Here is a 144179-nt window from a genome sequence, read left to right on the forward strand (position 1 = left end):
TGCCTGAAGCGATACGCCACTAGTTGTGTATCTTAAGAGAAACATCGTTACTCTTGCCAGCGTTTTCTTGACTTTGAAGATGTGATTATACTGGTGACGAGATATTGGCTACCCTAAGAGAGTCACAGTGTTTCCTGCCAGTTGCTCACCCAAATACACATTCTTTAGATACTGTTTCCAGTGTGCCTGAAGAGATACGCCACTAGTTGTGTATCTTAAGGGACATATAGATACTTTTGCAAGGGGTTTCTTGAAGTTGGTGATGTGATTATGTTGGTGACGAGGCATTGGCTACCTTAAGAGAGTCATAGTGCTTCCTGCCAGTTGCTCACCCAAATACACATTCTTTAGATACTGTTTCCAGTGTGCCTGAAGAGATACGCCACTAGTTGTGTATCTTAAGGGACATATAGATACTTTTGCAACGGGTTTCTTGAAGTTGGAGATGTGATTATGTTGGTGACGAGGCATTGGCTACCTTAAGAGAGTCATAGTGCTTCCTGCCAGTTGCTCACCCAAATACACATTTTTAGATACTGTGGCCAGTCTGCCTGAAGCGATACGCCACTAGTTGTGTATCTTAAGAGAAACATCGTTACTCTTGCCAGCGTTTTCTTGACTTTGAAGATGTGATTATACTGGTGACGAGATATTGGCTACCCTAAGAGAGTCACAGTGTTTCCTGCCAGTTGCTCACCCAAATACACATTCTTTAGATACTGTTTCCAGTGTGCCTGAAGAGATACGCCACTAGTTGTGTATCTTAAGGGACATATAGATACTCTTGCAAGGGGTTTCTTGAAGTTGGTGATGTGATTATGTTGGTGACGAGGCATTGGCTACCTTAAGAGAGTCATAGTGCTTCCTGCCAGTTGCTCACCCAAATACACATATTTAGATACTGTGGCCAGTCTGCCTGAAGCGATACGCCACTAGTTGTGTATCTTAAGAGAAACATCGTTACTCTTGCCAGCGTTTTCTTGACTTTGAAGATGTGATTATACTGGTGACGAGATATTGGCTACCCTAAGAGAGTCACAGTGTTTCCTGCCAGTTGCTAACCCAAATACACATTCTTTAGATACTGTTTCCAGTGTGCCTGAGGAGATACGCCACTAGTTGTGTATCTTAAGGGACATATAGATACTTTTGCAAGGGGTTTCTTGTAGTTGGTGATGTGATTATGTTGGTGACGAGGCATTGGCTACCTTAAGAGAGTCATAGTGCTTCCTGCCAGTTGCTCACCCAAATACACATTCTTTAGATACTGTTTCCAGTGTGCCTGAAGAGATACGCCACTAGTTGTGTATCTTAAGGGACATATAGATACTTTTGCAAGGGGTTTCTTGAAGTTGGTGATGTGATTATGTTGGTGACGAGGCATTGGCTACCTTAAGAGAGTCATAGTGCTTCCTGCCAGTTGCTCACACAAATACACATTTTTAGATACTGTGGCCAGTCTGCCTGAAGCGATACGCCACTAGTTGTGTATCTTAAGAGAAACATCGTTACTCTTGCCAGCGTTTTCTTGACTTTGAAGATGTGATTATACTGGTGACGAGATATTGGCTACCCTAAGAGAGTCACAGTGTTTCCTGCCAGTTGCTCACCCAAATACACATTCTTTAGATACTGTTTCCAGTGTGCCTGAAGAGATACGCCACTAGTTGTGTATCTTAAGGGACATATAGATACATTTGCAAGGGGTTTCTTGAAGTTGGTGATGTGATTATGTTGGTGACGAGGCATTGGCTACCTTAAGAGAGTCATAGTGCTTCCTGCCAGTTGCTCACCCAAATACACATTCTTTAGATACTGTTTCCAGTGTGCCTGAAGAGATACGCCGCTAGTTGTGTATCTTAAGGGACATATAGATACTTTTGCAAGGGGTTTCTTGAAGTTGGTGATGTGATTATGTTGGTGACGAGGCATTGGCTACCTTAAGAGCGTCATAGTGCTTCCTGCCAGTTGCTCACACAAATACACATTTTTAGATACTGTGGCCAGTCTGCCTGAAGCGATACGCCACTAGTTGTGTATCTTAAGAGAAACATCGTTACTCTTGCCAGCGTTTTCTTGACTTTGAAGATGTGATTATACTGGTGACGAGATATTGGCTACCCTAAGAGAGTCACAGTGTTTCCTGCCAGTTGCTCACCCAAATACACATTCTTTAGATAGTGTTTCCAGTGTGCCTGAAGAGATACGCCACTAGTTGTGTATCTTAAGGGACATATAGATACTTTTGCAAGGGGTTTCTTGAAGTTGGTGATGTGATTATGTTGGTGACGAGGCATTGGCTACCTTAAGAGAGTCATAGTGCTTCCTGCCAGTTGCTCACCCAAATACACATTTTTAGATACTGTGGCCAGTCTGCCTGTAGCGATACGCCACTAGTTGTGTATCTTAAGAGAAACATCGTTACTCTTGCCAGCGTTTTCTTGACTTTGAAGATGTGATTATACTGGTGACGAGATATTGGCTACCCTAAGAGAGTCACAGTGTTCCTGCCAGTTGCTCACTCAAATACACATTCTTTAGATACTGTTTCCAGTGTGCCTGAAGAGATACGCCACTAGTTGTGTATATTAAGGGACATATAGATACATTTGCAAGGGGTTTCTTGAAGTTGGTGATGTGATTATGTTGGTGACGAGGCACTGGCTACCTTAAGAGAGTCATAGTGCTTCCTGCCAGTTGCCCACCCAAATACACATTCTTTAGATACTGTTTCCAGTGTGCCTGAAGAGATACGCCACTAGTTGTGTATCTTAAGGGACATATAGATTCTTTTGCCAGGGCATTCTTGAAGTTGCTGATGTGATTCTGCTGGTGACGATTTATTGGCTACCTTAAGAGAGTCATAGTGGTTCCTGCCAGTTGCTCACCCAAATACACATTTTTAGATACTGTGGCCAGTCTGCCTGAAGCGATACGCCACTAGTTGTGTATCTTAAGAGAAACATCGTTACTCTTGCCAGCGTTTTCTTGACTTTGAAGATGTGATTATACTGGTGACGAGATATTGGCTACCCTAAGAGAGTCACAGTGTTTCCTGCCAGTTGCTCACCCAAATACACATTCTTTAGATAGTGTTTCCAGTGTGCCTGAAGAGATACGCCACTAGTTGTGTATCTTAAGGGACATATAGATACTTTTGCAAGGGGTTTCTTGAAGTTGGTGATGTGATTATGTTGGTGACGAGGCATTGGCTACCTTAAGAGAGTCATAGTGCTTCCTGCCAGTTGCTCACCCAAATACACATTTTTAGATACTGTGGCCAGTCTGCCTGAAGCGATACGCCACTAGTTGTGTATCTTAAGAGAAACATCGTTACTCTTGCCAGCGTTTTCTTGACTTTGAAGATGTGATTATACTGGTGACGAGATATTGGCTACCCTAAGAGAGTCACAGTGTTTCCTGCCAGTTGCTCAACCAAATACACATTCTTTAGATACTGTTTCCAGTGTGCCTGAAGAGATACGCCACTAGTTGTGTATCTTAAGGGACATATAGATACTCTTGCAAGGGGTTTCTTGAAGTTGGTGATGTGATTATGTTGGTGACAAGGCATTGGCTACCTTAAGAGAGTCATAGTGCTTCCTGCCAGTTGCTCACACAAATACACATGTTTAGATACTGTGGCCAGTCTGCCTGACGCGATACGCCACTAGTTGTGTATCTTAAGAGAAACATCGTTACTCTTGCCAGCGTTTTCTTGACTTTGAAGATGTGATTATACTGGTGACGAGATATTGGCTACCCTAAGAGAGTCACAGTGTTTCCTGCCAGTTGCTCACCCAAATACACATTCTTTAGATACTGTTTCCAGTGTGCCTGAAGAGATACGCCACTAGTTGTGTATCTTAAGGGACATATAGATACTCTTGCAAGGGGTTTCTTGAAGTTGGTGATGTGATTATGTTGGTGACGAGGCATTGGCTACCTTAAGAGAGTCATAGTGCTTCCTGCCAGTTGCTCACACAAATACACATTTTTAGATACTGTTTCCAGTGTGCCTGAAGAGATACGCCACTAGTTGTGTATCTTAAGGGACATATAGATACTTTTGCAAGGGGTTTCTTGAAGTTGGTGATGTGATTATGTTGGTGACGAGGCATTGGCTACCTTAAGAGAGTCATAGTGCTTCCTGCCAGTTGCTCACACAAATACACATTTTTAGATACTGTGGCCAGTCTGCCTGAAGCGATACGCCACTAGTTGTGTATCTTAAGAGAAATATCGTTACTCTTGCCAGCGTTTTCTTGACTTTGAAGATGTGATTATACTGGTGACGAGATATTGGCTACCCTAAGAGAGTCACAGTGTTTCCTGCCAGTTGCTCACCCAAATACACATTCTTTAGATACTGTTTCCAGTGTGCCTGAAGAGATACGCCACTAGTTGTGTATCTTAAGGGACATATAGATTCTTTTGCCAGGGCATTCTTGAAGTTGCTGATGTGATTCTGCTGGTGACGATTTATTGGCTACCTTAAGAGAGTCACAGTGTTCCTGCCAGTTGCTCACCCAAATACACATTCTTTAGATACTGTTTCCAGTGTGCCTGAAGAGATACGCCACTAGTTGTGTATCTTAAGGGACATATAGATACATTTGCAAGGGGTTTCTTGAAGTTGGTGATGTGATTATGTTGGTGACGAGGCATTGGCTACCTTAAGAGAGTCATAGTGCTTCCTGCCAGTTGCTCACCCAAATACACATTCTTTAGATACTGTTTCCAGTGTGCCTGAAGAGATACGCCACTAGTTGTGTATCTTAAGGGACATATAGATTCTTTTGCCAGGGCATTCTTGAAGTTGCTGATGTGATTCTGCTGGTGACGATTTATTGGCTACCTTAAGAGAGTCATAGTGGTTCCTGCCAGTTGCTCACCCAAATACACATTTTTAGATACTGTGGCCAGTCTGCCTGAAGCGATACGCCACTAGTTGTGTATCTTAAGAGAAACATCGTTACTCTTGCCAGCGTTTTCTTGACTTTGAAGATGTGATTATACTGGTGACGAGATATTGGCTACCCTAAGAGAGTCACAGTGTTTCCTGCCAGTTGCTCACCCAAATACACATTCTTTACATACTGTTTCCAGTGTGCCTGAAGAGATACGCCACTAGTTGTGTATCTTAAGGGACATATAGATACTTTTGCAACGGGTTTCTTGAAGTTGGTGATGTGATTATGTTGGTGACGAGGCATTGGCTACCTTAAGAGAGTCATTGTGCTTCCTGCCAGTTGCTCACCCAAATACACATTTTTAGATACTGTGGCCAGTCTGCCTGAAGCGATACGCCACTAGTTGTGTATCTTAAGAGAAACATCGTTACTCTTGCCAGCGTTTTCTTGACTTTGAAGATGTGATTATACTGGTGACGAGATATTGGCTACCCTAAGAGAGTCACAGTGTTTCCTGCCAGTTGCTCATCCAAATACACATTCTTTAGATACTGTTTCCAGTGTGCCTGAAGAGATACGCCACTAGTTGTGTATCTTAAGGGACATATAGATACTCTTGCAAGGGGTTTCTTGAAGTTGGTGATGTGATTATGTTGGTGACAAGGCATTGGCTACCTTAAGAGAGTCATAGTGCTTCCTGCCAGTTGCTCACACAAATACACATTTTTAGATACTGTGGCCAGTCTGCCTGAAGCGATACGCCACTAGTTGTGTATCTTAAGAGAAACATCGTTACTCTTGCCAGCGTTTTCTTGACTTTGAAGATGTGATTATACTGGTGACGAGATATTGGGTACCCTAAGAGAGTCACAGTGTTTCCTGCCAGTTGCTCACCCAAATACACATTCTTTAGATACTGTTTCCAGTGTGCCTGAAGAGATACGCCACTAGTTGTGTATCTTAAGGGACATATAGATACTCTTGCAAGGGGTTTCTTGAAGTTGGTGATGTGGTTATGTTGGTGACAAGGCATTGGCTACCTTAAGAGAGTCATAGTGCTTCCTGCCAGTTGCTCACACAAATACACATGTTTAGATACTGTGGCCAGTCTGCCTGACGCGATACGCCACTAGTTGTGTATCTTAAGAGAAACATCGTTACTCTTGCCAGCGTTTTCTTGACTTTGAAGATGTGATTATACTGGTGACGAGATATTGGCTACCCTAAGAGAGTCACAGTGTTTCCTGCCAGTTGCTCACCCAAATACACATTCTTTAGATACTGTTTCCAGTGTGCCTGAAGAGATACGCCACTAGTTGTGTATCTTAAGGGACATATAGATACTCTTGCAAGGGGTTTCTTGAAGTTGGTGATGTGATTATGTTGGTGACGAGGCATTGGCTACCTTAAGAGAGTCATAGTGCTTCCTGCCAGTTGCTCACACAAATACACATTTTTAGATACTGTTTCCAGTGTGCCTGAAGAGATACGCCACTAGTTGTGTATCTTAAGGGATATATAGATACTTTTGCAAGGGGTTTCTTGAAGTTGGTGATGTGATTATGTTGGTGACGAGGCATTGGCTACCTTAAGAGAGTCATAGTGCTTCCTGCCAGTTGCTCACCCAAATACACATTTTTAGATACTGTGGCCAGTCTGCCTGAAGCGATACGCCACTAGTTGTGTATCTTAAGAGAAACATCGTTACTCTTGCCAGCGTTTTCTTGACTTTGAAAATGTGATTATGCTGGTGACGAGATATTGGCTACCTTAAGAGAGTCATAGTGCTTCCTGCCAGTTGCTCACCCAAATACACATTCTTTACATACTGTTTCCAGTGTGCCTGAAGAGATACGCCACTAGTTGTGTATCTTAAGGGACATATAGATACTCTTGCAAGGGGTTTCTTGAAGTTGGTGATGTGATTATGTTGGTGACAAGGCATTGGCTACCTTAAGAGAGTCATAGTGCTTCCTGCCAGTTGCTCACACAAATACACATTTTTAGATATTGTGGCCAGTCTGCCTGAAGCGATACGCCACTAGTTGTGTATCTTAAGAGAAACATCGTTACTCTTGCCAGCGTTTTCTTGACTTTGAAGATGTGATTATACTGGTGACGAGATATTGGCTACCCTAAGAGAGTCACAGTGTTTCCTGCCAGTTGCTCACCCAAATACACATTCTTTAGATACTGTTTCCAGTGTGCCTGAAGAGATACGCCACTAGTTGTGTATCTTAAGGGACATATTGATACTTTTGCAAGGGGTTTCTTGAAGTTGGTGATGTGATTATGTTGGTGACGAGGCATTGGCTACCTTAAGAGAGTCATAGTGCTTCCTGCCAGTTGCTCACCCAAATACACATTTTTAGATACTGTGGCCAGTCTGCCTGAAGCGATACGCCACTAGTTGTGTATCTTAAGAGAAACATCGTTACTCTTGCCAGCGTTTTCTTGACTTTGAAGATGTGATTATACTGGTGACGAGATATTGGCTACCCTAAGAGAGTCACAGTGTTTCCTGCCAGTTGCTCACCCAAATACACATTCTTTAGATACTGTTTCCAGTGTGCCTGAAGAGATACGCCACTAGTTGTGTATCTTAAGGGACATATAGATACTTTTGCAACGGGTTTCTTGAAGTTGGAGATGTGATTATGTTGGTGACGAGGCATTGGCTACCTTAAGAGAGTGATAGTGCTTCCTGCCAGTTGCTCACCCAAATACACATTTTTAGATACTGTGGCCAGTCTGCCTGAAGCGATACGCCACTAGTTGTGTATCTTAAGAGAAACATCGTTACTCTTGCCAGCGTTTTCTTGACATTGAAGATGTGATTATACTGGTGACGAGATATTGGCTACCCTAAGAGAGTCACAGTGTTTCCTGCCAGTTGCTCACCCAAATACACATTCTTTAGATACTGTTTCCAGTGTGCCTGAAGAGATACGCCACTAGTTGTGTATCTTAAGGGACATATAGATTCTCTTGCAAGGGGTTTCTTGAAGTTGGTGATGTGATTATGTTGGTGACAAGGCATTGGCTACCTTAAGAGAGACATAGTGCTTCCTGCCAGTTGCTCACACAAATACACATGTTTAGATACTGTGGCCAGTCTGCCTGACGCGATACGCCACTAGTTGTGTATCTTAAGAGAAACATCGTTACTCTTGGCAGCGTTTTCTTGACTTTGAAGATGTGATTATACTGGTGACGAGATATTGGCTACCCTAAGAGAGTCACAGTGTTTCCTGCCCGTTGCTCACCCAAATACACATTCTTTAGATACTGTTTCCAGTGTGCCTGAAGAGATACGCCACTAGTTGTGTATCTTAAGGGACATATAGATACTCTTGCAAGGGGTTTCTTGAAGTTGGTGATGTGATTATGTTGGTGACGAGGCATTGGCTACCTTAAGAGAGTCATAGTGCTTCCTGCCAGTTGCTCACACAAATACACATTTTTAGATACTGTTTCCAGTGTGCCTGAAGAGATACGCCACTAGTTGTGTATCTTAAGGGACATATAGATACTTTTGCAAGGGGTTTCTTGAAGTTGGTGATGTGATTATGTTGGTGACGAGGCATTGGATACCTTAAGAGAGTCATAGTGCTTCCTGCCAGTTGCTCACACAAATACACATTTTTAGATACTGTGGCGTCTGCCTGAAGCGATACGCCACTAGTTGTGTATCTTAAGAGAAACATCGTTACTCTTGCCAGCGTTTTCTTGACTTTGAAGATGTGATTATACTGGTGACGAGATATTGGCTACCCTAAGAGAGTCACAGTGTTTCCTGCCAGTTGCTCAACCAAATACACATTCTTTAGATACTGTTTCCAGTGTGCCTGAAGAGATACGCCACTAGTTGTGTATCTTAAGGGACATATAGATACATTTGCAAGGGGTTTCTTGAAGTTGGTGATGTGATTATGTTGGTGACGAGGCATTGGCTACCTTAAGAGAGTCATAGTGCTTCCTGCCAGTTGCTCACCCAAATACACATTCTTTAGATACTGTTTCCAGTGTGCCTGAAGAGATACGCCACTAGTTGTGTATCTTAAGGGACATATAGATACTATTGCAAGGGGTTTCTTGAAGTTGGTGATGTGATTATGTTGGTGACGAGGCATTGGCTACCTTAAGAGAGTCATAGTGCTTCCTGCCAGTTGCTCACCCAAATACACATTTTTAGATACTGTGGCCAGTCTGCCTGAAGCGATACGCCACTAGTTGTGTATCTTAAGAGAAACATCGTTACTCTTGCCAGCGTTTTCTTGACTTTGAAGATGTGATTATACTGGTGACGAGATATTGGCTACCCTAAGAGAGTCACAGTGTTCCTGCCAGTTGCTCACCCAAATACACATTCTTTAGATACTGTTTCCAGTGTGCCTGAAGAGATACGCCACTAGTTGTGTATCTTAAGGGACATATAGATACATTTGCAAGGGGTTTCTTGAAGTTGGTGATGTGATTATGTTGGTGACGAGGCATTGGCTACCTTAAGAGAGTCATAGTGCTTCCTGCCAGTTGCTCACCCAAATACACATTCTTTAGATACTGTTTCCAGTGTGCCTGAAGAGATACGCCACTAGTTGTGTATCTTAAGGGACATATAGATTCTTTTGCCAGGGCATTCTTGAAGTTGCTGATGTGATTCTGCTGGTGACGATTTATTGGCTACCTTAAGAGAGTCATAGTGGTTCCTGCCAGTTGTTCACCCAAATACACATTTTTAGATACTGTGGCCAGTCTGCCTGAAGCGATACGCCACTAGTTGTGTATCTTAAGAGAAACATCGTTACTCTTGCCAGCGTTTTCTTGACTTTGAAGATGTGATTATACTGGTGACGAGATATTGGCTACCCTAAGAGAGTCACAGTGTTTCCTGCCAGTTGCTCACCCAAATACACATTCTTTAGATACTGTTTCCAGTGTGCCTGAAGAGATACGCCACTAGTTGTGTATCTTAAGGGACATATAGATACTCTTGCCAGGGGTTTCTTGAAGTTGGTGATGTGATTATGTTGGTGACGAGGCATTGGCTACCTTAAGAGAGTCATAGTGGTTCCTGCCAGTTGCTCACACAAATACACATTTTTAGATACTGTGGCCAGTCTGCCTGAAGCGATACGCCACTAGTTGTGTATCTTAAGAGAAACATCGTTACTCTTGCCAGCGTTTTCTTGACTTTGAAGATGTGATTATACTGGTGACGAGATATTGGCTACCCTAAGAGAGTCACAGTGTTTCCTGCCAGTTGCTCACCCAAATACACATTCTTTAGATACTGTTTCCAGTGTGCCTGAAGAGATACGCCACTAGTTGTGTATCTTAAGGGACATATAGATACTTTTGCAACGGGTTTCTTGAAGTTGGAGATGTGATTATGTTGGTGACGAGGCATTGGCTACCTTAAGAGAGTGATAGTGCTTCCTGCCAGTTGCTCACCCAAATACACATTTTTAGATACTGTGGCCAGTCTGCCTGAAGCGATACGCCACTAGTTGTGTATCTTAAGAGAAACATCGTTACTCTTGCCAGCGTTTTCTTGACTTTGAAGATGTGATTATACTGGTGACGAGATATTGGCTACCCTAAGAGAGTCACAGTGTTTCCTGCCAGTTGCTCACCCAAATACACATTCTTTAGATACTGTTTCCAGTGTGCCTGAAGAGATACGCCACTAGTTGTGTATCTTAAGGGACATATAGATACTCTTGCAAGGGGTTTCTTGAAGTTGGTGATGTGATTATGTTGGTGACAAGGCATTGGCTACCTTAAGAGAGTCATAGTGCTTCCTGCCAGTTGCTCACACAAATACACATGTTTAGATACTGTGGCCAGTCTGCCTGACGCGATACGCCACTAGTTGTGTATCTTAAGAGAAACATCGTTACTCTTGCCAGCGTTTTCTTGACTTTGAAGATGTGATTATACTGGTGACGAGATATTGGCTACCCTAAGAGAGTCACAGTGTTTCCTGCCAGTTGCTCACCCAAATACACATTCTTTAGATACTGTTTCCAGTGTGCCTGAAGAGATACGCCACTAGTTGTGTATCTTAAGGGACATATAGATACTCTTGCAAGGGGTTTCTTGAAGTTGGTGATGTGATTATGTTGGTGACGAGGCATTGGCTACCTTAAGAGAGTCATAGTGCTTCCTGCCAGTTGCTCACACAAATACACATTTTTAGATACTGTGGCCAGTCTGCCTGAAGCGATACGCCACTAGTTGTGTATCTTAAGAGAAACATCGTTACTCTTGCCAGCGTTTTCTTGACTTTGAAGATGTGATTATACTGGTGACGAGATATTGGCTACCCTAAGAGAGTCACAGTGTATCCTGCCAGTTGCTCACCCAAATACACATTTTTAAATACTGTTTCCAGTGTGCCTGAAGAGATACGCCACTAGTTGTGTATCTTAAGGGACATATAGACACATTTGCAAGGGGTTTCTTGAAGTTGGTGATGTGATTATGTTGGTGACGAGGCATTGGCTACCTTAAGAGAGTCATAGTGCTTCCTGCCAGTTGCTCACCCAAATACACATTCTTTAGATACTGTTTCCAGTGTGCCTGAAGAGATACGCCACTAGTTGTGTATCTTAAGGGACATATAGATACTTTTGCAAGGGGTTTCTTGAAGTTGGTGATGTGATTATGTTGGTGACGAGGCATTGGCTACCTTAAGAGAGTCATAGTGCTTCCTGCCAGTTGCTCACACAAATACACATTTTTAGATACTGTGGCCAGTCTGCCTGAAGCGATACGCCACTAGTTGTGTATCTTAAGAGAAACATCGTTACTCTTGCCAGCGTTTTCTTGACTTTGAAGATGTGATTATACTGGTGACGAGATATTGGCTACCCTAAGAGAGTCACAGTGTTTCCTGCCAGTTGCTCACCCAAATACACATTCTTTAGATACTGTTTCCAGTGTGCCTGAAGAGATACGCCACTAGTTGTGTATCTTAAGGGACATATAGATACTTTTGCAAGGGGTTTCTTGAAGTTGGTGATGTGATTATGTTGGTGACGAGGCATTGGCTACCTTAAGAGAGTCATAGTGCTTCCTGCCAGTTGCTCACCCAAATACACATTTTTAGATACTGTGGCCAGTCTGCCTGAAGCGATACGCCACTAGTTGTGTATCTTAAGAGAAACATCGTTACTCTTGCCAGCGTTTTCTTGACTTTGAAGATGTGATTATACTGGTGACGAGATATTGGCTACCCTAAGAGAGTCACAGTGTTTCCTGCCAGTTGCTCACCCAAATACACATTCTTTAGATACTGTTTCCAGTGTGCCTGAAGAGATACGCCACTAGTTGTGTATCTTAAGGGACATATAGATACATTTGCAAGGGGTTTCTTGAAGTTGGTGATGTGATTATGTTGGTGACGAGGCATTGGCTACCTTAAGAGAGTCATAGTGCTTCCTGCCAGTTGCTCACCCAAATACACATTCTTTAGATACTGTTTCCAGTGTGCCTGAAGAGATACGCCACTAGTTGTGTATCTTAAGGGACATATAGATTCTTTTGCCAGGGCATTCTTGAAGTTGCTGATGTGATTCTGCTGGTGACGATTTATTGGCTACCTTAAGAGAGTCATAGTGCTTCCTGCCAGTTGCTCACCCAAATACACATTTTTAGATACTGTGGCCAGTCTGCCTGAAGCGATACGCCACTAGTTGTGTATCTTAAGAGAAACATCGTTACTCTTGCCAGCGTTTTCTTGACTTTGAAGATGTGATTATACTGGTGACGAGATATTGGCTACCCTAAGAGAGTCACAGTGTTTCCTGCCAGTTGCTCATCCAAATACACATTCTTTAGATACTGTTTCCAGTGTGCCTGAAGAGATACGCCACTAGTTGTGTATCTTAAGGGACATATAGATACTCTTGCAAGGGGTTTCTTGAAGTTGGTGATGTGATTATGTTGGTGACAAGGCATTGGCTACCTTAAGAGAGTCATAGTGCTTCCTGCCAGTTGCTCACACAAATACACATTTTTAGATACTGTGGCCAGTCTGCCTGAAGCGATACGCCACTAGTTGTGTATCTTAAGAGAAACATCGTTACTCTTGCCAGCGTTTTCTTGACTTTGAAGATGTGATTATACTGGTGACGAGATATTGGCTACCCTAAGAGAGTCACAGTGTTTCCTGCCAGTTGCTCACCCAAATACACATTCTTTAGATACTGTTTCCAGTGTGCCTGAAGAGATACGCCACTAGTTGTGTATCTTAAGGGACATATAGATACTTTTGCAAGGGGTTTCTTGAAGTTGGTGATGTGATTATGTTGGTGACGAGGCATTGGCTACCTTAAGAGAGTCATAGTGCTTCCTGCCAGTTGCTCACCCAAATACACATTTTTAGATACTGTGGCCAGTCTGCCTGAAGCGATACGCCACTAGTTGTGTATCTTAAGAGAAACATCGTTACTCTTGCCAGCGTTTTCTTGACTTTGAAGATGTGATTATACTGGTGACGAGATATTGGCTACCCTAAGAGAGTCACAGTGTTTCCTGCCAGTTGCTCACCCAAATACACATTCTTTAGATACTGTTTCCAGTGTGCCTGAAGAGATACGCCACTAGTTGTGTATCTTAAGGGACATATAGATACTTTTGCAACGGGTTTCTTGAAGTTGGAGATGTGATTATGTTGGTGACGAGGCATTGGCTACCTTAAGAGAGTGATAGTGCTTCCTGCCAGTTGCTCACCCAAATACACATTTTTAGATACTGTGGCCAGTCTGCCTGAAGCGATACGCCACTAGTTGTGTATCTTAAGAGAAACATCGTTACTCTTGCCAGCGTTTTCTTGACTTTGAAGATGTGATTATACTGGTGACGAGATATTGGCTACCCTAAGAGAGTCACAGTGTTTCCTGCCAGTTGCTCACCCAAATACACATTCTTTAGATACTGTTTCCAGTGTGCCTGAAGAGATACGCCACTAGTTGTGTATCTTAAGGGACATATAGATACTCTTGCAAGGGGTTTCTTGAAGTTGGTGATGTGATTATGTTGGTGACAAGGCATTGGCTACCTTAAGAGAGTCATAGTGCTTCCTGCCAGTTGCTCACACAAATACACATGTTTAGATACTGTGGCCAGTCTGCCTGACGCGATACGCCACTAGTTGTGTATCTTAAGAGAAACATCGTTACTCTTGCCAGCGTTTTCTTGACTTTGAAGATGTGATTATACTGGTGACGAGATATTGGCTACCCTAAGAGAGTCACAGTGTTTCCTGCCAGTTGCTCACCCAAATACACATTCTTTAGATACTGTTTCCAGTGTGCCTGAAGAGATACGCCACTAGTTGTGTATCTTAAGGGACATATAGATACTCTTGCAAGGGGTTTCTTGAAGTTGGTGATGTGATTATGTTGGTGACGAGGCATTGGCTACCTTAAGAGAGTCATAGTGCTTCCTGCCAGTTGCTCACACAAATACACATTTTTAGATACTGTGGCCAGTCTGCCTGAAGCTATACGCCACTAGTTGTGTATCTTAAGAGAAACATCGTTACTCTTGCCAGCGTTTTCTTGACTTTGAAGATGTGATTATACTGGTGACGAGATATTGGCTACCCTAAGAGAGTCACAGTGTTTCCTGCCAGTTGCTCACCCAAATACACATTTTTAAATACTGTTTCCAGTGTGCCTGAAGAGATACGCCACTAGTTGTGTATCTTAAGGGACATATAGACACATTTGCAAGGGGTTTCTTGAAGTTGGTGAAGTGATTATGTTGGTGACGAGGCATTGGCTACCTTAAGAGAGTCATAGTGCTTCCTGCCAGTTGCTCACTCAAATACACATTTTTAGATACTGTGGCCAGTCTGCCTGAAGCGATACGCCACTAGTTGTGTATCTTAAGAGAAACATCGTTACTCTTGCCAGCGTTTTCTTGACTTTGAAGATGTGATTATACTGGTGACGAGATATTGGCTACCCTAAGAGAGTCACAGTGTTTCCTGCCAGTTGCTCACCCAAATACACATTCTTTAGATACTGTTTCCAGTGTGCCTGAAGAGATACGCCACTAGTTGTGTATCTTAAGGGACATATAGATACTCTTGCAAGGGGTTTCTTGAAGTTGGTGATGTGATTATGTTTGTGACGAGGCATTGGCTACCTTAAGAGAGTCATAGTGCTTCCTGCCAGTTGCTCACCCAAATACATATTCTTTAGATACTGTTTCCAGTGTGCCTGAAGAGATACGCCACTAGTTGTGTATCTTAAGGGACATATAGATACTTTTGCAAGGGGTTTCTTGAAGTTGGTGATGTGATTATGTTGGTGACGAGGCATTGTCTACCTTAAGAGAGTCATAGTGCTTCCTGCCAGTTGCTCACCCAAATACACATTTTTAGATACTGTGGCCAGTCTGCCTGAAGCGATACGCCACTAGTTGTGTATCTTAAGAGAAACATCGTTACTCTTGCCAGCGTTTTCTTGACTTTGAAGATGTGATTATACTGGTGACGAGATATTGGCTACCCTAAGAGAGTCACAGTGTTTCCTGCCAGTTGCTCACCCAAATACACATTCTTTAGATACTGTTTCCAGTGTGCCTGAAGAGATACGCCACTAGTTGTGTATCTTAAGGGACATATAGATACATTTGCAAGGGTTTTCTTGAAGTTGGTGATGTGATTATGTTGGTGACGAGGCATTGACCACCTTAAGAGAGTCATAGTGCTTCCTGCCAGTTGCTCACCCAAATACATATTCTTTAGATACTGTTTCCAGTGTGCCTGAAGAGATACGCCACTAGTTGTGTATCTTAAGGGACATATAGATACTTTTGCCAGGGCTTTCTTGAACTTGCTGATGTGATTCTGCTGGTGACGATTTATTGGCTACCTTAAGAGAGTCATAGTGGTTCCTGCCAGTTGCTCACACAAATACACATATTTAGATACTGTGGCCAGTCTGCCTGAAGCGATACGCCACTAGTTGTGTATCTTAAGAGAAACATCGTTACTCTTGCCAGCGTTTTCTTGACTTTGAAGATGTGATTATACTGGTGACGAGATATTGCCTACCCTAAGAGAGTCACAGTGTTTCCTGCCAGTTGCTCACCCAAATACACATTCTTTAGATACTGTTTCCAGTGTGCCTGAAGAGATACGCCACTAGTTGTGTATCTTAAGGGACATATAGATACATTTGCAAGGGGTTTCTTGAAGTTGGTGATGTGATTATGTTGGTGACGAGGCATTGACCACCTTAAGAGAGTCATAGTGCTTCCTGCCAGTTGCTCACCCAAATACATATTCTTTAGATACTGTTTCCAGTGTGCCTGAAGAGATACGCCACTAGTTGTGTATCTTGAGGGACATATAGATACTTTTGCCAGGGCTTTCTTGAAGTTGGTGATGTGATTCTGCTGGTGACGATTTATTGGCTACCTTAAGAGAGTCATAGTGGTTCCTGCCAGTTGCTCACACAAATACACATATTTAGATACTGTGGCCAGTCTGCCTGAAGCGATACGCCACTAGTTGTGTATCTTAAGAGAAACATCGTTACTCTTGCCAGCGTTTTCTTGACTTTGAAGATGTGATTATACTGGTGACGAGATATTGGCTACCCTAAGAGAGTCACAGTGTTTCCTGCCAGTTGCTCACCCAAATACACATTCTTTAGATACTGTTTCCAGTGTGCCTGAAGAGATACGCCACTAGTTGTGTATCTTAAGGGACATATAGATACTTTTGCAACGGGTTTCTTGAAGTTGGAGATGTGATTATGTTGGTGACGAGGCATTGGCTACCTTAAGAGAGTGATAGTGCTTCCTGCCAGTTGCTCACCCAAATACACATTTTTAGATACTGTGGCCAGTCTGCCTGAAGCGATACGCCACTAGTTGTGTATCTTAAGAGAAACATCGTTACTCTTGCCAGCGTTTTCTTGACTTTGAAGATGTGATTATACTGGTGACGAGATATTGGCTACCCTAAGAGAGTCACAGTGTTTCCTGCCAGTTGCTCACCCAAATACACATTCTTTAGATACTGTTTCCAGTGTGCCTGAAGAGATACGCCACTAGTTGTGTATCTTAAGGGACATATAGATACTCTTGCAAGGGGTTTCTTGAAGTTGGTGATGTGATTATGTTGGTGACAAGGCATTGGCTACCTTAAGAGAGTCATAGTGCTTCCTGCCAGTTGCTCACACAAATACACATGTTTAGATACTGTGGCCAGTCTGCCTGACGCGATACGCCACTAGTTGTGTATCTTAAGAGAAACATCGTTACTCTTGCCAGCGTTTTCTTGACTTTGAAGATGTGATTATACTGGTGACGAGATATTGGCTACCCTAAGAGAGTCACAGTGTTTCCTGCCAGTTGCTCACCCAAATACACATTCTTTAGATACTGTTTCCAGTGTGCCTGAAGAGATACGCCACTAGTTGTGTATCTTAAGGGACATATAGATACTCTTGCAAGGGGTTTCTTGAAGTTGGTGATGTGATTATGTTTGTGACGAGGCATTGGCTACCTTAAGAGAGTCATAGTGCTTCCTGCCAGTTGCTCACCCAAATACAAATTCTTTAGATACTGTTTCCAGTGTGCCTGAAGAGATACGCCACTAGTTGTGTATCTTAAGGGACATATAGATACTTTTGCAAGGGGTTTCTTGAAGTTGGTGATGTGATTATGTTGGTGACGAGGCATTGGCTACCTTAAGAGAGTCATAGTGCTTCCTGCCAGTTGCTCACCCAAATACACATTTTTAGATACTGTGGCCAGTCTGCCTGAAGCGATACGCCACTAGTTGTGTATCTTAAGAGAAACATCGTTACTCTTGCCAGCGTTTTCTTGACTTTGAAGATGTGATTATACTGGTGACGAGATATTGGCTGCCCTAAGAGAGTCACAGTGTTTCCTGCCAGTTGCTCACCCAAATACACATTCTTTAGATACTGTTTCCAGTGTGCCTGAAGAGATACGCCACTAGTTGTGTATCTTAAGGGACATATAGATACATTTGCAAGGGGTTTCTTGAAGTTGGTGATGTGATTATGTTGGTGACGAGGCATTGACCACCTTAAGAGAGTCATAGTGCTTCCTGCCAGTTGCTCACCCAAATACATATTCTTTAGATACTGTTTCCAGTGTGCCTGAAGAGATACGCCACTAGTTGTGTATCTTAAGGGACATATAGATACTTTTGCCAGGGCTTTCTTGAAGTTGCTGATGTGATTCTGCTGGTGAAGATTTATTGGCTACCTTAAGAGAGTCATAGTGGTTCCTGCCAGTTGCTCACACAAATACACATATTTAGATACTGTGGCCAGTCTGCCTGAAGCGATACGCCACTAGTTGTGTATCTTAAGAGAAACATCGTTACTCTTGCCAGCGTTTTCTTGACTTTGAAGATGTGATTATACTGGTGACGAGTTATTGGCTACCCTAAGAGAGTCACAGTGTTTCCTGCCAGTTGCTCACCCAAATACACATTCTTTAGATACTGTTTCCAGTGTGCCTGAAGAGATACGCCACTAGTTGTGTATCTTAAGGGACATATAGATACTTTTGCAACGGGTTTCTTGAAGTTGGTGATGTGATTATGTTGGTGACGAGGCATTGGCTACCTTAAGAGAGTCATAGTGCTTCCTGCCAGTTGCTCACCCAAATACACATTTTTAGATACTGTGGCCAGTCTGCCTGAAGCGATACGCCACTAGTTGTGTATCTTAAGAGAAACATCGTTACTCTTGCCAGCGTTTTCTTGACTTTGAAGATGTGATTATACTGGTGACGAGATATTGGCTACCCTAAGAGAGTCACAGTGTTTCCTGCCAGTTGCTCACCCAAATACACATTCTTTAGATACTGTTTCCAGTGTGCCTGAAGAGATACGCCACTAGTTGTGTATCTTAAGGGACATATAGATACTTTTGCAAGGGGTTTCTTGAAGTTGGTGATGTGATTATGTTGGTGACGAGGCATTGGCTACCTTAAGAGAGTCATAGTGCTTCCTGCCAGTTGCTCACCCAAATACACATTTTTAGATACTGTGGCGTCTGCCTAAAGCGATACGCCACTAGTTGTGTATCTTAAGAGAAACATCGTTACTCTTGCCAGCGTTTTCTTGACTTTGAAGATGTGATTATAATGGCGACGAGATATTGGCTACCCTAAGAGAGTCACAGTGTTTCCTGCCAGTTGCTCACCCAAATACACATTCTTTAGATACTGTTTCCAGTGTGCCTGAAGAGATACGCCACTAGTTGTGTATCTTAAGGGACATATAGATACTTTTGCAACGGGTTTCTTGAAGTTGGAGATGTGATTATGTTGGTGACGAGGCATTGGCTACCTTAAGAGAGTGATAGTGCTTCCTGCCAGTTGCTCACCCAAATACACATTTTTAGATAGTGTGGCCAGTCTGCCTGAAGCGATACGCCACTAGTTGGGTATCTTAAGAGAAACATCGTTACTCTTGCCAGCGTTTTCTTGACTTTGAAGATGTGATTATACTGGTGACGAAATATTGGCTACCCTAAGAGAGTCACAGTGTTTCCTGCCAGTTGCTCACCCAAATACACATTCTTTAGATACTGTTTCCAGTGTGCCTGAAGAGATACGCCACTAGTTGTGTATCTTAAGGGACATATAGATACATTTGCAAGGGGTTTCTTGAAGTTGGTGATGTGATTATGTTGGTGACGAGGCATTGACCACCTTAAGAGAGTCATAGTGCTTCCTGCCAGTTGCTCACCCAAATACATATTCTTTAGATACTGTTTCCAGTGTGCCTGAAGAGATACGCCACTAGTTGTGTATCTTAAGGGACATATAGATACTTTTGCCAGGGCTTTCTTGAAGTTGCTGATGTGATTCTGCTGGTGACGATTTATTGGCTACCTTAAGAGAGTCATAGTGGTTCCTGCCAGTTGCTCACACAAATACACATTTTTAGATACTGTGGCCAGTCTGCCTGAAGCGATACGCCACTAGTTGTGTATCTTAAGAGAAACATCGTTACTCTTGCCAGCGTTTTCTTGACTTTGAAGATGTGATTATACTGGTGACGAGTTATTGGCTACCCTAAGAGAGTCACAGTGTTTCCTGCCAGTTGCTCACCCAAATACACATTCTTTAGATACTGTTTCCAGTGTGCCTGAAGAGATACGCCACTAGTTGTGTATCTTAAGGGACATATAGATACTTTTGCAACGGGTTTCTTGAAGTTGGTGATGTGATTATGTTGGTGACGAGGCATTGGCTACCTTAAGAGAGTCATAGTGCTTCCTGCCAGTTGCTCACCCAAATACACATTTTTGGATACTGTGGCCAGTCTGCCTGAAGCGATACGCCACTAGTTGTGTATCTTAAGAGAAACATCGTTACTCTTGCCAGCGTTTTCTTGACTTTGAAGATGTGATTATACTGGTGACGAGATATTGGCTACCCTAAGAGGGTCACAGTGTTTCCTGCCAGTTGCTCACCCAAATACACATTCTTTAGATACTGTTTCCAGTGTGCCTGAAGAGATACGCCACTAGTTGTGTATCTTAAGGGACATATAGATACTCTTGCAAGGGGTTTCTTGAAGTTGGTGATGTGATTATGTTGGTGACAAGGCATTGGCTACCTTAAGAGAGTCATAGTGCTTCCTGCCAGTTGCTCACACAAATACACATTTTTAGATACTGTGGCCAGTCTGCCTGAAGCGATACGCCACTAGTTGTGTATCTTAAGAGAAACATCGTTACTCTTGCCAGCGTTTTCTTGACTTTGAAGATGTGATTATACTGGTGACGAGATATTGGCTACCCTAAGAGAGTCACAGTGTTTCCTGCCAGTTGCTCACCCAAATACACATTCTTTAGATACTGTTTCCAGTGTGCCTGAAGAGATACGCCACTAGTTGTGTATCTTAAGGGACATATAGATACTTTTGCAAGGGGTTTCTTGAAGTTGGTGACGTGATTATGTTGGTGACGAGGCATTGGCTACCTTAAGAGAGTCATAGTGCTTCCTGCCAGTTGCTCACCCAAATACACATTTTTAGATACTGTGGCGTCTGCCTAAAGCGATACGCCACTAGTTGTGTATCTTAAGAGAAACATCGTTACTCTTGCCAGCGTTTTCTTGACTTTGAAGATGTGATTATAATGGCGACGAGATATTGGCTACCCTAAGAGAGTCACAGTGTTTCCTGCCAGTTGCTCACCCAAATACACATTCTTTAGATACTGTTTCCAGTGTGCCTGAAGAGATACGCCACTAGTTGTGTATCTTAAGGGACATATAGATACTTTTGCAACGGGTTTCTTGAAGTTGGAGATGTGATTATGTTGGTGACGAGGCATTGGCTACCTTAAGAGAGTGATAGTGCTTCCTGCCAGTTGCTCACCCAAATACACATTTTTAGATACTGTGGCCAGTCTGCCTGAAGCGATACGCCACTAGTTGAGTATCTTAAGAGAAACATCGTTACTCTTGCCAGCGTTTTCTTGACTTTGAAGATGTGATTATACTGGTGACGAAATATTGGCTACCCTAAGAGAGTCACAGTGTTTCCTGCCAGTTGCTCACCCAAATACACATTCTTTAGATACTGTTTCCAGTGTGCCTGAAGAGATACGCCACTAGTTGTGTATCTTAAGGGACATATAGATACATTTGCAAGGGGTTTCTTGAAGTTGGTGATGTGATTATGTTGGTGACGAGGCATTGACCACCTTAAGAGAGTCATAGTGCTTCCTGCCAGTTGCTCACCCAAATACATATTCTTTAGATACTGTTTCCAGTGTGCCTGAAGAGATACGCCACTAGTTGTGTATCTTAAGGGACATATAGATACTTTTGCCAGGGCTTTCTTGAAGTTGCTGATGTGATTCTGCTGGTGACGATTTATTGGCTACCTTAAGAGAGTCATAGTGGTTCCTGCCAGTTGCTCACACAAAAACACATATTTAGATACTGTGGCCAGTCTGCCTGAAGCGATACGCCACTAGTTGTGTATCTTAAGAGAAACATCGTTACTCTTGCCAGCGTTTTCTTGACTTTGAAGATGTGATTATACTGGTGACGAGTTATTGGCTACCCTAAGAGAGTCACAGTGTTTCCTGCCAGTTGCTCACCCAAATACACATTCTTTAGATACTGTTTCCAGTGTGCCTGAAGAGATACGCCACTAGTTGTGTATCTTAAGGGACATATAGATACTTTTGCAACGGGTTTCTTGAAGTTGGTGATGTGATTATGTTGGTGACGAGGCATTGGCTACCTTAAGAGAGTCATAGTGCTTCCTGCCAGTTGCTCACCCAAATACACATTTTTGGATACTGTGGCCAGTCTGCCTGAAGCGATACGCCACTAGTTGTGTATCTTAAGAGAAACATCGTTACTCTTGCCAGCGTTTTCTTGACTTTGAAGATGTGATTATACTGGTGACGAGATATTGGCTACCCTAAGAGAGTCACAGTGTTTCCTGCCAGTTGCTCACCCAAATACACATTGTTTAGATACTGTTTCCAGTGTGCCTGAAGAGATACGCCACTAGTTGTGTATCTTAAGGGACATATAGATACTCTTGCAAGGGGTTTCTTGAAGTTGGTGATGTGATTATGTTGGTGACAAGGCATTGGCTACCTTAAGAGAGTCATAGTGCTTCCTGCCAGTTGCTCACACAAATACACATTTTTAGATACTGTGGCCAGTCTGCCTGAAGCGATACGCCACTAGTTGTGTATCTTAAGAGAAACATCGTTACTCTTGCCAGCGTTTTCTTGACTTTGAAGATGTGATTATACTGGTGACGAGATATTGGCTACCCTAAGAGAGTCACAGTGTTTCCTGCCAGTTGCTCACCCAAATACACATTCTTTAGATACTGTTTCCAGTGTGCCTGAAGAGATACGCCACTAGTTGTGTATCTTAAGGGACATATAGATACTTTTGCAAGGGGTTTCTTGAAGTTGGTGATGTGATTATGTTGGTGACGAGGCATTGGCTACCTTAAGAGAGTCATAGTGCTTCCTGCCAGTTGCTCACCCAAATACACATTTTTAGATACTGTGGCCAGTCTGCCTGAAGCGATACGCCACTAGTTGTGTATCTTAAGAGAAACATCGTTACTCTTGCCAGCGTTTTCTTGACTTTGAAGATGTGATTATACTGGTGACGAGATATTGGCTACCCTAAGAGAGTCACAGTGTTTCCTGCCAGTTGCTCACCCAAATACACATTCTTTAGATACTGTTTCCAGTGTGCCTGAAGAGATACGCCACTAGTTGTGTATCTTAAGGGACATATAGATACTTTTGCAAGGGGTTTCTTGAAGTTGGTGATGTGATTATGTTGGTGACGAGGCATTGGCTACCTTAAGAGAGTCATAGTGCTTCCTGCCAGTTGCTCACCCAAATACACATTTTTAGATACTGTGGCCAGTCTGCCTGAAGCGATACGCCACTAGTTGTGTATCTTAAGAGAAACATCGTTACTCTTGCCAGCGTTTTCTTGACTTTGAAGATGTGATTATACTGGTGACGAGATATTGGCTACCCTAAGAGAGTCACAGTGTTTCCTGCCAGTTGCTCACCCAAATACACATTCTTTAGATACTGTTTCCAGTGTGCCTGAAGAGATACGCCACTAGTTGTGTATCTTAAGGGACATATAGATACATTTGCAAGGGGTTTCTTGAAGTTGGTGATGTGATTATGTTGGTGACGAGGCATTGGCTACCTTAAGAGAGTCATAGTGCTTCCTGCCAGTTGCTCACCCAAATACACATTCTTTAGATACTGTTTCCAGTGTGCCTGAAGAGATACGCCACTAGTTGTGTATCTTAAGGGACATATAGATACTTTTGCAAGGGGTTTCTTGAAGTTGGTGATGTGATTATGTTGGTGACGAGACATTGGCTACCTTAAGAGAGTCATAGTGCTTCCTGCCAGTTGCTCACACAAATACACATTTTTAGATACTGTGGCCAGTCTGAATGAAGCGATACGCCACTAGTTGTGTATCTTAAGAGAAACATCGTTACTCTTGCCAGCGTTTTCTTGACTTTGAAGATGTGATTATACTGGTGACGAGATATTGGCTACCCTAAGAGAGTCACAGTGTTTCCTGCCAGTTGCTCACCCAAATACACATTCTTTAGATACTGTTTCCAGTGTGCCTGAAGAGATACGCCACTAGTTGTGTATCTTAAGGGACATATAGATACTTTTGCAAGGGGTTTCTTGAAGTTGGTGATGTGATTATGTTGGTGACGAGGCATTGGCTACCTTAAGAGAGTCATAGTGCTTCCTGCCAGTTGCTCACCCAAATACACATTTTTAGATACTGTGGCCAGTCTGCCTGAAGCGATACGCCACTAGTTGTGTATCTTAAGAGAAACATCGTTACTCTTGCCAGCGTTTTCTTGACTTTGAAGATGTGATTATACTGGTGACGAGATATTGGCTACCCTAAGAGAGTCACAGTGTTTCCTGCCAGTTGCTCACCCAAATACACATTCTTTAGATACTGTTTCCAGTGTGCCTGAAGAGATACGCCACTAGTTGTGTATCTTAAGGGACATATAGATACATTTGCAAGGGGTTTCTTGAAGTTGGTGATGTGATTATGTTGGTGACGAGGCATTGGCTACCTTAAGAGAGTCATAGTGCTTCCTGCCAGTTGCTCACCCAAATACACATTCTTTAGATACTGTTTCCAGTGTGCCTGAAGAGATACGCCACTAGTTGTGTATCTTAAGGGACATATAGATTCTTTTGCCAGGGCTTTCTTGAAGTTGGTGATGTGATTATGTTGGTGACGAGACATTGGCTACCTTAAGAGAGTCATAGTGCTTCCTGCCAGTTGCTCACACAAATACACATTTTTAGATACTGTGGCCAGTCTGCCTGAAGCGATACGCCACTAGTTGTGTATCTTAAGAGAAACATCGTTACTCTTGCCAGCGTTTTCTTGACTTTGAAGATGTGATTATACTGGTGACGAGATATTGGCTACCCTAAGAGAGTCACAGTGTTTCCTGCCAGTTGCTCACCCAAATACACATTCTTTAGATACTGTTTCCAGTGTGCCTGAAGAGATACGCCACTAGTTGTGTATCTTAAGGGACATATAGATACTTTTGCAAGGGGTTTCTTGAAGTTGGTGATGTCATTATGTTGGTGACGAGGCATTGGGTACCTTAAGAGAGTCATAGTGCTCCCTGCCAGTTGCTCACCCAAATACACATTTTTAGATACTGTGGCCAGTCTGCCTGAAGCGATACGCCACTAGTTGTGTATCTTAAGAGAAACATCGTTACTCTTGCCAGCGTTTTCTTGACTTTGAAGATGTGATTATACTGGTGACGAGATATTGGCTACCCTAAGAGAGTCACAGTTTTTCCTGCCAGTTGCTCACCCAAATACACATTCTTTAGATACTGTTTCCAGTGTGCCTGAAGAGATACGCCACTAGTTGTGTATCTTAAGGGACATATAGATACATTTGCAAGGGGTTTCTTGAAGTTGGTGATGTGATTATGTTGGTGAAGAGGCATTGGCTACCTTAAGAGAGTCATAGTGCTTCCTGCCAGTTGCTCACCCAAATACACATTCTTTAGATACTGTTTCCAGTGTGCCTGAAGAGATACGCCACTAGTTGTGTATCTTAAGGGACATATAGATTCTTTTGCCAGGGCTTTCTTGAAGTTGCTGATGTGATTCTGCTGGTGACGATTTATTGGCTACCTTAAGAGAGTCATAGTGGTTCCTGGCAGTTGCTCACCCAAATACACATTTTTAGATACTGTGGCCAGTCTGCCTGAAGCGATACGCCACTAGTTGTGTATCTTAAGAGAAACATCGTTACTCTTGCCAGCGTTTTCTTGACTTTGAAGATGTGATTATACTGGTGACGAGATATTGGCTACCCTAAGAGAGTCACAGTGTTTCCTGCCAGTTGCTCACCCAAATACACATTCTTTAGATACTGTTTCCAGTGTGCCTGAAGAGATACGCCACTAGTTGTGTATCTTAAGGGACATATAGATACTCTTGCAAGGGGTTTCTTGAAGTTGGTGATGTGATTATGTTGGTGACGAGGCATTGGCTACCTTAAGAGAGTCATAGTGCTTCCTGCCAGTTGCTCACACAAATACACATTTTTAGATACTGTGGCCAGTCTGCCTGAAGCGATACACCACTAGTTGTGTATCTTAAGAGAAACATCGTTACTCTTGCCAGCGTTTTCTTGACTTTGAAGATGTGATTATACTGGTGACGAGATATTGGCTACCCTAAGAGAGTCACAGTGTTTCCTGCCAGTTGCTCACCCAAATACACATTTTTAAATACTGTTTCCAGTGTGCCTGAAGAGATACGCCACTAGTTGTGTATCTTAAGGGACATATAGACACATTTGCAAGGGGTTTCTTGAAGTTGGTGATGTGATTATGTTGGTGACGAGGCATTGGCTACCTTAAGAGACTCATAGTGCTTCCTGCCAGTTGCTCACCCAAATACACATTTTTAGATACTGTGGCCAGTCTGCCTGAAGCGATACGCCACTAGTTGTGTATCTTAAGAGAAACATCGTTACTCTTGCCAGCGTTTTCTTGACTTTGAAGATGTGATTATACTGGTGACGAGATATTGGCTACCCTAAGAGAGTCACAGTGTTTCCTGCCAGTTGCTCACCCAAATACACATTCTTTAGATACTGTTTCCAGTGTGCCTGAAGAGATACGCCACTAGTTGTGTATCTTAAGGGACATATAGATACTTTTGCAAGGGGTTTCTTGAAGTTGGTGATGTGATTATGTTGGTGACGAGGCATTGGCTACCTTAAGAGAGTGATAGTGCTTCCTGCCAGTTGCTCACCCAAATACACATTTTTAGATACTGTGGCCAGTCTGCCTGAAGCGATACGCCACTAGTTGTGTATCTTAAGAGAAACATCGTTACTCTTGCCAGCGTTTTCTTGACTTTCAAGATGTGATTATACTGGTGACGAGATATTGGCTACCCTAAGAGAGTCACAGTGTTTCCTGCCAGTTGCTCACCCAAATACACATTCTTTAGATACTGTTTCCAGTGTGCCTGAAGAGATACGCCACTAGTTGTGTATCTTAAGGGACATATAGATACTCTTGCAAGGGGTTTCTTGAAGTTGGTGATGTGATTATGTTGGTGACAAGGCATTGGCTACCTTAAGAGAGTCATAGTGCTTCCTGCCAGTTGCTCACACAAATACACATTTTTAGATACTGTGGCCAGTCTGCCTGAAGAGATACGCCACTAGTTGTGTATCTTAAGAGAAACATCGTTACTCTTGCCAGCGTTTTCTTGACTTTGAAGATGTGATTATACTGGTGACGAGATATTGGCTACCCTAAGTGAGTCACAGTGTTTCCTGCCAGTTGCTCACCCAAATACACATTCTTTAGATAGTGTTTCCAGTGTGCCTGAAGAGATACGCCACTAGTTGTGTATCTTAAGGGACATATAGATACTTTTGCAAGGGGTTTCTTGAAGTTGGTGATGTGATTATGTTGGTGACGAGGCATTGGCTAACTTAAGAGAGTCATAGTGCTTCCTGCCAGTTGCTCACCCAAATACACATTCTTTAGATACTGTTTCCAGTGTGCCTGAAGAGATACGCCACTAGTTGTGTATCTTAAGGGACATATAGATACTTTTGCCAGGGCTTTCTTGAAGTTGCTGATGTGATTCTGCTGGTGACGATTTATTGGCTACCTTAAGAGAGTCATAGTGGTTCCTGCCAGTTGCTCACACAAATACACATTTTTAGATACTGTGGCCAGTCTGCCTGAAGCGATACGCCACTAGTTGTGTATCTTAAGAGAAACATCGTTACTCTTGCCAGCGTTTTCTTGACTTTGAAGATGTGATTATACTGGTGACGAGTTATTGGCTACCCTAAGAGAGTCACAGTGTTTCCTGCCAGTTGCTCACCCAAATACACATTCTTTAGATACTGTTTCCAGTGTGCCTGAAGAGATACGCCACTAGTTGTGTATCTTAAGGGACATATAGATACATTTGCAAGGGGTTTCTTGAAGTTGGTGATGTGATTATGTTGGTGACGAGGCATTGGCTACCTTAAGAGAGTCATAGTGCTTCCTGCCAGTTGCTCACCCAAATACACATTCTTTAGATACTGTTTCCAGTGTGCCTGAAGAGATACGCCGCTAGTTGTGTATCTTAAGGGACATATAGATACTTTTGCAAGGGGTTTCTTGAAGTTGGTGATGTGATTATGGTGGTGACGAGGCATTGGCTACCTTAAGAGAGTTATAGTGCTTCCTGCCAGTTGCTCACACAAATACACATTTTTAGATACTGTGGCCAGTCTGCCTGAAGCGATACGCCACTAGTTGTGTATCTTAAGAGAAACATCGTTACTCTTGCCAGCGTTTTCTTGACTTTGAAGATGTGATTATACTGGTGACGAGATATTGGCTACCCTAAGAGAGTCACAGTGTTTCCTGCCAGTTGCTCACCCAAATACACATTCTTTAGATACTGTTTCCAGTGTGCCTGAAGAGATACGACACTAGTTGTGTATCTTAAGGGACATATAGATACATTTGCAAGGTGTTTCTTGAAGTTGGTGATGTGATTATGTTGGTGACGAGGCATTGGCAACCTTAAGAGAGTCATAGTGCTTCCCGCCAGTTGCTCACCCAAATACACATTCTTTAGATACTGTTTCCAGTGTGCCTGAAGAGATACGCCACTAGTTGTGTATCTTAAGGGACATATAGATACTTTTGCAAGGGGTTTCTTGAAGTTGGTGATGTGATTATGTTGGTGACGAGGCATTGGCTACCTTAAGAGAGTCATAGTGCTTCCTGCCAGTTGCTCACACAAATACACATTTTTAGATACTGTGGCCAGTCTGCCTGAAGCGATACGCCACTAGTTGTGTATCTTAAGAGAAACATCGTTACTCTTGCCAGCGTTTTCTTGACTTTGAAGATGTGATTATACTGGTGACGAGATATTGGCTACCCTAAGAGAGTCACAGTGTTTCCTGCCAGTTGCTCACCCAAATACACATTCTTTAGATACTGTTTCCAGTGTGCCTGAAGAGATACGCCACTAGTTGTGTATCTTAAGGGACATATAGATACTTTTGCAAGGGGTTTCTTGAAGTTGGTGATGTGATTATGTTGGTGACGAGGCATTGGCTACCTTAAGAGAGTGATAGTGCTTCCTGCCAGTTGCTCACCCAAATACACATTTTTAGATACTGTGGCCAGTCTGCCTGAAGCGATACGCCACTAGTTGTGTATCTTAAGAGAAACATCGTTACTCTTGCCAGCGTTTTCTTGACTTTGAAGATGTGATTATACTGGTGACGAGATATTGGCTACCCTAAGAGAGTCACAGTGTTTCCTGCCAGTTGCTCACCCAAATACACATTCTTTAGATACTGTTTCCAGTGTGCCTGAAGAGATACGCCACTAGTTGTGTATCTTAAGGGACATATAGATACATTTGCAAGGGGTTTCTTGAAGTTGGTGATGTGATTATGTTGGTGACGAGGCATTGGCTACCTTAAGAGAGTCATAGTGCTTCCCGCCAGTTGCTCACCCAAATACACATTCTTTAGATACTGTTTCCAGTGTGCCTGAAGAGATACGCCACTAGTTGTGTATCTTAAGGGACATATAGATACTTTTGCAAGGGGTTTCTTGAAGTTGGTGATGTGATTATGTTGGTGACGAGGCATTGGCTACCTTAAGAGAGTCATAGTGCTTCCTGCCAGTTGCTCACCCAAATACACATTTTTAGATACTGTGGCCAGTCTGCCTGAAGCGATACGCCACTAGTTGTGTATCTTAAGAGAAACATCGTTACTCTTGCCAGCGTTTTCTTGACTTTCAAGATGTGATTATACTGGTACGAGATATTGGCTACCCTAAGAGAGTCACAGTGTTTCCTGCCAGTTGCTCACCCAAATACACATTCTTTAGATACTGTTTCCAGTGTGCCTGAAGAGATACGCCACTAGTTGTGTATCTTAAGGGACATATAGATACTCTTGCAAGGGGTTTCTTGAAGTTGGTGATGTGATTATGTTGGTGACAAGGCATTGGCTACCTTAAGAGAGTCATAGTGCTTCCTGCCAGTTGCTCACACAAATACACATTTTTAGATACTGTGGCCAGTCTGCCTGAAGAGATACGCCACTAGTTGTGTATCTTAAGAGAAACATCGTTACTCTTGCCAGCGTTTTCTTGACTTTGAAGATGTGATTATACTGGTGACGAGATATTGGCTACCCTAAGAGAGTCACAGTGTTTCCTGCCAGTTGCCCACCCAAATACACATTCTTTAGATAGTGTTTCCAGTGTGCCTGAAGAGATACGCCACTAGTTGTGTATCTTAAGGGACATATAGATACTTTTGCAAGGGGTTTCTTGAAGTTGGTGATGTGATTATGTTGGTGACGAGGCATTGGCTAACTTAAGAGAGTCATAGTGCTTCCTGCCAGTTGCTCACCCAAATACACATTCTTTAGATACTGTTTCCAGTGTGCCTGAAGAGATACGCCACTAGTTGTGTATCTTAAGGGACATATAGATACTTTTGCCAGGGCTTTCTTGAAGTTGCTGATTTGATTCTGCTGGTGACGATTTATTGGCTACCTTAAGAGAGTCATAGTGGTTCCTGCCAGTTGCTCACACAAATACACATTTTTAGATACTGTGGCCAGTCTGCCTGAAGCGATACGCCACTAGTTGTGTATCTTAAGAGAAACATCGTTACTCTTGCCAGCGTTTTCTTGACTTTGAAGATGTGATTATACTGGTGACGAGTTATTGGCTACCCTAAGAGAGTCACAGTGTTTCCTGCCAGTTGCTCACCCAAATACACATTCTTTAGATACTGTTTCCAGTGTGCCTGAAGAGATACGCCACTAGTTGTGTATCTTAAGGGACATATAGATACATTTGCAAGGGGTTTCTTGAAGTTGGTGATGTGATTATGTTGGTGACGATGCATTGGCTACCTTAAGAGAGTCATAGTGCTTCCTGCCAGTTGCTCACCCAAATACACATTCTTTAGATACTGTTTCCAGTGTGCCTGAAGAGATACGCCACTTTTTGTGTATCTTAAGGGACATATAGATACTTTTGCAAGGGGTTTCTTGAAGTTGGTGATGTGATTATGGTGGTGACGAGGCATTGGCTACCTTAAGAGAGTTATAGTGCTTCCTGCCAGTTGCTCACACAAATACACATTTTTAGATACTGTGGCCAGTCTGCCTGAAGCGATACGCCACTAGTTGTGTATCTTAAGAGAAACATCGTTACTCTTGCCAGCGTTTTCTTGACTTTGAAGATGTGATTATACTGGTGACGAGATATTGGCTACCCTAAGAGAGTCACAGTGTTTCCTGCCAGTTGCTCACCCAAATACACATTCTTTAGATACTGTTTCCAGTGTGCCTGAAGAGATACGCCACTAGTTGTGTATCTTAAGGGACATATAGATACATTTGCAAGGGGTTTCTTGAAGTTGGTGATGTGATTATGTTGGTGACGAGGCATTGGCTACCTTAAGAGAGTCATAGTGCTTCCCGCCAGTTGCTCACCCAAATACACATTCTTTAGATACTGTTTCCAGTGTGCCTGAAGAGATACGCCACTAGTTGTGTATCTTAAGGGACATATAGATACTTTTGCAAGGGGTTTCTTGAAGTTGGTGATGTGATTATGTTGGTGACGAGGCATTGGCTACCTTAAGAGAGTCATAGTGCTTCCTGCCAGTTGCTCACACAAATACACATTTTTAGATACTGTGGCCAGTCTGCCTGAAGCGATACGCCACTAGTTGTGTATCTTAAGAGAAACATCGTTACTCTTGCCAGCGTTTTCTTGACTTTGAAGATGTGATTATACTGGTGACGAGATATTGGCTACCCTAAGAGAGTCACAGTGTTTCCTGCCAGTTGCTCACCCAAATACACATTCTTTAGATACTGTTTCCAGTGTGCCTGAAGAGATACGCCACTAGTTGTGTATCTTAAGGGACATATAGATACTTTTGCAAGGGGTTTCTTGAAGTTGGTGATGTGATTATGTTGGTGACGAGGCATTGGCTACCTTAAGAGAGTGATAGTGCTTCCTGCCAGTTGCTCACCCAAATACACATTTTTAGATACTGTGGCCAGTCTGCCTGAAGCGATACGCCACTAGTTGTGTATCTTAAGAGAAACATCGTTACTCTTGCCAGCGTTTTCTTGACTTTGAAGATGTGATTATACTGGTGACGAGATATTGGCTACCCTAAGAGAGTCACAGTGTTTCCTGCCAGTTGCTCACCCAAATACACATTCTTTAGATACTGTTTCCAGTGTGCCTGAAGAGATACGCCACTAGTTGTGTATCTTAAGGGACATATAGATACATTTGCAAGGGGTTTCTTGAAGTTGGTGATGTGATTATGTTGGTGACGAGGCATTGGCTACCTTAAGAGAGTCATAGTGCTTCCCGCCAGTTGCTCACCCAAATACACATTCTTTAGATACTGTTTCCAGTGTGCCTGAAGAGATACGCCACTAGTTGTGTATCTTAAGGGACATATAGATACTTTTGCAAGGGGTTTCTTGAAGTTGGTGATGTGATTATGTTGGTGACGAGGCATTGGCTACCTTAAGAGAGTCATAGTGCTTCCTGCCAGTTGCTCACCCAAATACACATTTTTAGATACTGTGGCCAGTCTGCCTGAAGCGATACGCCACTAGTTGTGTATCTTAAGAGAAACATCGTTACTCTTGCCAGCGTTTTCTTGACTTTGAAGATGTGATTATACTGGTGACGAGATATTGGCTACCCTAACTAGGGCAGGTTACAGAATTTAACTACTTAGGTAGCAAAATAACAGCAGATGGAAGGAGCAAAAGTGACATTAAAAACAGAATACAACTTGCCAAAATAGCATTCAATGGAAAAAGAAACTTACTGACGAGTAGAAATGTTAGTTTAGACGTAAGAAAGAGAGTCATGAAAACCTATGTGTGGAGTACAGCCCTTTACGGATGTGAAACTTGGACTAGTGGAAAAGAAGAAAAGAGAAGATTAGAGGCATTCGAAATGTGGTGCTACCGGAGAATGGAAAAAATCAGCTGGCGAGACAAGGCTACAAACGAAGATGTCCTCAGAAGAGTGAAAGAAAACAGATCTCTTTGGCGAAATATACAGAAAAGAAGAATATTCTTCATAGGTCACATTTTACGGCATAACAATTTCATTAAGAGAATATTAGAAGGAATCATTGAAGGAAGAACTCGCCGAGGACGACCTAGATTAAGCTACATTCAACAAGTAATAAATGACATCGGGTGCCAGACCTATGCAGATATGAAGAAGAAAGTTGACAAAAGAACGGAATGGCGTGCTGCTGCCAACCAACCTGTGGGTTGATAACCGAAGAAGAAGAAGAAGAGAGTCACAGTGTTTCCTGCCAGTTGCTCACCCAAATACACATTCTTTAGATACTGTTTCCAGTGTGCCTGAAGAGATACGCCACTAGTTGTGTATCTTAAGGGACATATAGATACATTTGCAAGGGGTTTCTTGAAGTTGGTGATGTGATTATGTTGGTGACGAGGCATTGGCTACCTTAAGAGAGTGATAGTGCTTCCTGCCAGTTGCTCACCCAAATACACATTTTTAGATACTGTGGCCAGTCTGCCTGAAGCGATACGCCACTAGTTGTGTATCTTAAGAGAAACATCGTTACTCTTGCCAGCGTTTTCTTGACTTTGAAGATGTGATTATACTGGTGACGAGATATTGGCTACCCTAAGAGAGTCACAGTGTTTCCTGCCAGTTGCTCACCCAAATACACATTCTTTAGATAGTGTTTCCAGTGTGCCTGAAGAGATACGCCACTAGTTGTGTATCTTAAGGGACATATAGATACTTTTGCAAGGGGTTTCTTGAAGTTGGTGATGTGATTATGTTGGTGACGAGGCATTGGCTAACTTAAGAGAGTCATAGTGCTTCCTGCCAGTTGCTCACCCAAATACACATTCTTCAGATACTGTTTCCAGTGTGCCTGAAGAGATACGCCACTAGTTGTGTATCTTAAGGGACATATAGATACTTTTGCCAGGGCTTTCTTGAAGTTGCTGATGTGATTCTGCTGGTGACGATTTATTGGCTACCTTAAGAGAGTCATAGTGGTTCCTGCCAGTTGCTCACACAAATACACATTTTTAGATACTGTGGCCAGTCTGCCTGAAGCGATACGCCACTAGTTGTGTATCTTAAGAGAAACATCGTTACTCTTGCCAGCGTTTTCTTGACTTTGAAGATGTGATTATACTGGTGACGAGTTATTGGCTACCCTAAGAGAGTCACAGTGTTTCCTGCCAGTTGCTCACCCAAATACACATTCTTTAGATACTGTTTCCAGTGTGCCTGAAGAGATACGCCACTAGTTGTGTATCTTAAGGGACATATAGATACATTTGCAAGGGGTTTCTTGAAGTTGGTGATGTGATTATGTTGGTGACGAGGCATTGGCTACCTTAAGAGAGTCATAGTGCTTCCTGCCAGTTGCTCACCCAAATACACATTCTTTAGATACTGTTTCCAGTGTGCCTGAAGAGATACGCCACTAGTTGTGTATCTTAAGGGACATATAGATACTTTTGCAAGGGGTTTCTTGAAGTTGGTGATGTGATTATGGTGGTGACGAGGCATTGGCTACCTTAAGAGAGTTATAGTGCTTCCTGCCAGTTGCTCACCCAAATACACATTTTTAGATACTGTGGCCAGTCTGCCTGAAGCGATACGCCACTAGTTGTGTATCTTAAGAGAAACATCGTTACTCTTGCCAGCGTTTTCTTGACTTTGAAGATGTGATTATACTGGTGACGAGATATTGGCTACCCTAAGAGAGCCACAGTGTTTCCTGCCAGTTGCTCACCCAAATACACATTCTTTAGATACTGTTTCCAGTGTGCCTGAAGAGATACGCCACTAGTTGTGTATCTTAAGGGACATATAGATACTTTTGCAAGGGGTTTCTTGAAGTTGGTGATGTGATTATGTTGGTGACGAGGCATTGGCTACCTTAAGAGAGTGATAGTGCTTCCTGCCAGTTGCTCACCCAAATACACATTTTTAGATACTGTGGCCAGTCTGCCTGAAGCGATACGCCACTAGTTGTGTATCTTAAGAGAAACATCGTTACTCTTGCCAGCGTTTTCTTGACTTTGAAGATGTGATTATACTGGTGACGAGATATTGGCTACCCTAAGAGAGTCACAGTGTTTCCTGCCAGTTGCTCACCCAAATACACATTCTTTAGATACTGTTTCCAGTGTGCCTGAAGAGATACGCCACTAGTTGTGTATCTTAAGGGACATATAGATACATTTGCAAGGGGTTTCTTGAAGTTGGTGATGTGATTATGTTGGTGACGAGGCATTGGCTACCTTAAGAGAGTCATAGTGCTTCCCGCCAGTTGCTCACCCAAATACACATTCTTTAGATACTGTTTCCAGTGTGCCTGAAGAGATACGCCACTAGTTGTGTATCTTAAGGGACATATAGATACTTTTGCAAGGGGTTTCTTGAAGTTGGTGTTGTGATTATGTTGGTGACGAGGCATTGGCTACCTTAAGAGAGTCATAGTGCTTCCTGCCAGTTGCTCACACAAATACACATTTTTAGATACTGTGGCCAGTCTGCCTGAAGCGATACGCCACTAGTTGTGTATCTTAAGAGAAACATCGTTACTCTTGCCAGCGTTTTCTTGACTTTGAAGATGTGATTATACTGGTGACGAGATATTGGCTACCCTAACTAGGGCAGGTTACAGAATTTAACTACTTAGGTAGCAAAATAACAGCAGATGGAAGGAGCAAAAGTGACATTAAAAACAGAATACAACTTGCCAAAATAGCATTCAATGGAAAAAGAAACTTACTGACGAGTAGAAATGTTAGTTTAGACGTAAGAAAGAGAGTCATGAAAACCTATGTGTGGAGTACAGCCCTTTACGGATGTGAAACTTGGACTAGTGGAAAAGAAGAAAAGAGAAGATTAGAGGCATTCGAAATGTGGTGCTACCGGAGAATGGAAAAAATCAGCTGGCGAGACAAGGCTACAAACGAAGATGTTCTCAGAAGAGTGAAAGAAAACAGATCTCTTTGGCGAAATATACAGAAAAGAAGAATATTCTTCATAGGTCACATTTTACGGCATAACAATTTCATTAAGAGAATATTAGAAGGAATCATTGAAGGAAGAACTCGCCGAGGACGACCTAGATTAAGCTACATTCAACAAGTAATAAATGACATCGGGTGCCAGACCTATGCAGATATGAAGAAGAAAGTTGACAAAAGAACGGAATGGCGTGCTGCTGCCAACCAACCTGTGGGTTGATAACCGAAGAAGAAGAAGAAGAGAGTCACAGTGTTTCCTGCCAGTTGCTCACCCAAATACACATTCTTTAGATACTGTTTCCAGTGTGCCTGAAGAGATACGCCACTAGTTGTGTATCTTAAGGGACATATAGATACTTTTGCAAGGGGTTTCTTGAAGTTGGTGATGTGATTATGTTGGTGACGAGGCATTGGCTACCTTAAGAGAGTGATAGTGCTTCCTGCCAGTTGCTCACCCAAATACACATTTTTAGATACTGTGGCCAGTCTGCCTGAAGCGATACGCCACTAGTTGTGTATCTTAAGAGAAACATCGTCACTCTTGCCAGCGTTTTCTTGACTTTGAAGATGTGATTATACTGGTGACGAGATATTGGCTACCCTAAGAGAGTCACAGTGTTTCCTGCCAGTTGCTCACCCAAATACACATTCTTTAGATACTGTTTCCAGTGTGCCTGAAGAGATACGCCACTAGTTGTGTATCTTAAGGGACATATAGATACTCTTGCAAGGGGTTTCTTGAAGTTGGTGATGTGATTATGTTGGTGACAAGGCATTGGCTACCTTAAGAGAGTCATAGTGCTTCCTGCCAGTTGCTCACACAAATACACATGTTTAGATACTGTGGCCAGTCTGCCTGACGCGATATGCCACTAGTTGTGTAACTTAAGAGACACATCGTTACTCTTGCCAGCGTTTTCTTGACTTTGAAGATGTGATTATACTGGTGACGAGATATTGGCTACCCTAAGAGAGTCACAGTGTTTCCTGCCAGTTGCTCACCCAAATACACATTCTTTAGATACTGTTTCCAGTGTGCCTGAAGAGATACGCCACTAGTTGTGTATCTTAAGGGACATGTAGATACTTTTGCAAGGGGTTTCTTGAAGTTGGTGATGTGATTATGTTGGTGACGAGGCATTGGCTACCTTAAGAGAGTCATAGTGCTTCCTGCCAGTTGCTCACCCAAATACACATTTTTAGATACTGTGGCCAGTCTGCCTGAAGCGATACGCCACTAGTTGTGTATCTTAAGAGAAAAATCGTTACTCTTGCCAGCGTTTTCTTGACTTTGAAGATGTGATTATACTGGTGACGAGATATTGGCTACCCTAAGAGAGTCACAGTGTTTCCTGCCAGTTGCTCACCCAAATACACATTCTTTAGATACTGTTTCCAGTGTGCCTGAAGAGATACGCCACTAGTTGTGTATCTTAAGGGACATATAGATACATTTGCAAGGGGTTTCTTGAAGTTGGTGATGTGATTATGTTGGTGACGAGGCATTGGCTACCTTAAGAGAGTCATAGTGCTTCCTGCCAGTTGCTCACACAAATACACATTTTTAGATACTGTGGCCAGTCTGCCTGAAGCGATACGCCACTAGTTGTGTATCTTAAGAGAAACATCGTTACTCTTGCCAGCGTTTTCTTGACTTTGAAGATGTGATTATACTGGTGACGAGATATTGGCTACCCTAAGAGAGTCACAGTGTTTCCTGCCAGTTGCTCACCCAAATACACATTCTTTAGATACTGTTTCCAGTGTGCCTGAAGAGATACGCCACTAGTTGTGTATCTTAAGGGACATATAGATACTTTTGCAAGGGGTTTCTTGAAGTTGGTGATGTGATTATGTTGGTGACGAGGCATTGGCTAACTTAAGAGAGTCATAGTGCTTCCTGCCAGTTGCTCACCCAAATACACATTCTTTAGATACTGTTTCCAGTGTGCCTGAAGAGATACGCCACTAGTTGTGTATCTTAAGGGACATATAGATACTTTTGCCAGGGCTTTCTTGAAGTTGCTGATGTGATTCTGCTGGTGACGATTTATTGGCTACCTTAAGAGAGTCATAGTGGTTCCTGCCAGTTGCTCACACAAATACACATTTTTAGATACTGTGGCCAGTCTGCCTGAAGCGATACGCCACTAGTTGTGTATCTTAAGAGAAACATCGTTACTCTTGCCAGCGTTTTCTTGACTTTGAAGATGTGATTATACTGGTGACGAGTTATTGGCTACCCTAAGAGAGTCACAGTGATTCCTGCCAGTTGCTCACCCAAATACACATTCTTTAGATACTGTTTCCAGTGTGCCTGAAGAGATACGCCACTAGTTGTGTATCTTAAGGGACATATAGATACATTTGCAAGGGGTTTCTTGAAGTTGGTGATGTGATTATGTTGGTGACGAGGCATTGGCTACCTTAAGAGAGTCATAGTGCTTCCTGCCAGTTGCTCACCCAAATACACATTCTTTAGATACTGTTTCCAGTGTGCCTGAAGAGATACGCCACTAGTTGTGTATCTTAAGGGACATATAGATACTTTTGCAAGGGGTTTCTTGAAGTTGGTGATGTGATTATGGTGGTGACGAGGCATTGGCTACCTTAAGAGAGTCATAGTGCTTCCTGCCAGTTGCTCACACAAATACACATTTTTAGATACTGTGGCCAGTCTGACTGAAGCGATACGCCACTAGTTGTGTATCTTAAGAGAAACATCGTTACTCTTGCCAGCGTTTTCTTGACTTTGAAGATGAGATTATACTGGTGACGAGATATTGGCTACCCTAAGAGAGTCACAGTGTTTCCTGCCAGTTGCTCACCCAAATACACATTCTTTAGATACTGTTTCCAGTGTGCCTGAAGAGATACGCCACTACTTGTGTATCTTAAGGGACATATAGATACATTTGCAAGGGGTTTCTTGAAGTTGGTGATGTGATTATGTTGGTGACGAGGCATTGGCTACCTTAAGAGAGTCATAGTGCTTCCCGCCAGTTGCTCACCCAAATACACATTCTTTAGATACTGTTTCCAGTGTGCCTGAAGAGATACGCCACTAGTTGTGTATCTTAAGGGACATATAGATACTTTTGCAAGGGGTTTCTTGAAGTTGGTGATGGGATTATGTTGGTGACGAGGCATTGGCTACCTTAAGAGAGTCATAGTGCTTCCTGCCAGTTGCTCACACAAATACACATTCTTTAGATACTGTGGCCAGTCTGCCTGAAGCGATACGCCACTAGTTGTGTATCTTAAGAGAAACATCGTTACTCTTGCCAGCGTTTTCTTGACTTTGAAGATGTGATTATACTGGTGACGAGATATTGGCTACCCTAAGAGAGTCACAGTGTTTCCTGCCAGTTGCTCACCCAAATACACATTCTTTAGATAGTGTTTCCAGTGTGCCTGAAGAGATACGCCACTAGTTGTGTATCTTAAGGGACATATAGATACTTTTGCAAGGGGTTTCTTGAAGTTGGTGATGTGATTATGTTGGTGACGAGGCATTTGCTACCTTAAGAGAGTCATAGTGCTTCCTGCCAGTTGCTCAGCCAAATACACATTTTTAGATACTGTGGCCAGTCTGCCTGAAGCGATACGCCACTAGTTGTGTATCTTAAGAGAAACATCGTTACTCTTGCCAGCGTTTTCTTGACTTTGAAGATGTGATTATACTGGTGACGAGATATTGGCTACCCTAAGAGAGTCACAGTGTTCCTGCCAGTTGCTCATCCAAATACACATTCTTTAGATACTGTTTCCAGTGTGCCTGAAGAGATACTCCACTAGTTGTGTATCTTAAGGGACATATAGATACATTTGCAAGGGGTTTCTTGAAGTTGGTGATGTGATTATGTTGGTGACGAGGCATTGGCTACCTTAAGAGAGTCATAGTGCTTCCTGCCAGTTGCTCACCCAAATACACATTCTTTAGATACTGTTTCCAGTGTGCCTGAAGAGATACGCCACTAGTTGTGTATCTTAAGGGACATATAGATTCTTTTGCCAGGGCATTCTTGAAGTTGCTGATGTGATTCTGCTGGTGACGATTTATTGGCTACCTTAAGAGAGTCATAGTGGTTCCTGCCAGTTGCTCACCCAAATACACATTTTTAGATACTGTGGCCAGTCTGCCTGAAGCGATACGTCACTAGTTGTGTATCTTAAGAGAAACATCGTTACTCTTGCCAGCGTTTTCTTGACTTTGAAGATGTGATTATACTGGTGACGAGATATTGGCTATCCTAAGAGAGTCACAGTGTTTCCTGCCAGTTGCTCCCCCAAATACACATTCTTTACATACTGTTTCCAGTGTGCCTGAAGAGATACGCCACTAGTTGTGTATCTTAAGGGACATATAGATACTTTTGCAAGGGGTTTCTTGAAGTTGGTGATGTGATTATGTTGGTGACGAGGCATTTGCTACCTTAAGAGAGTCATAGTGCTTCCTGCCAGTTGCTCAGCCAAATACACATTTTTAGATACTGTGGCCAGTCTGCCTGAAGCGATACGCCACTAGTTGTGTATCTTAAGAGAAACATCGTTACTCTTGCCAGCGTTTTCTTGACTTTGAAGATGTGATTATACTGGTGACGAGATATTGGCTACCCTAAGAGAGTCACAGTGTTCCTGCCAGTTGCTCATCCAAATACACATTCTTTAGATACTGTTTCCAGTGTGCCTGAAGAGATACTCCACTAGTTGTGTATCTTAAGGGACATATAGATACATTTGCAAGGGGTTTCTTGAAGTTGGTGATGTGATTATGTTGGTGACGAGGCATTGGCTACCTTAAGAGAGTCATAGTGCTTCCTGCCAGTTGCTCACCCAAATACACATTCTTTAGATACTGTTTCCAGTGTGCCTGAAGAGATACGCCACTAGTTGTGTATCTTAAGGGACATATAGATTCTTTTGCCAGGGCATTCTTGAAGTTGCTGATGTGATTCTGCTGGTGACGATTTATTGGCTACCTTAAGAGAGTCATAGTGGTTCCTGCCAGTTGCTCACCCAAATACACATTTTTAGATACTGTGGCCAGTCTGCCTGAAGCGATACGTCACTAGTTGTGTATCTTAAGAGAAACATCGTTACTCTTGCCAGCGTTTTCTTGACTTTGAAGATGTGATTATACTGGTGACGAGATATTGGCTATCCTAAGAGAGTCACAGTGTTTCCTGCCAGTTGCTCCCCCAAATACACATTCTTTACATACTGTTTCCAGTGTGCCTGAAGAGATACGCCACTAGTTGTGTATCTTAAGGGACATATAGATTCTTTTGCAGGGCATTCTTGAAGTTGCTGATGTGATTCTGCTGGTGACGATTTATTGGCTACCTTAAGAGAGTCATAGTGGTTCCTGCCAGTTGCTCACCCAAATACACATTTTTAGATACTGTGGCCAGTCTGCCTGAAGCGATACGCCACTAGTTGTGTATCTTAATAGAAACATCGTTACTCTTGCCAGCGTTTTCTTGACTTTGAAGATGTGATTATACTGGTGACGAGATATTGGCTATCCTAAGAGAGTCACAGTGTTTCCTGCCAGTTGCTCCCCCAAATACACATTCTTTACATACTGTTTCCAGTGTGCCTGAAGAGATACGCCACTAGTTGTGTATCTTAAGGGACATATAGATACTTTTGCAACGGGTTTCTTGAAGTTGGTGATGTGATTATGTTGGTGACGAGGCATTGGCTACCTTAAGAGAGTCATAGTGCTTCCTGCCAATTGCTCACCCAAATACACATTTTTAGATACTGTGGCCAGTCTGCCTGAAGCGATACGCCACTAGTTGTGTATCTTAAGAGAAACATCGTTACTCTTGCCAGCGTTTTCTTGACTTTGAAGATGTGATTATACTGGTGACGAGATATTGGCTACCCTAAGAGAGTCACAGTGTTTCCTGCCAGTTGCTCACCCAAATACACATTCTTTAGATACTGTTTCCAGTGTGCCTGAAGAGATACGCCACTAGTTGTGTATCTTAAGGGACATATAGATACTCTTGCAAGGGGTTTCTTGAAGTTGGTGATGTGATTATGTTGGTGACAAGGCATTGGCTACCTTAAGAGAGTCATAGTGCTTCCTGCCAGTTGCTCACACAAATACACATTTTTAGATACTGTGGCCAGTCTGCCTGAAGCGATACGCCACTAGTTGTGTATCTTAAGAGAAACATCGTTACTCTTGCCAGCGTTTTCTTGACTTTGAAGATGTGATTATACTGGTGACGAGATATTGGCTACCCTAAGAGAGTCACAGTGTTTCCTGCCAGTTGCTCACCCAAATACACATTCTTTAGATACTGTTTCCAGTGTGCCTGAAGAGATACGCCACTAGTTGTGTATCTTAAAGGACATATAGATACTTTTGCAAGGGGTTTCTTGAAGTTGGTGATGTGATTATGTTGGTGACGAGGCATTGGCTACCTTAAGAGTGACATAGTGCTTCCTGCCAGTTGCTCACCCAAATACACCTTTTTCGATACTGTGGCCAGTCTGCCTGAAGCGATACGCCACTAGTTGTGTATCTTAAGAGAAACATCGTTACTCTTGCCAGCGTTTTCTTGACTTTGAAGATGTGATTATACTGGTGACGAGATATTGGCTACCCTAAGAGAGTCACAGTGTTTCCTGCCAGTTGCTCACCCAAATACACATTCTTTAGATACTGTTTCCAGTGTGCCTGAAGAGATACGCCACTAGTTGTGTATCTTAAGTGACATATAGATACATTTGCAAGGGGTTTCTTGAAGTTGGAGATGTGATTATGTTGGTGACGAGGCATTGGCTCCCTTAAGAGAGTGATAGTGCTTCCTGCCAGTTGCTCACCCAAATACACATTTTTAGATACTGTGGCCAGTCTGCCTGAAGCGATACGCCACTAGTTGTGTATCTTAAGAGAAACATCGTTACTCTTGCCAGCGTTTTCTTGACTTTGAAGATGTGATTATACTGGTGACGAGATATTGGCTACCCTAAGAGAGTCACAGTGTTTCCTGCCAGTTGCTCACCCAAATACACATTCTTTAGATACTGTTTCCAGTGTGCCTGAAGAGATACGCCACTAGTTGTGTATCTTAAGGGACATATAGATACTTTTGCAACGGGTTTCTTGAAGTTGGAGATGTGATTATGTTGGTGACGAGGCATTGGCTACCTTAAGAGAGTCATAGTGCTTCCTGCCAGTTGCTCACCCAAATACACATTTTTAGATACTGTGGCCAGTCTGCCTGAAGCGATACGCCACTAGTTGTGTATCTTAAGAGAAACATCGTTACTCTTGCCAGCGTTTTCTTGACTTTGAAGATGTGATTATACTGGTGACGAGATATTGGCTACCCTAAGAGAGTCACAGTGTTTCCTGCCAGTTGCTCACCCAAATACACATTCTTTAGATACTGTTTCCAGTGTGCCTGAAGAGATACGCCACTAGTTGTGTATCTTAAGGGACATATAGATACTCTTGCAAGGGGTTTCTTGAAGTTGGTGATGTGATTATGTTGGTGACATGTTGGTGACAAGGCATTGGCTACCTTAAGAGAGTCATAGTGCTTCCTGCCAGTTGCTCACACAAATACACATGTTTAGATACTGTGGCCAGTCTGCCTGACGCGATACGCCACTAGTTGTGTATCTTAAGAGAAACATCGTTACTCTTGCCAGCGTTTTCTTGACTTTGAAGATGTGATTATACTGGTGACGAGATATTGGCTACCCTAAGAGAGTCACAGTGTTTCCTGCCAGTTGCTCACCCAAATACACATTCTTTAGATACTGTTTCCAGTGTGCCTGAAGAGATACGCCACTAGTTGTGTATCTTAAGGGACATATAGATACTCTTGCAAGGGGTTTCTTGAAGTTGGTGATGTGATTATGTTGGTGACGAGGCATTGGCTACCTTAAGAGAGTCATAGTGCTTCCTGCCAGTTGCTCACACAAATACACATTTTTAGATACTGTGGCCAGTCTGCCTGAAGCGATACGCCACTAGTTGTGTATCTTAAGAGAAACATCGTTACTCTTGCCAGCGTTTTCTTGACTTTGAAGATGTGATTATACTGGTGACGAGATATTGGCTACCCTAAGAGAGTCACAGTGTTTCCTGCCAGTTGCTCACCCAAATACACATTTTTAAATACTGTTTCCAGTGTGCCTGAAGAGATACGCCACTAGTTGTGTATCTTAAGGGACATATAGACACATTTGCAAGGGGTTTCTTGAAGTTGGTGATGTGATTATGTTGGTGACGAGGCATTGGCTACCTTAAGAGAGTCATAGTGCTTCCTGCCAGTTGCTCACACAAATACACATTTTTAGATACTGTGGCCAGTCTGCCTGAAGCGATACGCCACTAGTTGTGTATCTTAAGAGAAACATCGTTACTCTTGCCAGCGTTTTCTTGACTTTGAAGATGTGATTATACTGGTGACGAGATATTGGCTACCCTAAGAGAGTCACAGTGTTTCCTGCCAGTTGCTCACCCAAATACACATTTTTAAATACTGTTTCCAGTGTGCCTGAAGAGATACGCCACTAGTTGTGTGTCTTAAGGGACATATAGACACATTTGCAAGGGGTTTCTTGAAGTTGGTGATGTGATTATGTTGGTGACGAGGCATTGGCTACCTTAAGAGAGTCATAGTGCTTCCTGCCAGTTGCTCACCCAAATACACATTCTTTAGATACTGTTTCCAGTGTGCCTGAAGAGATACGCCACTAGTTGTGTATCTTAAGGGACATATAGATACTCTTGCAAGGGGTTTCTTGAAGTTGGTGATGTGATTATGTTGGTGACAAGGCATTGGCTACCTTAAGAGAGTCATAGTGCTTCCTGCCAGTTGCTCACACAAATACACATTTTTAGATACTGTGGCCAGTCTGCCTGAAGCGATACGCCACTAGTTGTGTATCTTAAGAGAAACATCGTTACTCTTGCCAGCGTTTTCTTGACTTTGAAGATGTGATTATACTGGTGACGAGATATTGGCTACCCTAAGAGAGTCACAGTGTTTCCTGCCAGTTGCTCACCCAAATACACATTCTTTAGATACTGTTTCCAGTGTGCCTGAAGAGATACGCCACTAGTTGTGTATCTTAAAGGACATATAGATACTTTTGCAAGGGGTTTCTTGAAGTTGGTGATGTGATTATGTTGGTGACGAGGCATTGGCTACCTTAAGAGTGACATAGTGCTTCCTGCCAGTTGCTCACCCAAATACACCTTTTTCGATACTGTGGCCAGTCTGCCTGAGGCGATACGCCACTAGTTGTGTATCTTAAGAGAAACATCGTTACTCTTGCCAGCGTTTTCTTGACTTTGAAGATGTGATTATACTGGTGACGAGATATTGGCTACCCTAAGAGAGTCACAGTGTTTCCTGCCAGTTGCTCACCCAAATACACATTCTTTAGATACTGTTTCCAGTGTGCCTGAAGAGATACGCCACTAGTTGTGTATCTTAAGTGACATATAGATACATTTGCAAGGGGTTTCTTGAAGTTGGAGATGTGATTATGTTGGTGACGAGGCATTGGCTACCTTAAGAGAGTGATAGTGCTTCCTGCCAGTTGCTCACCCAAATACACATTTTTAGATACTGTGGCCAGTCTGCCTGAAGCGATACGCCACTAGTTGTGTATCTTAAGAGAAACATCGTTACTCTTGCCAGCGTTTTCTTGACTTTGAAGATGTGATTATACTGGTGACGAGATATTGGCTACCCTAAGAGAGTCACAGTGTTTCCTGCCAGTTGCTCACCCAAATACACATTCTTTAGATACTGTTTCCAGTGTGCCTGAAGAGATACGCCACTAGTTGTGTATCTTAAGGGACATATAGATACTTTTGCAACGGGTTTCTTGAAGTTGGAGATGTGATTATGATGGTGACGAGGCATTGGCTACCTTAAGAGAGTCATAGTGCTTCCTGCCAGTTGCTCACCCAAATACACATTTTTAGATACTGTGGCCAGTCTGCCTGAAGCGATACGCCACTAGTTGTGTATCTTAAGAGAAACATCGTTACTCTTGCCAGCGTTTTCTTGACTTTGAAGATGTGATTATACTGGTGACGAGATATTGGCTACCCTAAGAGAGTCACAGTGTTTCCTGCCAGTTGCTCACCCAAATACACATTCTTTAGATACTGTTTCCAGTGTGCCTGAAGAGATACGCCACTAGTTGTGTATCTTAAGGGACATATAGATACTTTTGCAAGGGGTTTCTTGAAGTTGGTGATGTGATTATGTTGGTGACGAGGCATTGGCTACCTTAAGAGTGACATAGTGCTTCCTGCCAGTTGCTCACCCAAATACACCTTTTTCGATACTGTGGCCAGTCTGCCTGAGGCGATACGCCACTAGTTGTGTATCTTAAGAGAAACATCGTTACTCTTGCCAGCGTTTTCTTGACTTTGAAGATGTGATTATACTGGTGACGAGATATTGGCTACCCTAAGAGAGTCACAGTGTTTCCTGCCAGTTGCTCACCCAAATACACATTCTTTAGATACTGTTTCCAGTGTGCCTGAAGAGATACGCCACTAGTTGTGTATCTTAAGTGACATATAGATACATTTGCAAGGGGTTTCTTGAAGTTGGAGATGTGATTATGTTGGTGACGAGGCATTGGCTACCTTAAGAGAGTGATAGTGCTTCCTGCCAGTTGCTCACCCAAATACACATTTTTAGATACTGTGGCCAGTCTGCCTGAAGCGATACGCCACTAGTTGTGTATCTTAAGAGAAACATCGTTACTCTTGCCAGCGTTTTCTTGACTTTGAAGATGTGATTATACTCATGACGAGATATTGGCTACCCTAAGAGAGTCACAGTGTTTCCTGCCAGTTGCTCACCCAAATACACATTCTTTAGATACTGTTTCCAGTGTGCCTGAAGAGATACGCCACTAGTTGTGTATCTTAAGGGACATATAGATACTTTTGCAACGGGTTTCTTGAAGTTGGAGATGTGATTATGATGGTGACGAGGCATTGGCTACCTTAAGAGAGTCATAGTGCTTCCTGCCAGTTGCTCACCCAAATACACATTTTTAGATACTGTGGCCAGTCTGCCTGAAGCGATACGCCACTAGTTGTGTATCTTAAGAGAAACATCGTTACTCTTGCCAGCGTTTTCTTGACTTTGAAGATGTGATTATACTGGTGACGAGATATTGGCTACCCTAAGAGAGTCACAGTGTTTCCTGCCAGTTGCTCACCCAAATACACATTCTTTAGATACTGTTTCCAGTGTGCCTGAAGAGATACGCCACTAGTTGTGTATCTTAAGGGACATATAGATACTCTTGCAAGGGGTTTCTTGAAGTTGGTGATGTGATTATGTTGGTGACATGTTGGTGACAAGGCATTGGCTACCTTAAGAGAGTCATAGTGCTTCCTGCCAGTTGCTCACACAAATACACATGTTTAGATACTGTGGCCAGTCTGCCTGACGCGATACGCCACTAGTTGTGTATCTTAAGAGAAACATCGTTACTCTTGCCAGCGTTTTCTTGACTTTGAAGATGTGATTATACTGGTGACGAGATATTGGCTACCCTAAGAGAGTCACAGTGTTTCCTGCCAGTTGCTCACCCAAATACACATTCTTTAGATACTGTTTCCAGTGTGCCTGAAGAGATACGCCACTAGTTGTGTATCTTAAGGGACATATAGATACTCTTGCAAGGGGTTTCTTGAAGTTGGTGATGTGATTATGTTGGTGACGAGGCATTGGCTACCTTAAGAGAGTCATAGTGCTTCCTGCCAGTTGCTCACACAAATACACATTTTTAGATACTGTGGCCAGTCTGCCTGAAGCGATACGCCACTAGTTGTGTATCTTAAGAGAAACATCGTTACTCTTGCCAGCGTTTTCTTGACTTTGAAGATGTGATTATACTGGTGACGAGATATTGGCTACCCTAAGAGAGTCACAGTGTTTCCTGCCAGTTGCTCACCCAAATACACATTTTTAAATACTGTTTCCAGTGTGCCTGAAGAGATACGCCACTAGTTGTGTATCTTAAGGGACATATAGACACATTTGCAAGGGGTTTCTTGAAGTTGGTGATGTGATTATGTTGGTGACGAGGCATTGGCTACCTTAAGAGAGTCATAGTGCTTCCTGCCAGTTGCTCACCCAAATACACATTTTTAGATACTGTGGCCAGTCTGCCTGAAGCGATACGCCACTAGTTGTGTATCTTAAGAGAAACATCGTTACTCTTGCCAGCGTTTTCTTGAATTTGAAGATGTGATTATACTGGTGACGAGATATTGGCTACCCTAAGAGAGTCACAGTGTTTCCTGCCAGTTGCTCACCCAAATACACATTCTTTAGATACTGTTTCCAGTGTGCCTGAAGAGATACGCCACTAGTTGTGTATCTTAAGGGACATATAGATACTTTTGCAACGGGTTTCTTGAAGTTGGAGATGTGATTATGTTGGTGACGAGGCATTGGCTACCTTAAGAGAGTGATAGTGCTTCCTGCCAGTTGCTCACCCAAATACACATTTTTAGATACTGTGGCCAGTCTGCCTGAAGCGATACGCCACTAGTTGTGTATCTTAAGAGAAACATCGTTACTCTTGCCAGCGTTTTCTTGACTTTGAAGATGTGATTATACTGGTGGCGAGATATTGGCTACCCTAAGAGAGTCACAGTGTTTCCTGCCAGTTGCTCACCCAAATACACATTCTTTAGATACTGTTTCCAGTGTGCCTGAAGAGATACGCCACTAGTTGTGTATCTTAAGGGACATATAGATACTCTTGCAAGGGGTTTCTTGAAGTTGGTGATGTGATTATGTTGGTGACAAGGCATTGGCTACCTTAAGAGAGTCATAGTGCTTCCTGCCAGTTGCTCACACAAATACACATGTTTAGATACTGTGGCCAGTCTGCCTGACGCGATACGCCACTAGTTGTGTATCTTAAGAGAAACATCGTTACTCTTGCCAGCGTTTTCTTGACTTTGAAGATGTGATTATACTGGTGACGAGATATTGGCTACCCTAAGAGAGTCACAGTGTTTCCTGCCAGTTGCTCACCCAAATACACATTCTTTAGATACTGTTTCCAGTGTGCCTGAAGAGATACGCCACTAGTTGTGTATCTTAAGGGACATATAGATACTTTTGCAAGGGGTTTCTTGAAGTTGGTGATGTGATTATGTTGGTGACGAGGCATTGGCTACCTTAAGAGAGTCATAGCGCTTCCTGCCAGTTGCTCACCCAAATACACATTCTTTAGATACTGTTTCCAGTGTGCCTGAAGAGATACGCCACTAGTTGTGTATCTTAAGGGACATATAGATACTTTTGCAAGGGGTTTCTTGAAGTTGGTGATGTGATTATGTTGGTGACGAGGCATTGTCTACCTTAAGAGAGTCATAGTGCTTCCTGCCAGTTGCTCACCCAAATACACATTTTTAGATACTGTGGCCAGTCTGCCTGAAGCGATACGCCACTAGTTGTGTATCTTAAGAGAAACATCGTTACTCTTGCCAGCGTTTTCTTGACTTTGAAGATGTGATTATACTGGTGACGAGATATTGGCTACCCTAAGAGAGTCACAGTGTTTCCTGCCAGTTGCTCACCCAAATACACATTCTTTAGATACTGTTTCCAGTGTGCCTGAAGAGATACGCCACTAGTTGTGTATCTTAAGGGACATATAGATACATTTGCAAGGGGTTTCTTGAAGTTGGTGATGTGATTATGTTGGTGACGAGGCATTGACCACCTTAAGAGAGTCATAGTGCTTCCTGCCAGTTGCTCACCCAAATACATATTCTTTAGATACTGTTTCCAGTGTGCCTGAAGAGATACGCCACTAGTTGTGTATCTTAAGGGACATATAGATACTTTTGCAAGGGGTTTCTTGAAGTTGGTGATGTGATTATGTTGGTGACGAGGCATTGGCTACCTTAAGAGAGTCATAGTGCTTCCTGCCAGTTGCTCACCCAAATACACATTTTTAGATACTGTGGCGTCTGCCTGAAGCGATACGCCACTAGTTGTGTATCTTAAGAGAAACATCGTTACTCTTGCCAGCGTTTTCTTGACTTTGAAGATGTGATTATACTGGTGACGATATATTGGCTACCCTAAGAGAGTCACAGTGTTTCCTGCCAGTTGCTCACCCAAATACACATTCTTTAGATACTGTTTCCAGTGTGCCTGAAGAGATACGCCACTAGTTGTGTATCTTAAGGGACATATAGATACTTTTGCAACGGGTTTCTTGAAGTTGGAGATGTGATTATGTTGGTGACGAGGCATTGGCTACCTTAAGAGAGTCATAGTGCTTCCTGCCAGTTGCTCACCCAAATACACATTTTTAGATACTGTGGCCAGTCTGCCTGAAGCGATACGCCACTAGTTGTGTATCTTAAGAGAAACATCGTTACTCTTGCCAGCGTTTTCTTGACTTTGAAGATGTGATTATACTGGTGACGAGATATTGGCTACCCTAAGAGAGTCACAGTGTTTCCTGCCAGTTGCTCACCCAAATACACATTCTTTAGATACTGTTTCCAGTGTGCCTGAAGAGATACGCCACTAGTTGTGTATCTTAAGGGACATATAGATACATTTGCAAGGGGTTTCTTGAAGTTGGTGATGTGATTATGTTGGTGACGAGGCATTGACCACCTTAAGAGAGTCATAGTGCTTCCTGCCAGTTGCTCACCCAAATACATATTCTTTAGATACTGTTTCCAGTGTGCCTGAAGAGATACGCCACTAGTTGTGTATCTTAAGGGATATATAGATACTTTTGCAAGGGGTTTCTTGAAGTTGGTGATGTGATTATGTTGGTGACGAGGCATTGGCTACCTTAAGAGAGTCATAGTGCTTCCTGCCAGTTGCTCACCCAAATACACATTTTTGGATACTGTGGCCAGTCTGCCTGAAGCGATACGCCACTAGTTGTGTATCTTAAGAGAAACATCGTTACTCTTGCCAGCGTTTTCTTGACTTTGAAGATGTGATTATACTGGTGACGAGATATTGGCTACCCTAAGAGAGTCACAGTGTTTCCTGCCAGTTGCTCACCCAAATACACATTCTTTAGATACTGTTTCCAGTGTGCCTGAAGAGATACGCCACTAGTTGTGTATCTTAAGGGACATATAGATACTTTTGCAAGGGGTTTCTTGAAGTTGGTGATGTGATTATGTTGGTGACGAGGCATTGGCTACCTTAAGAGAGTCATAGTGCTTCCTGCCAGTTGCTCACCCAAATACACATTCTTTAGATACTGTTTCCAGTGTGCCTGAAGAGATACGCCACTAGTTGTGTATCTTAAGGGACATATAGATACATTTGCAAGGGGTTTCTTGAAGTTGGTGATGTGATTATGTTGGTGACGAGGCATTGGCTACCTTAAGAGAGTCATAGTGCTTCCTGCCAGTTGCTCACCCAAATACACATTCTTTAGATACTGTTTCCAGTGTGCCTGAAGAGATACGCCACTAGTTGTGTATCTTAAGGGCCATATAGATACTTTTGCCAGGGCTTTCTCGAAGTTGCTGATGTGATTCTGCTGGTGACGATTTATTGGCTACCTTAAGAGAGTCATAGTGGTTCCTGCCAGTTGCTCACCCAAATACACATTTTTAGATACTGTGGCCAGTCTGCCTGAAGCGATACGCCACTAGTTGTGTATCTTAAGAGAAACATCGTTACTCTTGCCAGCGTTTTCTTGACTTTGAAGATGTGATTATACTGGTGACGAGATATTGGCTACCCTAAGAGAGTCACAGTGTTTCCTGCCAGTTGCTCACCCAAATACACATTCTTTAGATACTGTTTCCAGTGTGCCTGAAGAGATACGCCACTAGTTGTGTATCTTAAGGGACATATAGACACATTTGCAAGGGGTTTCTTGAAGTTGCTGATGTGATTATGTTGGTGACGAGGCATTGGCTACCTTAAGAGAGTGATAGTGCTTCCTGCCAGTTGCTCACCCAAATACACATTTTTAGATACTGTGGCCAGTCTGCCTGAAGTGATACGCCACTAGTTGTGTATCTTAAGAGAAACATCGTTACTCTTGCCAGCCTTTTCTTGACTTTGAAGATGTGATTATACTGGTGACGAGATATTGGCTACCCTAAGAGAGTCACAGTGTTTCCTGCCAGTTGCTCACCCAAATACACATTCTTTAGATACTGTTTCCAGTGTGCCTGAAGAGATACGCTACTAGTTGTGTATCTTAAGGGACATATAGATACTCTTGCAAGGGGTTTCTTGAAGTTGGTGATGTGATTATGTTGGTGACAAGGCATTGGCTACCTTAAGAGAGTCATAGTCCTTCCTGCCAGTTGCTCACACAAATACACATGTTTAGATACTGTGACCAGTCTGCCTGACGCGATACGCCACTAGTTGTGTATCTTAAGAGAAACATCGTTACTCTTGCCAGCGTTTTCTTGACTTTGAAGATGTGATTATACTGGTGACGAGATATTGGCTACCCTAAGAGAGTCACAGTGTTTCCTGCCAGTTGCTCACCCAAATACACATTCTTTAGATACTGTTTCCAGTGTGCCTGAAGAGATACGCCACTAGTTGTGTATCTTAAGGGACATATAGATACTTTTGCAAGGGGTTTCTTGAAGTTGGTGATGTGATTATGTTGGTGACGAGGCATTGGCTACCTTAAGAGAGTCATAGTGCTTCCTGCCAGTTGCTCACCCAAATACACATTTTTAGATACTGTGGCCAGTCTGCCTGAAGTGATACGCCACTAGTTGTGTATCTTAAGAGAAACATCGTTACTCTTGCCAGCGTTTTCTTGACTTTGAAGATGTGATTATACTGGTGACGAGATATTGGCTACCCTAAGAGAGTCACAGTGTTTCCTGCCAGTTGCTCACCCAAATACACATTCTTTAGATACTGTTTCCAGTGTGCCTGAAGAGATACGCTACTAGTTGTGTATCTTAAGGGACATATAGATACTCTTGCAAGGGGTTTCTTGAAGTTGGTGATGTGATTATGTTGGTGACAAGGCATTGGCTACCTTAAGAGAGTCATAGTGCTTCCTGCCAGTTGCTCACACAAATACACATGTTTAGATACTGTGACCAGTCTGCCTGACGCGATACGCCACTAGTTGTGTATCTTAAGAGAAACATCGTTACTCTTGCCAGCGTTTTCTTGACTTTGAAGATGTGATTATACTGGTGACGAGATATTGGCTACCCTAAGAGAGTCACAGTGTTTCCTGCCAGTTGCTCACCCAAATACACATTCTTTAGATACTGTTTCCAGTGTGCCTGAAGAGATACGCCACTAGTTGTGTATCTTAAGGGACATATAGATACTTTTGCAAGGGGTTTCTTGAAGTTGGTGATGTGATTATGTTGGTGACGAGGCATTGGCTACCTTAAGAGAGTCATAGTGCTTCCTGCCAGTTGCTCACCCAAATACACATTCTTTAGATACTGTTTCCAGTGTGCCTGAAGAGATACGCCACTAGTTGTGTATCTTAAGGGACATATAGATACTTTTGCAAGGGGTTTCTTGAAGTTGGTGATGTGATTATGTTGGTGACGAGGCATTGGCTACCTTAAGAGAGTCATAGTGCTTCCTGCCAGTTGCTCACACAAATACACATTTTTAGATAATGTGGCCAGTCTGCCTGAAGCGATACGCCACTAGTTGTGTATCTTAAGAGAAACATCGTTACTCTTGCCAGCGTTTTCTTGACTTTGAAGATGTGATTATTCTGGTGACGAGATATTGGCTACCCTAAGAGAGTCACAGTGTTTCCTGCCAGTTGCTCACCCAAATACACATTCTTCAGATACTGTTTCCAGTGTGCCTGAAGAGATACGCCACTAGTTGTGTATCTTAAGGGACATATAGATACTTTTGCAAGGGGTTTCTTGAAGTTGGTGATGTGATTATGTTGGTGACGAGGCATTGGCTACCTTAAGAGAGTCATAGTGCTTCCTGCCAGTTGCTCACCCAAATACACATTCTTTAGATACTGTTTCCAGTGCGCCTGAAGAGATACGCCACTAGTTGTGTATCTTAAGGGACATATAGATTCTTTTGCCAGGGCATTCTTGAAGTTGCTGATGTGATTCTGCTGGTGACGATTTATTGGCTACCTTAAGAGAGTCATAGTGGTTCCTGCCAGTTGCTCACCCAAATACACATTTTTAGATACTGTGGCCAGTCTGCCTGAAGCGATACGCCACTAGTTGTGTATCTTAAAAGAAACATCGTTACTCTTGCCAGCGTTTTCTTGACTTTGAAGATGTGATTATACTGGTGACGAGATATTGGCTACCCTAAGAGAGTCACAGTGTTTCCTGCCAGTTGCTCACCCAAATACACATTCTTTAGATACTGTTTCCAGAGTGCCTGAAGAGATACGCCACTAGTTGTGTATCTTAAGGGACATATAGATACTTTTGCAAGGGGTTTCTTGAAGTTGGTGATGTGATTATGTTGGTGACGAGGCATTGGCTACCTTAAGAGAGTCATAGTGCTTCCTGCCAGTTGCTCACCCAAATACACATTCTTTAGATACTGTTTCCAGTGTGCCTGAAGAGATACGCCACTAGTTGTGTATCTTAAGGGACATATAGATACTTTTGCAAGGGGTTTCTTGAAGTTGGTGATGTGATTATGTTGGTGACGAGGCGTTGGCTACCTTAAGAGAGTCATAGTGCTTCCTGCCAGTTGCTCACCCAAATACACATTCTTTAGATACTGTTTCCAGTGTGCCTGAAGAGATACGCCACTAGTTGTGTATCTTAAGGGACATATAGATACTTTTGCAAGGGGTTTCTTGAAGTTGGTGATGTGATTATGTTGGTGACGAGGCATTGGCTACCTTAAGAGAGTCATAGTGCTTCCTGCCAGTTGCTCACACAAATACACATTTTTAGATACTGTGGCCAGTCTGCCTGAAGCGATACGCCACTAGTTGTGTATCTTAAGAGAAACATCGTTACTCTTGCCAGCGTTTTCTTGACTTTGAAGATGTGATTATACTGGTGACGAGATATTGGCTACCCTAAGAGAGTCACAGTGTTTCCTGCCAGTTGCTCACCCAAATACACATTCTTTAGATACTGTTTCCAGTGTGCCTGAAGAGATACGCCAATAGTTGTGTATCTTAAGGGACATATAGATACATTTGCAAGGGGTTTCTTGAAGTTGGTGATGTGATTATGTTGGTGACGAGGCATTGGCTACCTTAAGAGAGTCATAGTGCTTCCTGCCAGTTGCTCACCCAAATACACATTCTTTAGATACTGTTTCCAGTGTGCCTGAAGAGATACGCCACTAGTTGTGTATCTTAAGGGACATATAGATACTTTTGCAAGGGGTTTCTTGAAGTTGGTGATGTGATTATGTTGGTGACGAGGCATTGGCTACCTTAAGAGAGTCATAGTGCTTCCTGCCAGTTGCTCACACAAATACACATTTTTAGATAATGTGGCCAGTCTGCCTGAAGCGATACGCCACTAGTTGTGTATCTTAAGAGAAACATCGTTACTCTTGCCAGCGTTTTCTTGACTTTGAAGATGTGATTATTCTGGTGACGAGATATTGGCTACCCTAAGAGAGTCACAGTGTTTCCTGCCAGTTGCTCACCCAAATACACATTCTTCAGATACTGTTTCCAGTGTGCCTGAAGAGATACGCCACTAGTTGTGTATCTTAAGGGACATATAGATACTTTTGCAAGGGGTTTCTTGAAGTTGGTGATGTGATTATGTTGGTGACGAGGCATTGGCTACCTTAAGAGAGTCATAGTGCTTCCTGCCAGTTGCTCACCCAAATACACATTCTTTAGATACTGTTTCCAGTGCGCCTGAAGAGATACGCCACTAGTTGTGTATCTTAAGGGACATATAGATACTTTTGCAAGGGGTTTCTTGAAGTTGGTGATGTGATTATGTTGGTGACGAGGCGTTGGCTACCTTAAGAGAGTCATAGTGCTTCCTGCCAGTTGCTCACCCAAATACACATTCTTTAGATACTGTTTCCAGTGTGCCTGAAGAGATACGCCACTAGTTGTGTATCTTAAGGGACATATAGATACTTTTGCAAGGGGTTTCTTGAAGTTGGTGATGTGATTATGTTGGTGACGAGGCATTGGCTACCTTAAGAGAGTCATAGTGCTTCCTGCCAGTTGCTCACACAAATACACATTTTTAGATACTGTGGCCAGTCTGCCTGAAGCGATACGCCACTAGTTGTGTATCTTAAGAGAAACATCGTTACTCTTGCCAGCGTTTTCTTGACTTTGAAGATGTGATTATACTGGTGACGAGATATTGGCTACCCTAAGAGAGTCACAGTGTTTCCTGCCAGTTGCTCACCCAAATACACATTCTTTAGATACTGTTTCCAGTGTGCCTGAAGAGATACGCCACTAGTTGTGTATCTTAAGGGACATATAGATACATTTGCAAGGGGTTTCTTGAAGTTGGTGATGTGATTATGTTGGTGACGAGGCATTGGCTACCTTAAGAGAGTCATAGTGCTTCCTGCCAGTTGCTCACCCAAATACACATTCTTTAGATACTGTTTCCAGTGTGCCTGAAGAGATACGCCACTAGTTGTGTATCTTAAGGGACATATAGATACTTTTGCAAGGGGTTTCTTGAAGTTGGTGATGTGATTATGTTGGTGACGAGGCATTGGCTACCTTAAGAGAGTCATAGTGCTTCCTGCCAGTTGCTCACACAAATACACATTTTTAGATAATGTGGCCAGTCTGCCTGAAGCGATACGCCACTAGTTGTGTATCTTAAGAGAAACATCGTTACTCTTGCCAGCGTTTTCTTGACTTTGAAGATGTGATTATTCTGGTGACGAGATATTGGCTACCCTAAGAGAGTCACAGTGTTTCCTGCCAGTTGCTCACCCAAATACACATTCTTCAGATACTGTTTCCAGTGTGCCTGAAGAGATACGCCACTAGTTGTGTATCTTAAGGGACATATAGATACTTTTGCAAGGGGTTTCTTGAAGTTGGTGATGTGATTATGTTGGTGACGAGGCATTGGCTACCTTAAGAGAGTCATAGTGCTTCCTGCCAGTTGCTCACCCAAATACACATTCTTTAGATACTGTTTCCAGTGCGCCTGAAGAGATACGCCACTAGTTGTGTATCTTAAGGGACATATAGATTCTTTTGCCAGGGCATTCTTGAAGTTGCTGATGTGATTCTGCTGGTGACGATTTATTGGCTACCTTAAGAGAGTCATAGTGGTTCCTGCCAGTTGCTCACCCAAATACACATTTTTAGATACTGTGGCCAGTCTGCCTGAAGCGATACGCCACTAGTTGTGTATCTTAAAAGAAACATCGTTACTCTTGCCAGCGTTTTCTTGACTTTGAAGATGTGATTATACTGGTGACGAGATATTGGCTACCCTAAGAGAGTCACAGTGTTTCCTGCCAGTTGCTCACCCAAATACACATTCTTTAGATACTGTTTCCAGTGTGCCTGAAGAGATACGCCACTACTTGTGTATCTTAAGGGACATATAGATACTTTTGCAAGGGGTTTCTTGAAGTTGGTGATGTGATTATGTTGGTGATGAGGCATTGGCTACCTTAAGAGAGTGATAGTGCTTCCTGCCAGTTGCTCACCCAAATACACATTTTTAGATACTGTGGCCAGTCTGCCTGAAGTGATACGCCACTAGTTGTGTATCTTAAGAGAAACATCGTTACTCTTGCCAGCGTTTTCTTGACTTTGAAGATGTGATTATACTGGTGACGAGATATTGGCTACCCTAAGAGAGTCACAGTGTTTCCTGCCAGTTGCTCACCCAAATACACATTCTTTAGATACTGTTTCCAGTGTGCCTGAAGAGATACGCTACTAGTTGTGTATCTTAAGGGACATATAGATACTCTTGCAAGGGGTTTCTTGAAGTTGGTGATGTGATTATGTTGGTGACAAGGCATTGGCTACCTTAAGAGAGTCATAGTGCTTCCTGCCAGTTGCTCACACAAATACACATGTTTAGATACTGTGGCCAGTCTGCCTGACGCGATACGCCACTAGTTGTGTATCTTAAGAGAAACATCGTTACTCTTGCCAGCGTTTTCTTGACTTTGAAGATGTGATTATACTGGTGACGAGATATTGGCTACCCTAAGAGAGTCACAGTGTTTCCTGCCAGTTGCTCACCCAAATACACATTCTTTAGATACTGTTTCCAGTGTGCCTGAAGAGATACGCCACTAGTTGTGTATCTTAAGGGACATATAGATACTTTTGCAAGGGGTTTCTTGAAGTTGGTGATGTGATTATGTTGGTGACGAGGCATTGGCTACCTTAAGAGAGTCATAGTGCTTCCTGCCAGTTGCTCACCCAAATACACATTTTTAGATACTGTGGCCAGTCTGCCTGAAGCGATACGCCACTAGTTGTGTATCTTAAGAGAAACATCGTTACTCTTGCCAGCGTTTTCTTGACTTTGAAGATGTGATTATACTGGTGACGAGATATTGGCTACCCTAAGAGAGTCACAGTGTTTCCTGCCAGTTGCTCACCCAAATACACATTCTTTAGATACTGTTTCCAGTGTGCCTGAAGAGATACGCCACTAGTTGTGTATCTTAAGGGACATATAGATACATTTGCAAGGGGTTTCTTGAAGTTGGTGATGTGAATATGTTGGTGAGGAGGCATTGGCTACCTTAAGAGAGTCATAGTGCTTCCTGCCAGTTGCTCACACAAATACACATTTTTAGATACTGTGGCCAGTCTGCCTGAAGCGATACGCCACTAGTTGTGTATCTTAAGAGAAACATCGTTACTCTTGCCAGCGTTTTCTTGACTTTGAAGATGTGATTATACTGGTGACGAGATATTGGGTACCCTAAGAGAGTCACAGTGTTTCCTGCCAGTTGCTCACCCAAATACACATTCTTTAGATACTGTTTCCAGAGTGCCTGAAGAGATACGCCACTAGTTGTGTATCTTAAGGGACATATAGATACTTTTGCAAGGGGTTTCTTGAAGTTGGTGATGTGATTATGTTGGTGACGAGGCATTGGCTACCTTAAGAGAGTCATAGTGCTTCCTGCCAGTTGCTCACCCAAATACACATTCTTTAGATACTGTTTCCAGTGTGCCTGAAGAGATACGCCACTAGTTGTGTATCTTAAGGGACATATAGATACTTTTGCAAGGGGTTTCTTGAAGTTGGTGATGTGATTATGTTGGTGACGAGGCGTTGGCTACCTTAAGAGAGTCATAGTGCTTCCTGCCAGTTGCTCACCCAAATACACATTCTTTAGATACTGTTTCCAGTGTGCCTGAAGAGATACGCCACTAGTTGTGTATCTTAAGGGACATATAGATACTTTTGCAAGGGGTTTCTTGAAGTTGGTGATGTGATTATGTTGGTGACGAGGCATTGGCTACCTTAAGAGAGTCATAGTGCTTCCTGCCAGTTGCTCACACAAATACACATTTTTAGATACTGTGGCCAGTCTGCCTGAAGCGATACGCCACTAGTTGTGTATCTTAAGATAAACATCGTTACTCTTGCCAGCGTTTTCTTGACTTTGAAGATGTGATTATACTGGTGACGAGATATTGGCTACCCTAAGAGAGTCACAGTGTTTCCTGCCAGTTGCTCACCCAAATACACATTCTTTAGATACTGTTTCCAGTGTGCCTGAAGAGATACGCCACTAGTTGTGTATCTTAAGGGACATATAGATACATTTGCAAGGGGTTTCTTGAAGTTGGTGATGTGATTATGTTGGTGACGAGGCATTGGCTACCTTAAGAGAGTCATAGTGCTTCCTGCCAGTTGCTCACCCAAATACACATTCTTTAGATACTGTTTCCAGTGTGCCTGAAGAGATACGCCACTAGTTGTGTATCTTAAGGGACATATAGATACTTTTGCAAGGGGTTTCTTGAAGTTGGTGATGTGATTATGTTGGTGACGAGGCATTGGCTACCTTAAGAGAGTCATAGTGCTTCCTGCCAGTTGCTCACACAAATACACATTTTTAGATAATGTGGCCAGTCTGCCTGAAGCGATACGCCACTAGTTGTGTATCTTAAGAGAAACATCGTTACTCTTGCCAGCGTTTTCTTGACTTTGAAGATGTGATTATTCTGGTGACGAGATATTGGCTACCCTAAGAGAGTCACAGTGTTTCCTGCCAGTTGCTCACCCAAATACACATTCTTCAGATACTGTTTCCAGTGTGCCTGAAGAGATACGCCACTAGTTGTGTATCTTAAGGGACATATAGATACTTTTGCAAGGGGTTTCTTGAAGTTGGTGATGTGATTATGTTGGTGACGAGGCATTGGCTACCTTAAGAGAGTCATAGTGCTTCCTGCCAGTTGCTCACCCAAATACACATTCTTTAGATACTGTTTCCAGTGTGCCTGAAGAGATACGCCACTAGTTGTGTATCTTAAGGGACATATAGATTCTTTTGCCAGGGCATTCTTGAAGTTGCTGATGTGATTCTGCTGGTGACGATTTATTGGCTACCTTAAGAGAGTCATAGTGGTTCCTGCCAGTTGCTCACCCAAATACACATTTTTAGATACTGTGGCCAGTCTGCCTGAAGCGATACGCCACTAGTTGTGTATCTTAAGAGAAACATCGTTACTCTTGCCAGCGTTTTCTTGACTTTGAAGATGTGATTATACTGGTGGCGAGATATTGGCTACCCTAAGAGAGTCACAGTGTTTCCTGCCAGTTGCTCACCCAAATACACATTCTTTAGATACTGTTTCCAGTGTGCCTGAAGAGATACGCCACTAGTTGTGTATCTTAAGGGACATATAGATACTTTTGCAACGGGTTTCTTGAAGTTGGTGATGTGATTATGTTGGTGACGAGGCATTGGCTACCTTAAGAGAGTCATAGTGCTTCCTGCCAGTTGCTAACCCAAATACACATTTTTAGATACTGTGGCCAGTCTGCCTGAAGCGATACGCCACTAGTTGTGTATCTTAAGAGAAACATCGTTACTCTTGCCAGCGTTTTCTTGACTTTGAAGATGTGATTATACTGGTGACGAGATATTGGCTACCCTAAGAGAGTCACAGTGTTTCCTGCCAGTTGCTCACCCAAATACACATTCTTTAGATACTGTTTCCAGTGTGCCTGAAGAGATACGCCACTAGTTGTGTATCTTAAGGGACATATAGATACTCTTGCAAGGGGTTTCTTGAAGTTGGTGATGTGATTATGTTGGTGACAAGGCATTGGCTACCTTAAGAGAGTCATAGTGCTTCCTGCCAGTTGCTCACACAAATACACATTTTTAGATACTGTGGCCAGTCTGCCTGAAGCGATACGCCACTAGTTGTGTATCTTAAGAGAAACATCGTTACTCTTGCCAGCGTTTTCTTGACTTTGAAGATGTGATTATACTGGTGACGAGATATTGGCTACCCTAAGAGAGTCACAGTGTTTCCTGCCAGTTGCTCACCCAAATACACATTCTTTAGATACTGTTTCCAGTGTGCCTGAAGAGATACGCCACTAGTTGTGTATCTTAAGGGACATATAGATACTTTTGCAACGGGTTTCTTGAAGTTGGTGATGTGATTATGTTGGTGACGAGGCATTGGCTACCTTAAGAGAGTCATAGTGCTTCCTGCCAGTTGCTCACCCAAATACACATTTTTAGATACTGTGGCCAGTCTGCCTGAAGCGATACGCCACTAGTTGTGTATCTTAAGAGAAACATCGTTACTCTTGCCAGCGTTTTCTTGACTTTGAAGATGTGATTATACTGGTGACGAGATATTGGCTACCCTAAGAGAGTCACAGTGTTTCCTGCCAGTTGCTCACCCAAATACACATTCTTTAGATACTGTTTCCAGTGTGCCTGAAGAGATACGCCACTAGTTGTGTATCTTAAGGGACATATAGATACATTTGCAAGGGGTTTCTTGAAGTTGGTGATGTGATTATGTTGGTGACGAGGCATTGGCTACCTTAAGAGAGTCATAGTGCTTCCTGCCAGTTGCTCACCCAAATACACATTCTTTAGATACTGTTTCCAGTGTGCCTGAAGAGATACGCCACTAGTTGTGTATCTTAAGGGACATATAGATTCTTTTGCCAGGGCTTTCTTGAAGTTGCTGATGTGATTCTGCTGGTGACGATTTATTGGCTACCTTAAGAGAGTCATAGTGGTTCCTGCCAGTTGCTCACCCAAATACACATTTTTAGATACTGTGGCCAGTCTGCCTGAAGCGATACGCCACTAGTTGTGTATCTTAAGAGAAACATCGTTACTCTTGCCAGCGTTTTCTTGACTTTGAAGATGTGATTATACTGGTGACGAGATATTGGCTACCCTAAGAGAGTCACAGTGTTTCCTGCCAGTTGCTCACCCAAATACACATTCTTTAGATACTGTTTCCAGTGTGCCTGAAGAGATACGCCACTAGTTGTGTATCTTAAGGGACATATAGATACTTTTGCAAGGGCATTCTTGAAGTTGCTGATGTGATTATGTTGGTGACGAGGCATTGTCTACCTTAAGAGAGTCATAGTGCTTCCTGCCAGTTGCTCACCCAAATACACATTTTTAGATACTGTGGCCAGTCTGCCTGAAGCGATACGCCACTAGTTGTGTATCTTAAGAGAAACATCGTTACTCTTGCCAGCGTTTTCTTGACTTTGAAGATGTGATTATACTGGTGACGAGATATTGGCTACCCTAAGAGAGTCACAGTGTTTCCTGCCAGTTGCTCACCCAAATACACATTCTTTAGATACTGTTTCCAGTGTGCCTGAAGAGATACGCCACTAGTTGTGTATCTTAAGGGACATATAGATACTCTTGCAAGGGGTTTCTTGAAGTTGGTGATGTGATTATGTTGGTGACGAGGCATTGGCTACCTTAAGAGAGTCATAGTGCTTCCTGCCAGTTGCTCACACAAATACACATTTTTAGATACTGTGGCCAGTCTGCCTGAAGCGATACGCCACTAGTTGTGTATCTTAAGAGAAACATCGTTACTCTTGCCAGCGTTTTCTTGACTTTGAAGATGTGATTATACTGGTGACGAGATGAAACTTCCTGGCAGATTAAAACTGTGTGCCCGACCGAGACTCGAACTCGGGACCTTTGCCTTTCGGGGGCAAGTGCTCTACCAACTGAGCTACCGAAGCACGACTCACGCCCGGTACCCACAGCTTTACTTCTGCCAGTACCTCGTCTCCTACCTTCCAAACTTTACAGAAGTTCTCCTGCGAACCATGCAGAACTAGCACTCCTGAAAGAAAGGATATTGCGGAGACATGGCTTAGCCACAGCCTGGGGGATGTTTCCAGAATGAGATTTTCACTCTGCAGCGGAGTGTGCGCACACTCCGCTGCAGAGTGAAAATCTCATTCTGGTGACGAGATATTGGCTACCCTAAGAGAGTCACAGTGTTTCCTGCCAGTTGCTCACCCAAATACACATTTTTAAACACTGTTTCCAGTGTGCCTGAAGAGATACGCCACTAGTTGTGTATCTTAAGGGACATATAGACACATTTGCAAGGGGTTTCTTGAAGTTGGTGATGTGATTATGTTGGTGACGAGGCATTGGCTACCTTAAGAGAGTCATAGTGCTTCCTGCCAGTTGCTCACCCAAATACACATTTTTAGATACTGTGGCCAGTCTGCCTGAAGCGATACGCCACTAGTTGTGTATCTTAAGAGAAACATCGTTACTCTTGCCAGCGTTTTCTTGACTTTGAAGATGTGATTATACTGGTGACGAGATATTGGCTACCCTAAGAGAGTCACAGTGTTTCCTGCCAGTTGCTCACCCAAATACATATTCTTTAGATACTGTTTCCAGTGTGCCTGAAGAGATACGCCACTAGTTGTGTATCTTAAGGGACATATAGATACTTTTGCAAGGGCTTTCTTGAAGTTGGTGATGTGATTATGTTGGTCACGAGGCATTGGCTACCTTAAGAGAGTGATAGTGCTTCCTGCCAGTTGCTCACCCAAATACACATTTTTAGATACTGTGGCCAGTCTGCCTGAAGCGATACGCCACTAGTTGTGTATCTTAAGAGAAACATCGTTACTCTTGCCAGCGTTTTCTTGACTTTGAAGATGTGATTATACTGGTGACGAGATATTGGCTACCCTAAGAGAGTCACAGTGTTTCCTGCCAGTTGCTCACCCAAATACACATTCTTTAGATACTGTTTCCAGTGTGCCTGAAGAGATACGCCACTAGTTGTGTATCTTAAGGGACATATAGATACTTTTGCAAGGGGTTTCTTGAAGTTGGTGATGTGATTATGTTGGTGACGAGGCATTGGCTACCTTAAGAGAGTCATAGTGCTTCCTGCCAGTTGCTCACACAAATACACATTTTTAGATACTGTGGCCAGTCTGCCTGAAGCGATACGCCACTAGTTGTGTATCTTAAGAGAAACATCGTTACTCTTGCCAGCGTTTTCTTGACTTTGAAGATGTGATTATACTGGTGACGAGATATTGGCTACCCTAAGAGAGTCACAGTGTTTCCTGCCAGTAGCTCACCCAAATACACATTCTTTAGATACTGTTTCCAGTGTGCCTGAAGAGATACGCCACTAGTTGTGTATCTTAAGGGACATATAGATACTTTTGCAAGGGGTTTCTTGAAGTTGGTGATGTGATTATGTTGGTGACGAGGCATTGGCTACCTTAAGAGAGTCATAGTGCTTCCTGCCAGTTGCTCACCCAAATACACATTTTTAGATACTGTGGCCAGTCTGCCTGAAGCGATACGCCACTAGTTGTGTATCTTAAGAGAAACATCGTTACTCTTGCCAGCGTTTTCTTGACTTTGAAGATGTGATTATACTGGTGACGAGATATTGGCTACCCTAAGAGAGTCACAGTGTTTCCTGCCAGTTGCTCACCCAAATACACATTCTTTAGATACTGTTTCCAGTGTGCCTGAAGAGATACGCCACTAGTTGTGTATCTTAAGGGACATATAGATACTTTTGCAAGGGGTTTCTTGAAGTTGGTGATGTGATTATGTTGGTGACGAGGCATTGGCTACCTTAAGAGAGTCATAGTGCTTCCTGCCAGTTGCTCACACAAATACACATTTTTAGATACTGTGGCCAGTCTGCCTGAAGCGATACGCCACTAGTTGTGTATCTTAAGAGAAACATCGTTACTCTTGCCAGCGTTTTCTTGACTTTGAAGATGTGATTATACTGGTGACGAGATATTGGCTACCCTAAGAGAGTCACAGTGTTTCCTGCCAGTTGCTCACCCAAATACACATTCTTTAGATACTGTTTCCAGTGTGCCTGAAGAGATACGCCACTAGTTGTGTATCTTAAGGGACATATAGATACATTTGCAAGGGGTTTCTTGAAGTTGGTGATGTGATTATGTTGGTGACGAGGCATTGGCTACCTTAAGAGAGTCATAGTGCTTCCTGCCAGTTGCTCACCCAAATACACATTCTTTAGATACTGTTTCCAGTGTGCCTGAAGAGATACGCCACTAGTTGTGTATCTTAAGGGACATATAGATACTTTTGCAAGGGGTTTCTTGAAGTTGGTGATGTGATTATGTTGGTGACGAGACATTGGCTACCTTAAGAGAGTCATAGTGCTTCCTGCCAGTTGCTCACACAAATACACATTTTTAGATACTGTGGCCAGTCTGCCTGAAGCGATACGCCACTAGTTGTGTATCTTAAGAGAAACATCGTTACTCTTGCCAGCGTTTTCTTGACTTTGAAGATGTGATTATACTGGTGACGAGATATTGGCTACCCTAAGAGAGTCACAGTGTTTCCTGCCAGTTGCTCACCCAAATACACATTCTTTAGATACTGTTTCCAGTGTGCCTGAAGAGATACGCCACTAGTTGTGTATCTTAAGGGACATATAGATACTTTTGCAAGGGCTTTCTTGAAGTTGGTGATGTGATTATGTTGGTCACGAGGCATTGGCTACCTTAAGAGAGTGATAGTGCTTCCTGCCAGTTGCTCACCCAAATACACATTTTTAGATACTGTGGCCAGTCTGCCTGAAGCGATACGCCACTAGTTGTGTATCTTAAGAGAAACATCGTTACTCTTGCCAGCGTTTTCTTGACTTTGAAGATGTGATTATACTGGTGACGAGATATTGGCTACCCTAAGAGAGTCACAGTGTTTCCTGCCAGTTGCTCACCCAAATACACATTCTTTAGATACTGTTTCCAGTGTGCCTGAAGAGATACGCCACTAGTTGTGTATCTTAAGGGACATATAGATACTTTTGCAAGGGGTTTCTTGAAGTTGGTGATGTGATTATGTTGGTGACGAGGCATTGGCTACCTTAAGAGAGTCATAGTGCTTCCTGCCAGTTGCTCACACAAATACACATTTTTAGATACTGTGGCCAGTCTGCCTGAAGCGATACGCCACTAGTTGTGTATCTTAAGAGAAACATCGTTACTCTTGCCAGCGTTTTCTTGACTTTGAAGATGTGATTATACTGGTGACGAGATATTGGCTACCCTAAGAGAGTCACAGTGTTTCCTGCCAGTAGCTCACCCAAATACACATTCTTTAGATACTGTTTCCAGTGTGCCTGAAGAGATACGCCACTAGTTGTGTATCTTAAGGGACATATAGATACTTTTGCAAGGGGTTTCTTGAAGTTGGTGATGTGATTATGTTGGTGACGAGGCATTGGCTACCTTAAGAGAGTCATAGTGCTTCCTGCCAGTTGCTCACCCAAATACACATTTTTAGATACTGTGGCCAGTCTGCCTGAAGCGATACGCCACTAGTTGTGTATCTTAAGAGAAACATCGTTACTCTTGCCAGCGTTTTCTTGACTTTGAAGATGTGATTATACTGGTGACGAGATATTGGCTACCCTAAGAGAGTCACAGTGTTTCCTGCCAGTTGCTCACCCAAATACACATTCTTTAGATACTGTTTCCAGTGTGCCTGAAGAGATACGCCACTAGTTGTGTATCTTAAGGGACATATAGATACTTTTGCAAGGGGTTTCTTGAAGTTGGTGATGTGATTATGTTGGTGACGAGGCATTGGCTACCTTAAGAGAGTCATAGTGCTTCCTGCCAGTTGCTCACACAAATACACATTTTTAGATACTGTGGCCAGTCTGCCTGAAGCGATACGCCACTAGTTGTGTATCTTAAGAGAAACATCGTTACTCTTGCCAGCGTTTTCTTGACTTTGAAGATGTGATTATACTGGTGACGAGATATTGGCTACCCTAAGAGAGTCACAGTGTTTCCTGCCAGTTGCTCACCCAAATACACATTCTTTAGATACTGTTTCCAGTGTGCCTGAAGAGATACGCCACTAGTTGTGTATCTTAAGGGACATATAGATACATTTGCAAGGGGTTTCTTGAAGTTGGTGATGTGATTATGTTGGTGACGAGGCATTGGCTACCTTAAGAGAGTCATAGTGCTTCCTGCCAGTTGCTCACCCAAATACACATTCATTAGATACTGTTTCCAGTGTGCCTGAAGAGATACGCCACTAGTTGTGTATCTTAAGGGACATATAGATACTTTTGCAAGGGGTTTCTTGAAGTTGGTGATGTGATTATGTTGGTGACGAGACATTGGCTACCTTAAGAGAGTCATAGTGCTTCCTGCCAGTTGCTCACACAAATACACATTTTTAGATACTGTGGCCAGTCTGCCTGAAGCGATACGCCACTAGTTGTGTATCTTAAGAGAAACATCGTTACTCTTGCCAGCGTTTTCTTGACTTTGAAGATGTGATTATACTGGTGACGAGATATTGGCTACCCTAAGAGAGTCACAGTGTTTCCTGCCAGTTGCTCACCCAAATACACATTCTTTAGATACTGTTTCCAGTGTGCCTGAAGAGATACGCCACTAGTTGTGTATCTTAAGGGACATATAGATACTTTTGCAACGGGTTTCTTGAAGTTGGTGATGTGATTATGTTGGTGACGAGGCATTGGCTACCTTAAGAGAGTCATAGTGCTTCCTGCCAGTTGCTCACCCAAATACACATTTTTAGATACTGTGGCCAGTCTGCCTGAAGCGATACGCCACTAGTTGTGTATCTTAAGAGAAACATCGTTACTCTTGCCAGCGTTTTCTTGACTTTGAAGATGTGATTATACTGGTGACGAGATATTGGCTACCCTAAGAGAGTCACAGTGTTTCCTGCCAGTTGCTCACCCAAATACACATTCTTTAGATACTGTTTCCAGTGTGCCTGAAGAGATACGCCACTAGTTGTGTATCTTAAGGGACATATAGATACATTTGCAAGGGGTTTCTTGAAGTTGGTGATGTGATTATGTTGGTGACGAGGCATTGGCTACCTTAAGAGAGTCATAGTGCTTCCTGCCAGTTGCTCACCCAAATACACATTCTTTAGATACTGTTTCCAGTGTGCCTGAAGAGATACGCCACTAGTTGTGTATCTTAAGGGACATATAGATTCTTTTGCCAGGGCTTTCTTGAAGTTGCTGATGTGATTCTGCTGGTGACGATTTATTGGCTACCTTAAGAGAGTCATAGTGGTTCCTGCCAGTTGCTCACCCAAATACACATTTTTAGATACTGTGGCCAGTCTGCCTGAAGCGATACGCCACTAGTTGTGTATCTTAAGAGAAACATCGTTACTCTTGCCAGCGTTTTCTTGACTTTGAAGATGTGATTATACTGGTGACGAGATATTGGCTACCCTAAGAGAGTCACAGTGTTTCCTGCCAGTTGCTCACCCAAATACACATTCTTTAGATACTGTTTCCAGTGTGCCTGAAGAGATACGCCACTAGTTGTGTATCTTAAGGGACATATAGATACTTTTGCAAGGGCATTCTTGAAGTTGCTGATGTGATTATGTTGGTGACGAGGCATTGTCTACCTTAAGAGAGTCATAGTGCTTCCTGCCAGTTGCTCACCCAAATACACATTTTTAGATACTGTGGCCAGTCTGCCTGAAGCGATACGCCACTAGTTGTGTATCTTAAGAGAAACATCGTTACTCTTGCCAGCGTTTTCTTGACTTTGAAGATGTGATTATACTGGTGACGAGATATTGGCTACCCTAAGAGAGTCACAGTGTTTCCTGCCAGTTGCTCACCCAAATACACATTCTTTAGATACTGTTTCCAGTGTGCCTGAAGAGATACGCCACTAGTTGTGTATCTTAAGGGACATATAGATACTCTTGCAAGGGGTTTCTTGAAGTTGGTGATGTGATTATGTTGGTGACGAGGCATTGGCTACCTTAAGAGAGTCATAGTGCTTCCTGCCAGTTGCTCACACAAATACACATTTTTAGATACTGTGGCCAGTCTGCCTGAAGCGATACGCCACTAGTTGTGTATCTTAAGAGAAACATCGTTACTCTTGCCAGCGTTTTCTTGACTTTGAAGATGTGATTATACTGGTGACGAGATGAAACTTCCTGGCAGATTAAAACTGTGTGCCCGACCGAGACTCGAACTCGGGACCTTTGCCTTTCGCGGGCAAGTGCTCTACCAACTGAGCTACCGAAGCACGACTCACGCCCGGTACCCACAGCTTTACTTCTGCCAGTACCTCGTCTCCTACCTTCCAAACTTTACAGAAGTTCTCCTGCGAACCATGCAGAACTAGCACTCCTGAAAGAAAGGATATTGCGGAGACATGGCTTAGCCACAGCCTGGGGGATGTTTCCAGAATGAGATTTTCACTCTGCAGCGGAGTGTGCGCACACTCCGCTGCAGAGTGAAAATCTCATTCTGGTGACGAGATATTGGCTACCCTAAGAGAGTCACAGTGTTTCCTGCCAGTTGCTCACCCAAATACACATTTTTAAACACTGTTTCCAGTGTGCCTGAAGAGATACGCCACTAGTTGTGTATCTTAAGGGACATATAGACACATTTGCAAGGGGTTTCTTGAAGTTGGTGATGAGATTATGTTGGTGACGAGGCATTGGCTACCTTAAGAGAGTCATAGTGCTTCCTGCCAGTTGCTCACCCAAATACACATTTTTAGATACTGTGGCCAGTCTGCCTGAAGCGATACGCCACTAGTTGTGTATCTTAAGAGAAACATCGTTACTCTTGCCAGCGTTTTCTTGACTTTGAAGATGTGATTATACTGGTGACGAGATATTGGCTACCCTAAGAGAGTCACAGTGTTTCCTGCCAGTTGCTCACCCAAATACACATTCTTTAGATACTGTTTCCAGTGTGCCTGAAGAGATACGCCACTAGTTGTGTATCTTAAGGGACATATAGATACTTTTGCAAGGGCTTTCTTGAAGTTGGTGATGTGATTATGTTGGTCACGAGGCATTGGCTACCTTAAGAGAGTGATAGTGCTTCCTGCCAGTTGCTCACCCAAATACACATTTTTAGATACTGTGGCCAGTCTGCCTGAAGCGATACGCCACTAGTTGTGTATCTTAAGAGAAACATCGTTACTCTTGCCAGCGTTTTCTTGACTTTGAAGATGTGATTATACTGGTGACGAGATATTGGCTACCCTAAGAGAGTCACAGTGTTTCCTGCCAGTTGCTCACCCAAATACACATTCTTTAGATACTGTTTCCAGTGTGCCTGAAGAGATACGCCACTAGTTGTGTATCTTAAGGGACATATAGATACTTTTGCAAGGGGTTTCTTGAAGTTGGTGATGTGATTATGTTGGTGACGAGGCATTGGCTACCTTAAGAGAGTCATAGTGCTTCCTGCCAGTTGCTCACACAAATACACATTTTTAGATACTGTGGCCAGTCTGCCTGAAGCGATACGCCACTAGTTGTGTATCTTAAGAGAAACATCGTTACTCTTGCCAGCGTTTTCTTGACTTTGAAGATGTGATTATACTGGTGACGAGATATTGGCTACCCTAAGAGAGTCACAGTGTTTCCTGCCAGTAGCTCACCCAAATACACATTCTTTAGATACTGTTTCCAGTGTGCCTGAAGAGATACGCCACTAGTTGTGTATCTTAAGGGACATATAGATACTTTTGCAAGGGGTTTCTTGAAGTTGGTGATGTGATTATGTTGGTGACGAGGCATTGGCTACCTTAAGAGAGTCATAGTGCTTCCTGCCAGTTGCTCACCCAAATACACATTTTTAGATACTGTGGCCAGTCTGCCTGAAGCGATACGCCACTAGTTGTGTATCTTAAGAGAAACATCGTTACTCTTGCCAGCGTTTTCTTGACTTTGAAGATGTGATTATACTGGTGACGAGATATTGGCTACCCTAAGAGAGTCACAGTGTTTCCTGCCAGTTGCTCACCCAAATACACATTCTTTAGATACTGTTTCCAGTGTGCCTGAAGAGATACGCCACTAGTTGTGTATCTTAAGGGACATATAGATACTTTTGCAAGGGGTTTCTTGAAGTTGGTGATGTGATTATGTTGGTGACGAGGCATTGGCTACCTTAAGAGAGTCATAGTGCTTCCTGCCAGTTGCTCACCCAAATACACATTCTTTAGATACTGTTTCCAGTGTGCCTGAAGAGATACGCCACTAGTTGTGTATCTTAAGGGACATATAGATTCTTTTGCCAGGGCATTCTTGAAGTTGCTGATGTGATTCTGCTGGTGACGATTTATTGGCTACCTTAAGAGAGTCATAGTGGTTCCTGCCAGTTGCTCACCCAAATACACATTTTTAGATACTGTGGCCAGTCTGCCTGAAGCGATACGCCACTAGTTGTGTATCTTAAGAGAAACATCGTTACTCTTGCCAGCGTTTTCTTGACTTTGAAGATGTGATTATACTGGTGACGAGATATTGGCTACCCTAAGAGAGTCACAGTGTTTCCTGCCAGTTGCTCACCCAAATACACATTCTTTAGATACTGTTTCCAGTGTGCCTGAAGAGATACGCCACTAGTTGTGTATCTTAAGGGACATATAGATACTTTTGCAACGGGTTTCTTGAAGTTGGTGATGTGATTATGTTGGTGACGAGGCATTGGCTACCTTAAGAGAGTCATAGTGCTTCCTGCCAGTTGCTCACACAAATACACATTTTTAGATACTGTGGCCAGTCTGCCTGAAGCGATACGCCACTAGTTGTGTATCTTAAGAGAAACATCGTTACTCTTGCCAGCGTTTTCTTGACTTTGAAGATGTGATTATACTGGTGACGAGATATTGGCTACCCTAAGAGAGTCACAGTGTTTCCTGCCAGTTGCTCACCCAAATACACATTCTTTAGATACTGTTTCCAGTGTGCCTGAAGAGATACACCACTAGTTGTGTATCTTAAGGGACATATAGATACTTTTGCAAGGGCTTTCTTGAAGTTGGTGATGTGATTATGTTGGTGACGAGGCATTGGCTACCTTAAGAGAGTGATAGTGCTTCCTGCCAGTTGCTCACCCAAATACACATTTTTAGATACTGTGGCCAGTCTGCCTGAAGCGATACGCCACTAGTTGTGTATCTTAAGAGAAACATCGTTACTCTTGCCAGCGTTTTCTTGACTTTGAAGATGTGATTATACTGGTGACGAGATATTGGCTACCCTAAGAGAGTCACAGTGTTTCCTGCCAGTTGCTCACCCAAATACACATTCTTTAGATACTGTTTCCAGTGTGCCTGAAGAGATACGCCACTAGTTGTGTATCTTAAGGGACATATAGATACTCTTGCAAGGGGTTTCTTGAAGTTGGTGATGTGATTATGTTGGTGACAAGGCATTGGCTACCTTAAGAGAGTCATAGTGCTTCCTGCCAGTTGCTCACACAAATACACATGTTTAGATACTGTGGCCAGTCTGCCTGACGCGATACGCCACTAGTTGTGTATCTTAAGAGAAACATCGTTACTCTTGCCAGCGTTTTCTTGACTTTGAAGATGTGATTATACTGGTGACGAGATATTGGCTACCCTAAGAGAGTCACAGTGTTTCCTGCCAGTTGCTCACCCAAATACACATTCTTTAGATACTGTTTCCAGTGTGCCTGAAGAGATACGCCACTAGTTGTGTATCTTAAGGGACATATAGATACTTTTGCAAGGGGTTTCTTGAAGTTGGTGATGTGATTATGTTGGTGACGAGGCATTGGCTACCTTAAGAGAGTCATAGTGCTTCCTGCCAGTTGCTCACCCAAATACACATTTTTAGATACTGTGGCCAGTCTGCCTGAAGCGATACGCCACTAGTTGTGTATCTTAAGAGAAACATCGTTACTCTTGCCAGCGTTTTCTTGACTTTGAAGATGTGATTATACTGGTGACGAGATATTGGCTACCCTAAGAGAGTCACAGTGTTTCCTGCCAGTTGCTCACCCAAATACACATTCTTTAGATACTGTTTCCAGTGTGCCTGAAGAGATACGCTACTAGTTGTGTATCTTAAGGGACATATAGATACTTTTGCAAGGGGTTTCTTGAAGTTGGTGATGTGATTATGTTGGTGACGAGGCATTGGCTACCTTAAGAGAGTCATAGTGCTTCCTGCCAGTTGCTCACCCAAATACACATTTTTAGATACTGTGGCCAGTCTGCCTGAAGCGATACGCCACTAGTTGTGTATCTTAAGAGAAACATCGTTACTCTTGCCAGCGTTTTCTTGACTTTGAAGATGTGATTATACTGGTGACGAGATATTGGCTACCCTAAGAGAGTCACAGTGTTTCCTGCCAGTTGCTCACCCAAATACACATTCTTTAGATACTGTTTCCAGTGTGCCTGAAAAGATACGCCACTAGTTGTGTATCTTAAGGGACATATAGATACTCTTGCAAGGGGTTTCTTGAAGTTGGTGATGTGATTATGTTGGTGACGAGGCATTGGCTACCTTAAGAGAGTCATAGTGCTTCCTGCCAGTTGCTCACACAAATACACATTTTTAGATACTGTGGCCAGTCTGCCTGAAGCGATACGCCACTAGTTGTGTATCTTAAGAGAAACATCGTTACTCTTGCCAGCGTTTTCTTGACTTTGAAGATGTGATTATACTGGTGACGAGATATTGGCTACCCTAAGAGAGTCACAGTGTTTCCTGCCAGTTGCTCACCCAAATACACATTTTTAAATACTGTTTCCATTGTGCCTGAAGAGATACGCCACTAGTTGTGTATCTTAAGGGACATATAGACACATTTGCAAGGGGTTTCTTGAAGTTGGTGATGTGATTATGTTGGTGACGAGGCATTGGCTACCTTAAGAGAGTCATAGTGCTTCCTGCCAGTTGCTCACCCAAATACACATTTTTAGATACTGTGGCCAGTCAGCCTGAAGCGATACGCCACTAGTTGTGTATCTTAAGAGAAACATCGTTACTCTTGCCAGCGTTTTCTTGATTTTGTAGATGTGATTATACTGGTGACGAGATATTGGCTACCCTAAGAGAGTCACAGTGTTTCCTGCCAGTTGCTCACCCAAATACACATTCTTTAGATACTGTTTCCAGTGTGCCTGAAGAGATACGCCACTAGTTGTGTATCTTAAGGGACATATAGATACTTTTGCAAGGGCTTTCTTGAAGTTGGTGATGTGATTATGTTGGTGACGAGGCATTGGCTACCTTAAGAGAGTGATAGTGCTTCCTGCCAGTTGCTCACCCAAATACACATTTTTAGATACTGTGGCGTCTGCCTGAAGCGATACGCCACTAGTTGTGTATCTTAAGAGAAACATCGTTACTCTTGCCAGCGTTTTCTTGACTTTGAAGATGTGATTATACTGGTGACGAGATATTGGCTACCCTAAGAGAGTCACAGTGTTTCCTGCCAGTTGCTCACCCAAATACACATTCTTTAGATACTGTTTCCAGTGTGCCTGAAGAGATACGCCACTAGTTGTGTATCTTAAGGGACATATAGATACTCTTGCAAGGGGTTTCTTGAAGTTGGTGATGTGATTATGTTGGTGACAAGGCATTGGCTACCTTAAGAGAGTCATAGTGCTTCCTGCCAGTTGCTCACACAAATACACATGTTTAGATACTGTGGCCAGTCTGCCTGACGCGATACGCCACTAGTTGTGTATCTTAAGAGAAACATCGTTACTCTTGCCAGCGTTTTCTTGACTTTGAAGATGTGATTATACTGGTGACGAGATATTGGCTACCCTAAGAGAGTCACATTGTTTCCTGCCAGTTGCTCACCCAAATACACATTCTTTAGATACTGTTTCCAGTGTGCCTGAAGAGATACGCCACTAGTTGTGTATCTTAAGGGACATATAGATACTTTTGCAAGGGGTTTCTTGAAGTTGGTGATGTGATTATGTTGGTGACGAGGCATTGGCTACCTTAAGAGAGTCATAGTGCTTCCTGCCAGTTGCTCACCCAAATACACATTTTTAGATACTGTGGCCAGTCTGCCTGAAGCGATACGCCACTAGTTGTGTATCTTAAGAGAAACATCGTTACTCTTGCCAGCGTTTTCTTGACTTTGAAGATGTGATTTTACTGGTGACGAGATATTGGCTACCCTAAGAGAGTCACAGTGTTTCCTGCCAGTTGCTCACCCAAATACACATTCTTTAGATACTGTTTCCAGTGTGCCTGAAGAGATACGCCACTAGTTGTGTATCTTAAGGGACATATAGATACATTTGCAAGGGGTTTCTTGAAGTTGGTGATGTGATTATGTTGGTGACGAGGCATTGGCTACCTTAAGAGAGTCATAGTGCTTCCTGCCAGTTGCTCACACAAATACACATTTTTAGATACTGTGGCCAGTCTGCCTGAAGCGATACGCCACTAGTTGTGTATCTTAAGAGAAACATCGTTACTCTTGCCAGCGTTTTCTTGACTTTGAAGATGTGATTATACTGGTGACGAGATATTGGCTACCCTAAGAGAGTCACAGTGTTTCCTGCCAGTTGCTCACCCAAATACACATTCTTTAGATACTGTTTCCAGTGTGCCTGAAGAGATACGCCACTAGTTGTGTATCTTAAGGGACATATAGATACTTTTGCAAGGGGTTTCTTGAAGTTGGTGATGTGATTATGTTGGTGACGAGGCATAGGCTACCTTAAGAGAGTCATAGTGCTTCCTGCCAGTTGCTCACCCAAATACACATTCTTTAGATACTGTTTCCAGTGTGCCTGAAGAGATACGCCACTAGTTGTGTATCTTAAGGGACATATAGATACTTTTGCAAGGGGTTTCTTGAAGTTGGTGATGTGATTATGTTGGTGACGAGGCATTGGCTACCTTAAGAGAGTCATAGTGCTTCCTGCCAGTTGCTCACCCAAATACACATTTTTAGATACTGTGGCCAGTCTGCCTGAAGCGATACGCCACTAGTTGTGTATCTTAAGAGAAACATCGTTACTCTTGCCAGCGTTTTCTTGACTTTGAAGATGTGATTATACTGGTGACGAGATATTGGCTACCCTAAGAGAGTCACAGTGTTTCCTGCCAGTTGCTCACCCAAATACACATTCTTTAGATACTGTTTCCAGTGTGCCTGAAGAGATACGCCACTAGTTGTGTATCTTAAGGGACATATAGATACATTTGCAAGGGGTTTCTTGAAGTTGGTGATGTGATTATGTTGGTGACGAGGCATTGGCTACCTTAAGAGAGTCATAGTGCTTCCTGCCAGTTGCTCACCCAAATACACATTCTTTAGATACTGTTTCCAGTGTGCCTGAAGAGATACGCCACTAGTTGTGTATCTTAAGGGACATATAGATACTTTTGCAAGGGGTTTCTTGAAGTTGGTGATGTGATTATGTTGGTGACGAGGCATTGGCTACCTTAAGAGAGTCATAGTGCTTCCTGCCAGTTGCTCACCCAAATACACATTTTTAGATACTGTGGCCAGTCTGCCTGAAGCGATACGCCACTAGTTGTGTATCTTAAGAGAAACATCGTTACTCTTGCCAGCGTTTTCTTGACTTTGAAGATGTGATTATACTGGTGACGAGATATTGGCTACCCTAAGAGAGTCACAGTGTTTCCTGCCAGTTGCTCACCCAAATACACATTCTTTAGATACTGTTTCCAGTGTGCCTGAAGAGATACGCCACTAGTTGTGTATCTTAAGGGACATATAGATACTTTTGCAAGGGGTTTCTTGAAGTTGGTGATGTGATTATGTTGGTGACGAGGCATTGGCTACCTTAAGAGAGTCATAGTGCTTCCTGCCAGTTGCTCACCCAAATACACATTCTTTAGATACTGTTTCCAGTGTGCCTGAAGAGATACGCCACTAGTTGTGTATCTTAAGGGACATATAGATTCTTTTGCCAGGGCATTCTTGAAGTTGCTGATGTGATTCTGCTGGTGACGATTTATTGGCTACCTTAAGAGAGTCATAGTGGTTCCTGCCAGTTGCTCACCCAAATACACATTTTTAGATACTGTGGCCAGTCTGCCTGAAGCGATACGCCACTAGTTGTGTATCTTAAGAGAAACATCGTTACTCTTGCCAGCGTTTTCTTGACTTTGAAGATGTGATTATACTGGTGACGAGATATTGGCTACCCTAAGAGAGTCACAGTGTTTCCTGCCAGTTGCTCACCCAAATACACATTCTTTAGATACTGTTTCCAGTGTGCCTGAAGAGATACGCCACTAGTTGTGTATCTTAAGGGACATATAGATACTCTTGCAAGGGGTTTCTTGAAGTTGGTGATGTGATTATGTTGGTGACAAGGCATTGGCTACCTTAAGAGAGTCATAGTGCTTCCTGCCAGTTGCTCACACAAATACACATGTTTAGATACTGTGGCCAGTCTGCCTGACGCGATACGCCACTAGTTGTGTATCTTAAGAGAAACATCGTTACTCTTGCCAGCGTTTTCTTGACTTTGAAGATGTGATTATACTGGTGACGAGATATTGGCTACCCTAAGAGAGTCACAGTGTTTCCTGCCAGTTGCTCACCCAAATACACATTCTTTAGATACTGTTTCCAGTGTGCCTGAAGAGATACGCCACTAGTTGTGTATCTTAAGGGACATATAGATACTTTTGCAAGGGGTTTCTTGAAGTTGGTGATGTGATTATGTTGGTGACGAGGCATTGGCTACCTTAAGAGAGTCATAGTGCTTCCTGCCAGTTGCTCACCCAAATACACATTTTTAGATACTGTGGCCAGTCTGCCTGAAGCGATACGCCACTAGTTGTGTATCTTAAGAGAAACATCGTTACTCTTGCCAGCGTTTTCTTGACTTTGAAGATGTGATTATACTGGTGACGAGATATTGGCTACCCTAAGAGAGTCACAGTGTTTCCTGCCAGTTGCTCACCCAAATACACATTCTTTAGATACTGTTTCCAGTGTGCCTGAAGAGATACGCTACTAGTTGTGTATCTTAAGGGACATATAGATACTCTTGCAAGGGGTTTCTTGAAGTTGGTGATGTGATTATGTTGGTGACGAGGCATTGGCTACCTTAAGAGAGTCATAGTGCTTCCTGCCAGTTGCTCACACAAATACACATTTTTAGATACTGTGGCCAGTCTGCCTGAAGCGATACGCCACTAGTTGTGTATCTTAAGAGAAACATCGTTACTCTTGCCAGCGTTTTCTTGACTTTGAAGATGTGATTATACTGGTGACGAGATATTGGCTACCCTAAGAGAGTCACAGTGTTTCCTGCCAGTTGCTCACCCAAATACACATTTTTAAATACTGTTTCCAGTGTGCCTGAAGAGATACGCCACTAGTTGTGTATCTTAAGGGACATATAGACACATTTGCAAGGGGTTTCTTGAAGTTGGTGATGTGATTATGTTGGTGACGAGGCATTGGCTACCTTAAGAGAGTCATAGTGCTTCCTGCCAGTTGCTCACCCAAATACACATTTTTAGATACTTTGGCCAGTCAGCCTGAAGCGATACGCCACTAGTTGTGTATCTTAAGAGAAACATCGTTACTCTTGCCAGCGTTTTCGTGATTTTGTAGATGTGATTATACTGGTGACGAGATATTGGCTACCCTAAGAGAGTCACAGTGTTTCCTGCCAGTTGCTCACCCAAATACACATTCTTTAGATACTGTTTCCAGTGTGCCTGAAGAGATACGCCACTAGTTGTGTATCTTAAGGGACATATAGATACTTTTGCAAGGGCTTTCTTGAAGTTGGTGATGTGATTATGTTGGTGACGAGGCATTGGCTACCTTAAGAGAGTGATAGTGCTTCCTGCCAGTTGCTCACCCAAATACACATTTTTAGATACTGTGGCCAGTCTGCCTGAAGCGATACGCCACTAGTTGTGTATCTTAAGAGAAACATCGTTACTCTTGCCAGCGTTTTCTTGACTTTGAAGATGTGATTATACTGGTGACGAGATATTGGATACCCTAAGAGAGTCACAGTGTTTCCTGCCAGTTGCTCACCCAAATACACATTCTTTAGATACTGTTTCCAGTGTGCCTGAAGAGATACGCCACTAGTTGTGTATCTTAAGGGACATATAGATACTCTTGCAAGGGGTTTCTTGAAGTTGGTGATGTGATTATGTTGGTGACAAGGCATTGGCTACCTTAAGAGAGTCATAGTGCTTCCTGCCAGTTGCTCACACAAATACACATGTTTAGATACTGTGGCCAGTCTGCCTGACGCGATACGCCACTAGTTGTGTATCTTAAGAGAAACATCGTTACTCTTGCCAGCGTTTTCTTGACTTTGAAGATGTGATTATACTGGTGACGAGATATTGGCTACCCTAAGAGAGTCACAGTGTTTCCTGCCAGTTGCTCACCCAAATACACATTCTTTAGATACTGTTTCCAGTGTGCCTGAAGAGATACGCCACTAGTTGTGTATCTTAAGGGACATATAGATACTTTTGCAAGGGGTTTCTTGAAGTTGGTGATGTGATTATGTTGGTGACGCGGCATTGGCTACCTTAAGAGAGTCATAGTGCTTCCTGCCAGTTGCTCACCCAAATACACATTTTTAGATACTGTGGCCAGTCTGCCTGAAGCGATACGCCACTAGTTGTGTATCTTAAGAGAAACATCGTTACTCTTGCCAGCGTTTTCTTGACTTTGAAGATGTGATTATACTGGTGACGAGATATTGGCTACCCTAAGAGAGTCACAGTGTTTCCTGCCAGTTGCTCACCCAAATACACATTCTTTAGATACTGTTTCCAGTGTGCCTGAAGAGATACGCCACTAGTTGTGTATCTTAAGGGACATATAGATACATTTGCAAGGGGTTTCTTGAAGTTGGTGATGTGATTATGTTGGTGACGAGGCATTGGCTACCTTAAGAGAGTCATAGTGCTTCCTGCCAGTTGCTCACACAAATACACATTTTTAGATACTGTGGCCAGTCTACCTGAAGCGATACGCCACTAGTTGTGTATCTTAAGAGAAACATCGTTACTCTTGCCAGCGTTTTCTTGACTTTGAAGATGTGATTATACTGGTGACGAGATATTGGCTACCCTAAGAGAGTCACAGTGTTTCCTGCCAGTTGCTCACCCAAATACACATTCTTTAGATACTGTTTCCAGTGTGCCTGAAGAGATACGCCACTAGTTGTGTATCTTAAGGGACATATAGATACTTTTGCAAGGGGTTTCTTGAAGTTGGTGATGTGATTATGTTGGTGACGAGGCATTGGCTACCTTAAGAGAGTCATAGTGCTTCCTGCCAGTTGCTCACCCAAATACACATTCTTTAGATACTGTTTCAAGTGTGCCTGAAGAGATACGCCACTAGTTGTGTATCTTAAGGGACATATAGATACTTTTGCAAGGGGTTTCTTGAAGTTGGTGATGTGATTATGTTGGTGACGAGGCATTGGCTACCTTAAGAGAGTCATAGTGCTTCCTGCCAGTTGCTCACACAAATACACATTTTTAGATACTGTGGCCAGTCTGCCTGAAGCGATACGCCACTAGTTGTGTATCTTAAGAGAAACATCGTTACTCTTGCCAGCGTTTTCTTGACTTTGAAGATGTGATTATACTGGTGACGAGATATTGGCTACCCTAAGAGAGTCACAGTGTTTCCTGCCAGTTGCTCACCCAAATACACATTCTTTAGATACTGTTTCCAGTGTGCCTGAAGAGATACGCCACTAGTTGTGTATCTTAAGGGACATATAGATACATTTGCAAGGGGTTTCTTGAAGTTGGTGATGTGATTATGTTGGTGACGAGGCATTGGCTACCTTAAGAGAGTCATAGTGCTTCCTGCCAGTTGCTCACCCAAATACACATTCTTTAGATACTGTTTCCAGTGTGCCTGAAGAGATACGCCACTAGTTGTGTATCTTAAGGGACATATAGATACTTTTGCAAGGGGTTTCTTGAAGTTGGTGATGTGATTATGTTGGTGACGAGGCATTGGCTACCTTAAGAGAGTCATAGTCCTTCCTGCCAGTTGCTCACCCAAATACACATTTTTAGATACTGTGGCCAGTCTGCCTGAAGCGATACGCCACTAGTTGTGTATCTTAAGAGAAACATCGTTACTCTTGCCAGCGTTTTCTTGACTTTGAAGATGTGATTATACTGGTGACGAGATATTGGCTACCCTAAGAGAGTCACAGTGTTTCCTGCCAGTTGCTCACCCAAATACACATTCTTTAGATACTGTTTGCAGTGTGCCTGAAGAGATACGCCACTAGTTGTGTATCTTAAGGGACATATAGATACTTTTGCAACGGGTTTCTTGAAGTTGGTGATGTGATTATGTTGGTGACGAGGCATTGGCTACCTTAAGAGAGTCATAGTGCTTCCTGCCAGTTGCTCACCCAAATACACATTCTTTAGATACTGTTTCCAGTGTGCCTGAAGAGATACGCCACTAGTTGTGTATCTTAAGGGACATATAGATTCTTTTGCCAGGGCATTCTTGAAGTTGCTGATGTGATTCTGCTGGTGACGATTTATTGGCTACCTTAAGAGAGTCATAGTGGTTCCTGCCAGTTGCTCGCCCAAATACACATTTTTAGATACTGTGGCCAGTCTGCCTGAAGCGATACGCCACTAGTTGTGTATCTTAAGAGAAACATCGTTACTCTTGCCAGCGTTTTCTTGACTTTGAAGATGTGATTATACTGGTGACGAGATATTGGCTACCCTAAGAGAGTCACAGTGTTTCCTGCCAGTTGCTCACCCAAATACACATTCTTTAGATACTGTTTCCAGTGTGCCTGAAGAGATACGCCACTAGTTGTGTATCTTAAGGGACATATAGATACTTTTGCAACGGGTTTCTTGAGGTTGGTGATGTGATTATGTTGGTGACGAGGCATTGGCTACCTTAAGAGAGTCATAGTGCTTCCTGCCAGTTGCTCACCCAAATACACATTTTTAGATACTGTGGCCAGTCTGCCTGAAGCGATACGCCACTAGTTGTGTATCTTAAGAGAAACATCGTTACTCTTGCCAGCGTTTTCTTGACTTTGAAGATGTGATTATACTGGTGACGAGATATTGGCTACCCTAAGAGAGTCACAGTGTTTCCTGCCATTTGCTCACCCAAATACACATTCTTTAGATACTGTTTCCAGGGTGCCTGAAGAGATACGCCACTAGTTGTGTATCTTAAGGGACATATAGATACTCTTGCAAGGGGTTTCTTGAAGTTGGTGATGTGATTATGTTGGTGACAAGGCATTGGCTACCTTAAGAGAGTCATAGTGCTTCCTGCCAGTTGCTCACACAAATACACATTTTTAGATACTGTGGCCAGTCTGCCTGAAGCGATACGCCACTAGTTGTGTATCTTAAGAGAAACATCGTTACTCTTGCCAGCGTTTTCTTGACTTTGAAGATGTGATTATACTGGTGACGAGATATTGGCTACCCTAAGAGAGTCATAGTGCTTCCTGCCAGTTGCTCACACAAATACACATTTTTAGATACTGTGGCCAGTCTGCCTGAAGCGATACGCCACTAGTTGTGTATCTTAAGAGAAACATCATTAGTCTTGCCAGCGTTTTCTTGACTTTGAAGATGTGATTATACTGGTGACGAGATATTGGCTACCCTAAGAGAGTCACAGTGTTTCCTGCCAGTTGCTCACCCAAATACACATTCTTTAGATACTGTTTCCAGTGTGCCTGAAGAGATACGCCACTAGTTGTGTATCTTAAGGGACATATAGATACATTTGCAAGGGGTTTCTTGAAGTTGGTGATGTGAATATGTTGGTGACGACGCATTGGCTACCTTAAGAGAGTCATAGTGCTTCCTGCCAGTTGCTCACCCAAATACACATTCTTTAGATACTGTTTCCAGTGTGCCTGAAGAGATACGCCACTAGTTGTGTATCTTAAGGGACATATAGATACTTTTGCAAGGGGTTTCTTGAAGTTGGTGATGTGATTATGTTGGTGACGAGGCATTGGCTACCTTAAGAGAGTCATAGTGCTTCCTGCCAGTTGCTCACACAAATACACATTTTTAGATACTGTGGCCAGTCTGCCTGAAGCGATACGCCACTAGTTGTGTATCTTAAGAGAAACATCGTTACTCTTGCCAGCGTTTTCTTGACTTTGAAGATGTGATTATACTGGTGACGAGATATTGGCTACCCTAAGAGAGTCACAGTGTTTCCTGCCAGTTGCTCACCCAAATACACATTCTTTAGATACTGTTTCCAGTGTGCCTGAAGAGATACGCCACTAGTTGTGTATCTTAAGGGACATATAGATACTTTTGCAAGGGGTTTCTTGAAGTTGGTGATGTGATTATGTTGGTGACGAGGCATTGGCTACCTTAAGAGAGTCATAGTGCTTCCTGCCAGTTGCTCACCCAAATACACATTTTTAGATACTGTGGCCAGTCTGCCTGACGCGATACGCCACTAGTTGTGTATCTTAAGAGAAACATCGTTACTCTTGCCAGCGTTTTCTTGACTTTGAAGATGTGATTATACTGGTGACGAGATATTGGCTACCCTAAGAGAGTCACAGTGTTTCCTGCCAGTTGCTCACCCAAATACACATTCTTTAGATACTGTTTCCAGTGTGCCTGAAGAGATACGCCACTAGTTGTGTATCTTAAGTGACATATAGATACATTTGCAAGGGGTTTCTTGAAGTTGGTGATGTGATTATGTTGGTGACGAGGCATTGGCTACCTTAAGAGAGTCATAGTGCTTCCTGCCAGTTGCTCACACAAATACACATTTTTAGATACTGTGGCCAGTCTGCCTGAAGCGATACGCCACTAGTTGTGTATCTTAAGAGAAACATCGTTACTCTTGCCAGCGTTTTCTTGACTTTGAAGATGTGATTATACTGGTGACGAGATATTGGCTACCCTAAGAGAGTCACAGTGTTTCCTGCCAGTTGCTCACCCAAATACACATTCTTTAGATACTGTTTCCAGTGTGCCTGAAGAGATACGCCACTAGTTGTGTATCTTAAGGGACATATAGATACTTTTGCAAGGGGTTTCTTGAAGTTGGTGATGTGATTATGTTGGTGACGAGGCATTGGCTACCTTAAGAGAGTCATAGTGCTTCCTGCCAGTTGCTCACCCAAATACACATTCTTTAGACACTGTTTCCAGTGTGCCTGAAGAGATACGCCACTAGTTGTGTATCTTAAGGGACATATAGATACTTTTGCAAGGGGTTTCTTGAAGTTGGTGATGTGATTATGTTGGTGACGAGGCATTGGCTACCTTAAGAGAGTCATAGTGCTTCCTGCCAGTTGCTCACACAAATACACATTTTTGGATACTGTGGCCAGTCTGCCTGAAGCGATACGCCACTAGTTGTGTATCTTAAGAGAAACATCGTTACTCTTGCCAGCGTTTTCTTGACTTTGAAGATGTGATTATACTGGTGACGAGATATTGGCTACCCTAAGAGAGTCACAGTGTTTCCTGCCAGTTGCTCACCCAAATACACATTCTTTAGATACTGTTTCCAGTGTGCCTGAAGAGATACGCCACTAGTTGTGTATCTTAAGGGACATATAGATACATTTGCAAGGGGTTTCTTGAAGTTGGTGATGTGATTATGTTGGTGACGAGGCATTGGCTACCTTAAGAGAGTCATAGTGCTTCCTGCCAGTTGCTCACCCAAATACACATTCTTTAGATACTGTTTCCAGTGTGCCTGAAGAGATACGCCACTAGTTGTGTATCTTAAGGGACATATAGATACTTTTGCAAGGGGTTTCTTGAAGTTGGTGATGTGATTATGTTGGTGACGAGGCATTGGCTACCTTAAGAGAGTCATAGTGCTTCCTGCCAGTTGCTCACCCAAATACACATTTTTAGATACTGTGGCCAGTCTGCCTGACGCGATACGCCACTAGTTGTGTATCTTAAGAGAAACATCGTTACTCTTGCCAGCGTTTTCTTGACTTTGAAGATGTGATTATACTGGTGACGAGATATTGGCTACCCTAAGAGAGTCACAGTGTTTCCTGCCAGTTGCTCACCCAAATACACATTCTTTAGATACTGTTTCCAGTGTGCCTGAAGAGATACGCCACTAGTTGTGTATCTTAAGTGACATATAGATACATTTGCAAGGGGTTTCTTGAAGTTGGTGATGTGATTATGTTGGTGACGAGGCATTGGCTACCTTAAGAGAGTCATAGTGCTTCCTGCCAGTTGCTCACACAAATACACATTTTTAGATACTGTGGCCAGTCTGCCTGAAGCGATACGCCACTAGTTGTGTATCTTAAGAGAAACATCGTTACTCTTGCCAGCGTTTTCTTGACTTTGAAGATGTGATTATACTGGTGACGAGATATTGGCTACCCTAAGAGAGTCACAGTGTTTCCTGCCAGTTGCTCACCCAAATACACATTCTTTAGATACTGTTTCCAGTGTGCCTGAAGAGATACGCCACTAGTTGTGTATCTTAAGGGACATATAGATACTTTTGCAAGGGGTTTCTTGAAGTTGGTGATGTGATTATGTTGGTGACGAGGCATTGGCTACCTTAAGAGAGTCATAGTGCTTCCTGCCAGTTGCTCACCCAAATACACATTCTTTAGACACTGTTTCCAGTGTGCCTGAAGAGATACGCCACTAGTTGTGTATCTTAAGGGACATATAGATACTTTTGCAAGGGGTTTCTTGAAGTTGGTGATGTGATTATGTTGGTGACGAGGCATTGGCTACCTTAAGAGAGTCATAGTGCTTCCTGCCAGTTGCTCACACAAATACACATTTTTGGATACTGTGGCCAGTCTGCCTGAAGCGATACGCCACTAGTTGTGTATCTTAAGAGAAACATCGTTACTCTTGCCAGCGTTTTCTTGACTTTGAAGATGTGATTATACTGGTGACGAGATATTGGCTACCCTAAGAGAGTCACAGTGTTTCCTGCCAGTTGCTCACCCAAATACACATTCTTTAGATACTGTTTCCAGTGTGCCTGAAGAGATACGCCACTAGTTGTGTATCTTAAGGGACATATAGATACATTTGCAAGGGGTTTCTTGAAGTTGGTGATGTGATTATGTTGGTGACGAGGCATTGGCTACCTTAAGAGAGTCATAGTGCTTCCTGCCAGTTGCTCACCCAAATACACATTCTTTAGATACTGTTTCCAGTGTGCCTGAAGAGATACGCCACTAGTTGTGTATCTTAAGGGACATATAGATACTTTTGCAAGGGGTTTCTTGAAGTTGGTGATGTGATTATGTTGGTGACGAGGCATTGGCTACCTTAAGAGAGTCATAGTGCTTCCTGCCAGTTGCTCACACAAATACACATTTTTAGATACTGTGGCCAGTCTGCCTGAAGCGATACGCCAGTAGTTGTGTATCTTAAGAGAAACATCGTTACTCTTGCCAGCGTTTTCTTGACTTTGAAGATGTGATTATACTGGTGACGAGATATTGGCTACCCTAAGAGAGTCACAGTGTTTCCTGCCAGTTGCTCACCCAAATACACATTCTTTAGATACTGTTTCCAGTGTGCCTGAAGAGATACGCCACTAGTTGTGTATCTTAAGGGACATATAGATACTTTTGCAAGGGGTTTCTTGAAGTTGGTGATGTGATTATGTTGGTGACGAGGCATTGGCTACCTTAAGAGAGTCATAGTGCTTCCTGCCAGTTGCTCACCCAAATACACATTTTTAGATACTGTGGCCAGTCTGCCTGAAGCGATACGCCACTAGTTGTGTATCTTAAGGGAAACATCGTTACTCTTGCCAGCGTTTTCTTGACTTTGAAGATGTGATTATACTGGTGACGAGATATTGGCTACCCTAAGAGAGTCACAGTGTTTCCTGCCAGTTGCTCACCCAAATACACATTCTTTAGATACTGTTTCCAGTGTGCCTGAAGAGATACGCCACTAGTTGTGTATCTTAAGGGACATATAGATACTTTTGCAACGGGTTTCTTGAAGTTGGTGATGTGATTATGTTGGTGACGAGGCATTGGCTACCTTAAGAGAGTCATAGTGCTTCCTGCCAGTTGCTCACCCAAATACACATTTTTAGATACTGTGGCCAGTCTGCCTGAAGCGATACGCCACTAGTTGTGTATCTTAAGAGAAACATCGTTACTCTTGCCAGCGTTTTCTTGACTTTGAAGATGTGATTATACTGGTGACGAGATATTGGCTACCCTAAGAGAGTCACAGTGTTTCCTGCCAGTTGCTCACCCAAATACACATTCTTTAGATACTGTTTCCAGTGTGCCTGAAGAGATACGCCACTAGTTGTGTATCTTAAGTGACATATAGATACATTTGCAAGGGGTTTCTTGAAGTTGGTGATGTGATTATGTTGGTGACGAGGCATTGGCTACCTTAAGAGAGTCATAGTGCTTCCTGCCAGTTGCTCACACAAATACACATTTTTAGATACTGTGGCCAGTCTGCCTGAAGCGATACGCCACTAGTTGTGTATCTTAAGAGAAACATCGTTACTCTTGCCAGCGTTTTCTTGACTTTGAAGATGTGATTATACTGGTGACGAGATATTGGCTACCCTAAGAGAGTCACAGTGTTTCCTGCCAGTTGCTCACCCAAATACACATTCTTTAGATACTGTTTCCAGTGTGCCTGAAGAGATACGCCACTAGTTGTGTATCTTAAGGGACATATAGATACTTTTGCAAGGGGTTTCTTGAAGTTGGTGATGTGATTATGTTGGTGACGAGGCATTGGCTACCTTAAGAGAGTCATAGTGCTTCCTGCCAGTTGCTCACCCAAATACACATTCTTTAGATACTGTTTCCAGTGTGCCTGAAGAGATACGCCACTAGTTGTGTATCTTAAGGGACATATAGATACTTTTGCAAGGGGTTTCTTGAAGTTGGTGATGTGATTATGTTGGTGACGAGGCATTGGCTACCTTAAGAGAGTCATAGTGCTTCCTGCCAGTTGCTCACACAAATACACATTTTTAGATACTGTTTCCAGTGTGCCTGAAGAGATACGCCACTAGTTGTGTATCTTAAGGGACATATAGATACTTTTGCAAGGGGTTTCTTGAAGTTGGTGATGTGATTATGTTGGTGACGAGGCATTGGCTACCTTAAGAGAGTCATAGTGCTTCCTGCCAGTTGCTCACACAAATACACATTTTTAGATACTGTGGCCAGTCTGCCTGAAGCGATACGCCACTAGTTGTGTATCTTAAGAGAAACATCGTTACTCTTGCCAGCGTTTTCTTGACTTTGAAGATGTGATTATACTGGTGACGAGATATTGGCTACCCTAAGAGAGTCACAGTGTTTCCTGCCAGTTGCTCACCCAAATACACATTCTTTAGATACTGTTTCCAGTGTGCCTGAAGAGATACGCCACTAGTTGTGTATCTTAAGGGACATATAGATACTTTTGCAAGGGGTTTCTTGAAGTTGGTGATGTGATTATGTTGGTGACGAGGCATTGGCTACCTTAAGAGAGTCATAGTGCTTCCTGCCAGTTGCTCACCCAAATACACATTTTTAGATACTGTGGCCAGTCTGCCTGAAGCGATACGCCACTAGTTGTGTATCTTAAGGGAAACATCGTTACTCTTGCCAGCGTTTTCTTGACTTTGAAGATGTGATTATACTGGTGACGAGATATTGGCTACCCTAAGAGAGTCACAGTGTTTCCTGCCAGTTGCTCACCCAAATACACATTCTTTAGATACTGTTTCCAGTGTGCCTGAAGAGATACGCCACTAGTTGTGTATCTTAAGGGACATATAGATACTTTTGCAAGGGGTTTCTTGAAGTTGGTGATGTGATTATGTTGGTGACGAGGCATTGGCTACCTTAAGAGAGTCATAGTGCTTCCTGCCAGTTGCTCACCCAAATACACATTTTTAGATACTGTGGCCAGTCTGCCTGAAGCGATACGCCACTAGTTGTGTATCTTAAGAGAAACATCGTTACTCTTGCCAGCGTTTTCTTGACTTTGAAGATGTGATTATACTGGTGACGAGATATTGGCTACCCTAAGAGAGTCACAGTGTTTCCTGCCAGTTGCTCACCCAAATACACATTCTTTAGATACTGTTTCCAGTGTGCCTGAAGAGATACGCCACTAGTTGTGTATCTTAAGTGACATATAGATACATTTGCAAGGGGTTTCTTGAAGTTGGTGATGTGATTATGTTGGTGACGAGGCATTGGCTACCTTAAGAGAGTCATAGTGCTTCCTGCCAGTTGCTCACACAAATACACATTTTTAGATACTGTGGCCAGTCTGCCTGAAGCGATACGCCACTAGTTGTGTATCTTAAGAGAAACATCGTTACTCTTGCCAGCGTTTTCTTGACTTTGAAGATGTGATTATACTGGTGACGAGATATTGGCTACCCTAAGAGAGTCACAGTGTTTCCTGCCAGTTGCTCACCCAAATACACATTCTTTAGATACTGTTTCCAGTGTGCCTGAAGAGATACGCCACTAGTTGTGTATCTTAAGGGACATATAGATACTTTTGCAAGGGGTTTCTTGAAGTTGGTGATGTGATTATGTTGGTGACGAGGCATTGGCTACCTTAAGAGAGTCATAGTGCTTCCTGCCAGTTGCTCACCCAAATACACATTCTTTAGATACTGTTTCCAGTGTGCCTGAAGAGATACGCCACTAGTTGTGTATCTTAAGGGACATATAGATACTTTTGCAAGGGGTTTCTTGAAGTTGGTGATGTGATTATGTTGGTGACGAGGCATTGGCTACCTTAAGAGAGTCATAGTGCTTCCTGCCAGTTGCTCACACAAATACACATTTTTAGATACTGTGGCCAGTCTGCCTGAAGCGATACGCCACTAGTTGTGTATCTTAAGAGAAACATCGTTACTCTTGCCAGCGTTTTCTTGACTTTGAAGATGTGATTATACTGGTGACGAGATATTGGCTACCCTAAGAGAGTCACAGTGTTTCCTGCCAGTTGCTCACCCAAATACACATTCTTTAGATACTGTTTCCAGTGTGCCTGAAGAGATACGCCACTAGTTGTGTATCTTAAGGGACATATAGATACATTTGCAAGGGGTTTCTTGAAGTTGGTGATGTGATTATGTTGGTGACGAGGCATTGGCTACCTTAAGAGAGTCATAGTGCTTCCTGCCAGTTGCTCACCAAAATACACATTCTTTAGATACTGTTTCCAGTGTGCCTGAAGAGATACGCCACTAGTTGTGTATCTTAAGGGACATATAGATACTTTTGCAAGGGGTTTCTTGAAGTTGGTGATGTGATTATGTTGGTGACGAGGCATTGGCTACCTTAAGAGAGTCATAGTGCTTCCTGCCAGTTGCTCACACAAATACACATTTTTAGATACTGTGGCCAGTCTGCCTGAAGCGATACGCCACTAGTTGTGTATCTTAAGAGAAACATCGTTACTCTTGCCAGCGTTTTCTTGACTTTGAAGATGTGATTATACTGGTGACGAGATATTGGCTACCCTAAGAGAGTCACAGTGTTTCCTGCCAGTTGCTCACCCAAATACACATTCTTTAGATACTGTTTCCAGTGTGCCTGAAGCGATACGCCACTAGTTGTGTATCTTAAGAGAAACATCGTTACTCTTGCCAGCGTTTTCTTGACTTTGAAGATGTGATTATACTGGTGACGAGATATTGGCTACCCTAAGAGAGTCACAGTGTTTCCTGCCAGTTGCTCACCCAAATACACATTCTTTAGATACTGTTTCCAGTGTGCCTGAAGAGATACGCCACTAGTTGTGTATCTTAAGGGACATATAGATACTTTTACAAGGGGTTTCTTGAAGTTGGTGATGTGATTATGTTGGTGACGAGGCATTGGCTACCTTAAGAGAGTCATAGTGCTTCCTGCCAGTTGCTCACCCAAATACACATTTTTAGATACTGTGGCCAGTCTGCCTGAAGCGATACGCCACTAGTTGTGTATCTTAAGAGAAACATCGTTACTCTTGCCAGCGTTTTCTTGACTTTGAAGATGTGATTATACTGGTGACGAGATATTGGCTATCCTAAGAGAGTCACAGTGTTTCCTGCCAGTTGCTCACCCAAATACACATTCTTTAGATACTGTTTCCAGTGTGCCTGAAGAGATACGCCACTAGTTGTGTATCTTAAGGGACATATAGATACATTTGCAAGGGGTTTCTTGAAGTTGGTGATGTGATTATGTTGGTGACGAGGCATTGGCTACCTTAAGAGAGTCACAGTGCTTCCTGCCAGTTGCTCACCCAAATACACATTCTTTAGATACTGTTTCCAGTGTGCCTGAAGAGATACGCCACTAGTTGTGTATCTTAAGGGACATATAGATACATTTGCAAGGGGTTTCTTGAAGTTGGTGATGTGAATATGTTGGTGACGACGCATTGGCTACCTTAAGAGAGTCATAGTGCTTCCTGAAAGTTGCTCACCCAAATACACATTCTTTAGATACTGTTTCCAGTGTGCCTGAAGAGATACGCCACTAGTTGTGTATCTTAAGGGACATATAGATACTTTTGCAAGGGGTTTCTTGAAGTTGGTGATGTGATTATGTTGGTGACGAGGCATTGGCTACCTTAAGAGAGTCATAGTGCTTCCTGCCAGTTGCTCACACAAATACACATTTTTAGATACTGTGGCAAGTCTGCCTGAAGCGATACGCCACTAGTTGTGTATCTTAAGAGAAACATCGTTACTCTTGCCAGCGTTTTCTTGACTTTGAAGATGTGATTATACTGGTGACGAGATATTGGCTACCCTAAGAGAGTCACAGTGTTTCCTGCCAGTTGCTCACCCAAATACACATTCTTTAGATACTGTTTCCAGTGTGCCTGAAGCGATACGCCACTAGTTGTGTATCTTAAGAGAAACATCGTTACTCTTGCCAGCGTTTTCTTGACTTTGAAGATGTGATTATACTGGTGACGAGATATTGGCTACCCTAAGAGAGTCACAGTGTTTCCTGCCAGTTGCTCACCCAAATACACATTCTTTAGATACTGTTTCCAGTGTGCCTGAAGAGATACGCCACTAGTTGTGTATCTTAAGGGACATATAGATACTTTTACAAGGGGTTTCTTGAAGTTGGTGATGTGATTATGTTGGTGACGAGGCATTGGCTACCTTAAGAGAGTCATAGTGCTTCCTGCCAGTTGCTCACCCAAATACACATTTTTAGATACTGTGGCCAGTCTGCCTGAAGCGATACGCCACTAGTTGTGTATCTTAAGAGAAACATCGTTACTCTTGCCAGCGTTTTCTTGACTTTGAAGATGTGATTATACTGGTGACGAGATATTGGCTATCCTAAGAGAGTCACAGTGTTTCCTGCCAGTTGCTCACCCAAATACACATTCTTTAGATACTGTTTCCAGTGTGCCTGAAGAGATACGCCACTAGTTGTGTATCTTAAGGGACATATAGATACATTTGCAAGGGGTTTCTTGAAGTTGGTGATGTGATTATGTTGGTGACGAGGCATTGGCTACCTTAAGAGAGTCACAGTGCTTCCTGCCAGTTGCTCACCCAAATACACATTCTTTAGATACTGTTTCCAGTGTGCCTGAAGAGATACGCCACTAGTTGTGTATCTTAAGGGACATATAGATACATTTGCAAGGGGTTTCTTGAAGTTGGTGATGTGAATATGTTGGTGACGACGCATTGGCTACCTTAAGAGAGTCATAGTGCTTCCTGAAAGTTGCTCACCCAAATACACATTCTTTAGATACTGTTTCCAGTGTGCCTGAAGAGATACGCCACTAGTTGTGTATCTTAAGGGACATATAGATACTTTTGCAAGGGGTTTCTTGAAGTTGGTGATGTGATTATGTTGGTGACGAGGCATTGGCTACCTTAAGAGAGTCATAGTGCTTCCTGCCAGTTGCTCACACAAATACACATTTTTAGATACTGTGGCCAGTCTGCCTGAAGCGATACGCCACTAGTTGTGTATCTTAAGAGAAACATCGTTACTCTTGCCAGCGTTTTCTTGACTTTGAAGATGTGATTATACTGGTGACGAGATATTGGCTACCCTAAGAGAGTCACAGTGTTTCCTGCCAGTTGCTCACCCAAATACACATTCTTTAGATACTGTTTCCAGTGTGCCTGAAGAGATACGCCACTAGTTGTGTATCTTAAGTGACATATAGATACATTTGCAAGGGGTTTCTTGAAGTTGGTGATGTGATTATGTTGGTGACGAGGCATTGGCTACCTTAAGAGAGTCATAGTGCTTCCTGCCAGTTGCTCACACAAATACACATTTTTAGATACTGTGGCCAGTCTGCCTGAAGCGATACGCCACTAGTTGTGTATCTTAAGAGAAACATCGTTACTCTTGCCAGCGTTTTCTTGACTTTGAAGATGTGATTATACTGGTGACGAGATATTGGCTACCCTAAGAGAGTCACAGTGTTTCCTGCCAGTTGCTCACCCAAATACACATTCTTTAGATACTGTTTCCAGTGTGCCTGAAGAGATACGCCACTAGTTGTGTATCTTAAGGGACATATAGATACTTTTGCAAGGGGTTTCTTGAAGTTGGTGATGTGATTATGTTGGTGACGAGGCATTGGCTACCTTAAGAGAGTCATAGTGCTTCCTGCCAGTTGCTCACCCAAATACACATTCTTTAGACACTGTTTCCAGTGTGCCTGAAGAGATACGCCACTAGTTGTGTATCTTAAGGGACATATAGATACTTTTGCAAGGGGTTTCTTGAAGTTGGTGATGTGATTATGTTGGTGACGAGGCATTGGCTACCTTAAGAGAGTCATAGTGCTTCCTGCCAGTTGCTCACACAAATACACATTTTTGGATACTGTGGCCAGTCTGCCTGAAGCGATACGCCACTAGTTGTGTATCTTAAGAGAAACATCGTTACTCTTGCCAGCGTTTTCTTGACTTTGAAGATGTGATTATACTGGTGACGAGATATTGGCTACCCTAAGAGAGTCACAGTGTTTCCTGCCAGTTGCTCACCCAAATACACATTCTTTAGATACTGTTTCCAGTGTGCCTGAAGAGATACGCCACTAGTTGTGTATCTTAAGGGACATATAGATACATTTGCAAGGGGTTTCTTGAAGTTGGTGATGTGATTATGTTGGTGACGAGGCATTGGCTACCTTAAGAGAGTCATAGTGCTTCCTGCCAGTTGCTCACCCAAATACACATTCTTTAGATACTGTTTCGAGTGTGCCTGAAGAGATACGCCACCAGTTGTGTATCTTAAGGGACATATAGATACTTTTGCAAGGGGTTTCTTGAAGTTGGTGATGTGATTATGTTGGTGACGAGGCATTGGCTACCTTAAGAGAGTCATAGTGCTTCCTGCCAGTTGCTCACACAAATACACATTTTTAGATACTGTGGCCAGTCTGCCTGAAGCGATACGCCACTAGTTGTGTATCTTAAGAGAAACATCGTTACTCTTGCCAGCGTTTTCTTGACTTTGAAGATGTGATTATACTGGTGACGAGATATTGGCTACCCTAAGAGAGTCACAGTGTTTCCTGCCAGTTGCTCACCCAAATACACATTCTTTAGATACTGTTTCCAGTGTGCCTGAAGGGATACGCCACTAGTTGTGTATCTTAAGGGACATATAGATACTTTTGCAAGGGGTTTCTTGAAGTTGGTGATGTGATTATGTTGGTGACGAGGCATTGGCTACCTTAAGAGAGTCATAGTGCTTCCTGCCAGTTGCTCACCCAAATACACATTTTTAGATACTGTGGCCAGTCTGCCTGAAGCGATACGCCACTAGTTGTGTATCTTAAGAGAAACATCGTTACTCTTGCCAGCGTTTTCTTGACTTTGAAGATGTGATTATACTGGTGACGAGATATTGGCTACCCTAAGAGAGTCACAGTGTTTCCTGCCAGTTGCTCACCCAAATACACATTCTTTAGATACTGTTTCCAGTGTGCCTGAAGAGATACGCCACTAGTTGTGTATCTTAAGGGACATATAGATACTTTTGCAACGGGTTTCTTGAAGTTGGTGATGTGATTATGTTGGTGACGAGGCATTGGCTACCTTAAGAGAGTCATAGTGCTTCCTGCCAGTTGCTCACCCAAATACACATTTTTAGATACTGTGGCCAGTCTGCCTGAAGCGATACGCCACTAGTTGTGTATCTTAAGAGAAACATCGTTACTCTTGCCAGCGTTTTCTTGACTTTGAAGATGTGATTATACTGGTGACGAGATATTGGCTACCCTAAGAGAGTCACAGTGTTTCCTGCCAGTTGCTCACCCAAATACACATTCTTTAGATACTGTTTCCAGTGTGCCTGAAGAGATACGCCACTAGTTGTGTATCTTAAGTGACATATAGATACATTTGCAAGGGGTTTCTTGAAGTTGGTGATGTGATTATGTTGGTGACGAGGCATTGGCTACCTTAAGAGAGTCATAGTGCTTCCTGCCAGTTGCTCACACAAATACACATTTTTAGATACTGTGGCCAGTCTGCCTGAAGCGATACGCCACTAGTTGTGTATCTTAAGAGAAACATCGTTACTCTTGCCAGCGTTTTCTTGACTTTGAAGATGTGATTATACTGGTGACGAGATATTGGCTACCCTAAGAGAGTCACAGTGTTTCCTGCCAGTTGCTCACCCAAATACACATTCTTTAGATACTGTTTCCAGTGTGCCTGAAGAGATACGCCACTAGTTGTGTATCTTAAGGGACATATAGATACTTTTGCAAGGGGTTTCTTGAAGTTGGTGATGTGATTATGTTGGTGACGAGGCATTGGCTACCTTAAGAGAGTCATAGTGCTTCCTGCCAGTTGCTCACCCAAATACACATTCTTTAGATACTGTTTCCAGTGTGCCTGAAGAGATACGCCACTAGTTGTGTATCTTAAGGGACATATAGATACTTTTGCAAGGGGTTTCTTGAAGTTGGTGATGTGAATATGTTGGTGACGACGCATTGGCTACCTTAAGAGAGTCATAGTGCTTCCTGAAAGTTGCTCACCCAAATACACATTCTTTAGATACTGTTTCCAGTGTGCCTGAAGAGATACGCCACTAGTTGTGTATCTTAAGGGACATATAGATACTTTTGCAAGGGGTTTCTTGAAGTTGGTGATGTGATTATGTTGGTGACGAGGCATTGGCTACCTTAAGAGAGTCATAGTGCTTCCTGCCAGTTGCTCACACAAATACACATTTTTAGATACTGTGGCCAGTCTGCCTGAAGCGATACGCCACTAGTTGTGTATCTTAAGAGAAACATCGTTACTCTTGCCAGCGTTTTCTTGACTTTGAAGATGTGATTATACTGGTGACGAGATATTGGCTACCCTAAGAGAGTCACAGTGTTTCCTGCCAGTTGCTCACCCAAATACACATTCTTTAGATACTGTTTCCAGTGTGCCTGAAGAGATACGCCACTAGTTGTGTATCTTAAGTGACATATAGATACATTTGCAAGGGGTTTCTTGAAGTTGGTGATGTGATTATGTTGGTGACGAGGCATTGGCTACCTTAAGAGAGTCATAGTGCTTCCTGCCAGTTGCTCACACAAATACACATTTTTAGATACTGTGGCCAGTCTGCCTGAAGCGATACGCCACTAGTTGTGTATCTTAAGAGAAACATCGTTACTCTTGCCAGCGTTTTCTTGACTTTGAAGATGTGATTATACTGGTGACGAGATATTGGCTACCCTAAGAGAGTCACAGTGTTTCCTGCCAGTTGCTCACCCAAATACACATTCTTTAGATACTGTTTCCAGTGTGCCTGAAGAGATACGCCACTAGTTGTGTATCTTAAGGGACATATAGATACTTTTGCAAGGGGTTTCTTGAAGTTGGTGATGTGATTATGTTGGTGACGAGGCATTGGCTACCTTAAGAGAGTCATAGTGCTTCCTGCCAGTTGCTCACCCAAATACACATTCTTTAGACACTGTTTCCAGTGTGCCTGAAGAGATACGCCACTAGTTGTGTATCTTAAGGGACATATAGATACTTTTGCAAGGGGTTTCTTGAAGTTGGTGATGTGATTATGTTGGTGACGAGGCATTGGCTACCTTAAGAGAGTCATAGTGCTTCCTGCCAGTTGCTCACACAAATACACATTTTTGGATACTGTGGCCAGTCTGCCTGAAGCGATACGCCACTAGTTGTGTATCTTAAGAGAAACATCGTTACTCTTGCCAGCGTTTTCTTGACTTTGAAGATGTGATTATACTGGTGACGAGATATTGGCTACCCTAAGAGAGTCACAGTGTTTCCTGCCAGTTGCTCACCCAAATACACATTCTTTAGATACTGTTTCCAGTGTGCCTGAAGAGATACGCCACTAGTTGTGTATCTTAAGGGACATATAGATACATTTGCAAGGGGTTTCTTGAAGTTGGTGATGTGATTATGTTGGTGACGAGGCATTGGCTACCTTAAGAGAGTCATAGTGCTTCCTGCCAGTTGCTCACCCAAATACACATTCTTTAGATACTGTTTCGAGTGTGCCTGAAGAGATACGCCACCAGTTGTGTATCTTAAGGGACATATAGATACTTTTGCAAGGGGTTTCTTGAAGTTGGTGATGTGATTATGTTGGTGACGAGGCATTGGCTACCTTAAGAGAGTCATAGTGCTTCCTGCCAGTTGCTCACACAAATACACATTTTTAGATACTGTGGCCAGTCTGCCTGAAGCGATACGCCACTAGTTGTGTATCTTAAGAGAAACATCGTTACTCTTGCCAGCGTTTTCTTGACTTTGAAGATGTGATTATACTGGTGACGAGATATTGGCTACCCTAAGAGAGTCACAGTGTTTCCTGCCAGTTGCTCACCCAAATACACATTCTTTAGATACTGTTTCCAGTGTGCCTGAAGGGATACGCCACTAGTTGTGTATCTTAAGGGACATATAGATACTTTTGCAAGGGGTTTCTTGAAGTTGGTGATGTGATTATGTTGGTGACGAGGCATTGGCTACCTTAAGAGAGTCATAGTGCTTCCTGCCAGTTGCTCACCCAAATACACATTTTTAGATACTGTGGCCAGTCTGCCTGAAGCGATACGCCACTAGTTGTGTATCTTAAGAGAAACATCGTTACTCTTGCCAGCGTTTTCTTGACTTTGAAGATGTGATTATACTGGTGACGAGATATTGGCTACCCTAAGAGAGTCACAGTGTTTCCTGCCAGTTGCTCACCCAAATACACATTCTTTAGATACTGTTTCCAGTGTGCCTGAAGAGATACGCCACTAGTTGTGTATCTTAAGGGACATATAGATACTTTTGCAACGGGTTTCTTGAAGTTGGTGATGTGATTATGTTGGTGACGAGGCATTGGCTACCTTAAGAGAGTCATAGTGCTTCCTGCCAGTTGCTCACCCAAATACACATTTTTAGATACTGTGGCCAGTCTGCCTGAAGCGATACGCCACTAGTTGTGTATCTTAAGAGAAACATCGTTACTCTTGCCAGCGTTTTCTTGACTTTGAAGATGTGATTATACTGGTGACGAGATATTGGCTACCCTAAGAGAGTCACAGTGTTTCCTGCCAGTTGCTCACCCAAATACACATTCTTTAGATACTGTTCCAGTGTGCCTGAAGAGATACGCCACTAGTTGTGTATCTTAAGTGACATATAGATACATTTGCAAGGGGTTTCTTGAAGTTGGTGATGTGATTATGTTGGTGACGAGGCATTGGCTACCTTAAGAGAGTCATAGTGCTTCCTGCCAGTTGCTCACACAAATACACATTTTTAGATACTGTGGCCAGTCTGCCTGAAGCGATACGCCACTAGTTGTGTATCTTAAGAGAAACATCGTTACTCTTGCCAGCGTTTTCTTGACTTTGAAGATGTGATTATACTGGTGACGAGATATTGGCTACCCTAAGAGAGTCACAGTGTTTCCTGCCAGTTGCTCACCCAAATACACATTCTTTAGATACTGTTTCCAGTGTGCCTGAAGAGATACGCCACTAGTTGTGTATCTTAAGGGACATATAGATACTTTTGCAAGGGGTTTCTTGAAGTTGGTGATGTGATTATGTTGGTGACGAGGCATTGGCTACCTTAAGAGAGTCATAGTGCTTCCTGCCAGTTGCTCACCCAAATACACATTCTTTAGATACTGTTTCCAGTGTGCCTGAAGAGATACGCCACTAGTTGTGTATCTTAAGGGACATATAGATACTTTTGCAAGGGGTTTCTTGAAGTTGGTGATGTGATTATGTTGGTGACGAGGCATTGGCTACCTTAAGAGAGTCATAGTGCTTCCTGCCAGTTGCTCACACAAATACACATTTTTAGATACTGTGGCCAGTCTGCCTGAAGCGATACGCCACTAGTTGTGTATCTTAAGAGAAACATCGTTACTCTTGCCAGCGTTTTCTTGACTTTGAAGATGTGATTATACTGGTGACGAGATATTGGCTACCCTAAGAGAGTCACAGTGTTTCCTGCCAGTTGCTCACCCAAATACACATTCTTTAGATACTGTTTCCAGTGTGCCTGAAGAGATACGCCACTAGTTGTGTATCTTAAGGGACATATAGATACATTTGCAAGGGGTTTCTTGAAGTTGGTGATGTGATTATGTTGGTGACGAGGCATTGGCTACCTTAAGAGAGTCATAGTGCTTCCTGCCAGTTGCTCACCAAAATACACATTCTTTAGATACTGTTTCCAGTGTGCCTGAAGAGATACGCCACTAGTTGTGTATCTTAAGGGACATATAGATACTTTTGCAAGGGGTTTCTTGAAGTTGGTGATGTGATTATGTTGGTGACGAGGCTAGGCTACCTTAAGAGAGTCATAGTGCTTCCTGCCAGTTGCTCACACAAATACACATTTCTAGATACTGTGGCCAGTCTGCCTGAAGCGATACGCCACTAGTTGTGTATCTTAAGAGAAACATCGTTACTCTTGCCAGCGTTTTCTTGACTTTGAAGATGTGATTATACTGGTGACGAGATATTGGCTACCCTAAGAGAGTCACAGTGTTTCCTGCCAGTTGCTCACCCAAATACACATTCTTTAGATACTGTTTCCAGTGTGCCTGAAGAGATACGCCACTAGTTGTGTATCTTAAGGGACATATAGATACTTTTGCAAGGGGTTTCTTGAAGTTGGTGATGTGATTATGTTGGTGACGAGGCATTGGCTACCTTAAGAGAGTCATAGTGCTTCCTGCCAGTTGCTCACCCAAATACACATTTTTAGATACTGTGGCCAGTCTGCTTGAAGCGATACGCCACTAGTTGTGTATCTTAAGAGAAACATCGTTACTCTTGCCAGCGTTTTCTTGACTTTGAAGATGTGATTATACTGGTGACGAGATATTGGCTACCCTAAGAGAGTCACAGTGTTTCCTGCCAGTTGCTCACCCAAATACACATTCTTTAGATACTGTTTCCAGTGTGCCTGAAGAGATACGCCACTAGTTGTGTATCTTAAGGGACATATAGATACTTTTGCAAGGGGTTTCTTGAAGTTGGTGATGTGATTATGTTGGTGACGAGGCATTGGCTACCTTAAGAGAGTCATAGTGCTTCCTGCCAGTTGCTCACCCAAATACACATTCTTTAGATACTGTTTCCAGTGTGCCTGAAGAGATACGCCACTAGTTGTGTATCTTAAGGGACATATAGATTCTTTTGCCAGGGCATTCTTGAAGTTGCTGATGTGATTCTGCTGGTGACGATTTATTGGCTACCTTAAGAGAGTCATAGTGGTTCCTGCCAGTTGCTCACCCAAATACACATTTTTAGATACTGTGGCCAGTCTGCCTGAAGCGATACGCCACTAGTTGTGTATCTTAAGAGAAACATCGTTACTCTTGCCAGCGTTTTCTTGACTTTGAAGATGTGATTATACTGGTGACGAGATATTGGCTACCCTAAGAGAGTCACAGTGTTTCCTGCCAGTTGCTCACCCAAATACACATTCTTTAGATACTGTTTCCAGTGTGCCTGAAGAGATACGCCACTAGTTGTGTATCTTAAGGGACATATAGATACTTTTGCAACGGGTTTCTTGAAGTTGGTGATGTGATTATGTTGGTGACGAGGCATTGGCTACCTTAAGAGAGTCATAGTGCTTCCTGCCAGTTGCTCACCCAAATACACATTTTTAGATACTGTGGCCAGTCTGCCTGAAGCGATACGCCACTAGTTGTGTATCTTAAGAGTAACATCGTAACTCTTGCCAGCGTTTTCTTGACTTTGAAGATGTGATTATACTGGTGACGAGATATTGGCTACCCTAAGAGAGTCACAGTGTTTCCTGCCAGTTGCTCACCCAAATACACATTCTTTAGATACTGTTTCCAGTGTGCCTGAAGAGATACGCCACTAGTTGTGTATCTTAAGGGACATATAGATACTCTTGCAAGGGGTTTCTTGAAGTTGGTGATGTGATTATGTTGGTGACAAGGCATTGGCTACCTTAAGAGAGTCATAGTGCTTCCTGCCAGTTGCTCACACAAATACACATTTTTAGATACTGTGGCCAGTCTGCCTGAAGCGATACGCCACTAGTTGTGTATCTTAAGAGAAACATCGTTACTCTTGCCAGCGTTTTCTTGACTTTGAAGATGTGATTATACTGGTGACGAGATATTGGCTACCCTAAGAGAGTCACAGTGTTTCCTGCCAGTTGCTCACCCAAATACACATTCTTTAGATACTGTTTCCAGTGTGCCTGAAGAGATACGCCACTAGTTGTGTATCTTAAGGGACATATAGATACTTTTGCAAGGGGTTTCTTGAAGTTGGTGATGTGATTATGTTGGTGACGAGGCATTGGCTACCTTAAGAGAGTCATAGTGCTTCCTGCCAGTTGCTCACCCAAATACACATTTTTAGATACTGTGGCCAGTCTGCCTGAAGCGATACGCCACTAGTTGTGTATCTTAAGAGAAACATCGTTACTCTTGCCAGCGTTTTCTTGACTTTGAAGATGTGATTATACTGGTGACGAGATATTGGCTACCCTAAGAGAGTCACAGTGTTTCCTGCCAGTTGCTCACCCAAATACACATTCTTTAGATACTGTTTCCAGTGTGCCTGAAGCGATACACCACTAGTTGTGTATCTTAAGAGAAACATCGTTACTCTTGCCAGCGTTTTCTTGACTTTGAAGATGTGATTATACTGGTGACGAGATATTGGCTACCCTAAGAGAGTCACAGTGTTTCCTGCCAGTTGCTCACCCAAATACACATTCTTTAGATACTGTTTCCAGTGTGCCTGAAGAGATACGCCACTAGTTGTGTATCTTAAGGGACATATAGATACTTTTGCAAGGGGTTTCTTGAAGTTGGTGATGTGATTATGTTGGTGACGAGGCATTGGCTACCTTAAGAGAGTCATAGTGCTTCCTGCCAGTTGCTCACCCAAATACACATTTTTAGATACTGTGGCCAGTCTGCCTGAAGCGATACGCCACTAGTTGTGTATCTTAAGAGAAACATCGTTACTCTTGCCAGCGTTTTCTTGACTTTGAAGATGTGATTATACTGGTGACGAGATATTGGCTATCCTAAGAGAGTCACAGTGTTTCCTGCCAGTTGCTCACCCAAATACACATTCTTTAGATACTGTTTCCAGTGTGCCTGAAGAGATACGCCACTAGTTGTGTATCTTAAGGGACATATAGATACATTTGCAAGGGGTTTCTTGAAGTTGGTGATGTGATTATGTTGGTGACGAGGCATTGGCTACCTTAAGAGAGTCACAGTGCTTCCTGCCAGTTGCTCACCCAAATACACATTCTTTAGATACTGTTTCCAGTGGGCCTGAAGAGATACGCCACTAGTTGTGTATCTTAAGGGACATATAGATTCTTTTGCCAGGGCTTTCTTGAAGTTGCTGATGTGATTCTGCTGGTGACGATTTATTGGCTACCTTAAGAGAGTCATAGTGGTTCCTGCCAGTTGCTCACCCAAATACACATTTTTAGATACTGTGGCCAGTCTGCCTGAAGCGATACGCCACTAGTTGTGTATCTTAAGAGAAACATCGTTACTCTTGCCAGCGTTTTCTTGACTTTGAAGATGTGATTATACTGGTGACGAGATATTGGCTACCCTAAGAGAGTCACAGTGTTTCCTGCCAGTTGCTCACCCAAATACACATTCTTTAGATACTGTTTCCAGTGTGCCTGAAGAGATACGCCACTAGTTGTGTATCCTAAGGGACATATAGATACTTTTGCAACGGGTTTCTTGAAGTTGGTGATGTGATTATGTTGGTGACGGGGCATTGGCTACCTTAAGAGAGTCATAGTGCTTCCTGCCAGTTGCTCACCCAAATACACATTTTTAGATACTGTGGCCAGTCTGCCTGAAGCGATACGCCACTAGTTGTGTATCTTAAGAGAAACATCGTTACTCTTGCCAGCGTTTTCTTGACTTTGAAGATGTGATTATACTGGTGACGAGATATTGGCTACCCTAAGAGAGTCACAGTGTTTCCTGCCAGTTGCTCACCCAAATACACATTCTTTAGATACTGTTTCCAGTGTGCCTGAAGAGATACGCCACTAGTTGTGTATCTTAAGGGACATATAGATACTCTTGCAAGGGGTTTCTTGAAGTTAGTGATGTGATTATGTTGGTGACGAGGCATTGGCTACCTTAAGAGAGTCATAGTGCTTCCTGCCAGTTGCTCTCACAAATACACATTTTTTGATACTGTGGCCAGTCTGCCTGAAGCGATACGCCACTAGTTGTGTATCTTAAGAGAAACATCGTTACTCTTGCCAGCGTTTTCTTGACTTTGAAGATGTGATTATACTGGTGACGAGATATTGGCTACCCTAAGAGAGTCACAGTGTTTCCTGCCAGTTGCTCACCCAAATACACATTTTTAAATACTGTTTCCAGTGTGCCTGAAGAGATACGCCACTAGTTGTGTATCTTAAGGGACATATAGACACATTTGCAAGAGGTTACTTGAAGTTGGTGATGTGATTATGTTGGTGACGAGGCATTGGCTACCTTAAGAGAGTCATAGTGCTTCCTGCCAGTTGCTCACCCAAATACACATTTTTAGATACTGTGGCCAGTCTGCCTGAAGCGATACGCCACTAGTTGTGTATCTTAAGAGAAACATCGTTACTCTTGCCAGCGTTTTCTTGACTTTGAAGATGTGATTATACTGGTGACGAGATATTGGCTACCCTAAGAGAGTCACAGTGTTTCCTGCCAGTTGCTCACCCAAATACACATTCTTTAGATACTGTTTCCAGTGTGCCTGAAGAGATACGCCACTAGTTGTGTATCTTAAGGGACATATAGATACTTTTGCAAGGGGTTTCTTGAAGTTGGTGATGTGATTATGTTGGTGACGAGGCATTGGCTACCTTAAGAGAGTCATAGTGCTTCCTGCCAGTTGCTCACCCAAATACACATTTTTAGATACTGTGGCCAGTCTGCCTGAAGCGATACGCCACTAGTTGTGTATCTTAAGAGAAACATCGTTACTCTTGCCAGCGTTTTCTTGACTTTGAAGATGTGATTATACTGGTGACGAGATATTGGCTACCCTAAGAGAGTCACAGTGTTTCCTGCCAGTTGCTCACCCAAATACACATTCTTTAGATACTGTTTCCAGTGTGCCTGAAGAGATACGCCACTAGTTGTGTATCTTAAGGGACATATAGATACTCTTGCAAGGGGTTTCTTGAAGTTGGTGATGTGATTATGTTGGTGACAAGGCATTGGCTTCCTTAAGAGAGTCATAGTGCTTCCTGCCAGTTGCTCACACAAATACACATGTTTAGATACTGTGGCCAGTCTGCCTGACGCGATACGCCACTAGTTGTGTATCTTAAGAGAAACATCGTTACACTTGCCAGCGTTTTCTTGACTTTGAAGATGTGATTATACTGGTGACGAGATATTGGCTACCCTAAGAGAGTCACAGTGTTCCTGCCAGTTGCTCACCCAAATACACATTCTTTAGATACTGTTTCCAGTGTGCCTGAAGAGATACGCCACTAGTTGTGTATCTTAAGGGACATATAGATACTTTTGCAAGGGGTTTCTTGAAGTTGGTGATGTGATTATGTTGGTGACGAGGCATTGGCTACCTTAAGAGAGTCATAGTGCTTCCTGCCAGTTGCTCACCCAAATACACATTCTTTAGATACTGTTTCCAGTGTGCCTGAAGAGATACGCCACTAGTTGTGTATCTTAAGGGACATATAGATACTTTTGCAAGGGGTTTCTTGAAGTTGGTGATGTGATTATGTTGGTGACGAGGCATTGGCTACCTTAAGAGAGTCATAGTGCTTCCTGCCAGTTGCTCACACAAATACACATTTTTAGATACTGTGGCCAGTCTGCCTGAAGCGATACGCCACTAGTTGTGTATCTTAAGAGAAACATCGTTACTCTTGCCAGCGTTTTCTTGACTTTGAAGATGTGATTATACTGGTAACGAGATATTGGCTACCCTAAGAGAGTCACAGTGTTTCCTGCCAGTTGCTCACCCAAATACACATTCTTTAGATACTGTTTCCAGTGTGCCTGAAGAGATACGCCTCTAGTTGTGTATCTTAAGGGACATATAGATACTTTTGCAAGGGGTTTCTTGAAGTTGGTGATGTGATTATGTTGGTGACGAGGCATTGGCTACCTTAAGAGAGTCATAGTGCTTCCTGCCAGTTGCTCACCCAAATACACATTTTTAGATACTGTGGCCAGTCTGCCTGAAGTGATACGCCACTAGTTGTGTATCTTAAGAGAAACATCGTTACTCTTGCCAGCGTTTTCTTGACTTTCAAGATGTGATTATACTGGTGACGAGATATTGGCTACCCTAAGAGAGTCACAGTGTTTCCTGCCAGTTGCTCACCCAAATACACATTCTTTAGATACTGTTTCCAGTGTGCCTGAAGAGATACGCCACTAGTTGTGTATCTTAAGAGAAACATCGTTACTCTTGCCAGCGTTTTCTTGACTTTGAAGATGTGATTATACTGGTGACGAGATATTGGCTACCCTAAGAGAGTCACAGTGTTTCCTGCCAGTTGCTCACCCAAATACACATTCTTTAGATACTGTTTCCAGTGTGCCTGAAGAGATACGCCACTAGTTGTGTATCTTAAGGGACATATAGATACTTTTGCAAGGGGTTTCTTGAAGTTGGTGATGTGATTATGTTGGTGACGAGGCATTGGCTACCTTAAGAGAGTCATAGTGCTTCCTGCCAGTTGCTCACCCAAATACACATTTTTAGATACTGTGGCCAGTCTGCCTGAAGCGATACGCCACTAGTTGTGTATCTTAAGAGAAACATCGTTACTCTTGCCAGCGTTTTCTTGACTTTGAAGATGTGATTATACTGGTGACGAGATATTGGCTACCCTAAGAGAGTCACAGTGTTTCCTGCCAGTTGCTCACCCAAATACACATTCTTTAGATACTGTTTCCAGTGTGCCTGAAGAGATACGCCACTAGTTGTGTATCTTAAGGGACATATAGATACTTTTGCAAGGGGTTTCTTGAAGTTGGTGATGTGATTATGTTGGTGACAAGGCATTGGCTTCCTTAAGAGAGTCATAGTGCTTCCTGCCAGTTGCTCACACAAATACACATGTTTAGATACTGTGGCCAGTCTGCCTGACGCGATACGCCACTAGTTGTGTATCTTAAGAGAAACATCGTTACACTTGCCAGCGTTTTCTTGACTTTGAAGATGTGATTATACTGGTGACGAGATATTGGCTACCCTAAGAGAGTCACAGTGTTCCTGCCAGTTGCTCACCCAAATACACATTCTTTAGATACTGTTTCCAGTGTGCCTGAAGAGATACGCCACTAGTTGTGTATCTTAAGGGACATATAGATACTTTTGCAAGGGGTTTCTTGAAGTTGGTGATGTGATTATGTTGGTGACGAGGCATTGGCTACCTTAAGAGAGTCATAGTGCTTCCTGCCAGTTGCTCACCCAAATACACATTTTTAGATACTGTGGCCAGTCTGCCTGAAGCGATACGCCACTAGTTGTGTATCTTAAGAGAAACATCGTTACTCTTGCCAGCGTTTTCTTGACTTTGAAGATGTGATTATACTGGTGACGAGATATTGGCTACCCTAAGAGAGTCACAGTGTTTCCTGCCAGTTGCTCACCCAAATACACATTCTTTAGATACTGTTTCCAGTGTGCCTGAAGAGATACGCCACTAGTTGTGTATCTTAAGGGACATATAGATACTTTTGCAAGGGGTTTCTTGAAGTTGGTGATGTGATTATGTTGGTGACGAGGCATTGGCTACCTTAAGAGAGTCATAGTGCTTCCTGCCAGTTGCTCACCCAAATACACATTTTTAGATACTGTGGCCAGTCTGCCTGAAGCGATACGCCACTAGTTGTGTATCTTAAGAGAAACATCGTTACTCTTGCCAGCGTTTTCTTGACTTTGAAGATGTGATTATACTGGTGACGAGATATTGGCTACCCTAAGAGAGTCACAGTGTTTCCTGCCAGTTGCTCACCCAAATACACATTCTTTAGATACTGTTTCCAGTGTGCCTGAAGAGATACGCCACTAGTTCTGTATCTTAAGGGACATATAGATACTCTTGCAAGGGGTTTCTTGAAGTTGGTGATGTGATTATGTTGGTGACAAGGCATTGGCTTCCTTAAGAGAGTCATAGTGCTTCCTGCCAGTTGCTCACACAAATACACATGTTTAGATACTGTGGCCAGTCTGCCTGACGCGATACGCCACTAGTTGTGTATCTTAAGAGAAACATCGTTACACTTGCCAGCGTTTTCTTGACTTTGAAGATGTGATTATACTGGTGACGAGATATTGGCTACCCTAAGAGAGTCACAGTGTTCCTGCCAGTTGCTCACCCAAATACACATTCTTTAGATACTGTTTCCAGTGTGCCTGAAGAGATACGCCACTAGTTGTGTATCTTAAGGGACATATAGATACTTTTGCAAGGGGTTTCTTGAAGTTGGTGATGTGATTATGTTGGTGACGAGGCATTGGCTACCTTAAGAGAGTCATAGTGCTTCCTGCCAGTTGCTCACCCAAATACACATTCTTTAGATACTGTTTCCAGTGTGCCTGAAGAGATACGCCACTAGTTGTGTATCTTAAGGGACATATAGATACTTTTGCAAGGGGTTTCTTGAAGTTGGTGATGTGATTATGTTGGTGACGAGGCATTGGCTACCTTAAGAGAGTCATAGTGCTTCCTGCCAGTTGCTCACACAAATACACATTTTTAGATACTGTGGCCAGTCTGCCTGAAGCGATACGCCACTAGTTGTGTATCTTAAGAGAAACATCGTTACTCTTGCCAGCGTTTTCTTGACTTTGAAGATGTGATTATACTGGTAACGAGATATTGGCTACCCTAAGAGAGTCACAGTGTTTCCTGCCAGTTGCTCACCCAAATACACATTCTTTAGATACTGTTTCCAGTGTGCCTGAAGAGATACGCCACTAGTTGTGTATCTTAAGGGACATATAGATACTTTTGCAAGGGGTTTCTTGAAGTTGGTGATGTGATTATGTTGGTGACGAGGCATTGGCTACCTTAAGAGAGTCATAGTGCTTCCTGCCAGTTGCTCACCCAAATACACATTTTTAGATACTGTGGCCAGTCTGCCTGAAGCGATACGCCACTAGTTGTGTATCTTAAGAGAAACATCGTTACTCTTGCCAGCGTTTTCTTGACTTTCAAGATGTGATTATACTGGTGACGAGATATTGGCTACCCTAAGAGAGTCACAGTGTTTCCTGCCAGTTGCTCACCCAAATACACATTCTTTAGATACTGTTTCCAGTGTGCCTGAAGAGATACGCCACTAGTTGTGTATCTTAAGGGACATATAGATACATTTGCAAGGGGTTTCTTGAAGTTGGTGATGTGATTATGTTGGTGACGAGGCATTGGCTACCTTAAGAGAGTCATAGTGCTTCCTGCCAGTTGCTCACCCAAATACACATTCTTTAGATACTGTTTCCAGTGTGCCTGAAGAGATACGCCACTAGTTGTGTATCTTAAGGGACATATAGATTCTTTTGCCAGGGCATTCTTGAAGTTGCTGATGTGATTCTGCTGGTGACGATTTATTGGCTACCTTAAGAGAGTCATAGTGGTTCCTGCCAGTTGCTCACCCAAATACACATTTTTAGATACTGTGGCCAGTCTGCCTGAAGCGATACGCCACTAGTTGTGTATCTTAAGAGAAACATCGTTACTCTTGCCAGCGTTTTCTTGACTTTGAAGATGTGATTATACTGGTGACGAGATATTGGCTACCCTAAGAGAGTCACAGTGTTTCCTGCCAGTTGCTCACCCAAATACACATTCTTTAGATACTGTTTCCAGTGTGCCTGAAGAGATACGCCACTAGTTGTGTATCTTAAGGGACATATAGATACATTTGCAAGGGGTTTCTTGAAGTTGGTGATGTGATTATGTTGGTGACGAGGCATTGGCTACCTTAAGAGAGTCATAGTGCTTCCTGCCAGTTGCTCACCCAAATACACATTCTTTAGATACTGTTTCCAGTGTGCCTGAAGAGATACGCCACTAGTTGTGTATCTTAAGAGAAACATCGTTACTCTTGCCAGCGTTTTCTTGACTTTGAAGATGTGATTATACTGGTGACGAGATATTGGCTACCCTAAGAGAGTCACAGTGTTTCCTGCCAGTTGCTCACCCAAATACACATTCTTTAGATACTGTTTCCAGTGTGCCTGAAGAGATACGCCACTAGTTGTGTATCTTAAGGGACATATAGATACTCTTGCAAGGGGTTTCTTGAAGTTGGTGATGTGATTATGTTGGTGACAAGGCATTGGCTTCCTTAAGAGAGTCATAGTGCTTCCTGCCAGTTGCTCACACAAATACACATGTTTAGATACTGTGGCCAGTCTGCCTGACGCGATACGCCACTAGTTGTGTATCTTAAGAGAAACATCGTTACACTTGCCAGCGTTTTCTTGACTTTGAAGATGTGATTATACTGGTGACGAGATATTGGCTACCCTAAGAGAGTCACAGTGTTCCTGCCAGTTGCTCACCCAAATACACATTCTTTAGATACTGTTTCCAGTGTGCCTGAAGAGATACGCCACTAGTTGTGTATCTTAAGGGACATATAGATACTTTTGCAAGGGGTTTCTTGAAGTTGGTGATGTGATTATGTTGGTGACGAGGCATTGGCTACCTTAAGAGAGTCATAGTGCTTCCTGCCAGTTGCTCACCCAAATACACATTCTTTAGATACTGTTTCCAGTGTGCCTGAAGAGATACGCCACTAGTTGTGTATCTTAAGGGACATATAGATACTTTTGCAAGGGGTTTCTTGAAGTTGGTGATGTGATTATGTTGGTGACGAGGCATTGGCTACCTTAAGAGAGTCATAGTGCTTCCTGCCAGTTGCTCACACAAATACACATTTTTAGATACTGTGGCCAGTCTGCCTGAAGCGATACGCCACTAGTTGTGTATCTTAAGAGAAACATCGTTACTCTTGCCAGCGTTTTCTTGACTTTGAAGATGTGATTATACTGGTAACGAGATATTGGCTACCCTAAGAGAGTCACAGTGTTTCCTGCCAGTTGCTCACCCAAATACACATTCTTTAGATACTGTTTCCAGTGTGCCTGAAGAGATACGCCACTAGTTGTGTATCTTAAGGGACATATAGATACTTTTGCAAGGGGTTTCTTGAAGTTGGTGATGTGATTATGTTGGTGACGAGGCATTGGCTACCTTAAGAGAGTCATAGTGCTTCCTGCCAGTTGCTCACCCAAATACACATTTTTAGATACTGTGGCCAGTCTGCCTGAAGCGATACGCCACTAGTTGTGTATCTTAAGAGAAACATCGTTACTCTTGCCAGCGTTTTCTTGACTTTCAAGATGTGATTATACTGGTGACGAGATATTGGCTACCCTAAGAGAGTCACAGTGTTTCCTGCCAGTTGCTCACCCAAATACACATTCTTTAGATACTGTTTCCAGTGTGCCTGAAGAGATACGCCACTAGTTGTGTATCTTAAGGGACATATAGATACATTTGCAAGGGGTTTCTTGAAGTTGGTGATGTGATTATGTTGGTGACGAGGCATTGGCTACCTTAAGAGAGTCATAGTGCTTCCTGCCAGTTGCTCACCCAAATACACATTCTTTAGATACTGTTTCCAGTGTGCCTGAAGAGATACGCCACTAGTTGTGTATCTTAAGGGACATATAGATTCTTTTGCCAGGGCATTCTTGAAGTTGCTGATGTGATTCTGCTGGTGACGATTTATTGGCTACCTTAAGAGAGTCATAGTGGTTCCTGCCAGTTGCTCACCCAAATACACATTTTTAGATACTGTGGCCAGTCTGCCTGAAGCGATACGCCACTAGTTGTGTATCTTAAGAGAAACATCGTTACTCTTGCCAGCGTTTTCTTGACTTTGAAGATGTGATTATACTGGTGACGAGATATTGGCTACCCTAAGAGAGTCACAGTGTTTCCTGCCAGTTGCTCACCCAAATACACATTCTTTAGATACTGTTTCCAGTGTGCCTGAAGAGATACGCCACTAGTTGTGTATCTTAAGGGACATATAGATACATTTGCAAGGGGTTTCTTGAAGTTGGTGATGTGATTATGTTGGTGACGAGGCATTGGCTACCTTAAGAGAGTCATAGTGCTTCCTGCCAGTTGCTCACCCAAATACACATTCTTTAGATACTGTTTCCAGTGTGCCTGAAGAGATACGCCACTAGTTGTGTATCTTAAGGGACATATAGATACTTTTGCAAGGGGTTTCTTGAAGTTGGTGATGTGATTATGTTGGTGACGAGGCATTGGCTACCTTAAGAGAGTCATAGTGCTTTCTGCCAGTTGCTCACACAAATACACATTTTTAGATACTGTGGCCAGTCTGCCTGAAGCGATACGCCACTAGTTGTGTATCTTAAGAGAAACATCGTTACTCTTGCCAGCGTTTTCTTGACTTTGAAGATGTGATTATACTGGTGACGAGATATTGGCTACCCTAAGAGAGTCACAGTGTTTCCTGCCAGTTGCTCACCCAAATACACATTCTTTAGATACTGTTTCCAGTGTGCCTGAAGAGATACGCCACTAGTTGTGTATCTTAAGGGACATATAGATACTTTTGCAAGGGGTTTCTTGAAGTTGGTGATGTGATTATGTTGGTGACGAGGCATTGGCTACCTTAAGAGAGTCATAGTGCTTCCTGCCAGTTGCTCACCCAAATACACATTTTTAGATACTGTGGCCAGTCTGCCTGAAGCGATACGCCACTAGTTGTGTATCTTAAGAGAAACATCGTTACTCTTGCCAGCGTTTTCTTGACTTTGAAGATGTGATTATACTGGTGACGAGATATTGGCTACCCTAAGAGAGTCACAGTGTTTCCTGCCAGTTGCTCACCCAAATACACATTCTTTAGATACTGTTTCCAGTGTGCCTGAAGAGATACGCCACTAGTTGTGTATCTTAAGGGACATATAGATACTTTTGCAACGGGTTTCTTGAAGTTGGTGATGTGATTATGTTGGTGACGAGGCATTGGCTACCTTAAGAGAGTCATAGTGCTTCCTGCCAGTTGCTCACACAAATACACATTTTTAGATACTGTGGCCAGTCTGCCTGAAGCGATACGCCACTAGTTGTGTATCTTAAGAGAAACATCGTTACTCTTGCCAGCGTTTTCTTGACTTTGAAGATGTGATTATACTGGTGACGAGATATTGGCTACCCTAAGAGAGTCACAGTGTTTCCTGCCAGTTGCTCACCCAAATACACATTCTTTAGATACTGTTTCCAGTGTGCCTGAAGAGATACGCCACTAGTTGTGTATCTTAAGGGACATATAGATACTTTTGCAAGGGGTTTCTTGAAGTTGGTGATGTGATTATGTTGGTGACGAGGCATTGGCTACCTTAAGAGAGTCATAGTGCTTCCTGCCAGTTGCTCACCCAAATACACATTCTTTAGATACTGTTTCCAGTGTGCCTGAAGAGATACGCCACTAGTTGTGTATCTTAAGGGACATATAGATACTTTTGCAAGGGGTTTCTTGAAGTTGGTGATGTGATTATGTTGGTGACGAGGCATTGGCTACCTTAAGAGAGTCATAGTGCTTCCTGCCAGTTGCTCACACAAATACACATTTTTAGATACTGTGGCCAGTCTGCCTGAAGCGATACGCCACTAGTTGTGTATCTTAAGAGAAACATCGTTACTCTTGCCAGCGTTTTCTTGACTTTGAAGATGTGATTATACTGGTGACGAGATATTGGCTACCCTAAGAGAGTCACAGTGTTTCCTGCCAGTTGCTCACCCAAATACACATTCTTTAGATACTGTTTCCAGTGTGCCTGAAGAGATACGCCACTAGTTGTGTATCTTAAGGGACATATAGATACATTTGCAAGGGGTTTCTTGAAGTTGGTGATGTGATTATGTTGGTGACGAGGCATTGGCTACCTTAAGAGAGTCATAGTGCTTCCTGCCAGTTGCTCACCAAAATACACATTCTTTAGATACTGTTTCCAGTGTGCCTGAAGAGATACGCCACTAGTTGTGTATCTTAAGGGACATATAGATACTTTTGCAAGGGGTTTCTTGAAGTTGGTGATGTGATTATGTTGGTGACGAGGCTAGGCTACCTTAAGAGAGTCATAGTGCTTCCTGCCAGTTGCTCACACAAATACACATTTCTAGATACTGTGGCCAGTCTGCCTGAAGCGATACGCCACTAGTTGTGTATCTTAAGAGAAACATCGTTACTCTTGCCAGCGTTTTCTTGACTTTGAAGATGTGATTATACTGGTGACGAGATATTGGCTACCCTAAGAGAGTCACAGTGTTTCCTGCCAGTTGCTCACCCAAATACACATTCTTTAGATACTGTTTCCAGTGTGCCTGAAGAGATACGCCACTAGTTGTGTATCTTAAGGGACATATAGATACTTTTGCAAGGGGTTTCTTGAAGTTGGTGATGTGATTATGTTGGTGACGAGGCATTGGCTACCTTAAGAGAGTCATAGTGCTTCCTGCCAGTTGCTCACCCAAATACACATTTTTAGATACTGTGGCCAGTCTGCTTGAAGCGATACGCCACTAGTTGTGTATCTTAAGAGAAACATCGTTACTCTTGCCAGCGTTTTCTTGACTTTGAAGATGTGATTATACTGGTGACGAGATATTGGCTACCCTAAGAGAGTCACAGTGTTTCCTGCCAGTTGCTCACCCAAATACACATTCTTTAGATACTGTTTCCAGTGTGCCTGAAGAGATACGCCACTAGTTGTGTATCTTAAGGGACATATAGATACTTTTGCAAGGGGTTTCTTGAAGTTGGTGATGTGATTATGTTGGTGACGAGGCATTGGCTACCTTAAGAGAGTCATAGTGCTTCCTGCCAGTTGCTCACCCAAATACACATTCTTTAGATACTGTTTCCAGTGTGCCTGAAGAGATACGCCACTAGTTGTGTATCTTAAGGGACATATAGATACTTTTGCAAGGGGTTTCTTGAAGTTGGTGATGTGATTATGTTGGTGACGAGGCATTGGCTACCTTAAGAGAGTCATAGTGCTTCCTGCCAGTTGCTCACACAAATACACATTTTTAGATACTGTGGCCAGTCTGCCTGAAGCGATACGCCACTAGTTGTGTATCTTAAGAGAAACATCGTTACTCTTGCCAGCGTTTTCTTGACTTTGAAGATGTGATTATACTGGTGACGAGATATTGGCTACCCTAAGAGAGTCACAGTGTTTCCTGCCAGTTGCTCACCCAAATACACATTCTTTAGATACTGTTTCCAGTGTGCCTGAAGAGATACGCCACTAGTTGTGTATCTTAAGGGACATATAGATACATTTGCAAGGGGTTTCTTGAAGTTGGTGATGTGATTATGTTGGTGACGAGGCATTGGCTACCTTAAGAGAGTCATAGTGCTTCCTGCCAGTTGCTCACCAAAATACACATTCTTTAGATACTGTTTCCAGTGTGCCTGAAGAGATACGCCACTAGTTGTGTATCTTAAGGGACATATAGATACTTTTGCAAGGGGTTTCTTGAAGTTGGTGATGTGATTATGTTGGTGACGAGGCTAGGCTACCTTAAGAGAGTCATAGTGCTTCCTGCCAGTTGCTCACACAAATACACATTTCTAGATACTGTGGCCAGTCTGCCTGAAGCGATACGCCACTAGTTGTGTATCTTAAGAGAAACATCGTTACTCTTGCCAGCGTTTTCTTGACTTTGAAGATGTGATTATACTGGTGACGAGATATTGGCTACCCTAAGAGAGTCACAGTGTTTCCTGCCAGTTGCTCACCCAAATACACATTCTTTAGATACTGTTTCCAGTGTGCCTGAAGAGATACGCCACTAGTTGTGTATCTTAAGGGACATATAGATACTTTTGCAAGGGGTTTCTTGAAGTTGGTGATGTGATTATGTTGGTGACGAGGCATTGGCTACCTTAAGAGAGTCATAGTGCTTCCTGCCAGTTGCTCACCCAAATACACATTTTTAGATACTGTGGCCAGTCTGCTTGAAGCGATACGCCACTAGTTGTGTATCTTAAGAGAAACATCGTTACTCTTGCCAGCGTTTTCTTGACTTTGAAGATGTGATTATACTGGTGACGAGATATTGGCTACCCTAAGAGAGTCACAGTGTTTCCTGCCAGTTGCTCACCCAAATACACATTCTTTAGATACTGTTTCCAGTGTGCCTGAAGAGATACGCCACTAGTTGTGTATCTTAAGGGACATATAGATACTTTTGCAAGGGGTTTCTTGAAGTTGGTGATGTGATTATGTTGGTGACGAGGCATTGGCTACCTTAAGAGAGTCATAGTGCTTCCTGCCAGTTGCTCACCCAAATACACATTCTTTAGATACTGTTTCCAGTGTGCCTGAAGAGATACGCCACTAGTTGTGTATCTTAAGGGACATATAGATTCTTTTGCCAGGGCATTCTTGAAGTTGCTGATGTGATTCTGCTGGTGACGATTTATTGGCTACCTTAAGAGAGTCATAGTGGTTCCTGCCAGTTGCTCACCCAAATACACATTTTTAGATACTGTGGCCAGTCTGCCTGAAGCGATACGCCACTAGTTGTGTATCTTAAGAGAAACATCGTTACTCTTGCCAGCGTTTTCTTGACTTTGAAGATGTGATTATACTGGTGACGAGATATTGGCTACCCTAAGAGAGTCACAGTGTTTCCTGCCAGTTGCTCACCCAAATACACATTCTTTAGATACTGTTTCCAGTGTGCCTGAAGAGATACGCCACTAGTTGTGTATCTTAAGGGACATATAGATACTTTTGCAACGGGTTTCTTGAAGTTGGTGATGTGATTATGTTGGTGACGAGGCATTGGCTACCTTAAGAGAGTCATAGTGCTTCCTGCCAGTTGCTCACCCAAATACACATTTTTAGATACTGTGGCCAGTCTGCCTGAAGCGATACGCCACTAGTTGTGTATCTTAAGAGTAACATCGTTACTCTTGCCAGCGTTTTCTTGACTTTGAAGATGTGATTATACTGGTGACGAGATATTGGCTACCCTAAGAGAGTCACAGTGTTTCCTGCCAGTTGCTCACCCAAATACACATTCTTTAGATACTGTTTGCAGTGTGCCTGAAGAGATACGCCACTAGTTGTGTATCTTAAGGGACATATAGATACTCTTGCAAGGGGTTTCTTGAAGTTGGTGATGTGATTATGTTGGTGACAAGGCATTGGCTACCTTAAGAGAGTCATAGTGCTTCCTGCCAGTTGCTCACACAAATACACATTTTTAGATACTGTGGCCAGTCTGCCTGAAGCGATACGCCACTAGTTGTGTATCTTAAGAGAAACATCGTTACTCTTGCCAGCGTTTTCTTGACTTTGAAGATGTGATTATACTGGTGACGAGATATTGGCTACCCTAAGAGAGTCACAGTGTTTCCTGCCAGTTGCTCACCCAAATACACATTCTTTAGATACTGTTTCCAGTGTGCCTGAAGCGATACGCCACTAGTTGTGTATCTTAAGAGAAACATCGTTACTCTTGCCAGCGTTTTCTTGACTTTGAAGATGTGATTATACTGGTGACGAGATATTGGCTACCCTAAGAGAGTCACAGTGTTTCCTGCCAGTTGCTCACCCAAATACACATTCTTTAGATACTGTTTCCAGTGTGCCTGAAGAGATACGCCACTAGTTGTGTATCTTAAGGGACATATAGATACTTTTGCAAGGGGTTTCTTGAAGTTGGTGATGTGATTATGTTGGTGACGAGGCATTGGCTACCTTAAGAGAGTCATAGTGCTTCCTGCCAGTTGCTCACCCAAATACACATTTTTAGATACTGTGGCCAGTCTGCCTGAAGCGATACGCCACTAGTTGTGTATCTTAAGAGAAACATCGTTACTCTTGCCAGCGTTTTCTTGACTTTGAAGATGTGATTATACTGGTGACGAGATATTGGCTATCCTAAGAGAGTCACAGTGTTTCCTGCCAGTTGCTCACCCAAATACACATTCTTTAGATACTGTTTCCAGTGTGCCTGAAGAGATACGCCACTAGTTGTGTATCTTAAGGGACATATAGATACATTTGCAAGGGGTTTCTTGAAGTTGGTGATGTGATTATGTTGGTGACGAGGCATTGGCTACCTTAAGAGAGTCACAGTGCTTCCTGCCAGTTGCTCACCCAAATACACATTCTTTAGATACTGTTTCCAGTGGGCCTGAAGAGATACGCCACTAGTTGTGTATCTTAAGGGACATATAGATTCTTTTGCCAGGGCTTTCTTGAAGTTGCTGATGTGATTCTGCTGGTGACGATTTATTGGCTACCTTAAGAGAGTCATAGTGGTTCCTGCCAGTTGCTCACCCAAATACACATTTTTAGATACTGTGGCCAGTCTGCCTGAAGCGATACGCCACTAGTTGTGTATCTTAAGAGAAACATCGTTACTCTTGCCAGCGTTTTCTTGACTTTGAAGATGTGATTATACTGGTGACGAGATATTGGCTACCCTAAGAGAGTCACAGTGTTTCCTGCCAGTTGCTCACCCAAATACACATTCTTTAGATACTGTTTCCAGTGTGCCTGAAGAGATACGCCACTAGTTGTGTATCCTAAGGGACATATAGATACTTTTGCAACGGGTTTCTTGAAGTTGGTGATGTGATTATGTTGGTGACGGGGCATTGGCTACCTTAAGAGAGTCATAGTGCTTCCTGCCAGTTGCTCACCCAAATACACATTTTTAGATACTGTGGCCAGTCTGCCTGAAGCGATACGCCACTAGTTGTGTATCTTAAGAGAAACATCGTTACTCTTGCCAGCGTTTTCTTGACTTTGAAGATGTGATTATACTGGTGACGAGATATTGGCTACCCTAAGAGAGTCACAGTGTTTCCTGCCAGTTGCTCACCCAAATACACATTCTTTAGATACTGTTTCCAGTGTGCCTGAAGAGATACGCCACTAGTTGTGTATCTTAAGGGACATATAGATACTCTTGCAAGGGGTTTCTTGAAGTTAGTGATGTGATTATGTTGGTGACGAGGCATTGGCTACCTTAAGAGAGTCATAGTGCTTCCTGCCAGTTGCTCACACAAATACACATTTTTTGATACTGTGGCCAGTCTGCCTGAAGCGATACGCCACTAGTTGTGTATCTTAAGAGAAACATCGTTACTCTTGCCAGCGTTTTCTTGACTTTGAAGATGTGATTATACTGGTGACGAGATATTGGCTACCCTAAGAGAGTCACAGTGTTTCCTGCCAGTTGCTCACCCAAATACACATTCTTTAGATACTGTTTCCAGTGTGCCTGAAGAGATACGCCACTAGTTGTGTATCTTAAGGGACATATCGATACTTTTGCAAGGGGTTTCTTGAAGTTGGTGATGTGATTATGTTGGTGACGAGGCATTGGCTACCTTAAGAGAGTCATAGTGCTTCCTGCCAGTTGCTCACCCAAATACACATTTTTAGATACTGTGGCCAGTCTGCCTGAAGCGATACGCCACTAGTTGTGTATCTTAAGAGAAACATCGTTACTCTTGCCAGCGTTTTCTTGACTTTGAAGATGTGATTATACTGGTGACGAGATATTGGCTACCCTAAGAGAGTCACAGTGTTTCCTGCCAGTTGCTCACCCAAATACACATTCTTTAGATACTGTTTCCAGTGTGCCTGAAGAGATACGCCACTAGTTGTGTATCTTAAGGGACATATAGATACTCTTGCAAGGGGTTTCTTGAAGTTGGTGATGTGATTATGTTGGTGACAAGGCATTGGCTTCCTTAAGAGAGTCATAGTGCTTCCTGCCAGTTGCTCACACAAATACACATGTTTAGATACTGTGGCCAGTCTGCCTGACGCGATACGCCACTAGTTGTGTATCTTAAGAGAAACATCGTTACACTTGCCAGCGTTTTCTTGACTTTGAAGATGTGATTATACTGGTGACGAGATATTGGCTACCCTAAGAGAGTCACAGTGTTCCTGCCAGTTGCTCACCCAAATACACATTCTTTAGATACTGTTTCCAGTGTGCCTGAAGAGATACGCCACTAGTTGTGTATCTTAAGGGACATATAGATACTTTTGCAAGGGGTTTCTTGAAGTTGGTGATGTGATTATGTTGGTGACGAGGCATTGGCTACCTTAAGAGAGTCATAGTGCTTCCTGCCAGTTGCTCACCCAAATACACATTCTTTAGATACTGTTTCCAGTGTGCCTGAAGAGATACGCCACTAGTTGTGTATCTTAAGGGACATATAGATACTTTTGCAAGGGGTTTCTTGAAGTTGGTGATGTGATTATGTTGGTGACGAGGCATTGGCTACCTTAAGAGAGTCATAGTGCTTCCTGCCAGTTGCTCACACAAATACACATTTTTAGATACTGTGGCCAGTCTGCCTGAAGCGATACGCCACTAGTTGTGTATCTTAAGAGAAACATCGTTACTCTTGCCAGCGTTTTCTTGACTTTGAAGATGTGATTATACTGGTAACGAGATATTGGCTACCCTAAGAGAGTCACAGTGTTTCCTGCCAGTTGCTCACCCAAATACACATTCTTTAGATACTGTTTCCAGTGTGCCTGAAGAGATACGCCACTAGTTGTGTATCTTAAGGGACATATAGATACTTTTGCAAGGGGTTTCTTGAAGTTGGTGATGTGATTATGTTGGTGACGAGGCATTGGCTACCTTAAGAGAGTCATAGTGCTTCCTGCCAGTTGCTCACCCAAATACACATTCTTTAGATACTGTTTCCAGTGTGCCTGAAGAGATACGCCACTAGTTGTGTATCTTAAGGGACATATAGATACTTTTGCATGGGGTTTCTTGAAGTTGGTGATGTGATTATGTTGGTGACGAGGCATTGGCTACCTTAAGAGAGTCATAGTGCTTCCTGCCAGTTGCTCACCCAAATACACATTTTTAGATACTGTGGCCAGTCTGCCTGAAGCGATACGCCACTAGTTGTGTATCTTAAGAGAAACATCGTTACTCTTGCCAGCGTTTTCTTGACTTTGAAGATGTGATTATACTGGTAACGAGATATTGGCTACCCTAAGAGAGTCACAGTGTTTCCTGCCAGTTGCTCACCCAAATACACATTCTTTAGATACTGTTTCCAGTGTGCCTGAAGAGATACGCCACTAGTTGTGTATCTTAAGGGACATATAGATACTTTTGCAAGGGGTTTCTTGAAGTTGGTGATGTGATTATGTTGGTGACGAGGCATTGGCTACCTTAAGAGAGTCATAGTGCTTCCTGCCAGTTGCTCACCCAAATACACATTTTTAGATACTGTGGCCAGTCTGCCTGAAGCGATACGCCACTAGTTGTGTATCTTAAGAGAAACATCGTTACTCTTGCCAGCGTTTTCTTGACTTTCAAGATGTGATTATACTGGTGACGAGATATTGGCTACCCTAAGAGAGTCACAGTGTTTCCTGCCAGTTGCTCACCCAAATACACATTCTTTAGATACTGTTTCCAGTGTGCCTGAAGAGATACGCCACTAGTTGTGTATCTTAAGGGACATATAGATACATTTGCAAGGGGTTTCTTGAAGTTGGTGATGTGATTATGTTGGTGACGAGGCATTGGCTACCTTAAGAGAGTCATAGTGCTTCCTGCCAGTTGCTCACCCAAATACACATTCTTTAGATACTGTTTCCAGTGTGCCTGAAGAGATACGCCACTAGTTGTGTATCTTAAGGGACATATAGATTCTTTTGCCAGGGCATTCTTGAAGTTGCTGATGTGATTCTGCTGGTGACGATTTATTGGCTACCTTAAGAGAGTCATAGTGGTTCCTGCCAGTTGCTCACCCAAATACACATTTTTAGATACTGTGGCCAGTCTGCCTGAAGCGATACGCCACTAGTTGTGTATCTTAAGAGAAACATCGTTACTCTTGCCAGCGTTTTCTTGACTTTGAAGATGTGATTATACTGGTGACGAGATATTGGCTACCCTAAGAGAGTCACATTGCTTCCTGCCAGTTGCTCACCCAAATACACATTCTTTAGATACTGTTTCCAGTGTGCCTGAAGAGATACGCCACTAGTTGTGTATCTTAAGGGACATATAGATACTTTTGCAAGGGGTTTCTTGAAGTTGGTGATGTGATTATGTTGGTGACGAGGCATTGGCTACCTTAAGAGAGTCATAGTGCTTCCTGCCAGTTGCTCACCCAAATACACATTTTTAGATACTGTGGCCAGTCTGCCTGAAGCGATACGCCACTAGTTGTGTATCTTAAGAGAAACATCGTTACTCTTGCCAGCGTTTTCTTGACTTTGAAGATGTGATTATACTGGTGACGAGATATTGGCTACCCTAAGAGAGTCACAGTGTTTCCTGCCAGTTGCTCACCCAAATACACATTCTTTAGATACTGTTTCCAGTGTGCCTGAAGAGATACGCCACTAGTTGTGTATCTTAAGGGACATATAGATACTCTTGCAAGGGGTTTCTTGAAGTTGGTGATGTGATTATGTTGGTGACAAGGCATTGGCTTCCTTAAGAGAGTCATAGTGCTTCCTGCCAGTTGCTCACACAAATACACATGTTTAGATACTGTGGCCAGTCTGCCTGAAGCGATACGCCACTAGTTGTGTATCTTAAGAGAAACATCGTTACTCTTGCCAGCGTTTTCTTGACTTTGAAGATGTGATTATACTGGTAACGAGATATTGGCTACCCTAAGAGAGTCACAGTGTTTCCTGCCAGTTGCTCACCCAAATACACATTCTTTAGATACTGTTTCCAGTGTGCCTGAAGAGATACGCCACTAGTTGTGTATCTTAAGGGACATATAGATACTTTTGCAAGGGGTTTCTTGAAGTTGGTGATGTGATTATGTTGGTGACGAGGCATTGGCTACCTTAAGAGAGTCATAGTGCTTCCTGCCAGTTGCTCACCCAAATACACATTTTTAGATACTGTGGCCAGTCTGCCTGAAGCGATACGCCACTAGTTGTGTATCTTAAGAGAAACATCGTTACTCTTGCCAGCGTTTTCTTGACTTTCAAGATGTGATTATACTGGTGACGAGATATTGGCTACCCTAAGAGAGTCACAGTGTTTCCTGCCAGTTGCTCACCCAAATACACATTCTTTAGATACTGTTTCCAGTGTGCCTGAAGAGATACGCCACTAGTTGTGTATCTTAAGGGACATATAGATACATTTGCAAGGGGTTTCTTGAAGTTGGTGATGTGATTATGTTGGTGACGAGGCATTGGCTACCTTAAGAGAGTCATAGTGCTTCCTGCCAGTTGCTCACCCAAATACACATTCTTTAGATACTGTTTCCAGTGTGCCTGAAGAGATACGCCACTAGTTGTGTATCTTAAGGGACATATAGATTCTTTTGCCAGGGCATTCTTGAAGTTGCTGATGTGATTCTGCTGGTGACGATTTATTGGCTACCTTAAGAGAGTCATAGTGGTTCCTGCCAGTTGCTCACCCAAATACACATTTTTAGATACTGTGGCCAGTCTGCCTGAAGCGATACGCCACTAGTTGTGTATCTTAAGAGAAACATCGTTACTCTTGCCAGCGTTTTCTTGACTTTGAAGATGTGATTATACTGGTGACGAGATATTGGCTACCCTAAGAGAGTCACATTGCTTCCTGCCAGTTGCTCACCCAAATACACATTCTTTAGATACTGTTTCCAGTGTGCCTGAAGAGATACGCCACTAGTTGTGTATCTTAAGGGACATATAGATACTTTTGCAAGGGGTTTCTTGAAGTTGGTGATGTGATTATGTTGGTGACGAGGCATTGGCTACCTTAAGAGAGTCATAGTGCTTCCTGCCAGTTGCTCACCCAAATACACATTTTTAGATACTGTGGCCAGTCTGCCTGAAGCGATACGCCACTAGTTGTGTATCTTAAGAGAAACATCGTTACTCTTGCCAGCGTTTTCTTGACTTTGAAGATGTGATTATACTGGTGACGAGATATTGGCTACCCTAAGAGAGTCACAGTGTTTCCTGCCAGTTGCTCACCCAAATACACATTCTTTAGATACTGTTTCCAGTGTGCCTGAAGAGATACGCCACTAGTTGTGTATCTTAAGGGACATATAGATACTCTTGCAAGGGGTTTCTTGAAGTTGGTGATGTGATTATGTTGGTGACAAGGCATTGGCTTCCTTAAGAGAGTCATAGTGCTTCCTGCCAGTTGCTCACACAAATACACATGTTTAGATACTGTGGCCAGTCTGCCTGACGCGATACGCCACTAGTTGTGTATCTTAAGAGAAACATCGTTACACTTGCCAGCGTTTTCTTGACTTTGAAGATGTGATTATACTGGTGACGAGATATTGGCTACCCTAAGAGAGTCACAGTGTTCCTGCCAGTTGCTCACCCAAATACACATTCTTTAGATACTGTTTCCAGTGTGCCTGAAGAGATACGCCACTAGTTGTGTATCTTAAGGGACATATAGATACTTTTGCAAGGGGTTTCTTGAAGTTGGTGATGTGATTATGTTGGTGACGAGGCATTGGCTACCTTAAGAGAGTCATAGTGCTTCCTGCCAGTTGCTCACCCAAATACACATTCTTTAGATACTGTTTCCAGTGTGCCTGAAGAGATACGCCACTAGTTGTGTATCTTAAGGGACATATAGATACTTTTGCAAGGGGTTTCTTGAAGTTGGTGATGTGATTATGTTGGTGACGAGGCATTGGCTACCTTAAGAGAGTCATAGTGCTTCCTGCCAGTTGCTCACACAAATACACATTTTTAGATACTGTGGCCAGTCTGCCTGAAGCGATACGCCACTAGTTGTGTATCTTAAGAGAAACATCGTTACTCTTGCCAGCGTTTTCTTGACTTTGAAGATGTGATTATACTGGTAACGAGATATTGGCTACCCTAAGAGAGTCACAGTGTTTCCTGCCAGTTGCTCACCCAAATACACATTCTTTAGATACTGTTTCCAGTGTGCCTGAAGAGATACGCCACTAGTTGTGTATCTTAAGGGACATATAGATACTTTTGCAAGGGGTTTCTTGAAGTTGGTGATGTGATTATGTTGGTGACGAGGCATTGGCTACCTTAAGAGAGTCATAGTGCTTCCTGCCAGTTGCTCACCCAAATACACATTCTTTAGATACTGTTTCCAGTGTGCCTGAAGAGATACGCCACTAGTTGTGTATCTTAAGGGACATATAGATACTTTTGCATGGGGTTTCTTGAAGTTGGTGATGTGATTATGTTGGTGACGAGGCATTGGCTACCTTAAGAGAGTCATAGTGCTTCCTGCCAGTTGCTCACCCAAATACACATTTTTAGATACTGTGGCCAGTCTGCCTGAAGCGATACGCCACTAGTTGTGTATCTTAAGAGAAACATCGTTACTCTTGCCAGCGTTTTCTTGACTTTGAAGATGTGATTATACTGGTAACGAGATATTGGCTACCCTAAGAGAGTCACAGTGTTTCCTGCCAGTTGCTCACCCAAATACACATTCTTTAGATACTGTTTCCAGTGTGCCTGAAGAGATACGCCACTAGTTGTGTATCTTAAGGGACATATAGATACTTTTGCAAGGGGTTTCTTGAAGTTGGTGATGTGATTATGTTGGTGACGAGGCATTGGCTACCTTAAGAGAGTCATAGTGCTTCCTGCCAGTTGCTCACCCAAATACACATTTTTAGATACTGTGGCCAGTCTGCCTGAAGCGATACGCCACTAGTTGTGTATCTTAAGAGAAACATCGTTACTCTTGCCAGCGTTTTCTTGACTTTCAAGATGTGATTATACTGGTGACGAGATATTGGCTACCCTAAGAGAGTCACAGTGTTTCCTGCCAGTTGCTCACCCAAATACACATTCTTTAGATACTGTTTCCAGTGTGCCTGAAGAGATACGCCACTAGTTGTGTATCTTAAGGGACATATAGATACTTTTGCAAGGGGTTTCTTGAAGTTGGTGATGTGATTATGTTGGTGACGAGGCATTGGCTACCTTAAGAGAGTCATAGTGCTTCCTGCCAGTTGCTCACCCAAATACACATTTTTAGATACTGTGGCCAGTCTGCCTGAAGCGATACGCCACTAGTTGTGTATCTTAAGAGAAACATCGTTACTCTTGCCAGCGTTTTCTTGACTTTGAAGATGTGATTATACTGGTGACGAGATATTGGCTACCCTAAGAGAGTCACAGTGTTTCCTGCCAGTTGCTCACCCAAATACACATTCTTTAGATACTGTTTCCAGTGTGCCTGAAGAGATACGCCACTAGTTGTGTATCTTAAGGGACATATAGATACTCTTGCAAGGGGTTTCTTGAAGTTGGTGATGTGATTATGTTGGTGACAAGGCATTGGCTTCCTTAAGAGAGTCATAGTGCTTCCTGCCAGTTGCTCACACAAATACACATGTTTAGATACTGTGGCCAGTCTGCCTGACGCGATACGCCACTAGTTGTGTATCTTAAGAGAAACATCGTTACACTTGCCAGCGTTTTCTTGACTTTGAAGATGTGATTATACTGGTGACGAGATATTGGCTACCCTAAGAGAGTCACAGTGTTCCTGCCAGTTGCTCACCCAAATACACATTCTTTAGATACTGTTTCCAGTGTGCCTGAAGAGATACGCCACTAGTTGTGTATCTTAAGGGACATATAGATACTTTTGCAAGGGGTTTCTTGAAGTTGGTGATGTGATTATGTTGGTGACGAGGCATTGGCTACCTTAAGAGAGTCATAGTGCTTCCTGCCAGTTGCTCACCCAAATACACATTCTTTAGATACTGTTTCCAGTGTGCCTGAAGAGATACGCCACTAGTTGTGTATCTTAAGGGACATATAGATACTTTTGCAAGGGGTTTCTTGAAGTTGGTGATGTGATTATGTTGGTGACGAGGCATTGGCTACCTTAAGAGAGTCATAGTGCTTCCTGCCAGTTGCTCACACAAATACACATTTTTAGATACTGTGGCCAGTCTGCCTGAAGCGATACGCCACTAGTTGTGTATCTTAAGAGAAACATCGTTACTCTTGCCAGCGTTTTCTTGACTTTGAAGATGTGATTATACTGGTAACGAGATATTGGCTACCCTAAGAGAGTCACAGTGTTTCCTGCCAGTTGCTCACCCAAATACACATTCTTTAGATACTGTTTCCAGTGTGCCTGAAGAGATACGCCACTAGTTGTGTATCTTAAGGGACATATAGATACTTTTGCAAGGGGTTTCTTGAAGTTGGTGATGTGATTATGTTGGTGACGAGGCATTGGCTACCTTAAGAGAGTCATAGTGCTTCCTGCCAGTTGCTCACCCAAATACACATTCTTTAGATACTGTTTCCAGTGTGCCTGAAGAGATACGCCACTAGTTGTGTATCTTAAGGGACATATAGATACTTTTGCATGGGGTTTCTTGAAGTTGGTGATGTGATTATGTTGGTGACGAGGCATTGGCTACCTTAAGAGAGTCATAGTGCTTCCTGCCAGTTGCTCACCCAAATACACATTTTTAGATACTGTGGCCAGTCTGCCTGAAGCGATACGCCACTAGTTGTGTATCTTAAGAGAAACATCGTTACTCTTGCCAGCGTTTTCTTGACTTTGAAGATGTGATTATACTGGTAACGAGATATTGGCTACCCTAAGAGAGTCACAGTGTTTCCTGCCAGTTGCTCACCCAAATACACATTCTTTAGATACTGTTTCCAGTGTGCCTGAAGAGATACGCCACTAGTTGTGTATCTTAAGGGACATATAGATACTTTTGCAAGGGGTTTCTTGAAGTTGGTGATGTGATTATGTTGGTGACGAGGCATTGGCTACCTTAAGAGAGTCATAGTGCTTCCTGCCAGTTGCTCACCCAAATACACATTTTTAGATACTGTGGCCAGTCTGCCTGAAGCGATACGCCACTAGTTGTGTATCTTAAGAGAAACATCGTTACTCTTGCCAGCGTTTTCTTGACTTTCAAGATGTGATTATACTGGTGACGAGATATTGGCTACCCTAAGAGAGTCACAGTGTTTCCTGCCAGTTGCTCACCCAAATACACATTCTTTAGATACTGTTTCCAGTGTGCCTGAAGAGATACGCCACTAGTTGTGTATCTTAAGGGACATATAGATACATTTGCAAGGGGTTTCTTGAAGTTGGTGATGTGATTATGTTGGTGACGAGGCATTGGCTACCTTAAGAGAGTCATAGTGCTTCCTGCCAGTTGCTCACCCAAATACACATTCTTTAGATACTGTTTCCAGTGTGCCTGAAGAGATACGCCACTAGTTGTGTATCTTAAGGGACATATAGATTCTTTTGCCAGGGCATTCTTGAAGTTGCTGATGTGATTCTGCTGGTGACGATTTATTGGCTACCTTAAGAGAGTCATAGTGGTTCCTGCCAGTTGCTCACCCAAATACACATTTTTAGATACTGTGGCCAGTCTGCCTGAAGCGATACGCCACTAGTTGTGTATCTTAAGAGAAACATCGTTACTCTTGCCAGCGTTTTCTTGACTTTGAAGATGTGATTATACTGGTGACGAGATATTGGCTACCCTAAGAGAGTCACATTGCTTCCTGCCAGTTGCTCACCCAAATACACATTCTTTAGATACTGTTTCCAGTGTGCCTGAAGAGATACGCCACTAGTTGTGTATCTTAAGGGACATATAGATACTTTTGCAACGGGTTTCTTGAAGTTGGTGATGTGATTATGTTGGTGACGAGGCATTGGCTACCTTAAGAGAGTCATAGTGCTTCCTGCCAGTTGCTCACCCAAATACACATTTTTAGATACTGTGGCCAGTCTGCCTGAAGCGATACGCCACTAGTTGTGTATCTTAAGAGAAACATCGTTACTCTTGCCAGCGTTTTCTTGACTTTGAAGATGTGATTATACTGGTAACGAGATATTGGCTACCCTAAGAGAGTCACAGTGTTTCCTGCCAGTTGCTCACCCAAATACACATTCTTTAGATACTGTTTCCAGTGTGCCTGAAGAGATACGCCACTAGTTGTGTATCTTAAGGGACATATAGATACTTTTGCAAGGGGTTTCTTGAAGTTGGTGATGTGATTATGTTGGTGACGAGGCATTGGCTACCTTAAGAGAGTCATAGTGCTTCCTGCCAGTTGCTCACCCAAATACACATTTTTAGATACTGTGGCCAGTCTGCCTGAAGCGATACGCCACTAGTTGTGTATCTTAAGAGAAACATCGTTACTCTTGCCAGCGTTTTCTTGACTTTCAAGATGTGATTATACTGGTGACGAGATATTGGCTACCCTAAGAGAGTCACAGTGTTTCCTGCCAGTTGCTCACCCAAATACACATTCTTTAGATACTGTTTCCAGTGTGCCTGAAGAGATACGCCACTAGTTGTGTATCTTAAGGGACATATAGATACATTTGCAAGGGGTTTCTTGAAGTTGGTGATGTGATTATGTTGGTGACGAGGCATTGGCTACCTTAAGAGAGTCATAGTGCTTCCTGCCAGTTGCTCACCCAAATACACATTCTTTAGATACTGTTTCCAGTGTGCCTGAAGAGATACGCCACTAGTTGTGTATCTTAAGGGACATATAGATTCTTTTGCCAGGGCATTCTTGAAGTTGCTGATGTGATTCTGCTGGTGACGATTTATTGGCTACCTTAAGAGAGTCATAGTGGTTCCTGCCAGTTGCTCACCCAAATACACATTTTTAGATACTGTGGCCAGTCTGCCTGAAGCGATACGCCACTAGTTGTGTATCTTAAGAGAAACATCGTTACTCTTGCCAGCGTTTTCTTGACTTTGAAGATGTGATTATACTGGTGACGAGATATTGGCTACCCTAAGAGAGTCACATTGCTTCCTGCCAGTTGCTCACCCAAATACACATTCTTTAGATACTGTTTCCAGTGTGCCTGAAGAGATACGCCACTAGTTGTGTATCTTAAGGGACATATAGATACTTTTGCAACGGGTTTCTTGAAGTTGGTGATGTGATTATGTTGGTGACGAGGCATTGGCTACCTTAAGAGAGTCATAGTGCTTCCTGCCAGTTGCTCACCCAAATACACATTTTTAGATACTGTGGCCAGTCTGCCTGAAGCGATACGCCACTAGTTGTGTATCTTAAGAGAAACATCGTTACTCTTGCCAGCGTTTTCTTGACTTTGAAGATGTGATTATACTGGTGACGAGATATTGGCTACCCTAAGAGAGTCACAGTGTTTCCTGCTAGTTGCTCACCCAAATACACATTCTTTAGATACTGTTTCCAGTGTGCCTGAAGAGATACGCCACTAGTTGTGTATCTTAAGGGACATATAGATACTCTTGCAAGGGGTTTCTTGAAGTTGGTGATGTGATTATGTTGGTGACGAGGCATTGGCTACCTTAAGAGAGTCATAGTGCTTCCTGCCAGTTGCTCACCCAAATACACATTTTTAGATACTGTGGCCAGTCTGCCTGAAGCGATACGCCACTAGTTGTGTATCTTAAGAGAAACATCGTTACACTTGCCAGCGTTTTCTTGACTTTGAAGATGTGATTATACTGGTGACGAGATATTGGCTACCCTAAGAGAGTCACAGTGTTCCTGCCAGTTGCTCACCCAAATACACATTCTTTAGATACTGTTTACAGTGTGCCTGAAGAGATACGCCACTAGTTGTGTATCTTAAGGGACATATAGATACTTTTGCAAGGGGTTTCTTGAAGTTGGTGATGTGATTATGTTGGTGACGAGGCATTGGCTACCTTAAGAGAGTCATAGTGGTTCCTGCCAGTTGCTCACCCAAATACACATTCTTTAGATACTGTTTCCAGTGTGCCTGAAGAGATACGCCACTAGTTGTGTATCTTAAGGGACATATAGATACTTTTGCAAGGGGTTTCTTGAAGTTGGTGATGTGATTATGTTGGTGACGAGGCATTGGCTACCTTAAGAGAGTCATAGTGCTTCCTGCCAGTTGCTCACACAAATACACATTTTTAGATACTGTGGCCAGTCTGCCTGAAGCGATACGCCACTAGTTGTGTATCTTAAGAGAAACATCGTTACTCTTGCCAGCGTTTTCTTGACTTTGAAGATGTGATTATACTGGTGACGAGATATTGGCTACCCTAAGAGAGTCACAGTGTTCCTGCCAGTTGCTCACCCAAATACACATTCTTTAGATACTGTTTCCAGTGTGCCTGAAGAGATACGCCACTAGTTGTGTATCTTAAGGGACATATAGATACTTTTGCAAGGGGTTTCTTGAAGTTGGTGATGTGATTATGTTGGTGACGAGGCATTGGCTACCTTAAGAGAGTCATAGTGCTTCCTGCCAGTTGCTCACCCAAATACACATTCTTTAGATACTGTTTCCAGTGTGCCTGAAGAGATACGCCACTAGTTGTGTATCTTAAGGGACATATAGATACTTTTGCAAGGGGTTTCTTGAAGTTGGTGATGTGATTATGTTGGTGACGAGGCATTGGCTACCTTAAGAGAGTCATAGTGCTTCCTGCCAGTTGCTCACACAAATACACATTTTTAGATACTGTGGCCAGTCTGCCTGAAGCGATACGCCACTAGTTGTGTATCTTAAGAGAAACATCGTTACTCTTGCCAGCGTTTTCTTGACTTTGAAGATGTGATTATACTGGTGACGAGATATTGGCTACCCTAAGAGAGTCACAGTGTTTCCTGCCAGTTGCTCACCCAAATACACATTCTTTAGATACTGTTTCCAGTGTGCCTGAAGAGATACGCCACTAGTTGTGTATCTTAAGGGACATATAGATACTTTTGCAAGGGGTTTCTTGAAGTTGGTGATGTGATTATGTTGGTGACGAGGCATTGGCTACCTTAAGAGAGTCATAGTGCTTCCTGCCAGTTGCTCACCCAAATACACATTTTTAGATACTGTGGCCAGTCTGCCTGAAGCGATACGCCACTAGTTGTGTATCTTAAGAGAAACATCGTTACTCTTGCCAGCGTTTTCTTGACTTTCAAGATGTGATTATACTGGTGACGAGATATTGGCTACCCTAAGAGAGTCACAGTGTTTCCTGCCAGTTGCTCACCCAAATACACATTCTTTAGATACTGTTTCCAGTGTGCCTGAAGAGATACGCCACTAGTTGTGTATCTTAAGGGACATATAGATACATTTGCAAGGGGTTTCTTGAAGTTGGTGATGTGATTATGTTGGTGACGAGGCATTGGCTACCTTAAGAGAGTCATAGTGCTTCCTGCCAGTTGCTCACCCAAATACACATTCTTTAGATACTGTTTCCAGTGTGCCTGAAGAGATACGCCACTAGTTGTGTATCTTAAGGGACATATAGATTCTTTTGCCAGGGCATTCTTGAAGTTGCTGATGTGATTCTGCTGGTGACGATTTATTGGCTACCTTAAGAGAGTCATAGTGGTTCCTGCCAGTTGCTCACCCAAATACACATTTTTAGATACTGTGGCCAGTCTGCCTGAAGCGATACGCCACTAGTTGTGTATCTTAAGAGAAACATCGTTACTCTTGCCAGCGTTTTCTTGACTTTCAAGATGTGATTATACTGGTGACGAGATATTGGCTACCCTAAGAGAGTCACAGTGTTTCCTGCCAGTTGCTCACCCAAATACACATTCTTTAGATACTGTTTCCAGTGTGCCTGAAGAGATACGCCACTAGTTGTGTATCTTAAGGGACATATAGATACATTTGCAAGGGGTTTCTTGAAGTTGGTGATGTGATTATGTTGGTGACGAGGCATTGGCTACCTTAAGAGAGTCATAGTGCTTCCTGCCAGTTGCTCACCCAAATACACATTCTTTAGATACTGTTTCCAGTGTGCCTGAAGAGATACGCCACTAGTTGTGTATCTTAAGGGACATATAGATTCTTTTGCCAGGGCATTCTTGAAGTTGCTGATGTGATTCTGCTGGTGACGATTTATTGGCTACCTTAAGAGAGTCATAGTGGTTCCTGCCAGTTGCTCACCCAAATACACATTTTTAGATACTGTGGCCAGTCTGCCTGAAGCGATACGCCACTAGTTGTGTATCTTAAGAGAAACATCGTTACTCTTGCCAGCGTTTTCTTGACTTTGAAGATGTGATTATACTGGTGACGAGATATTGGCTACCCTAAGAGAGTCACATTGCTTCCTGCCAGTTGCTCACCCAAATACACATTCTTTAGATACTGTTTCCAGTGTGCCTGAAGAGATACGCCACTAGTTGTGTATCTTAAGGGACATATAGATACTTTTGCAACGGGTTTCTTGAAGTTGGTGATGTGATTATGTTGGTGACGAGGCATTGGCTACCTTAAGAGAGTCATAGTGCTTCCTGCCAGTTGCTCACCCAAATACACATTTTTAGATACTGTGGCCAGTCTGCCTGAGGCGATACGCCACTAGTTGTGTATCTTAAGAGAAACATCGTTACTCTTGCCAGCGTTTTCTTGACTTTGAAGATGTGATTATACTGGTGACGAGATATTGGCTACCCTAAGAGAGTCACAGTGTTTCCTGCTAGTTGCTCACCCAAATACACATTCTTTAGATACTGTTTCCAGTGTGCCTGAAGAGATACGCCACTAGTTGTGTATCTTAAGGGACATATAGATACTCTTGCAAGGGGTTTCTTGAAGTTGGTGATGTGATTATGTTGGTGACGAGGCATTGGCTACCTTAAGAGAGTCATAGTGCTTCCTGCCAGTTGCTCACCCAAATACACATTTTTAGATACTGTGGCCAGTCTGCCTGAAGCGATACGCCACTAGTTGTGTATCTTAAGAGAAACATCGTTACACTTGCCAGCGTTTTCTTGACTTTGAAGATGTGATTATACTGGTGACGAGATATTGGCTACCCTAAGAGAGTCACAGTGTTCCTGCCAGTTGCTCACCCAAATACACATTCTTTAGATACTGTTTCCAGTGTGCCTGAAGAGATACGCCACTAGTTGTGTATCTTAAGGGACATATAGATACTTTTGCAAGGGTTTTCTTGAAGTTGGTGATGTGATTATGTTGGTGACGAGGCATTGGCTACCTTAAGAGAGTCATAGTGGTTCCTGCCAGTTGCTCACCCAAATACACATTCTTTAGATACTGTTTCCAGTGTGCCTGAAGAGATACGCCACTAGTTGTGTATCTTAAGGGACATATAGATACTTTTGCAAGGGGTTTCTTGAAGTTGGTGATGTGATTATGTTGGTGACGAGGCATTGGCTACCTTAAGAGAGTCATAGTGCTTCCTGCCAGTTGCTCACACAAATACACATTTTTAGATACTGTGGCCAGTCTGCCTGAAGCGATACGCCACTAGTTGTGTATCTTAAGAGAAACATCGTTACTCTTGCCAGCGTTTTCTTGACTTTCAAGATGTGATTATACTGGTGACGAGATATTGGCTACCCTAAGAGAGTCACAGTGTTCCTGCCAGTTGCTCACCCAAATACACATTCTTTAGATACTGTTTCCAGTGTGCCTGAAGAGATACGCCACTAGTTGTGTATCTTAAGGGACATATAGATACTTTGCAAGGGGTTTCTTGAAGTTGGTGATGTGATTATGTTGGTGACGAGGCATTGGCTACCTTAAGAGAGTCATAGTGCTTCCTGCCAGTTGCTCACCCAAATACACATTCTTTAGATACTGTTTCCAGTGTGCCTGAAGAGATACGCCACTAGTTGTGTATCTTAAGGGACATATAGATACTTTTGCAAGGGGTTTCTTGAAGTTGGTGATGTGATTATGTTGGTGACGAGGCATTGGCTACCTTAAGAGAGTCATAGTGCTTCCTGCCAGTTGCTCACACAAATACACATTTTTAGATACTGTGGCCAGTCTGCCTGAAGCGATACGCCACTAGTTGTGTATCTTAAGAGAAACATCGTTACTCTTGCCAGCGTTTTCTTGACTTTGAAGATGTGATTATACTGGTGACGAGATATTGGCTACCCTAAGAGAGTCACAGTGTTTCCTGCCAGTTGCTCACCCAAATACACATTCTTTAGATACTGTTTCCAGTGTGCCTGAAGAGATACGCCATTAGTTGTGTATCTTAAGGGACATATAGATACTTTTGCAAGGGGTTTCTTGAAGTTGGTGATGTGATTATGTTGGTGACGAGGCATTGGCTACCTTAAGAGAGTCATAGTGCTTCCTGCCAGTTGCTCACCCAAATACACATTTTTAGATACTGTGGCCAGTCTGCCTGAAGCGATACGCCACTAGTTGTGTATCTTAAGAGAAACATCGTTACTCTTGCCAGCGTTTTCTTGACTTTCAAGATGTGATTATACTGGTGACGAGATATTGGCTACCCTAAGAGAGTCACAGTGTTTCCTGCCAGTTGCTCACCCAAATACACATTCTTTAGATACTGTTTCCAGTGTGCCTGAAGAGATACGCCACTAGTTGTGTATCTTAAGGGACATATAGATACATTTGCAAGGGGTTTCTTGAAGTTGGTGATGTGATTATGTTGGTGACGAGGCATTGGCTACCTTAAGAGAGTCATAGTGCTTCCTGCCAGTTGCTCACCCAAATACACATTCTTTAGATACTGTTTCCAGTGTGCCTGAAGAGATACGCCACTAGTTGTGTATCTTAAGGGACATATAGATTCTTTTGCCAGGGCATTCTTGAAGTTGCTGATGTGATTCTGCTGGTGACGATTTATTGGCTACCTTAAGAGAGTCATAGTGGTTCCTGCCAGTTGCTCACCCAAATACACATTTTTAGATACTGTGGCCAGTCTGCTTGAAGCGATACGCCACTAGTTGTGTATCTTAAGAGAAACATCGTTACTCTTGCCAGCGTTTTCTTGACTTTGAAGATGTGATTATACTGGTGACGAGATATTGGCTACCCTAAGAGAGTCACATTGCTTCCTGCCAGTTGCTCACCCAAATACACATTCTTTAGATACTGTTTCCAGTGTGCCTGAAGAGATACGCCACTAGTTGTGTATCTTAAGGGACATATAGATACTTTTGCAACGGGTTTCTTGAAGTTGGTGATGTGATTATGTTGGTGACGAGGCATTGGCTACCTTAATAGAGTCATAGTGCTTCCTGCCAGTTGCTCACCCAAATACACATTTTTAGATACTGTGGCCAGTCTGCCTGAAGCGATACGCCACTAGTTGTGTATCTTAAGAGAAACATCGTTACTCTTGCCAGCGTTTTCTTGACTTTGAAGATGTGATTATACTGGTGACGAGATATTGGCTACCCTAAGAGAGTCACAGTGTTTCCTGCTAGTTGCTCACCCAAATACACATTCTTTAGATACTGTTTCCAGTGTGCCTGAAGAGATACGCCACTAGTTGTGTATCTTAAGGGACATGTAGATACTCTTGCAAGGGGTTTCTTGAAGTTGGTGATGTGATTATGTTGGTGACGAGTCATTGGCTACCTTAAGAGAGTCATAGTGCTTCCTGCCAGTTGCTCACCCAAATACACATTTTTAGATACTGTGGCCAGTCTGCCTGAAGCGATACGCCACTAGTTGTGTATCTTAAGAGAAACATCGTTACACTTGCCAGCGTTTTCTTGACTTTGAAGATGTGATTATACTGGTGACGAGATATTGGCTACCCTAAGAGAGTCACAGTGTTCCTGCCAGTTGCTCACCCAAATACACATTCTTTAGATACTGTTTACAGTGTGCCTGAAGAGATACGCCACTAGTTGTGTATCTTAAGGGACATATAGATACTTTTGCAAGGGGTTTCTTGAAGTTGGTGATGTGATTATGTTGGTGACGAGGCATTGGCTACCTTAAGAGAGTCATAGTGGTTCCTGCCAGTTGCTCACCCAAATACACATTCTTTAGATACTGTTTCCAGTGTGCCTGAAGAGATACGCCACTAGTTGTGTATCTTAAGGGACATATAGATACTTTTGCAAGGGGTTTCTTGAAGTTGGTGATGTGATTATGTTGGTGACGAGGCATTGGCTACCTTAAGAGAGTCATAGTGCTTCCTGCCAGTTGCTCACACAAATACACATTTTTAGATACTGTGGCCAGTCTGCCTGAAGCGATACGCCACTAGTTGTGTATCTTAAGAGAAACATCGTTACTCTTGCCAGCGTTTTCTTGACTTTCAAGATGTGATTATACTGGTGACGAGATATTGGCTACCCTAAGAGAGTCACAGTGTTCCTGCCAGTTGCTCACCCAAATACACATTCTTTAGATACTGTTTCCAGTGTGCCTGAAGAGATACGCCACTAGTTGTGTATCTTAAGGGACATATAGATACTTTTGCAAGGGGTTTCTTGAAGTTGGTGATGTGATTATGTTGGTGACGAGGCATTGGCTACCTTAAGAGAGTCATAGTGCTTCCTGCCAGTTGCTCACCCAAATACACATTCTTTAGATACTGTTTCCAGTGTGCCTGAAGAGATACGCCACTAGTTGTGTATCTTAAGGGACATATAGATACTTTTGCAAGGGGTTTCTTGAAGTTGGTGATGTGATTATGTTGGTGACGAGGCATTGGCTACCTTAAGAGAGTCATAGTGCTTCCTGCCAGTTGCTCACACAAATACACATTTTTAGATACTGTGGCCAGTCTGCCTGAAGCGATACGCCACTAGTTGTGTATCTTAAGAGAAACATCGTTACTCTTGCCACCGTTTTCTTGACTTTGAAGATGTGATTATACTGGTGACGAGATATTGGCTACCCTAAGAGAGTCACAGTGTTTCCTGCCAGTTGCTCACCCAAATACACATTCTTTAGATACTGTTTCCAGTGTGCCTGAAGAGATACGCCACTAGTTGTGTATCTTAAGGGACATATAGATACTTTTGCAAGGGGTTTCTTGAAGTTGGTGATGTGATTATGTTGGTGACGAGGCATTGGCTACCTTAAGAGAGTCATAGTGCTTCCTGCCAGTTGCTCACCCAAATACACATTTTTAGATACTGTGGCCAGTCTGCCTGAAGCGATACGCCACTAGTTGTGTATCTTAAGAGAAACATCGTTACTCTTGCCAGCGTTTTCTTGACTTTCAAGATGTGATTATACTGGTGACGAGATATTGGCTACCCTAAGAGAGTCACAGTGTTTCCTGCCAGTTGCTCACCCAAATACACATTCTTTAGATACTGTTTCCAGTGTGCCTGAAGAGATACGCCACTAGTTGTGTATCTTAAGGGACATATAGATACATTTGCAAGGGGTTTCTTGAAGTTGGTGATGTGATTATGTTGGTGACGAGGCATTGGCAACCTTAAGAGAGTCATAGTGCTTCCTGCCAGTTGCTCACCCAAATACACATTCTTTAGATACTGTTTCCAGTGTGCCTGAAGAGATACGCCACTAGTTGTGTATCTTAAGGGACATATAGATTCTTTTGCCAGGGCATTCTTGAAGTTGCTGATGTGATTCTGCTGGTGACGATTTATTGGCTACCTTAAGAGAGTCATAGTGGTTCCTGCCAGTTGCTCACCCAAATACACATTTTTAGATACTGTGGCCAGTCTGCCTGAAGCGATACGCCACTAGTTGTGTATCTTAAGAGAAACATCGTTACTCTTGCCAGCGTTTTCTTGACTTTGAAGATGTGATTATACTGGTGACGAGATATTGGCTACCCTAGGAGAGTCACAGTGCTTCCTGCCAGTTGCTCACCCAAATACACATTCTTTAGATACTGTTTCCAGTGTGCCTGAAGAGATACGCCACTAGTTGTGTATCTTAAGGGACATATAGATACTTTTGCAACGGGTTTCTTGAAGTTGCTGATGTGATTATGTTGGTGACGAGGCATTGGCTACCTTAAGAGAGTCATAGTGCTTCCTGCCAGTTGCTCACCCAAATACACATTTTTAGATACTGTGGCCAGTCTGCCTGAAGCGATACGCCACTAGTTGTGTATCTTAAGAGAAACATCGTTACTCTTGCCAGCGTTTTCTTGACTTTGAAGATGTGATTATACTGGTGACGAGATATTGGCTACCCTAAGAGAGTCACAGTGTTTCCTGCCAGTTGCTCACCCAAATACACATTCTTTAGATACTGTTTCCAGTGTGCCTGAAGAGATACGCCACTAGTTGTGTATCTTAAGGGACATATAGATACTTTTGCAAGGGGTTTCTTGAAGTTGGTGATGTGATTATGTTGGTGACGAGGCATTGGCTACCTTAAGAGAGTCATAGTGCTTCCTGCCAGTTGCTCACCCAAATACACATTTTTAGATACTGTGGCCAGTCTGCCTGAAGCGATACGCCACTAGTTGTGTATCTTAAGAGAAACATCGTTACTCTTGCCAGCGTTTTCTTGACTTTGAAGATGTGATTATACTGGTGACGAGGTATTGGCTACCCTAAGAGAGTCACAGTGTTTCCTGCCAGTTGCTCACCCAAATACACATTCTTTAGATACTGTTTCCAGTGTGCCTGAAGAGATACGCCACTAGTTGTGTATCTTAAGGGACATATAGATACTCTTGCAAGGGGTTTCTTGAAGTTGGTGATGTGATTATGTTGGTGACGAGGCATTGGCTACCTTAAGAGAGTCATAGTGCTTCCTGCCAGTTGCTCACACAAATACACATTTTTAGATACTGTGGCCAGTCTGCCTGAAGCGATACGCCACTAGTTGTGTATCTTAAGAGAAACATCGTTACACTTGCCAGCGTTTTCTTGACTTTGAAGATGTGATTATACTGGTGACGAGATATTGGCTACCCTAAGAGAGTCACAGTGTTCCTGCCAGTTGCTCACCCAAATACACATTCTTTAGATACTGTTTACAGTGTGCCTGAAGAGATACGCCACTAGTTGTGTATCTTAAGGGACATATAGATACTTCTGCAAGGGGTTTCTTGAAGTTGGTGGTGTGATTATGTTGGTGACGAGGCATTGGCTACCTTAAGAGAGTCATAGTGCTTCCTGCCAGTTGCTCACCCAAATACACATTCTTTAGATACTGTTTCCAGTGTGTCTGAAGAGATACGCCACTAGTTGTGTATCTTAAGGGACATATAGATACTTTTGCAAGGGGTTTCTTGAAGTTGGTGATGTGATTATGTTGGTGACGAGGCATTGGCTACCTTAAGAGAGTCATAGTGCTTCCTGCCAGTTGCTCACACAAATACACATTTTTAGATACTGTGGCCAGTCTGCCTGAAGCGATACGCCACTAGTTGTGTATCTTAAGAGAAACATCGTTACTCTTGCCAGCGTTTTCTTGACTTTGAAGATGTGATTATACTGGTGACGAGATATTGGCTACCCTAAGAGAGTCACAGTGTTTCCTGCCAGTTGCTCACCCAAATACACATTCTTTAGATACTGTTTCCAGTGTGCCTGAAGAGATACGCCACTAGTTGTGTATCTTAAGGGACATATAGATACTTTTGCAAGGGGTTTCTTGAAGTTGGTGAAGTGATTATGTTGGTGACGAGGCATTGGCTACCTTAAGAGAGTCATGGTGCTTCCTGCCAGTTGCTCACCCAAATACACATTTTTAGATACTGTGGCCAGTCTGCCTGAAGCGATACGCCACTAGTTGTGTATCTTAAGAGAAACATCGTTACTCTTGCCAGCGTTTTCTTGACTTTGAAGATGTGATTATACTGGTGACGAGATATTGGCTACCCTAAGAGAGTCACAGTGTTTCCTGCCAGTTGCTCACCCAAATACACATTCCTTAGATACTGTTTCCAGTGTGCCTGAAGAGATACGCCACTAGTTGTGTATCTTAAGGGACATATAGATACTCTTGCAAGGGGTTTCTTGAAGTTGGTGATGTGATTATGTTGGTGACAAGGCATTGGCTACCTTAAGAGAGTCATAGTGCTTCCTGCCAGTTGCTCACCCAAATACACATTTTTAGATACTGTGGCCAGTCTGCCTGAAGCGATACGCCACTAGTTGTGTATCTTAAGAGAAACATCGTTACACTTGCCAGCGTTTTCTTGACTTTGAAGATGTGATTATACTGGTGACGAGATATTGGCTACCCTAAGAGAGTCACAGTGTTCCTGCCAGTTGCTCACCCAAATACACATTCTTTAGATACTGTTTACAGTGTGCCTGAAGAGATACGCCACTAGTTGTGTATCTTAAGGGACATATAGATACTTTTGCAAGGGGTTTCTTGAAGTTGGTGATGTGATTATGTTGGTGACGAGGCATTGGCTACCTTAAGAGAGTCATAGTGGTTCCTGCCAGTTGCTCACCCAAATACACATTCTTTAGATACTGTTTCCAGTGTGCCTGAAGAGATACGCCACTAGTTGTGTATCTTAAGGGACATATAGATACTTTTGCAAGGGGTTTCTTGAAGTTGGTGATGTGATTATGTTGGTGACGAGGCATTGGCTACCTTAAGAGAGTCATAGTGCTTCCTGCCAGTTGCTCACACAAATACACATTTTTAGATACTGTGGCCAGTCTGCCTGAAGCGATACGCCACTAGTTGTGTATCTTAAGAGAAACATCGTTACTCTTGCCAGCGTTTTCTTGACTTTCAAGATGTGATTATACTGGTGACGAGATATTGGCTACCCTAAGAGAGTCACAGTGTTCCTGCCAGTTGCTCACCCAAATACACATTCTTTAGATACTGTTTCCAGTGTGCCTGAAGAGATACGCCACTAGTTGTGTATCTTAAGGGACATATAGATACTTTTGCAAGGGGTTTCTTGAAGTTGGTGATGTGATTATGTTGGTGACGAGGCATTGGCTACCTTAAGAGAGTCATAGTGCTTCCTGCCAGTTGCTCACCCAAATACACATTCTTTAGATACTGTTTCCAGTGTGCCTGAAGAGATACGCCACTAGTTGTGTATCTTAAGGGACATATAGATACTTTTGCAAGGGGTTTCTTGAAGTTGGTGATGTGATTATGTTGGTGACGAGGCATTGGCTACCTTAAGAGAGTCATAGTGCTTCCTGCCAGTTGCTCACACAAATACACATTTTTAGATACTGTGGCCAGTCTGCCTGAAGCGATACGCCACTAGTTGTGTATCTTAAGAGAAACATCGTTACTCTTGCCACCGTTTTCTTGACTTTGAAGATGTGATTATACTGGTGACGAGATATTGGCTACCCTAAGAGAGTCACAGTGTTTCCTGCCAGTTGCTCACCCAAATACACATTCTTTAGATACTGTTTCCAGTGTGCCTGAAGAGATACGCCACTAGTTGTGTATCTTAAGGGACATATAGATACTTTTGCAAGGGGTTTCTTGAAGTTGGTGATGTGATTATGTTGGTGACGAGGCATTGGCTACCTTAAGAGAGTCATAGTGCTTCCTGCCAGTTGCTCACCCAAATACACATTTTTAGATACTGTGGCCAGTCTGCCTGAAGCGATACGCCACTAGTTGTGTATCTTAAGAGAAACATCGTTACTCTTGCCAGCGTTTTCTTGACTTTCAAGATGTGATTATACTGGTGACGAGATATTGGCTACCCTAAGAGAGTCACAGTGTTTCCTGCCAGTTGCTCACCCAAATACACATTCTTTAGATACTGTTTCCAGTGTGCCTGAAGAGATACGCCACTAGTTGTGTATCTTAAGGGACATATAGATACATTTGCAAGGGGTTTCTTGAAGTTGGTGATGTGATTATGTTGGTGACGAGGCATTGGCAACCTTAAGAGAGTCATAGTGCTTCCTGCCAGTTGCTCACCCAAATACACATTCTTTAGATACTGTTTCCAGTGTGCCTGAAGAGATACGCCACTAGTTGTGTATCTTAAGGGACATATAGATTCTTTTGCCAGGGCATTCTTGAAGTTGCTGATGTGATTCTGCTGGTGACGATTTATTGGCTACCTTAAGAGAGTCATAGTGGTTCCTGCCAGTTGCTCACCCAAATACACATTTTTAGATACTGTGGCCAGTCTGCCTGAAGCGATACGCCACTAGTTGTGTATCTTAAGAGAAACATCGTTACTCTTGCCAGCGTTTTCTTGACTTTGAAGATGTGATTATACTGGTGACGAGATATTGGCTACCCTAGGAGAGTCACAGTGCTTCCTGCCAGTTGCTCACCCAAATACACATTCTTTAGATACTGTTTCCAGTGTGCCTGAAGAGATACGCCACTAGTTGTGTATCTTAAGGGACATATAGATACTTTTGCAACGGGTTTCTTGAAGTTGCTGATGTGATTATGTTGGTGACGAGGCATTGGCTACCTTAAGAGAGTCATAGTGCTTCCTGCCAGTTGCTCACCCAAATACACATTTTTAGATACTGTGGCCAGTCTGCCTGAAGCGATACGCCACTAGTTGTGTATCTTAAGAGAAACATCGTTACTCTTGCCAGCGTTTTCTTGACTTTGAAGATGTGATTATACTGGTGACGAGATATTGGCTACCCTAAGAGAGTCACAGTGTTTCCTGCCAGTTGCTCACCCAAATACACATTCTTTAGATACTGTTTCCAGTGTGCCTGAAGAGATACGCCACTAGTTGTGTATCTTAAGGGACATATAGATACTTTTGCAAGGGGTTTCTTGAAGTTGGTGATGTGATTATGTTGGTGACGAGGCATTGGCTACCTTAAGAGAGTCATAGTGCTTCCTGCCAGTTGCTCACCCAAATACACATTTTTAGATACTGTGGCCAGTCTGCCTGAAGCGATACGCCACTAGTTGTGTATCTTAAGAGAAACATCGTTACTCTTGCCAGCGTTTTCTTGACTTTGAAGATGTGATTATACTGGTGACGAGGTATTGGCTACCCTAAGAGAGTCACAGTGTTTCCTGCCAGTTGCTCACCCAAATACACATTCTTTAGATACTGTTTCCAGTGTGCCTGAAGAGATACGCCACTAGTTGTGTATCTTAAGGGACATATAGATACTCTTGCAAGGGGTTTCTTGAAGTTGGTGATGTGATTATGTTGGTGACGAGGCATTGGCTACCTTAAGAGAGTCATAGTGCTTCCTGCCAGTTGCTCACACAAATACACATTTTTAGATACTGTGGCCAGTCTGCCTGAAGCGATACGCCACTAGTTGTGTATCTTAAGAGAAACATCGTTACACTTGCCAGCGTTTTCTTGACTTTGAAGATGTGATTATACTGGTGACGAGATATTGGCTACCCTAAGAGAGTCACAGTGTTCCTGCCAGTTGCTCACCCAAATACACATTCTTTAGATACTGTTTACAGTGTGCCTGAAGAGATACGCCACTAGTTGTGTATCTTAAGGGACATATAGATACTTCTGCAAGGGGTTTCTTGAAGTTGGTGGTGTGATTATGT

The 144179-nt window shown here is 42.9% G+C and overlaps 1 non-coding gene across 1 annotated transcript; it reads right to left on the minus strand.

Moving 5' to 3' along the window:
- Positions 1 to 63235: 63235 nt before the first annotated feature.
- On the minus strand, positions 63236 to 63310 carry Trnas-cga (transfer RNA serine (anticodon CGA)). The gene has a single exon. It is a non-coding gene; the product is annotated as a tRNA-Ser (tRNA).
- Positions 63311 to 144179: the final 80869 nt, after the last annotated feature.

The sequence above is a fragment of the Schistocerca nitens genome, chromosome 11 (assembly GCF_023898315.1).
Source record: "Schistocerca nitens isolate TAMUIC-IGC-003100 chromosome 11, iqSchNite1.1, whole genome shotgun sequence".
NCBI lineage: Eukaryota > Metazoa > Arthropoda > Insecta > Orthoptera > Acrididae > Schistocerca > Schistocerca nitens.